At 39.8% G+C, this 130,332-nt stretch overlaps 2 protein-coding genes across 7 annotated transcripts; both read right to left on the minus strand.

Moving 5' to 3' along the window:
* Positions 1–62,945: 62,945 nt before the first annotated feature.
* wu:fc50b12 (Death domain-containing protein) lies at positions 62,946–66,842 on the minus strand. 2 transcript variants are annotated; one of them, XM_014163773.2, is made up of 3 exons: positions 66,358–66,842; positions 64,010–64,173; positions 62,946–63,382 (listed from the first exon to the last, which is right to left on the minus strand). In XM_014163773.2, exons 1-3 carry the CDS (start codon positions 66,376–66,378, stop codon positions 63,148–63,150), a joined length of 420 nt encoding a protein of 139 aa, XP_014019248.1. In that variant the 5' UTR covers positions 66,379–66,842; the 3' UTR covers positions 62,946–63,147. The 2 variants fall into 2 exon arrangements, with proteins under 2 accessions (XP_014019248.1, XP_045560316.1); XM_045704360.1 differs by lacking the exon at positions 66,358–66,842 and adding an exon at positions 66,044–66,291.
* Positions 66,843–67,561: 719 nt separating this feature from the next.
* On the minus strand, positions 67,562–100,181 carry scel (sciellin). Of its 5 annotated transcripts, none has more exons than XM_014163770.2 (24): positions 99,897–100,181; positions 93,496–93,563; positions 91,284–91,392; positions 91,019–91,081; positions 90,690–90,752; positions 85,444–85,479; positions 85,115–85,162; positions 85,001–85,033; positions 84,828–84,875; positions 84,543–84,617; positions 84,385–84,456; positions 76,465–76,533; positions 76,218–76,283; positions 76,060–76,107; positions 75,791–75,859; positions 74,779–74,829; positions 74,608–74,658; positions 74,287–74,346; positions 73,667–73,723; positions 69,683–69,733; positions 69,483–69,554; positions 68,694–68,802; positions 68,300–68,402; positions 67,562–68,115 (listed from the first exon to the last, which is right to left on the minus strand). In XM_014163770.2, exons 2-24 carry the CDS (start codon positions 93,536–93,538, stop codon positions 68,099–68,101), a joined length of 1,413 nt encoding a protein of 470 aa, XP_014019245.1. In that variant the 5' UTR covers positions 93,539–93,563; positions 99,897–100,181; the 3' UTR covers positions 67,562–68,098. The 5 variants fall into 5 exon arrangements, with proteins under 5 accessions (XP_014019245.1, XP_014019244.1, XP_045560315.1 ...); XM_014163769.2 differs by having other exon boundaries at positions 68,694–68,811; XM_045704359.1 differs by lacking the exon at positions 90,690–90,752 and having other exon boundaries at positions 68,694–68,811.
* Positions 100,182–130,332: the final 30,151 nt, after the last annotated feature.

The following is a 130,332-nucleotide window of genomic DNA, read 5'->3' on the forward strand; positions in this document are numbered from 1 at the left end:
GATCGAGTCATCGTTTTTAGGGACAAAATAGAAATCTGCAATTTTTTGGTGAAAATGGTTTTAAAAATGTTTTTTTTAGGCCTGTCCAGAATGTCGCTTAGTTCGGCATGATCGGAGTCATCGTTTTTTGGTGACAAAAAAGAAATCTGCAATTTTTTGTGAAAATGGTTTTAAAATTTTTTTTAGGCCTGTCCAGAATGTCGCTAGTTCGGCATGACCGGGTCACTGTTTTTGTGTCAAAATGAAGAAAAAATCTGAGCTTTTTTTGTGAAAATTGTTATAAAATGTTTTTTTTAGCCCTGTCCAGAATGTCGCTAGTTCGCATGATCGGAGTCATCGTTTTTGGTGACAAAATAGAAATCTGCAATTTTTTGTGAAAATGTTTCTAAATTTTTTTTAGGCCTGTCCAGAATGTCGCTAGTTCGGCATGATCGGGGTCATCGTTTTGGTGACAAAAATAGAAATCTGCAATTTTTTGTGAAAATGGTTTCTAAAATGTTTTTTTAGGCCTGTCCAGAATGTCGCTAGTTCGGCATGATCGGAGTCATCGTTTTTGTGTGACAAAAATAGAAATCTGCAATTTTTTGTGAAAATGGTTTTAAAATGTTTTTTTAGGCCTGTCCAGAATGTCGATAGTTCGGCATGATCGGAGTCACCGTTTTTGGTAAAAAAAAATGAAATCTGCAATTTTTTGTGAAAAATGGTTTTAAAATGTTTTTTTAGGCCTGTCCAGAATGTCGATAGTTCAGCATGACCGGGGTCACTGTTTTTGTGTCAAAAATAGAAAAAAATCTGAGTTTTTGTGAAAATTGTTCTAAAAATTTTTTTTAGGCCTGTCCAGAATGTTGCTAGTTCGGCATGATCGGAGTCATCGTTTTAGGTGACAAAAATAGAAATCTGCAATTTTTTGTGAAAATGGTTTTAAATGTTTTTTAGGCCTGTCCAGAATGTCGCTTATTTCGGCATGACCGGAGTCACCGTTTTGTGTCACGAAAATAAAAAGAAAACTGCAATTTTTTGTGAAAATGGTTTTACATTCTTTTTTAGGCCTGTCCAGAATGTCGCTTTTTCGGCATGACCGGGGTCACTGTTTTTGTGTCAAAAATGAAGAAAAAAAATCTGATTTTTTGTGAAAATTGTTCTAAAATGTTTTTTTTAGGCCTGTCCAAAATGTTGCTAGTTCAGCATGATCGGAGTCATCGTTTTTGGTGACAAAAATAGAAATCTGCAATTTTTTGTGAAAATGGTTTTAAAATTTTTTTTAGGCCTGTCCAGAATGTCGCTTTTTCCGGCATGATCGGAGTCACCGTTTTTGTGACAAAAATAGAAATCTGCAATTTTTGTGAAAATGGTTTTCAAAATTATTTTTTTTAGGCCTGTCCAGAATGTCGCTAGTTCGGCATGACCGGAGTCACCGTTTTTGGTGACAAAAATAGAAAATCTGCAATTTTTGTGAAAATGGTTTTAAAAAATGTTTTTTAGGCCTGTCCAGAATGTCGCTAGTGCATGTTCGGAGTCACTTTTTTTGTGTCACAAAAATGAAAAAAAATCTGCAATTTTTGTGAAAATGGTTCTAAAATGTTTTTTAGGCCTGTCCAGAATGTCGCTAGTTCGGCATGATCGGAGTCATCGTTTTTGGTGACAAAAATTAGAAATCTGCAATTTTTTTGTGAAAATTGTTCTAAATGTTTTTTAGGCCTGTCCAGAATGTCGCTAGTTCGGCATGATCGGAGTCATGACGTTTTTGTGACAAAAATAGAAATCTGCAATTTTTTGTGAAAATGGTTTTCAAAAATGTTTTTTTAGGCCTGTCCAGAATGTCGCTAGTTCGGCATGACCGGAGTCACCGTTTTTGTGTCAAAAATAAAAAAAGAAATCTGCAACTTTTTTGTGAAAATGGTTTTAAAATGTTTTTTTTTAGGCCTGTCCAGAATGTCGCTAGTTCGGCATGATCGGAGTCATCGTTTTTGGTGACAAAAATAGAAATCTGCAATTTTGTAAAATGGTTTTAAAATGTTTTTTAGGCCTGTCCAGAATGTCGCTAGTTCGCATGATCGCGAGTCATCGTTTTTGGTGACAAAAATAGAAAATCTGAGCAATTTTTGTGAAAATGGTTTTAAAATGTTTTTTTAGGCCTGTCCAGAATGCCGCTGTTCGGCATGATCGGGGTCATCGTTTTTGGTGACAAAATAGAAATCTGCAATTTTTGTGAAAATGGTTATAAAATGTTTTTTTTAGGCCTGTCCAGAATGTCGCTTTCGGCATGATCGGGTCATCGTTTTTGGTGACAAAAATAGAAATCTGCAATTATTTTGTGAAAATGGTTATAAAATGCTTTTTTTAGGCCCTGTCCAGAATGTCGCTAGTTCGGCATGACCGGGGTCACTGTTTTTGTGTCAAAAAATGAAAAAAAAAATCTGAGTTTTTTTGTGAAAATTGTTCTAAAATGTTTTTTTAGGCCTGTCCAAAATGTTGCTAGTTCGGCATGATCGGAGTCATCGTTTTAGGTGACAAAAATAGAAATCTGCAATTTTTTGTGAAAATGGTTTTGAAATGTTTTTTAGGCCTGTCCAGAATGTCGCTAGTTCGGCATGACCGGGTCACTGTTTTTGTGTCACGAAATGAAAAAGAAAATCTGAAATTTTTTGTGAAAATGGTTTTACAATCTTTTTAGGCCTGTCCAGAATGTCGCTTTTTCGGCATGACCGGGGTCACTGTTTTTGTGTCAAAAAATGAAGAAAAAAATCTGAGCTTTTTTTGTGAAAATTGTTCTAAAATGTTTTTTTAGGCCTGTCCAAAATGTTGCTAGTTCAGCATGATCGGAGTCATCGTTTTTGGTTGACAAAAATAGAAATCTGCAATTTTTGTGAAAATGGTTTTAAAATGTTTTTTAGGCCTGTCCAGAATGCCGCTTTTTCGGCATGATCGAGTCATCGTTTTTAGGGACAAAATAGAAATCTGCAATTTTTGTGGAAATGGTTTTCATTATTTTTTTGGCCTGTCCAGAATGTCGCTAGTTCGGCATGATCGAGTCATCTCGTTTTGGTGACAAAAAAGAAATCTGCAATTTTTTGTGAAAATGGTTTTAAAAAATGTTTTAGGCCTGTCCAGAATGTCGCTAGTTCGGCTACCGGTCACTTTTTTGTCACAAAAAAAAAAATATCTGCAATTTTTTTGTGAAAATGGTTTTAAAAATGTTTTTTAGGCCTGTCCAGAATGTCGCTAGTTCGGCATGACCGGAGTCACTGTTTTTGTGTCAAAAATGAAAAAAAAATCTGAATTTTTTGTGAAAATTGTTCTAAAATGTTTGTTTTTAGGCCTGTCCAGAATGTCGCTAGTTCGGCATGATCGAGTCATCGTTTTGTGTCAAAAAAATGAAAATCTGCACATTTTTTGTGAAAATGGTCTTAAAATGTTTTTTTAGCCCTGTCCAGAATGTCGCTAGTTCGGCATGACCGAGTCATCGTTTTTGGTGACAAAAATAGAAATCTGCAATTTTTGTGAAAATGGTTTTAAAATGTTTTTTTAGGCCTGTCCAGAATGCCGCTTGTTCGGCATGATCGAGTCATCGTTTTTGGTGACAAAAAAGAAATCTGCAATTTTTTGTGAAAATGGTTATAAAATGTTTTTTTTAGGCCTGTCCAGAATGTCGCTAGTTCGGCATGACCGCGGTCACCGTTTTTGTGTCGCAAAAATGAAAAAAAATCTGACCATTTTTTGTGAAAATTGGTTCTAAAATGTTTTTTTTAGGCCTGTCCAGAATGTCGCTAGTTCGGCATGATCGAAGTCATCGTTTTTGTGTCACAAAAATAGAAATCTGCAATTTTTTGTGAAAATGGTTTTAAAATTTTTTTTAGGCCTGTCCAGAATGTCGCTGTTCGGCATGACCGGGGTCACTGTTTTTGTGTCAAAAAATAAAAAAAAATCTGAGCTTTTTTTGTGAAAATTGTTCTAAAATGTTTTTTTTAGGCCTGTCCAGAATGTTGCTAGTTCGGCATGACCGGAGTCACCGTTTTTGGTGACAAAAATGAGAAAATCTGCAATTTTTTGTGAAAATGGTTCTAAAATGTTTTTTAGGCCTGTCCAGAATGTCGCTAGTTTTCGGCATGATCGGAGTCATCGTTTTTAGGTGACAAAATAGAAATCTGCAATTTTTGTGAAAATGGTTTTAAAATGTTTTTTTAGGCCTGTCCAGAATGTCGCTAGTTCGGCATGATCGGAGTCATCGTTTTTGTGTACAAAAATAGAAATCTGCAATTTTTTGTGAAAATGGTTTTAAATTTTTTTTAGGCCTGTCCAGAATGTCGCTTTTTCGGCATGACCGGGGTCACTGTTTTTGTGTCAAAAATGAAGAAAAAAAATCTGAGCTTTTTTTGTGAAAATTGTTCTAAAATGTTTTTTTTAGGCCTGTCCAGAATGTCGCTAGTTCAGCATGATCGGAGTCATCGTTTTTGGTGACAAAAATAGAAATCTGCAATTTTTTGTGAAAATGGTTCTAAAATGTTTTTTTTAGGCCTGTCCAAAATGTCGCTAGTTCGGCATGATCGGAGTCATCGTTTTTAGGTGACAAAAATAGAAATCTGCAATTTTTTGTGAAATGGTTTTAAAAATTTTTTTTAGGCCTGTCCAGAATGTCGCTAGTTCGGCATGACCGGAGTCATCGTTTTTGTGTGACAAAAATAGAAATCTGCAATTTTTTGTGAAAATGGTTTTAAAAAATGTTTTTTAGGCCTGTCCAGAATGTCGCTAGTTCGGCATGACCGGGGTCACTGTTTTTGTGTCACAAAAAATGAAAAAAAAATCTGCAATTTTTTTGTGAAAATGGTTATAAAATGTTTTTTTTAGCCCTGTCCAGAATGTCGCTAGTTCGGCATGATCGGGGTCATCGTTTTTGTGTGACAAAAATGAAAAAAAATCTGCAATTTTTTGTGAAAATTGTTCTAAAATGCTTTTTTAGGCCTGTCCAGAATGTCGCTAGTTCGGCATGATCGAAGTCATCGTTTTTGGTGACAAAAATAGAAATCTGCAATTATTTGTGAAAATGGTTTTAAAAATGTTTTTTTAGGCCTGTCCAGAATGCCGCTATTTCGGCATGATCGGAGTCATCGTTTTTGGTGACAAAAATAGAAATCTGCAATTTTTTGTGAAAATGGTTTTAAAATGTTTTTTAGGCCTGTCCAGAATGTCGATAGTTTGGCATGATCGGAGTCATCGTTTTTGGTGACAAAAATAGAAATCTGCAATTTTTTGTGAAAATGGTTATAAAATGTTTTTTTAGGCCTGTCCAGAATGTCGATAGTTCAGCATGACCGGGGTCACTGTTTTTGTGTCAAAAAATGAAAAAAAAAAATCTGAGTTTTTTTTGTGAAAATTGTTCTAAAATGTTTTTTTTAGGCCTGTCCAAAATGTTGCTAGTTCAGCATGATCGGAGTCATCGTTTTAGGTGACAAAAATAGAAATCTGCAATTTTTTGTGAAAATGGTTTTGAAATGTTTTTTTTAGGCCTGTCCAGAATGTCGCTATTTCGGCATGACCGGGGTCACTGTTTTTGTGTCACGAAAATGAAAAAGAAAAACTGCAATTTTTTGTGAAAATGGTTTTACATTCTTTTTAGGCCTGTCCAGAATGTCGCTTTTTCGGCATGACCGGGGTCACTGTTTTTGTGTCAAAAATGAAGAAAAAAATCTGAGCTTTTTTGTGAAAATTGTTCTAAAATGTTTTTTTAGGCCTGTCCAAAATGTTGCTAGTTCAGCATGATCGGAGTCATCGTTTTTGGTGACAAAAATAGAAATCTGCAATTTTTGTGAAAATGGTTATAAAATGTTTTTTTAGGCCTGTCCAGAATGCCGCTTTTTCGGCATGATCGAGTCATCGTTTTTAGGGACAAAATAGAAATCTGCAATTTTTGTGGAAATGGTTTTCATTATTTTTTTTTGGCCTGTCCAGAATGTCGCTAGTTCGGCATGATCGGAGTCATCGTTTTGGTGACAAAAATAGAAATCTGCAATTTTTTGTGAAATGGTTTTAAAAAAAATGTTTAGGCCTGTCCAGAATGTCGCTAGTTCGGTCACTTTTTTTGTGTCACAAAAATGAAAAAAAAATATCTGCAATTTTTGTGAAAATGGTTATAAAATGTTTTTTTTAGGCCTGTCCAGAATGTCGATAGTTCGGCATGACCGGGGTCACTGTTTTTGTGTCAAAAAATGGAAAAAAAAAAATCTGAGCTTTTTTGTGAAAATTGTTCTAAAATGCTTTTTTTTAGCCCTGTCCAAAATGTCGCTAGTTCGGCATGATCGGAGTCATCGTTTTTGGTGACAAAAATAGAAATCTGCAATTTTTTGTGAAAATGTTTCCAAAATTTTTTTTAGGCCTGTCCAGAATGTCGCTAGTTCGGCATGATCGGAGTCATCGTTTTTGGTGACAAAAATAGAAATCTGCAATTATTTGTGAAAATGGTTTTAAAAATGTTTTTTAGGCCTGTCCAGAATGCCGCTTTTTCGGCATGATCGAGTCATCGTTTTTGGTGACAAAATAGAAATCTGCAATTTTTTGTGAAAATGGTTATAAAATGTTTTTTTAGGCCTGTCCAGAATGTCGATAGTTCGGCATGACCGCGGGTCACTGTTTTTGTGTCGAAAAATGAAGAAAAAAAATCGGAGCTTTTTTGTGAAAATTGTTCTAAAATGCTTTTTTTTAGCCCTGTCCAAAATGTCGCTAGTTCGGCATGATCGGAGTCATCGTTTTTGGTGACAAAAATAGAAATCTGCAATTTTTGTGAAAATGGTTATAAAATGTTTTTTAGGCCTGTCCAGAATGTCGATAGTTCGGCATGACCGCGGGTCACTGTTTTTGTGTCGAAAAATGAAGAAAAAAATCTGAGCTTTTTTTGTGAAAATTGTTCTAAAATGCTTTTTTTAGGCCTTTCCAAAATGTCGCTAGTTCGGCATGATCGGAGTCATCGTTTTTGGTGACAAAAATAGAAATCTGCAATTATTTGTGAAAATGGTTTTAAAAATGTTTTTACCGGGTCACTTTTTTTGTGTCAAAAATGAAAAAAAAAAATCTGAGCTTTTTTTGTGAAAATTGTTCTAAAATGTTTTTTTAGGCCTGTCCAAAATTTTGCCAGTTCAGCATGATCGGAGTCATCGTTTTAGGTGACAAAAATAGAAATCTGCAATTTTTTGTGAAAATGGTTTTAAAATGTTTTTTTAGGCCTGTCCAGAATGTCGCTAGTTCGGCATGATCGGAGTCATCGTTTTTGGTGACAAAAATAGAAATCTGCAATTTTTTGTGAAAATGGTTTTACATTCTTTTTTAGGCCTGTCCAGAATGTTGCTTTTTCGGCATGACCGGGGTCACTGTTTTTGTGTCAAAAAATGAAGAAAAAAAATCTGAGCTTTTTTTGTGAAAATTGTTCTAAAATGTTTTTTTTAGGCCTGTCCAAAATGTTGCTAGTTCAGCATGATCGGAGTCATCGTTTTTAGGGACAAAATAGAAATCTGCAATTTTTTGTGAAATGGTTGTAAAATGTTTTTTTAGGCCTGTCCAAAATGTCGCTAGTTCGGCATGCTCGGATTCATCGTTTTTGGTGACAAAAATAGAAATCTGCAATTTTTGTGAAATGGTTTTAAAAAAATGTTTAGGCCTGTCCAGAATGTCGCTAGTTCGGCATGACCGGGGTCACTTTTTTGTGTCACAAAAATGAAAAAAAAAATCTGCAATTTTTTGTGAAAATGGTTATAAAATGTTTTTTTTAGGCCTGTCCAGAATGTCGATAGTTCGGCATGACCGGGGTCACTGTTTTTGTGTCAAAAAATGAAAAAAAAAATCGGAGCTTTTTTGTGAAAATTGTTCTAAAATGCTTTTTTTAGCCCTGTCCAAAATGTCGCTAGTTCGGCATGATCGGAGTCATCGTTTTTGGTGACAAAAATAGAAATCTGCAATTTTTTGTGAAAATGTTTCAACATTTTTTTTAGGCCTGTCCAGAATGTCGCTAGTTCGGCATGATCGGAGTCATCGTTTTTGGTGACAAAAATAGAAATCTGCAATTATTTGTGAAAATGGTTTTAAAAATGTTTTTTTAGGCCTGTCCAGAATGCCGCTTTTTCGGCATGATCGAGTCATCGTTTTTGGTGACAAAAATAGAAATCTGCAATTTTTGTGAAAATGGTTATAAAATGTTTTTTTAGGCCTGTCCAGAATGTCGATAGTTTGGCATGATCGGAGTCATCGTTTTTGGTGACAAAAATAGAAATCTGCAATTATTTGTGAAAATGGTTATAAAATGTTTTTTTAGGCCTGTCCAGAATGTCGATAGTTCAGCATGACCGGGGTCACTGTTTTTGTGTCAAAAAAAAAAAAAAATCTGAGTTTTTTTGTGAAAATTGTTCTAAAATGTTTTTTTTAGGCCTGTCCAAAATGTTGCTAGTTCAGCATGATCGGAGTCATCGTTTTAGGTGACAAAAATAGAAATCTGCAATTTTTTGTGAAAATGGTTTTGAAATGTTTTTTTAGGCCTGTCCAGAATGTCGCTATTTCGGCATGACCGGGGTCACTGTTTTTGTGTCACGAAAATGAAAAAGAAAAACTGAAATTTTTTGTGAAAATGGTTTTACATTCTTTTTTAGGCCTGTCCAGAATGTCGCTTTTTCGGCATGACCGGGGTCACTGTTTTTGTGTCAAAAAATGAAGAAAAAAAATCTGAGCTTTTTTTGTGAAAATTGTTCTAAAATGTTTTTTTTAGGCCTGTCCAAAATGTTGCTAGTTCAGCATGATCGGAGTCATCGTTTTTGGTGACAAAAATAGAAATCTGCAATTTTTTGTGAAAATGGTTATAAAATGTTTTTTTTAGGCCTGTCCAGAATGCCGCTTTTTCGGCATGATCGGAGTCATCGTTTTTAGGGACAAAATAGAAATCTGCAATTTTTTGTGGAAATGGTTTTCATTATTTTTTTTTGGCCTGTCCAGAATGTCGCTAGTTCGGCATGATCGGAGTCATCGTTTTGGTGACAAAAATAGAAATCTGCAATTTTTTGTGAAATGGTTTTAAAAAAAATGTTTAGGCCTGTCCAGAATGTCGCTAGTTCGGTCACTTTTTTTGTGTCACAAAAATGAAAAAAAAAATATCTGCAATTTTTTGTGAAAATGGTTATAAAATGTTTTTTTTAGGCCTGTCCAGAATGTCGATAGTTCGGCATGACCGGGGTCACTGTTTTTGTGTCAAAAAATGAAAAAAAAAAATCGGAGCTTTTTTTGTGAAAATTGTTCTAAAATGCTTTTTTTTAGCCCTGTCCAAAATGTCGCTAGTTCGGCATGATCGGAGTCATCGTTTTTGGTGACAAAAATAGAAATCTGCAATTTTTTGTGAAAATGTTTCAAAAATTTTTTTTAGGCCTGTCCAGAATGTCGCTAGTTCGGCATGATCGGAGTCATCGTTTTTGGTGACAAAAATAGAAATCTGCAATTATTTGTGAAAATGGTTTTAAAAATGTTTTTTAGGCCTGTCCAGAATGCCGCTTTTTCGGCATGATCGGAGTCATCGTTTTTGGTGACAAAAATAGAAATCTGCAATTTTTGTGAAAATGGTTATAAAATGTTTTTTTAGGCCTGTCCAGAATGTCGATAGTTCGGCATGACCGCGGTCACTGTTTTTGTGTCGAAAAATGAAGAAAAAAAAATCGGAGCTTTTTTTGTGAAAATTGTTCTAAAATGTTTTTTTTTAGCCCTGTCCAAAATGTCGCTAGTTCGGCATGATCGGAGTCATCGTTTTTGGTGACAAAAATAGAAATCTGCAATTTTTTGTGAAAATGTTTCAAAATGTTTTTTTAGGCCTGTCCAGAATGCCGCTTTTTCGGCATGATCGGAGTCATCGTTTTTGGTGACAAAAATAGAAATCTGCAATTTTTTGTGAAAATGGTTATAAAATGTTTTTTTAGGCCTGTCCAGAATGTCGATAGTTCGGCATGACCGCGGTCACTGTTTTTGTGTCGAAAAATGAAGAAAAAAAAATCTGAGCTTTTTTTGTGAAAATTGTTCTAAAATGCTTTTTTTAGGCCTGTCCAAAATGTCGCTAGTTCGGCATGATCGGAGTCATCGTTTTTGGTGACAAAAATAGAAATCTGCAATTATTTGTGAAAATGGTTTTAAAAATGTTTTTACCGGGGTCACTTTTTTTGTGTCAAAAAATGAAAAAAAAAAATCTGAGCTTTTTTTGTGAAAATTGTTCTAAAATGTTTTTTTAGGCCTGTCCAAAATTTTGCCAGTTCAGCATGATCGGAGTCATCGTTTTAGGTGACAAAAATAGAAATCTGCAATTTTTTGTGAAAATGGTTTTAAAATGTTTTTTTAGGCCTGTCCAGAATGTCGCTAGTTCGGCATGATCGGAGTCATCGTTTTTGGTGACAAAAATAGAAATCTGCAATTTTTTGTGAAAATGGTTTTACATTCTTTTTTTAGGCCTGTCCAGAATGTTGCTTTTTCGGCATGACCGGGGTCACTGTTTTTGTGTCAAAAAATGAAGAAAAAAAATCTGAGCTTTTTTTGTGAAAATTGTTCTAAAATGTTTTTTTTAGGCCTGTCCAAAATGTTGCTAGTTCAGCATGATCGGAGTCATCGTTTTTAGGGACAAAATAGAAATCTGCAATTTTTTGTGAAATGGTTGTAAAATGTTTTTTTTTAGGCCTGTCCAAAATGTCGCTAGTTCGGCATGCTCGGATTCATCGTTTTTGGTGACAAAAATAGAAATCTGCAATTTTTTGTGAAATGGTTTTAAAAAAAATGTTTAGGCCTGTCCAGAATGTCGCTAGTTCGGCATGACCGGGGTCACTTTTTTTGTGTCACAAAAATGAAAAAAAAAAAATCTGCAATTTTTTGTGAAAATGGTTATAAAATGTTTTTTTTTAGGCCTGTCCAGAATGTCGATAGTTCGGCATGACCGGGGTCACTGTTTTTGTGTCAAAAATGAAAAAAAAAATCGGAGCTTTTTTTGTGAAAATTGTTCTAAAATGCTTTTTTTTAGCCCTGTCCAAAATGTCGCTAGTTCGGCATGATCGGAGTCATCGTTTTTGGTGACAAAAATAGAAATCTGCAATTATTTGTGAAAATGGTTTTAAAAATGTTTTTTTTAGGCCTGTCCAGAATGCCGCTTTTTCGGCATGATCGGAGTCATCGTTTTTGGTGACAAAAATAGAAATCTGCAATTTTTTGTGAAAATGGTTATAAAATGTTTTTTTAGGCCTGTCCAGAATGTCGATAGTTTGGCATGATCGGAGTCATCGTTTTTGGTGACAAAAATAGAAATCTGCAATTATTTGTGAAAATGGTTATAAAATGTTTTTTTAGGCCTGTCCAGAATGTCGATAGTTCAGCATGACCGGGGTCACTGTTTTTGTGTCAAAAAATGAAAAAAAAAAATCTGAGCTTTTTTTGTGAAAATTGTTCTAAAATGTTTTTTTTAGGCCTGTCCAAAATGTTGCTAGTTCAGCATGATCGGAGTCATCGTTTTAGGTGACAAAAATAGAAATCTGCAATTTTTTGTGAAAATGGTTTTGAAATGTTTTTTTAGGCCTGTCCAGAATGTCGCTATTTCGGCATGACCGGGGTCACTGTTTTTGTGTCACGAAAATGAAAAAGAAAAACTGAAATTTTTTGTGAAAATGGTTTTACATTCTTTTTTAGGCCTGTCCAGAATGTCGCTTTTTCGGCATGACCGGGGTCACTGTTTTTGTGTCAAAAAATGAAGAAAAAAAATCTGAGCTTTTTTTGTGAAAATTGTTCTAAAATGTTTTTTTTAGGCCTGTCCAAAATGTTGCTAGTTCAGCATGATCGGAGTCATCGTTTTTGGTGACAAAAATAGAAATCTGCAATTTTTTGTGAAAATGGTTATAAAATGTTTTTTTTAGGCCTGTCCAGAATGCCGCTTTTTCGGCATGATCGGAGTCATCGTTTTTAGGGACAAAATAGAAATCTGCAATTTTTTGTGGAAATGGTTTTCATTATTTTTTTTTGGCCTGTCCAGAATGTCGCTAGTTCGGCATGATCGGAGTCATCGTTTTGGTGACAAAAATAGAAATCTGCAATTTTTTGTGAAATGGTTTTAAAAAAAATGTTTAGGCCTGTCCAGAATGTCGATAGTTCGGCATGACCGGGGTCACTGTTTTTGTGTCAAAAAATGAAAAAAAAAAATCGGAGCTTTTTTTGTGAAAATTGTTCTAAAATGCTTTTTTTTAGCCCTGTCCAAAATGTCGCTAGTTCGGCATGATCGGAGTCATCGTTTTTGGTGACAAAAATAGAAATCTGCAATTTTTTGTGAAAATGTTTCAAACATTTTTTTTTAGGCCTGTCCAGAATGTCGCTAGTTCGGCATGATCGGAGTCATCGTTTTTGGTGACAAAAATAGAAATCTGCAATTATTTGTGAAAATGGTTTTAAAAATGTTTTTTAGGCCTGTCCAGAATGCCGCTTTTTCGGCATGATCGGAGTCATCGTTTTTGGTGACAAAAATAGAAATCTGCAATTTTTTGTGAAAATGGTTATAAAATGTTTTTTTAGGCCTGTCCAGAATGTCGATAGTTCGGCATGATCGGAGTCATCGTTTTTGGTGACAAAAATAGAAATCTGCAATTTTTTGTGAAAATGGTTTTAAAAAATGTTTTTAGGCCTGTCCAGAATGTCGCTAGTTCGGTCATCTTTTTTGTGTCACAAAAATGAAAAAAATATCTGCAATTTTTGTGAAAATGGTTATAAAATGTTTTTTTTAGGCCTGTCCAGAATGTCGATAGTTCGGCATGACCGGGGTCACTGTTTTTGTGTCAAAAAAAAAAAAAAATCGGAGCTTTTTTTGTGAAAATTGTTCTAAAATGCTTTTTTTTAGCCCTGTCCAAAATGTTGCTAGTTCGGCATGATCGGAGTCATCGTTTTTGGTGACAAAAATAGAAATCTGCAATTTTTTGTGAAAATGTTTCAAAATTTTTTTTTTAGGCCTGTCCAGAATGTCGCTAGTTCGGCATGATCGGAGTCATCGTTTTTGGTGACAAAAATAGAAATCTGCAATTATTTGTGAAAATGGTTTTAAAAATGTTTTTTTAGGCCTGTCCAGAATGCCGCTTTTTCGGCATGATCGGAGTCATCGTTTTTGGTGACAAAAATAGAAATCTGCAATTTTTTGTGAAAATGGTTATAAAATGTTTTTTTAGGCCTGTCCAGAATGTCGATAGTTCGGCATGATCGGAGTCATCGTTTTTGGTGACAAAAATAGAAATCTGCAATTATTTGTGAAAATGGTTCTAAAATGTTTTTTTAGGCCTGTCCAGAATGTCGATAGTTCAGCATGACCGGGGTCACTGTTTTTGTGTCACAAAAATAAAAAAAATCTGCAAGTTTTTTTTGTGAAAATTGTTCTAAAATGTTTTTTTAGGCCTGTCCAAAATGTCGCTAGTTCAGCATGACCGGGGTCACTGTTTTTGTGTCACGAAAATGAAAAAGAAAAACTGAAATTTTTGTGAAAATGGTTTTACATTCTTTTTAGGCCTGTCCAGAATGTCGCTTTTTCGGCATGACCGGGGTCACTGTTTTTGTGTCAAAAAATGAAGAAAAAAATCTGAGCTTTTTTGTGAAAATTGTTCTAAAATGTTTTTTTAGGCCTGTCCAAAATGTTGCTAGTTCAGCATGATCGGAGTCATCGTTTTTGGTGACAAAAATAGAAATCTGCAATTTTTTGTGAAAATGGTTATAAAATGTTTTTTTTAGGCCTGTCCAGAATGCCGCTTTTTCGGCATGATCGGAGTCATCGTTTTTAGGGACAAAATAGAAATCTGCAATTTTTTGTGGAAATGGTTTTCATTATTTTTTTTTGGCCTGTCCAGAATGTCGCTAGTTCGGCATGATCGGAGTCATCGTTTTGGTGACAAAAATAGAAATCTGCAATTTTTGTGAAATGGTTTTAAAAAAATGTTTAGGCCTGTCCAGAATGTCGCTAGTTCGGTCACTTTTTTTGTGTCACAAAAATGAAAAAAAAAATATCTGCAATTTTTTGTGAAAATGGTTATAAAATGTTTTTTTTTAGGCCTGTCCAGAATGTCGATAGTTCGGCATGACCGGGGTCACTGTTTTTGTGTCAAAAAATGAAAAAAAAAAATCGGAGCTTTTTTTGTGAAAATTGTTCTAAAATGCTTTTTTTTAGCCCTGTCCAAAATGTCGCTAGTTCGGCATGATCGGAGTCATCGTTTTTGGTGACAAAAATAGAAATCTGCAATTTTTTGTGAAAATGTTTCAAACATTTTTTTTTAGGCCTGTCCAGAATGTCGCTAGTTCGGCATGATCGGAGTCATCGTTTTTGGTGACAAAAATAGAAATCTGCAATTATTTGTGAAAATGGTTTTAAAAAATGTTTTTAGGCCTGTCCAGAATGCCGCTTTTTCGGCATGATCGGAGTCATCGTTTTTGGTGACAAAAATAGAAATCTGCAATTTTTTGTGAAAATGGTTATAAAATGTTTTTTTAGGCCTGTCCAGAATGTCGATAGTTCGGCATGACCGCGGTCACTGTTTTTGTGTCGAAAAATGAAGAAAAAAAAATCGGAGCTTTTTTTGTGAAAATTGTTCTAAAATGCTTTTTTTTAGCCCTGTCCAAAATGTCGCTAGTTCGGCATGATCGGAGTCATCGTTTTTGGTGACAAAAATAGAAATCTGCAATTTTTTGTGAAAATGTTTCAAAATGTTTTTTTAGGCCTGTCCAGAATGCCGCTTTTTCGGCATGATCGGAGTCATCGTTTTTGGTGACAAAAATAGAAATCTGCAATTATTTGTGAAAATGGTTTTAAAAATGTTTTTTTAGGCCTGTCCAGAATGCCGCTTTTTCGGCATGATCGGAGTCATCGTTTTTGGTGACAAAAATAGAAATCTGCAATTTTTTGTGAAAATGGTTATAAAATGTTTTTTTAGGCCTGTCCAGAATGTCGATAGTTTGGCATGATCGGAGTCATCGTTTTTGGTGACAAAAATAGAAATCTGCAATTATTTGTGAAAATGGTTATAAAATGTTTTTTTAGGCCTGTCCAGAATGTCGATAGTTCAGCATGACCGGGGTCACTGTTTTTGTGTCAAAAAATGAAAAAAAAAAATCTGAGTTTTTTTTGTGAAAATTGTTCTAAAATGTTTTTTTAGGCCTGTCCAAAATGTTGCTAGTTCAGCATGATCGGAGTCATCGTTTTAGGTGACAAAAATAGAAATCTGCAATTTTTGTGAAAATGGTTTTGAAATGTTTTTTTAGGCCTGTCCAGAATGTCGCTATTTCGGCATGACCGGGGTCACTGTTTTTGTGTCACGAAAATGAAAAAAAAACTGCAATTTTTGTGAAAATGGTTTTACATTCTTTTTTAGGCCTGTCCAGAATGTCGCTTTTTCGGCATGACCGGGGTCACTGTTTTTGTGTCAAAAAATGAAGAAAAAAATCTGAGCTTTTTTGTGAAAATTGTTCTAAAATGTTTTTTTAGGCCTGTCCAAAATGTTGCTAGTTCAGCATGATCGGAGTCATCGTTTTTGGTGACAAAAATAGAAATCTGCAATTTTTGTGAAAATGGTTATAAAATGTTTTTTTTTAGGCCTGTCCAGAATGCCGCTTTTTCGGCATGATCGAGTCATCGTTTTTAGGGACAAAATAGAAATCTGCAATTTTTTGTGGAAATGGTTTTCATTATTTTTTTGGCCTGTCCAGAATGTCGCTAGTTCGGCATGATCGGAGTCATCGTTTTGGTGACAAAAATAGAAATCTGCAATTTTTGTGAAATGGTTTTAAAAAAATGTTTAGGCCTGTCCAGAATGTCGCTAGTTCGGTCACTTTTTTTGTGTCACAAAAAGAAAAAAATATCTGCAATTTTTGTGAAAATGGTTATAAAATGTTTTTTTTAGGCCTGTCCAGAATGTCGATAGTTCGGCATGACCGGGGTCACTGTTTTTGTGTCAAAAAATGAAAAAAAAATCGGAGCTTTTTTTGTGAAAATTGTTCTAAAATGCTTTTTTTAGCCCTGTCCAAAATGTCGCTAGTTCGGCATGATCGGAGTCATCGTTTTTGGTGACAAAAATAGAAATCTGCAATTTTTGTGAAAATGTTTCAAACATTTTTTTTTAGGCCTGTCCAGAATGTCGCTAGTTCGGCATGATCGGAGTCATCGTTTTTGGTGACAAAAATAGAAATCTGCAATTATTTGTGAAAATGGTTTTAAAAATGTTTTTTTAGGCCTGTCCAGAATGCCGCTTTTTCGGCATGATCGGAGTCATCGTTTTTGGTGACAAAAATAGAAATCTGCAATTTTTTGTGAAAATGGTTATAAAATGTTTTTTTAGGCCTGTCCAGAATGTCGATAGTTCGGCATGACCGCGGTCACTGTTTTTGTGTCGAAAAATGAAGAAAAAAAAATCGGAGCTTTTTTTGTGAAAATTGTTCTAAAATGCTTTTTTTTAGCCCTGTCCAAAATGTCGCTAGTTCGGCATGATCGGAGTCATCGTTTTTGGTGACAAAAATAGAAATCTGCAATTTTTTGTGAAAATGGTTTTGAAATGTTTTTTTAGGCCTGTCCAGAATGCCGCTTTTTCGGCATGACCGGAGTCACCGTTTTTGGTGACAAAAATAGAAATCTGCAATTTTTGTGAAAATGGTTTTACATTTTTTTTAGGCCTGTCCAGAATGTCGATATTTCGGCATGACCGGGGTCACTGTTTTTGTGTCAAAAAATGAAGAAAAAAAATCTGAGCTTTTTTTGTGAAAATTGTTCTAAAATGTTTTTTTAGGCCTGTCCAAAATGTTGCTAGTTCAGCATGATCGGAGTCATCGTTTTTGGTGACAAAAATAGAAATCTGCAATTTTTGTGAAAATGGTTATAAAATGTTTTTTTAGGCCTGTCCAGAATGCCGCTTTTTCGGCATGATCGAGTCATCGTTTTTAGGGACAAAATAGAAATCTGCAATTTTTTGTGGAAATGGTTTTCATTATTTTTTTTGGCCTGTCCAGAATGTCGCTAGTTCGGCATGATCGGAGTCATCGTTTTGGTGACAAAAATAGAAATCTGCAATTTTTGTGAAATGGTTTTAAAAAAATGTTTAGGCCTGTCCAGAATGTCGCTAGTTCGGTCACTTTTTTTGTGTCACAAAAAAAAAATATCTGCAATTTTTTGTGAAAATGGTTATAAAATGTTTTTTTTTAGGCCTGTCCAGAATGTCGATAGTTCGGCATGACCGGGGTCACTGTTTTTGTGTCAAAAAAAAAAAATCGGAGCTTTTTTTGTGAAAATTGTTCTAAAATGCTTTTTTTTAGCCCTGTCCAAAATGTCGCTAGTTCGGCATGATCGGAGTCATCGTTTTTGGTGACAAAAATAGAAATCTGCAATTTTTTGTGAAAATGTTTCAAACATTTTTTTTTAGGCCTGTCCAGAATGTCGCTAGTTCGGCATGATCGGAGTCATCGTTTTTGGTGACAAAAATAGAAATCTGCAATTATTTGTGAAAATGGTTTTAAAAATGTTTTTTTAGGCCTGTCCAGAATGCCGCTTTTTCGGCATGATCGGAGTCATCGTTTTTGGTGACAAAAATAGAAATCTGCAATTTTTTGTGAAAATGGTTATAAAATGTTTTTTTAGGCCTGTCCAGAATGTCGATAGTTCGGCATGACCGCGGTCACTGTTTTTGTGTCGAAAAATGAAGAAAAAAAAATCGGAGCTTTTTTTGTGAAAATTGTTCTAAAATGCTTTTTTTTAGCCCTGTCCAAAATGTCGCTAGTTCGGCATGATCGGAGTCATCGTTTTTGGTGACAAAAATAGAAATCTGCAATTTTTTGTGAAAATGTTTCAAAATGTTTTTTTAGGCCTGTCCAGAATGCCGCTTTTTCGGCATGATCGGAGTCATCGTTTTTGGTGACAAAAATAGAAATCTGCAATTTTTTGTGAAAATGGTTATAAAATGTTTTTTTAGGCCTGTCCAGAATGTCGATAGTTCGGCATGACCGCGGTCACTGTTTTTGTGTCGAAAAATGAAGAAAAAAAATCTGAGCTTTTTTTGTGAAAATTGTTCTAAAATGTTTTTTTTAGGCCTGTCCAAAATGTTGCTAGTTCAGCATGATCGGAGTCATCGTTTTAGGTGACAAAAATAGAAATCTGCAATTTTTGGTGAAAATGGTTTTAAAATGTTTTTTTAGGCCTGTCCAGAATGTCGCTAGTTCGGCATGATCGGAGTCATAGTTTTTGGTGACAAAAATAGAAATCTGCAATTTTTTGTGAAAATGGTTTTACATTCTTTTTTTAGGCCTGTCCAGAATGTTGCTTTTTCGGCATGACCGGGGTCACTGTTTTTGTGTCAAAAAATGAAGAAAAAAAATCTGAGCTTTTTTTGTGAAAATTGTTCTAAAATGTTTTTTTTAGGCCTGTCCAAAATGTTGCTAGTTCAGCATGATCGGAGTCATCGTTTTTAGGGACAAAATAGAAATCTGCAATTTTTTGTGAAATGGTTGTAAAATGTTTTTTTTTAGGCCTGTCCAAAATGTCGCTAGTTCGGCATGCTCGGATTCATCGTTTTTGGTGACAAAAATAGAAATCTGCAATTTTTTGTGAAATGGTTTTAAAAAAAATGTTTAGGCCTGTCCAGAATGTCGCTAGTTCGGCATGACCGGGGTCACTTTTTTTGTGTCACAAAAATGAAAAAAAAAAAATCTGCAATTTTTTGTGAAAATGGTTATAAAATGTTTTTTTTTAGGCCTGTCCAGAATGTCGATAGTTCGGCATGACCGGGGTCACTGTTTTTGTGTCAAAAAATGAAAAAAAAAAATCGGAGCTTTTTTTGTGAAAATTGTTCTAAAATGCTTTTTTTTAGCCCTGTCCAAAATGTCGCTAGTTCGGCATGATCGGAGTCATCGTTTTTGGTGACAAAAATAGAAATCTGCAATTTTTTGTGAAAATGTTTCAACATTTTTTTTTTAGGCCTGTCCAGAATGTCGCTAGTTCGGCATGATCGGAGTCATCGTTTTTGGTGACAAAAATAGAAATCTGCAATTATTTGTGAAAATGGTTTTAAAAATGTTTTTTTAGGCCTGTCCAGAATGCCGCTTTTTCGGCATGATCGGAGTCATCGTTTTTGGTGACAAAAATAGAAATCTGCAATTTTTTGTGAAAATGGTTATAAAATGTTTTTTTAGGCCTGTCCAGAATGTCGATAGTTTGGCATGATCGGAGTCATCGTTTTTGGTGACAAAAATAGAAATCTGCAATTATTTGTGAAAATGGTTATAAAATGTTTTTTTAGGCCTGTCCAGAATGTCGATAGTTCAGCATGACCGGGGTCACTGTTTTTGTGTCAAAAAATGAAAAAAAAAAATCTGAGTTTTTTTTGTGAAAATTGTTCTAAAATGTTTTTTTTAGGCCTGTCCAAAATGTTGCTAGTTCAGCATGATCGGAGTCATCGTTTTAGGTGACAAAAATAGAAATCTGCAATTTTTTGTGAAAATGGTTTTGAAATGTTTTTTTAGGCCTGTCCAGAATGTCGCTATTTCGGCATGACCGGGGTCACTGTTTTTGTGTCACGAAAATGAAAAAGAAAAACTGAAATTTTTTGTGAAAATGGTTTTACATTCTTTTTTAGGCCTGTCCAGAATGTCGCTTTTTCGGCATGACCGGGGTCACTGTTTTTGTGTCAAAAAATGAAGAAAAAAAATCTGAGCTTTTTTTGTGAAAATTGTTCTAAAATGTTTTTTTTAGGCCTGTCCAAAATGTTGCTAGTTCAGCATGATCGGAGTCATCGTTTTTGGTGACAAAAATAGAAATCTGCAATTTTTTGTGAAAATGGTTATAAAATGTTTTTTTAGGCCTGTCCAGAATGCCGCTTTTTCGGCATGATCGAGTCATCGTTTTTAGGGACAAAATAGAAATCTGCAATTTTTTGTGGAAATGGTTTTCATTATTTTTTTTTGGCCTGTCCAGAATGTCGCTAGTTCGGCATGATCGGAGTCATCGTTTTGGTGACAAAAATAGAAATCTGCAATTTTTTGTGAAATGGTTTTAAAAAAAATGTTTAGGCCTGTCCAGAATGTCGCTAGTTCGGTCACTTTTTTTGTGTCACAAAAATGAAAAAAAAAATATCTGCAATTTTTTGTGAAAATGGTTATAAAATGTTTTTTTTTAGGCCTGTCCAGAATGTCGATAGTTCGGCATGACCGGGGTCACTGTTTTTGTGTCAAAAAATGAAAAAAAAAAATCGGAGCTTTTTTTGTGAAAATTGTTCTAAAATGCTTTTTTTTAGCCCTGTCCAAAATGTCGCTAGTTCGGCATGATCGGAGTCATCGTTTTTGGTGACAAAAATAGAAATCTGCAATTTTTTGTGAAAATGTTTCAAAAATTTTTTTTTAGGCCTGTCCAGAATGTCGCTAGTTCGGCATGATCGGAGTCATCGTTTTTGGTGACAAAAATAGAAATCTGCAATTATTTGTGAAAATGGTTTTAAAAATGTTTTTTTAGGCCTGTCCAGAATGCCGCTTTTTCGGCATGATCGGAGTCATCGTTTTTGGTGACAAAAATAGAAATCTGCAATTTTTTGTGAAAATGGTTATAAAATGTTTTTTTAGGCCTGTCCAGAATGTCGATAGTTCGGCATGACCGCGGTCACTGTTTTTGTGTCGAAAAATGAAGAAAAAAAAATCGGAGCTTTTTTTGTGAAAATTGTTCTAAAATGCTTTTTTTTAGCCCTGTCCAAAATGTCGCTAGTTCGGCATGATCGGAGTCATCGTTTTTGGTGACAAAAATAGAAATCTGCAATTTTTTGTGAAAATGTTTCAAAATGTTTTTTTAGGCCTGTCCAGAATGCCGCTTTTTCGGCATGATCGGAGTCATCGTTTTTGGTGACAAAAATAGAAATCTGCAATTTTTTGTGAAAATGGTTATAAAATGTTTTTTTAGGCCTGTCCAGAATGTCGATAGTTCGGCATGACCGCGGTCACTGTTTTTGTGTCGAAAAATGAAGAAAAAAAAATCTGAGCTTTTTTTGTGAAAATTGTTCTAAAATGCTTTTTTTAGGCCTTTCCAAAATGTCGCTAGTTCGGCATGATCGGAGTCATCGTTTTTGGTGACAAAAATAGAAATCTGCAATTATTTGTGAAAATGGTTTTAAAAATGTTTTTACCGGGGTCACTTTTTTTGTGTCAAAAAATGAAAAAAAAAATCTGAGCTTTTTTTGTGAAAATTGTTCTAAAATGTTTTTTTAGGCCTGTCCAAAATTTTGCCAGTTCAGCATGATCGGAGTCATCGTTTTAGGTGACAAAAATAGAAATCTGCAATTTTTTGTGAAAATGGTTTTAAAATGTTTTTTTAGGCCTGTCCAGAATGTCGCTAGTTCGGCATGATCGGAGTCATCGTTTTTGGTGACAAAAATAGAAATCTGCAATTTTTTGTGAAAATGGTTTTACATTCTTTTTTTAGGGCTGTCCAGAATGTTGCTTTTTCGGCATGACCGGGGTCACTGTTTTTGTGTCAAAAAATGAAGAAAAAAAATCTGAGCTTTTTTTGTGAAAATTGTTCTAAAATGTTTTTTTTAGGCCTGTCCAAAATGTTGCTAGTTCAGCATGATCGGAGTCATCGTTTTTAGGGACAAAATAGAAATCTGCAATTTTTTGTGAAATGGTTGTAAAATGTTTTTTTTTAGGCCTGTCCAAAATGTCGCTAGTTCGGCATGCTCGGATTCATCGTTTTTGGTGACAAAAATAGAAATCTGCAATTTTTTGTGAAAATGGTTATAAAATGTTTTTTTTAGGCCTGTCCAGAATGCCGCTTATTCGGCATGATCGGAGTCATCGTTTTTAGGGACAAAATAGAAATCTGCAATTTTTTGTGGAAATGGTTTTCATTTTTTTTTTTAGGCCTGTCCAGAATGTCGCTAGTTCGGCATGATCGGAGTCATCGTTTTGGTGACAAAAATAGAAATCTGCAATTTTTTGTGAAATGGTTTTAAAAAAAATGTTTAGGCCTGTCCAGAATGTCGCTAGTTCGGCATGACCGGGGTCACTTTTTTTGTGTCACAAAAATGAAAAAAAAAATATCTGCAATTTTTTGTGAAAATGGTTATAAAATGTTTTTTTTTAGGCCTGTCCAGAATGTCGATAGTTCGGCATGACCGGGGTCACTGTTTTTGTGTCAAAAAATGAAGAAAAAAAATCGGAGCTTTTTTTGTGAAAATTGTTCTAAAATGCTTTTTTTTAGCCCTGTCCAAAATGTCGCTAGTTCGGCATGATCGGAGTCATCGTTTTTGGTGACAAAAATAGAAATCTGCAATTTTTTGTGAAAATGTTTCAAAATGTTTTTTTAGGCCTGTCCAGAATGCCGCTTTTTCGGCATGATCGGAGTCATCGTTTTTGGTGACAAAAATAGAAATCTGCAATTATTTGTGAAAATGGTTTTAAAAATGTTTTTACCGGGGTCACTTTTTTTGTGTCAAAATGAAAAAAAAAATCTGAGCTTTTTTTGTGAAAATTGTTCTAAAATGTTTTTTTAGGCATGTCCAAAATTTTGCCAGTTCAGCATGATCGGAGTCATCGTTTTAGGTGACAAAAATAGAAATCTGCAATTTTTTGTGAAAATGGTTTTAAAATGTTTTTTTAGGCCTGTCCAGAATGTCGCTAGTTCGGCATGATCGGAGTCATCGTTTTTGGTGACAAAAATAGAAATCTGCAATTTTTTGTGAAAATGGTTTTACATTCTTTTTTAGGCCTGTCCAGAATGTTGCTTTTTCGGCATGACCGGGGTCACTGTTTTTGTGTCAAAAATGAAGAAAAAAATCTGAGCTTTTTTTGTGAAAATTGTTCTAAAATGTTTTTTTTAGGCCTGTCCAAAATGTTGCTAGTTCAGCATGATCGGAGTCATCGTTTTTAGGGACAAAATAGAAATCTGCAATTTTTTGTGAAATGGTTGTAAAATGTTTTTTTTTAGGCCTGTCCAAAATGTCGCTAGTTCGGCATGCTCGGATTCATCGTTTTTGGTGACAAAAATAGAAATCTGCAATTTTTTGTGAAATGGTTTTAAAAAAAATGTTTAGGCCTGTCCAGAATGTCGCTAGTTCGGCCGTCACTTTTTTTGTGTCACAAAAATGAAAAAAAAAAAATCTGCAATTTTTTGTGAAAATGGTTATAAAATGTTTTTTTTTAGGCCTGTCCAGAATGTCGATAGTTCGGCATGACCGGGGTCACTGTTTTTGTGTCAAAAAATGAAAAAAAAAAATCGGAGCTTTTTTTGTGAAAATTGTTCTAAAATGCTTTTTTTTAGCCCTGTCCAAAATGTCGCTAGTTCGGCATGATCGGAGTCATCGTTTTTGGTGACAAAAATAGAAATCTGCAATTTTTTGTGAAAATGTTTCAACATTTTTTTTTTAGGCCTGTCCAGAATGTCGCTAGTTCGGCATGATCGGAGTCATCGTTTTTGGTGACAAAAATAGAAATCTGCAATTATTTGTGAAAATGGTTTTAAAAATGTTTTTTAGGCCTGTCCAGAATGCCGCTTTTTCGGCATGATCGGAGTCATCGTTTTTGGTGACAAAAATAGAAATCTGCAATTTTTTGTGAAAATGGTTATAAAATGTTTTTTTAGGCCTGTCCAGAATGTCGATAGTTTGGCATGATCGGAGTCATCGTTTTTGGTGACAAAAATAGAAATCTGCAATTATTTGTGAAAATGGTTATAAAATGTTTTTTTAGGCCTGTCCAGAATGTCGATAGTTCAGCATGACCGGGGTCACTGTTTTTGTGTCAAAAAATGAAAAAAAAAAATCTGAGTTTTTTTTGTGAAAATTGTTCTAAAATGTTTTTTTTAGGCCTGTCCAAAATGTTGCTAGTTCAGCATGATCGGAGTCATCGTTTTAGGTGACAAAAATAGAAATCTGCAATTTTTTGTGAAAATGGTTTTGAAATGTTTTTTTAGGCCTGTCCAGAATGTCGCTATTTCGGCATGACCGGGGTCACTGTTTTTGTGTCACGAAAATGAAAAAGAAAAACTGAAATTTTTTGTGAAAATGGTTTTACATTCTTTTTAGGCCTGTCCAGAATGTCGCTTTTTCGGCATGACCGGGGTCACTGTTTTTGTGTCAAAAATGAAGAAAAAAATCTGAGCTTTTTTGTGAAAATTGTTCTAAAATGTTTTTTTAGGCCTGTCCAAAATGTTGCTAGTTCAGCATGATCGGAGTCATCGTTTTTGGTGACAAAAATAGAAATCTGCAATTTTTTGTGAAAATGGTTATAAAATGTTTTTTTTAGACCTGTCCAGAATGCCGCTTTTTCGGCATGATCGGAGTCATCGTTTTTAGGGACAAAATAGAAATCTGCAATTTTTTGTGGAAATGGTTTTCATTATTTTTTTTTGGCCTGTCCAGAATGTCGCTAGTTCGGCATGATCGGAGTCATCGTTTTGGTGACAAAAATAGAAATCTGCAATTTTTTGTGAAATGGTTTTAAAAAAAATGTTTAGGCCTGTCCAGAATGTCGCTAGTTCGGTCACTTTTTTTGTGTCACAAAAATGAAAAAAAAAATATCTGCAATTTTTTGTGAAAATGGTTATAAAATGTTTTTTTTTAGGCCTGTCCAGAATGTCGATAGTTCGGCATGACCGGGGTCACTGTTTTTGTGTCAAAAAATGAAAAAAAAAATCGGAGCTTTTTTTGTGAAAATTGTTCTAAAATGCTTTTTTTTAGCCCTGTCCAAAATGTCGCTAGTTCGGCATGATCGGAGTCATCGTTTTTGGTGACAAAAATAGAAATCTGCAATTTTTTGTGAAAATGTTTCAAAAAATTTTTTTTAGGCCTGTCCAGAATGTCGCTAGTTCGGCATGATCGGAGTCATCGTTTTTGGTGACAAAAATAGAAATCTGCAATTATTTGTGAAAATGGTTTTAAAAATGTTTTTTTAGGCCTGTCCAGAATGCCGCTTTTTCGGCATGATCGGAGTCATCGTTTTTGGTGACAAAAATAGAAATCTGCAATTTTTTGTGAAAATGGTTATAAAATGTTTTTTTAGGCCTGTCCAGAATGTCGATAGTTCGGCATGACCGCGGTCACTGTTTTTGTGTCGAAAAATGAAGAAAAAAAAATCGGAGCTTTTTTTGTGAAAATTGTTCTAAAATGCTTTTTTTAGGCCTTTCCAAAATGTCGCTAGTTCGGCATGATCGGAGTCATCGTTTTTGGTGACAAAAATAGAAATCTGCAATTATTTGTGAAAATGGTTTTAAAAATGTTTTTACCGGGGTCACTTTTTTTGTGTCAAAAAATGAAAAAAAAAAATCTGAGCTTTTTTTGTGAAAATTGTTCTAAAATGTTTTTTAGGCCTGTCCAAAATTTTGCCAGTTCAGCATGATCGGAGTCATCGTTTTAGGTGACAAAAATAGAAATCTGCAATTTTTTTTGAAAATGGTTTTAAAATGTTTTTTTAGGCCTGTCCAGAATGTCGCTAGTTCGGCATGATCGGAGTCATCGTTTTTGGTGACAAAAATAGAAATCTGCAATTTTTTGTGAAAATGGTTTTACATTATTTTTTTAGGGCTGTCCAGAATGTTGCTTTTTCGGCATGACCGGGGTCACTGTTTTTGTGTCAAAAATGAAGAAAAAAAATCTGAGCTTTTTTTGTGAAAATTGTTCTAAAATGTTTTTTTTAGGCCTGTCCAAAATGTTGCTAGTTCAGCATGATCGGAGTCATCGTTTTTAGGGACAAAATAGAAATCTGCAATTTTTTGTGAAATGGTTGTAAAATGTTTTTTTTTAGGCCTGTCCAAAATGTCGCTAGTTCGGCATGCTCGGATTCATCGTTTTTGGTGACAAAAATAGAAATCTGCAATTTTTGTGAAAATGGTTATAAAATGTTTTTTTAGGCCTGTCCAGAATGCCGCTTATTCGGCATGATCGGAGTCATCGTTTTTAGGGACAAAATAGAAATCTGCAATTTTTGTGGAAATGGTTTTCATTTTTTTTTTAGGCCTGTCCAGAATGTCGCTAGTTCGGCATGATCGGAGTCATCGTTTTGGTGACAAAAATAGAAATCTGCAATTTTTTGTGAAATGGTTTTAAAAAAATTTTTTAGGCCTGTCCAGAATGTCGCTAGTTCGGCATGACCGGGGTCACTTTTTTTTGTGTCACAAAAATGAAAAAAAAATATCTGCAATTTTTGTGAAAATGGTTATAAAATGTTTTTTTTAGGCCTGTCCAGAATGTCGATAGTTCGGCATGACCGGGGTCACTGTTTTTGTGTCAAAAAATGAAGAAAAAAAATCGGAGCTTTTTTGTGAAAATTGTTCTAAAATGCTTTTTTTTAGCCCTGTCCAAAATGTCGCTAGTTCGGCATGATCGGAGTCATCGTTTTTGGTGACAAAAATAGAAATCTGCAATTTTTGTGAAAATGTTTCAAAATGTTTTTACCCGAGTCATCGTTTTTGGTGACAAAAATAGAAATCTGCAATTATTTGTGAAAATGGTTTTAAAAAATGTTTTTCGGGGTCACTTTTTTTGTGTCAAAAAAAAAATCTGAGCTTTTTTTGTGAAAATTGTTCTAAAATGTTTTTTTAGGCCTGTCCAAAATTTTGCCAGTTCAGCATGATCGGAGTCATCGTTTTAGGTGACAAAAATAGAAATCTGCAATTTTTGTGAAAATTTTCCTGTGTAGTTCCTATCGGAGTCATCGTTTTTGGTGACAAAAATAGAAATCTGCAATTTTTTGTGAAATGGTTTTAAAAAAAATGTTTAGGCCTGTCCAGAATGTCGCTAGTTCGGCATGACCGGGGTCACTTTTTTTGTGTCACAAAAATGAAAAAAAAAAAATCTGCAATTTTTTGTGAAAATGGTTATAAAATGTTTTTTTTTAGGCCTGTCCAGAATGTCGATAGTTCGGCATGACCGGGGTCACTGTTTTTGTGTCAAAAAATGAAGAAAAAAAAATCGGAGCTTTTTTTGTGAAAATTGTTCTAAAATGCTTTTTTTTAGGCCTGTCCAAAATGTCGCTAGTTCGGCATGCTCGGATTCATCGTTTTTGGTGACAAAAATAGAAATCTGCAATTTTTTGTGAAATGGTTTTAAAAAAAATGTTTAGGCCTGTCCAGAATGTCGCTAGTTCGGCATGACCGGGGTCACTTTTTTTGTGTCACAAAAATGAAAAAAAAAAATCTGCAATTTTTTGTGAAAATGGTTATAAAATGTTTTTTTTTAGGCCTGTCCAGAATGTCGATAGTTCGGCATGACCGGGGTCACTGTTTTTGTGTCAAAAAATGAAAAAAAAAAATCGGAGCTTTTTTTGTGAAAATTGTTCTAAAATGCTTTTTTTTAGCCCTGTCCAAAATGTCGCTAGTTCGGCATGATCGGAGTCATCGTTTTTGGTGACAAAAATAGAAATCTGCAATTTTTTGTGAAAATGGTTTTAAAATGTTTTTTTAGGCCTGTCCAGAATGTCGCTAGTTCGGCATGATCGGAGTCATCGTTTTTGGTGACAAAAATAGAAATCTGCAATTTTTTGTGAAAATGGTTTTACATTCTTTTTTTAGGCCTGTCCAGAATGTTGCTTTTTCGGCATGACCGGGGTCACTGTTTTTGTGTCAAAAAATGAAGAAAAAAATCTGAGCTTTTTTGTGAAAATTGTTCTAAAATGTTTTTTTAGGCCTGTCCAAAATGTTGCTAGTTCAGCATGATCGGAGTCATCGTTTTTAGGGACAAAATAGAAATCTGCAATTTTTTGTGAAATGGTTGTAAAATGTTTTTTTTAGGCCTGTCCAAAATGTCGCTAGTTCGGCATGCTCGGATTCATCGTTTTTGGTGACAAAAATAGAAATCTGCAATTTTTTGTGAAATGGTTTTAAAAAAAATGTTTAGGCCTGTCCAGAATGTCGCTAGTTCGGCATGACCGGGGTCACTTTTTTTGTGTCACAAAAATGAAAAAAAAAAAATCTGCAATTTTTTGTGAAAATGGTTATAAAATGTTTTTTTTTAGGCCTGTCCAGAATGTCGATAGTTCGGCATGACCGGGGTCACTGTTTTTGTGTCAAAAAATGAAAAAAAAAAATCGGAGCTTTTTTTGTGAAAATTGTTCTAAAATGCTTTTTTTTTGCCCTGTCCAAAATGTCGCTAGTTCGGCATGATCGGAGTCATCGTTTTTGGTGACAAAAATAGAAATCTGCAATTTTTTGTGAAAATGTTTCAACATTTTTTTTTTAGGCCTGTCCAGAATGTCGCTAGTTCGGCATGATCGGAGTCATCGTTTTTGGTGACAAAAATAGAAATCTGCAATTATTTGTGAAAATGGTTTTAAAAATGTTTTTTTAGGCCTGTCCAGAATGCCGCTTTTTCGGCATGATCGGAGTCATCGTTTTTGGTGACAAAAATAGAAATCTGCAATTTTTGTGAAAATGGTTATAAAATGTTTTTTAGGCCTGTCCAGAATGTCGATAGTTCGGCATGACCGGGGTCACTGTTTTTGTGTCGAAAAATGAAGAAAAAAAATCTGAGCTTTTTTTGTGAAAATTGTTCTAAAATGCTTTTTTAGGCCTTTCCAAAATGTCGCTAGTTCGGCATGATCGAGTCATCATTTTTGGTGACAAAAATAGAAATCTGCAATTATTTGTGAAAATGGTTTTAAAAATGTTTTTACCGGGGTCACTTTTTTTGTGTCAAAAAATGAAAAAAAAAAAATCTGAGCTTTTTTTGTGAAAATTGTTCTAAAATGTTTTTTTAGGCCTGTCCAAAATTTTGCCAGTTCAGCATGATCGGAGTCATCGTTTTAGGTGACAAAAATAGAAATCTGCAATTTTTTGTGAAAATGGTTTTAAAATGTTTTTTAGGCCTGTCCAGAATGTCGCTAGTTCGGCATGATCGGAGTCATCGTTTTTGGTGACAAAAATAGAAATCTGCAATTTTTGTGAAAATGGTTTTACATTCTTTTTTAGGCCTGTCCAGAATGTTGCTTTTTCGGCATGACCGGGGTCACTGTTTTTGTGTCAAAAAATGAAGAAAAAAATCTGAGCTTTTTTTGTGAAAATTGTTCTAAAATGTTTTTTTTAGGCCTGTCCAAAATGTTGCTAGTTCAGCATGATCGGAGTCATCGTTTTTAGGGACAAAATAGAAATCTGCAATTTTTTGTGGAAATGGTTTTCATTTTTTTTTTTTGGCCTGTCCAGAATGTCGCTAGTTCGGCATGATCGGAGTCATCGTTTTGGTGACAAAAATAGAAATCTGCAATTTTTTGTGAAATGGTTTTAAAAAAAATGTTTAGGCCTGTCCAGAATGTCGCTAGTTCGGCATGACCGGGGTCACTTTTTTTGTGTCACGAAAATGAAAGAAAAAAAAATCTGAATTTTTTGTGAAAATTGTTCTAAAATGTTTTTTTTAGGCCTGTCCAGAATGTCGCTAGTTCGGCATGACCGGGGTCACCGTTTTTGTGTCAAAAAATGAAAAAAATCTGAGCTTTTTTTGTGAAAATTGTTCTAAAATTCTTTTTTTTAGGCCCTGTCCAAAATGTCGCTAGTTCGGCATGATCGGAGTCATCGTTTTTGGTGACAAAAATAGAAATCTGCAATTTTTTGTGAAAATGGTTTTAAAATGTTTTTTTAGGCCTGTCTAGAATGTCGCTTTTTCGGCATGATCGGAGTCATCGTTTTTGGTGACAAAAATAGAAATCTGCAATTTTTTGTGAAAATGGTTATAAACATTCTTTTTTAGGCCTGTCCAGAATGTCGCTATTTTCGGCATGACCGCGGTCACTGTTTTTGTGTCGAAAAATGAAGAAAAAAAATCTGAGCTTTTTTGTGAAAATTGTTCTAAAATGTTTTTTTAGGCCTTTCCAAAATGTCGCTAGTTCAGCATGATCGGAGTCATCGTTTTTGGTGACAAAAATAGAAATCTGCAATTTTTTGTGAAAATGGTTTGTAAAAATGTTTTTTTAGGCCTGTCCAAAATTTCGCCAGTTCAGCATGATCGGATTCATCGTTTTTGGTGACAAAAATAGAAATCTGCAATTTTTTGTGAAAATGGTTTTAAAAAAATGTTTTTTAGGCCTGTCCAGAATGTCGCTAGTTCGGCATGACCGAGGTCATCTTTTTTTGTGTCACAAAAATGAAAAAAAAATCTGCAATTTTTTGTGAAAATGGTTTTAAAATGTTTTTTTAGGCCTGTCCAGAATGTCGATATTTCGGCATGACCGGGGTCACTGTTTTTGTGTCAAAAATGAAAAAAAAAATCTGAGCTTTTTTTGTGAAAATTGTTCTAAAATGCTTTTTTTTAGGCCCTTCCAAAATGTCGCTAGTTCGGCATGATCGGAGTCATCGTTTTTGGTGACAAAAATAGAAATCTGCAATTTTTTGTGAAAATGGTTTTCAACATTTTTTTTTTAGGCCTGTCCAGAATGTCGCTTTTTCGGCATGATCGGAGTCATCGTTTTTGGGGACAAAAATAGAAATCTGCAATTATTTGTGAAAATGGTTTTAAATGTTTTTTTAGGCCTGTCCAGAATGTCGCTTGTTCGGCATGACCGGGGTCATCGTTTTTGTGTCACAAAAATAGAAATCTGCAATTTTTTGTGAAAATGGTTATAAAATGTTTTTTTTAGGCCTGTCCAGAATGTCGATAGTTCGGCATGACCGCGGTCATCGTTTTTGGTCGACAAAATTAAGAAAAAAATCTGAAGCTTTTTTTGTGAAAATTGTTCTAAAATGCTTTTTTTAGGCCTGTCCAAAATGTCGCTAGTTCGGCATGATCGGAGTCATCATTTTTGGTGACAAAAATAGAAATCTGCAATTATTTGTGAAAATGGTTTTAAAAATGTTTTTACCGGGGTCACTTTTTGTGTCAAAAATAAAAAAAAATCTGAGCTTTTTTTGTGAAAATTGTTCTAAAATGTTTTTTTAGGCCTGTCCAAAATTTTGCCAGTTCAGCATGATCGGAGTCATCGTTTTAGGTGACAAAAATAGAAATCTGCAATTTTTTGTGAAAATGGTTTTAAAATGTTTTTTTAGGCCTGTCCAGAATGTCGCTAGTTCGGCATGATCGGAGTCATCGTTTTTGGTGACAAAAATAGAAATCTGCAATTGTTTGTGAAAATGGTTTTAACATTATTTTTTTTTTAGGCCTGTCCAGAATGTCGCTTTTTCGGCATGACCGGGGTCACTGTTTTTGTGTCACGAAAATGAAGAAAAAAAATCTGAGCTTTTTTTGTGAAAATTGTTCTAAAATGTTTTTTTTAGGCCTTTCCAAAATGTCGCTAGTTCGGCATGATCGGAGTCATCGTTTTTAGGGACAAAATAGAAATCTGCAATTATTTGTGAAAATGGTTTTCAAATGTTTTTTTTTGGCCTGTCCAGAATGTCGCTAGTTCGGCATGATCGGAGTCATCGTTTTGGTGACAAAATTAGAAATCTGCAATTTTTTGTGAAATGGTTTTAAAAAAATGTTTTAGGCCTGTCCAGAATGTCGCTAGTTCGGCATGACCGGGGTCACTTTTTTTGTGTCACAAAAATGAAAAAAAAATATCTGCAATTTTTTGTGAAAATGGTTATAAAATGTTTTTTTTAGGCCTGTCCAGAATGTCGATAGTTCGGCATGACCGGTCGGTCACTGTTTTTGTGTCACAAAAATGAAAAAAAATCTGACTTTTTTGTGAAAATTGTTCTAAAATGCTTTTTTTAGGCCTGTCCAGAATGTCGCTAGTTCGGCATGACCGGAGTCACCGTTTTTGGTGACAAAAATAAGAAATCTGCAATTTTTTTGTGAAAATGTTTCTAAAATTTTTTTTTAGGCCTGTCCAGAATGTTGCTAGTTCGGCATGATCGGAGTCATCGTTTTTGGTGACAAAAATAGAAATCTGCAATTATTTGTGAAAATGGTTTTAAAAATGTTTTTTTTAGGCCTGTCCAGAATGCCGCTTTTTCGGCATGATCGGAGTCATCGTTTTTGGTGACAAAAATAGAAATCTGCAATTTTTGTGAAAATGGTTATAAAATGTTTTTTTAGGCCTGTCCAGAATGTCGATAGTTCGGCATGACCGCGGTCACTGTTTTTGTGTCGAAAAATGAAAAAAAAAATCTGCAGCTTTTTTTGTGAAAATTGTTCTAAAATGTTTTTTTTAGGCCTTTCCAAAATGTCGCTAGTTCGGCATGATCGGAGTCATCGGTTTTTGGTGACAAAAATAGAAATCTGCAATTATTTGTCAAAATGGTTTTAAAAATGTTTTTACCGGGGTCACTGTTTTTGTGTCAAAAAATGAAAAAAAAAAATCTGAGCTTTTTTTGTGAAAATTGTTCTAAAATGTTTTTTTAGGCCTGTCCAAAATTTTGCTACTTCAGCATGATCGGAGTCATCGTTTTAGGTGACAAAAATAGAAATCTGCAATTGTTTGTGAAAATGGTTTTAACATTGTTTTTTTTTTAGGCCTGTCCAGAATGTCGCTATTTCGGCATGACCGGGGTCACTGTTTTTGTGTCACGAAAATGAAAGAAAAAAAAATCTGAGCTTTTTTTGTGAAAATTGTTCTAAAATGCTTTTTTTTAGCCCTGTCCAAAATGTCGCTAGTTCGGCATGATCGGAGTCATCGTTTTTTGGTGACAAAAATAGAAATCTGCAATTATTTGTGAAAATGGTTTTAAAATGTTTTTTTAGGCCTGTCCAAAATGCCGCTATTTCGGCATGATCGGAGTCATCGTTTTTGGTGACAAAATTAGAAATCTGCAATTTTTTGTGAAAATGGTTTTAAATTTTTTTTTAGGCCTGTCCAGAATGTCGATAGTTCAGCACCGTCACTGTTTTTGTGTCAAAAAATGAAAAAAAAAAATCTGAGCTTTTTTTGTGAAAATTGTTCTAAAATGCTTTTTTTAGGCCTGTCCAAAATGTCGCTAGTTCAGCATGATCGGAGTCATCGTTTTTGGTGACAAAAATAGAATTCTGCAATTGTTTGTGAAAATGGTTTTAACATTATTATTTTTTTAGGCCTGTCCAGAATGTCGCTATTTCGGCATGACCGGGGTCACTGTTTTTGTGTCACGAAAATGAAAGAAAAAAAAATCAGAGCTTTTTTTGTGAAAATTGTTCTAAAATGCTTTTTTTAGGCCTTTCCAAAATGTCGCTAGTTCGGCATGATCGGAGTCATCGTTTTTAGGGACAAAATAGAAATCTGCAATTTTTTGTGAAATGGTTTGTAAAATGTTTTTTTTAGGCCTGTCCAAAATGTCGCTAGTTCGGCATGCTCGGAGTCATCGTTTTTGGTGACAAAATTAGAAATCTGCAATTTTTGGTGAAAATGGTTTTACATTTTTTTTTTAGGCCTGTCCAGAATGTCGATAGTTCGCCGGTCACTGTTTTTGTGTCAAAAATGAAGAAAAAAAATCTGAGCTTTTTTTGTGAAAATTGTTCTAAAATGCTTTTTTTAGGCCTTTCCAAAATGTCGCTAGTTCGGCATGATCGGAGTCATCGTTTTAGGTGACAAAAATAGAAATCTGCAATTATTTGTGAAAATGGTTTTAAAAAATTTTTTTAGGCCTGTCCAGAATGTCGCTAGTTCGGCATGACCGGGGTCACTTTTTTTGTGTCACAAAAATGAAAAAAAAATATCTGCAATTTTTTGTGAAAATGGTTATAAAATGTTTTTTTTAGGCCTGTCCAGAATGTCGATAGTTCGGCATGACCGGGGTCACTGTTTTTGTGTCAAAAAATGAAAAAAAAAATCTGAGCTTTTTTTGTGAAAATTGTTCTAAAATGCTTTTTTTTAGGCCCTGTCCAAAATGTCGCTAGTTCGGCATGATCGGAGTCATCGTTTTTGGTGACAAAAATAGAAATCTGCAATTTTTTGTGAAAATGGTTTTCAAAAAAATTTTTTTTTAGGCCTGTCCAGAATGTCGCTAGTTCGGCATGATCGAGTCATAGTTTTTGGTGACAAAAATAGAAATCTGCAATTATTTGTGAAAATGTTTTTAAAAATGTTTTTACCGGGGTCACTGTTTTTGTGTCAAAAAATGAAAAAAAAAAATCTGAGCTTTTTTTGTGAAAATTGTTCTAAAATGTTTTTTTAGGCCTGTCCAAAATTTTGCCAGTTCAGCATGATCGGAGTCATCGTTTTAGGTGACAAAAATAGAAATCTGCAATTTTTTGTGAAAATGGTTTTAAAATGTTTTTTTAGGCCTGTCCAGAATGTCGCTAGTTCGGCATGATCGGAGTCATCGTTTTTGGTGACAAAAATAGAAATCTGCAATTGTTTGTGAAAATGGTTTTAACATTATTTTTTTTTAGGCCTGTCCAGAATGTCGCTATTTCGGCATGACCGGGGTCACTGTTTTTGTGTCACGAAAATGAAAGAAAAAAAATCTGAGCTTTTTTTGTGAAAATTGTTCTAAAATGCTTTTTTTAGGCCTTTCCAAAATGTCGCTAGTTCGGCATGATCGGAGTCATCGTTTTTAGGGACAAAATAGAAATCTGCAATTTTTTGTGAAATGGTTGTAAAATGCTTTTTTTTAGCCCTGTCCAAAATGTCGCTAGTTCGGCATGATCGGAGTCATCGTTTTTGGTGACAAAAATAGAAATCTGCAATTATTTGTGAAAATGGTTTTAAAATGTTTTTTTAGGCCTGTCCAGAATGTCGCTTTTTCGGCATGATCGGAGTCATCGTTTTTGGTGACAAAAATAGAAATCTGCAATTTTTTGTGAAAATGGTTATAAAATGTTTTTTTAGGCCTGTCCAGAATGTCGATAGTTCGGCATGACCGCGGTCACTGTTTTTGTGTCAAAAAATGAAGAAAAAAATATCTGAGCTTTTTTTGTGAAAATTGTTCTAAAATGCTTTTTTTTAGGCCTGTCCAAAATGTCGCTAGTTCAGCATGATCGGAGTCATCGTTTTTGGTGACAAAAATAGAAATCTGCAATTTTTTGTGAAAATGGTTTTAAAAATGTTTTTTTAGGCCTGTCCAGAATGTCGCTTTTTCGGCATGATCGGAGTCATTGTTTTTAGTGACAAAATAAGAAATCTGCAATTTTTTGTGAAAATGGTTTTAAATTTTTTTTTTAGGCCTGTCCAGAATGTCGCTAGTTCGGCATGACCGGGGTCACTTTTTTTGTGTCACGAAAATGAAAAAAAAAATATCTGCAATTCTTTGTGAAAATGGTTATAAAATGTTTTTTTAGGCCTGTCCAGAATGTCGATAGTTCGGCATGATCGGAGTCATCGGTTTTAGGTGACAAAAATAGAAATCTGCAATTTTTTGTGAAAATGGTTTTAAAAATGTTTTTTTAGGCCTGTCCAGAATGCCGCTTTTCGGCATGATCGGAGTCATCGTTTTGGTGACAAAAATAGAAATCTGCAATTTTTTGTGAAATGGTTTTTAAAAAAAAATTTAGGCCTGTCCAGAATGTCGCTAGTTCGGCATGACCGGGGTCACTTTTTGTGTCACAAAAATGAAAAAAAAAATATCTGCAATTTTTGGTGAAAATGGTTATAAAATGTTTTTTTTTTAGGCCTGTCCAGAATGTCGATAGTTCGGCATGACCGGGGTCACTGTTTTTGTGTCAAAAAATGAAAAAAAAAATCGGAGCTTTTTTTGTGAAAATTGTTCTAAAATGCTTTTTTTTAGCCATGTCCAAAATGTCGCTAGTTCGGCATGACCGGAGTCATCGTTTTTGGTGACAAAAATAGAAATCTGCAATTTTTGGTGAAAATGTTTCAAAATTTTTTTTTTAGGCCTGTCCAGAATGTCGCTAGTTCGGCATGATCGGAGTAATCGTTTTTGGTGACAAAAATAGAAATCTGCAATTATTTGTGAAAATGGTTTTTAAAATGTTTTTTTAGGCCTGTCCAGAATGCCGCTTTTTCGGCATGATCGGAGTCATCGTTTTTGGTGACAAAAATAGAAATCTGCAATTTTTTGTGAAAATGGTTATAAAATGTTTTTTTAGGCCTGTCCAGAATGTCGATAGTTCGGCATGACCGGGGTCACTGTTTTTGTGTCAAAAATGAAAAAAAAATCGGAGCTTTTTTTGTGAAAATTGTTCTAAAATGTTTTTTTTAGCCCTGTCCAAAATGTCGCTAGTTCGGCATGATCGGAGTCATCGTTTTTGGTGACAAAAATAGAAATCTGCAATTTTTTGTGAAAATGGTTATAAAATGTTTTTTTAGGCCTGTCCAGAATGTCGATTGTTCGGCATGACCGCGGTCACTGTTTTTGTGTCAAAAAATGAAGAAAAAAAAATCTGCAGCTTTTTTTGTGAAAATTGTTCTAAAATGTTTTTTTAGGCCTTTCCAGAATGTCGCTTGTTCGGCATGATCGGAGTCATCGTTTTTGGTGACAAAAATAGAAATCTGCAATTATTTGTGAAAATGGTTTTAAAATGTTTTTTTTATGCCTGTCCAGAATGCCGCTATTTCGGCATGACCGGGTCATCGTTTTTGTGTCACAAAATAGAAATCTGCAATTTTTTGTGAAAATGGTTTTAAATTTTTTTTTTTGGCCTGTCCAGAATGCCGCTATTTCGGCATGATCGGAGTCATCGTTTTGGTGACAAAAATAGAAATCTGCAATTTTTTGTGAAAATGGTTATAAAATTTTTTTTAGGCCTGTCCAGAATGTCGCTAGTTCGGCATGACCGGGGTCACTTTTTTTGTGTCACAAAAATGAAAAAAAAATCTGCAATTTTTTTGTGAAAATTGTTCTAAAATGCTTTTTTTTAGCCCTGTCCAAAATGTCGCTAGTTCGGCATGATCGGAGTCATCGTTTTTGGTGACAAAAATAGAAATCTGCAATTTTTGTGAAAATGGTTATAAAATGTTTTTTAGGCCTGTCCAGAATGTCGCTAGTTCGGCGACCATCGTGTGACAAAAATAGAAATCTGCAATTATTTGTGAAAATGGTTTTAAAAATGTTTTTACCCGGGTCACTGCCTTTTTCGGTGTCAAAAAATTTTTGGGACAAATAAAAAATCTGAATTTTTTTGTGAAAATTGTTCTAAAATGTTTTTTTAGGCCTGTCCAAAATTTCGCTAGTTCGGCATGATCGGAGTCATCGTTTTAGGTGACAAAAATAGAAATCTGCAATTTTTTGTGAAAATGGTTTTAAAATTTTTTTTAGGCCTGTCCAGAATGTCGCTATTTCGGCATGACCGGGGTCATCGTTTTTTTGTGTGACAAAAATAGAAATCTGCAATTTTTTGTGAAAATGGTTATAACATTATTTTTTTTTAGGCCTGTCCAGAATGTCGCTATTTCGGCATGACCGGGGTCACTGTTTTTGTGTCACAAAAATGAAAAAAAAAATCTGAGCTTTTTTTGTGAAAATTGTTCTAAAATGCTTTTTTTTAGGCCCTGTCCAAAATGTCGCTAGTTCGGCATGATCGGAGTCATCGTTTTTAGTGACAAAATTAGAAATCTGCAATTTTTTGTGAAAATGGTTTTAAAAAAATTTTTTTTGGCCTGTCCAGAATGTCGCTTGTTCGGCATGATCGGAGTCATCGTTTTTGGTGACAAAAATAGAAATCTGCAATTTTTTGTGAAAATGGTTTTCAAATTTTTTTAGGCCTGTCCAGAATGTCGCTAGTTCGGCATGACCGGGGTCACTTTTTTTGTGTCACAAAAATGAAAAAAAAAATATCTGCAATTTTTTGTGAAAATGGTTATAAAATGTTTATTTTTAGGCCTGTCCAGAATGTCAATAGTTCGGCATGATCGGAGTCATCGTTTTTGGTGACAAAATTAGAAATCTGCAATTTTTTGTGAAAATGTTTCAAAAATGTTTTTTTAGGCCTGTCCAGAATGTCGCTAGTTCGGCATGATCGGAGTCATCGTTTTTGGTGACAAAAATAGAAATCTGCAATTATTTGTGAAAATGGTTTTAAAAATGTTTTTACCGGGGTCACTGTTTTTGTGTCAAAAAATGAAAAAAAAAAATCTGAGCTTTTTTTGTGAAAATTGTTCTAAAATGTTTTTTTAGGCCTGTCCAAAATTTTGCCAGTTCAGCATGATCGGAGTCATCGTTTTAGGTGACAAAAATAGAAATCTGCAATTTTTTGTGAAAATGGTTTTAAAATGTTTTTTTAGGCTTGTCCAGAATGTCGCTAGTTCGGCATGATCGGAGTCATCGTTTTTGGTGACAAAATTAGAAATCTGCAATTGTTTGTGAAAATGGTTTTAACATTTTTTTTTTTTTTTAGGCCTGTCCAGAATGTCGATAGTTCGGCATGACCGCGGTCACTGTTTTTGTGTCAAAAAATGAAGAAAAAAAAAATCTGAGCTTTTTTTGTGAAAATTGTTCTAAAATGCTTTTTTTTAGGCCTTTCCAAAATGTCGCTAGTTCGGCATGATCGGAGTCATCGTTTTTGGTGACAAAAATAGAAATCTGCAATTATTTGTGAAAATGGTTTTAACCTCTATGGGCTAGGTGGGACGCTTGCGTCCCACCAACGTAACAGCCACTGCCAGCCTGTGGCGCCATTTTCAAAACCTTAAAAATCCTATTACTTCAATTTCTCAAACATATGACTATTTTACAGCCATTTAAAGACACGACTCTCGTTAATCTAACCACACTGTCCGATTTCAAAAAGGCTTTACAACGAAAGCAAAACATTAGATTATGTCAGCAGAGTACCAAGCCAGAAATAATCAGACACCCATTTTTCAAGCCAGCATATAATGTCACCAAAACCCAGAAGACAGCTAAATGCAGCACTCACCTTTGATGATCTTCATCAGATGACAACCCTAGGACATTATGTTATACAATACATGCATGTTTTGTTCAATCAAGTTCATATTTATATCAAAAACCAGCTTTTTACATTAGCATGTGACGTTCAGAACTAGCATACCCCCCGCAAACTTCCGGGGAATTCGCTAACATTTTACTAAATTACTCACGATAAACGTTCACAAAAAGCATAACAATTATTTTAAGAATTATAGATACAGACCTCCTCTATGCACTCGATATGTCCGATTTTAAAATAGCTTTTTGGTGAAAGCACATTTTGCAATATTCTAAGTACATAGCCCAGGCATCACGGGCTCGCTATTTAGACACCCGGCAAGTTTAGCACTCACCATAATCATATTTACTATTATAAAAGTTTCATTACCTTTTGTTGTCTTCGTCAGAATGCACACCCAGGACTGCTACTTCAATAACAAATGTTGGTTTGGTCCAAAATAATCCATCGTTATATCCGAATATATCCGGCCACCTCAGCTACACATGCACTCTGTCTGCACACATCCACGCATGCACATACACACGGACAAACACACACTAATGTTCTCTCTCTTGTATTTGTCAGCAGTTCATCGTGGCCCTTTCGTTCGCCTCCTTCACCAAAGCTCTGTCAGAGACCTACATGAAGAGTGTGTGGTGGTTAATTTCTGCATTACCAAATGAGAAGAGTTACAAACACACCAGTCCGAGTTAAACTACATCTTTAATACTTAAGATACTTTTGCAAAAGCACTTGACCCCCAATAATGCACTCTCTTGAATGAACCATTGAATGAGGTAATTACACAATGGCTACATCCAGGTAGTGACTCCTAGTTAAAATAAAATGTATCCCCTTGGTGCCTAAGGAACATGACCCAAGACAAACATCATGATTCCATTATTTATAAGGTAATGCCTATAGATCAAAATAGATTAGGATCATTTTCACTCTCCAGATCAGAGTTCACCCATGTCATTCACCCATGGCATGCTTATAATAGTGTCAACATCTTTAGTTCATAACAACAATCAAAACAATCAATCCCTAACACATTAATTTCTTCACTGATTTAGATATTAACATATTCAACACAAATCAATCCTTCAGTTTTAAAATTCATTCAATTTCCAAATAAAATCATAATTAGAACTCAGTTAATTATCCAACCAAAATTTCAAAATGACATTGCTCAGTGATTCAATTTTGTCTTATCACTCAAAGTAACAACTAAATTTGAACAAACATCAATATTAGCAGAATGTACATTCATTTTAACATCCAGTATAATTATCCCATAATTTCTACTATTAACAATTTTATCATGATTATTCTACAGATCAGTATCTCAATGCATTCTTAATCTAAAATACTATAATTTTATGTGGTGTAGACCTCTACAATCAACCTGATACCCCAAAAGTCTAAACAGTTTTGGGCACAGTTGACCAAACCCCTCTCTCCAGGCACTGATTCTTCTGGCGTCCTCTTCGTTCTTCTTCAGATAGCTTTAAAGTTCAAAGTGAATGACCCATTATAATGTCCCAATGTCAATGTTTCACCTTAGATGCCCATTATGTCTTGTCCATTCGTCAACCAATATACCAGCAACATAAGAAAAGTTTAGAACAGCACCTTTCCCCATGCTCACTCCACGTGGACTCCTCTCACACTCCTGAGAGAAACATGAGAGAAAAGCAGTTGATAGCTTAGATCAGATACTGTACACCGGTTGCTGGCTCGGCCATTCCTCTCGGTAGAAATGGTTCGGACAGGGCCATATTCAATGCCTTCGTCACTCCTTCTTCAGCCAATTAGAGGGGGTTTGAGGTACACACACTTTTTGGTCCAATTATCTCTTCCATGCATTAAGATACCATCTGATGTCACTTTTCATGATAAACTCGAAAGAACAGATCAGAACAACAGTTTAGTTCAGTTCATTAACTACATGATAAATTATTACTTTTACCAATTATTCTTAACCTCTATGGGCTAGGTGGGACGCTTGCGTCCCACCTACTCAACAGCCAGTGTAATCCCGTGGCGCGTTATTCAAATTCCTCAAAAATGCAAAAACTTCAATTTTTCAAACATATGACTATTTTACACCATTTTAAAGATAAGACTCTCGTTAACCTCTTACATCTAGATGTTCCGCTAGCGGAACACCTGCTCCAATATCCAATGATAGGCGTGGCGCGAATGACAAATTCCTCAAAAATACAAAAACTTCAATTTTTCAAAAATATGACTATTTCACAGCATTTTAAAGACAAGACTCTCCTTTATCTAACCACACTGTCCGATTTCAAAAAGGCTTTACAGCGAAAGCAAAACATTAGATTATGTCAGCAGAGTACCCAGCCAGAAATAATCAGACACCCATTTTTCAAGCTAGCATATAATGTCACAAAAAACAAAACCACAGCTAAATGCAGCACTAACCTTTGATGATCTTCATCAGATGACAACCCTTGGACATTATGTTATACAATGCATGCATGTTTTGTTCAATCAAGTTCATATTTATATCAAAAAACAGCTTTTTACATTAGCATGTGACGTTCAGAACTAGCATACCCCCCGCAAACATCCGGTGAATTTACTAAATTACTCACAATAAACGTTCACAAAAAACATAACAATTATTTTAAGAATTATAGATACAGAACTCCTCTATGCACTCGATATGTCCGATTTTAAAATAGCTTTTCGGTGAAAGCACATTTTGCAATATTCTCAGTAGATAGCCCAGCCATCACGGCTAGCCATTTAGACACCGACCAAGTTTAGCCCTGATCAAACTCCGATTTACTATTACAAAAGTTTCATTACCTTTGTTGTCTTCATCAGAATGCACTCCCAGGACTGCTACTTCAATAACAAATGTTGGTTTGGTCCAAAATAATCCATCGTTATATCCGAATAGCGGCGTTTTGTTCGTGCGTTCCAGACCCTATCCGAAATGGTAAATCAGGGTCGCGAGCATGGCGCAATTCGTGACAAAAGATTTCTAAATATTCCATTACCGTACTTCGAAGCATGTCAACCGCTGTTTTAAATCCATTTTTATGCCATTTTTCTCGTAAAAAAGCGATAATATTCCGACCGGGAATGTCCATTTAGCTAAACAGAGGAAAGAAAACAGCTTTCGGTCGACGCGGGCACGAGCCTGAGTCTCACAGTACTGTAACCAGCCACTACCCAAACGCGCTACTTTGTTTCAACCAGAGCCTGCAAAGCCACGATTCAGCATTTTGCTGCCTTCTGAGAGTCCATGTGAGCCGTAGAAAGTGTCACGTAAGAGCAGAGATCCCCTGTAATTGATAGAGATAATCAACAAGGCCAAGAAATGTTCAGACAGGGTACTTCCTGTACAGAATCTTCTCAGGTTTTGGCCTGCCAAATGAGTTCTGTTATACTCACAGACACCATTCAAACAGTTTTAGAAACTTTGGAGTGTTTTCTATCCAAAGCTAATAATTATATGCATATTCTAGTTTCTGGGCAGGAGTACTAATCAGATTAAATCGGGTACGTTTTTTATCCGTCCGTGAAAATACTGCCCCCTAGCCATAACAGGTTAAAGCATTATTAAACCTTGAGTGTGGAACTGCAGGGCGTTTGGTGGACTGCTTGTCAGGGACACAAAGTTCCTGCTGGCTGGTCAGCTTCGCTCTGTCCTCTGCTGAATCACCCATCCTATCCAGTCAGATACACAAAAACCACAAGTTTCACATCTGAACACGGGAAGTGTTCCAAAAACATGTTCTCATGTAATCTTATGTGAAGATAATGTGATAACATGTAAAGCAACATGTGATTACATTAAACTTCACATGTGAAAATGTGATCACGTTGTGTTCCAAAACATGTTTTCACATGATTTCACATAAAATGTAAGTTGAAATCATGTGGTTTTTCTGTCAGGGCAGGAATATAAGATGCATTTTCATGTTATGTTTGATGATCTTGTTATGATACATGATCTTGAAAATGCAATGTTCTTTGAGGTTCTTCCATGTACCTTTCCATGTATTTTCCATTTTACTTTCCCTCAGTCCTTTTCACTTTCCTTGGCAAAATCAAATCAAATGTATTTATATAGCCCTTCTTACATCAGCTGATATCTCAAAGTGCTGTACAGAAACCCAGCCTAAAACCTCAAACAGCAAGCAATGCAGGTGTAGAAGCACGGTGGCTAGGAAAAACTCCCTAGAAAGGCCAAAACCTAGGAAGAAACCTAGAGAGGAACCAGGCTATGAGGGGTGGCCAGTCCTCTTCTGGCTGTGCCGTGTGGAGATTATAACAGAACATGGCCAAGATGTTCAAATGTTCATAAATGACCAGCATGGTCAAATAATAATAATCACAGTAGTTGTCAAGGGTGCAACAGGTCAGCACCTCAGGAGTAAATGTCAGTTGGCTTTTCATAGCCGATCATTGAGAGTATCTCTACCGCTCCAGCTGTCTCTAGAGAGTTGAAAACAGCAGGTCTGGGACAGGTAGCACGTCCGGTGAACAGGTCAGGGTTCCATAGCCGCAGGCAGAACAGTTAAAACTGGAGCAGCAGCACGGCCAGGTGGACTGGGGACAGCAAGGAGTCATCATGGAGTCCTGATGCATGGTCCTAGGGCTCAGGTCCCCCAAGAGAGAGAAGGAAAGAAAGAAAGAAAGAAAGAAAGAAAGAAAGAAAGAAAGAAAGAAAGAAAGAAAGAAAGAAAGAAAGAAAGAAAGAAAGAAAGAAAAAATAAGAGAGACCATACTTAAATTCACACAGGACACATTGGAGAAATACTCCAGATATAACAGACTGACCCCAGCCCCCCGACACATAAACTACTGCAGCATAAATACTGGAGGCTGAGACAGGAGGTGTCAGGAGACACTGTGGCCCCATCCGATGATACCCCCGGACAGGGCCAAACAGGCAGGATATAACCCCACCCACTTTGCCAAAGCAAAGCCCCCACACCACTAGAGGGATATCTTCAAACACCAACTTACCATCCTGAGACAAGGCCGAGTGAAGCCCACAAAGATCTCCTCCACAGCACAACCCAAGGGGGAGCGCCAACCCAGACAGGAAGACCACGTCAGTGATTCAACCCACTCAAGTGACGCACCCCTCCTAGGGACGGCATGGAAGAGCACCAGCAAGCCAGTGACTCGGCCCCTGTAATAGGGATAGAGGCAGAGAATCCCAGTGGAGAGAGGGGAACCGGCTAGGCAGAGACAGCAAGGGCAGTTCGTTGCTCCAGTGCCTTCCCGTTCACCTTCACACTCCTAGGCCAGACTACACTCAATCATAGGACCTACTGAAGAGATGAGTCTTCAATAAAGTCTTAAAGGTTGAGACCGAGTCTGCGTCTCTCACATGGGTAGGCAGACCGTACCATAAAAATTGAGCTCTATAGGAGAAAGCCCTGCTTCCAGCTGTTTGCTTAGAAATTCTAGGGACAATTAGCAGGCCTGCGTCTTGTGACCGTAGCGTACGTGTAGGTATGTACGGCAGGACCAAATCGGAAAGATAGGTCGGAGCAAGCCCATGTAATGCTTTGTAGGTTATCAGTAAAATGTTATAATCAGCCCTTGCCTTAACAGGAAGCCAGTGTAGGGAGGCTAGCACTGGAGTAATATGATCACATTTTTTGGTTCTAGTCAGGATTCTAGCAGCCGTATTAGCACTAACTGAAGTATATTTAGTGCTTTATCTGGGTAGCCGGAAAGTAGAGCATTGCAGTAGTCTAACCTAGAAGTAACAAAAGCATGGATACATTTTTCTGCATCAATTTTGGACAGAACATTTCTGATCTTTGCAATGTTACCCAGATGGAAAAAAGCTGTCCTTGAAACAATCTTGATATGTTCGTCAAAAGAGAGATCAGGGTCCAGAGTAACGCCGAGCTCCTTCACAGTTTTATTTGAGACGACTGTACAACCATCAAGATTAATTGTCAGATTCAACAGAAGATCTCTTTGTTTCTTGGGACCTAGAACAAGCATCTATGTTTTGTCCGAGTTTAAAAGTAGAAAGTTTGCAGCCATCCACTTCCTTCTGCCTGAAACACAGGCTTCCAGCGAGGGCAATTTTAGGGCTTCACCATGTTTCATTGAAATGTGCAGCTGTGTGTCATCCACGTAGCAGTGAAAGTTAACATTATGTTTTCGAATGACATCCCCAAGAGGTAAAATATATACTGAAAACAATAGTGGTCCTAAAACGGAACCTTGAGGAACACCGAAATTTACAATTGATTTGTCAGAGGACAAACCATTCACAGAGACAAACTGATATCTTTCCGACAGATAAGATCTAAACCAGGCCAGAACTTGTCCGTGTAGACCAATTTGGGTTTCCAATCTCTCCAAAAGAATGTGGTGATCGATGGTATAAAAAGCAGCACTAAGGTCTAGGAGCACGAGGACAAATGCAGAGCCTCAGTCTGACGCCATTAAAAGGTAATTTACCACCTTCACAAGTGCTATGATGGGGTCTAAAACCAGACTGAAGCATTTCGTATGCATTGTTTGTCTTCAGGAAGGCAGTGAGTTGCTGTGCAACAGGTTTTTCAAAATGTTTTGAGAGGAATGGGAGATTCGATATAGGCCAACAGTTTTTTATATTTTCGGGGTCAAGGTTTGGCTTTTTCAAGAGAGGCTTTATTACTGCCGCTTTTAATGAGTTTGGTACACATCCGGTGGATAGAGAGCTGTTTATTATGTTCAACATAGGACGGCCAAGCACAGGAAGCAGCTCTTTCAGTCATTTAGTTGGAATAGGGTCCAGTATGCAGCTTGAGGGTTTAGAGGCCATGATTATTTTCATCATTGTGTCAAGAGATATAGTACTAAAACACTTGAGTGTCTCCCTTGATCCTAGGTCCTGGCAGAGTTGTGCAGACTCAGGACACCTGAGCTTTGGAGGAATACGCAGATAGGGGGCAGTATTTTCACGTTCGGATGAAAAGCGTGCCCAGAGTAAACTGCCTGCTACTTTTGCCCAGAGTCAAATATTTGTAGATTTGTATTAGTATATTTGGATAGAAAACACTCTGAAGTTCCTAAAACTGTTTGAATGATGTCTGTGAGTATAACAGAACTCATATGGCAGGCAAAAACCTGAGACAAATCCAACCAGGAAGTGGGAAATCTGAGGCTTGTAGTTTTCCTTCTAATCCCTATCGAAACTACAGGGTCTGTGGGGTCACCTTGCACTTCCTAAGGCTTCCATTGGCTGTCAACGGCCTTTAGAAACTTGTTTCATGCTTTTACTGTTACTGGGCAGAGAATAGGAGCTCAGTCAATCAGTGGACTACATGGAACCAGTGAGTAGTTTACTGCGCCAGCATGCTTGCGCGCCGCTCCTTATTTTTCTTCTGTAATGAATACGCTATTGTCCGGTTGGAATATTATCGAAGTTTTATGTTAAAAAAAACCCTAAGGCTTGATTGTAAACATTGTTTGACATGTTTCTACGAACGGTAATGGAACATTTTGACTTTTTGTCTCTGGTTTTACGCTCGCGCATTTTGCCTTTGGATAGTGATCTGAACATGCAAACAAAAGGAGGTATTTGGACATAAATATGGAGTATTTCGAACAAAAATAACATTTCTTGTGGAAGTGGGAGTCCTGGGAGTGCATTCCGATAAAGATCAGCAAAGTTAAGGGAAGATTTATAATACTAATTCTGATTTTAGTTGACTCCAGAACTTGGCGGGTAACTGTACAGCTTACTTTGATGGCTGAGCTCTGTACACAGAATATTGAAAAATGTGCTTTCGCCGTAAAGCTATTTTGAAATCTGACACAGCGGTTGCATTAAGGAGAAGTGTATCTATAATTCTTTCAAGAACTGTTTTAAGGTTTATCAACGTTTATGATGAGTATTTTTGTAAATTGATGTGCTCATTCACCGGAAGTTTGGGGTGGCAATACATTTTCTGAACATCACGCGCCAATGTAAAATGGGGTTTTTGGATATAAATATGAACTTTATCTAACAAAACATACATGTATTGTCTAACATTGAGTCCTGGGAGTGTCATCTGATGAAAATCGTCAAAGGTTAGTGATTAATTTTAGCTGTATTTCTGGTTTTTGTGATGTCTCTCCTTGCTTGGAAAATGGCTGTGTGGTTTTTCTTGTGAAGTTGATGTCCTAATATAATCTAATGTTTTGCTTTCGCCATAAAGCCTTTTTGAAATCGGACACTGTGGTTGGATTAAGGACATTCTTATCTTTAAAATGGTGTATAAAATTTGTATGTTTGAGAAAATTGAATTATGAGATTTTTGCTGTTTTGAATTTCGCACCCTGCTATGACATTGGATGTTGGCGAGGGGTTCCGCTAGCAGAACTCCTGTCCATAACAGGTTTTAAAGAGGAGTCCGTAATTTGCTTTCTGATGATCATGATCTTTTCCTCAAAGAAGTTCATGAATTTATTACTGCTGAAGTGAAAGCCATTCTCTCTTGGGGAATGCTGCTTTTTAGTTAGCTTTGCGACACTATCAAAAAGAAATTTCGGATTGTTCTTATTTTCCTCAATTAGGTTGGAAAAAAAGGACGATCGAGCAGCAGTGAGGGCTCTTCGATACTGCACGGTACTGTCTTTCCAAGCTAGTCGGAAGACTTCCAGTTTGGTGTGGCGCCATTTCCGTTCCATTTTTCTGGAAGCTTGCTTCAGAGCTCGGGTATTTTCTCTATACCAGCGAGCTAGTTTCTTATGACAAATGTTTTTAGTTTTTAGGGGTGCAACTGCATCTAGGGTATTGCGCAAGGTGAAATTGAGATCCTCAGTTAGGTGGTTAACTGACTTTTGTCCTCTGATGCCCTTGGGTAGGCAGAGGGAGTCTGGAAGGGCATCAAGGAATCTTGGGTTTGTCTGAGAATTTATAGCACAACTTTTAATGCTCCCTGGTTGGGGTCTGAGCAGAGTATTTGTTGCAATTGCAAACGTAATAAAATGGTGGTCCGATAGTCCAGGATTATGAGGAAAAACATTAAGATCCACAACATTTATTCCATGGGACAAAACTAGGTCCAGAGTAGGACTGTGGCAGTGAGTAGGTCCGGAGACATGTTGGACAAAACCCACTGAGTCGATGATGGCTCCGAAAGCCTTTTGGAGTGGGTCTGTGGACTTTTCCATGTGAATATTAAAGTCACCAAAAATTAGAATATTATCTGCTATGACTACAAGGTGGGATAGGAATTCAGGGAACTCAGTGAGGAACGCTGTACATGGCCCAGGAGGCCTGTAAACAGTAGCTATAAAAAGTGATTGAGTAGGCTGTATTGATTTCATGACTAGAAGCTGAAAAGACGAAAACATCGAGGGTTTTTTGTAAATTGAAATTTGCTGTCGCAAATGTTAGCAACACCTCCGTCTTTGCGGAATGCGTGGGGGATATGGTCACTAGTGTAACCAGGAGGTGAGGCCTCATTTAGCACAGTAAATTCATCAAGCTCAAGCCATGTTTCAGTCAGGCCAATCACATCAAGATTATGATCAGTGATTAGTTTATTGACAAAAAAAGTATTGTGAATACTTATGTAAATTTGATATTTCTGTATTTCATTTTCAATACATTTGAGAAAAAAATGTAAAACATGTTTTCACCTTGTCATTATGGGGTATTGTCTGTACCTGGGTGAGATGATAAAAAAACTATAATTTAATCAATTTGGAATTCAGGCTGTAAGAAAACAAAATGAGGAATAAGTTAAGGGGTAGGAACACTTTCTGAAGGCACTGTATATCTGCAAGAAAGTGATAAATGAGCGACTCTTTGAAAGGGGGTCATATAAACATAGCCATCATGCAATAATCGGCATAGTATCTCAGACCAAATCTTCATTCTGGCTTAAACAAAGCAATCTGATCATACTCCAGTAAAGGACACGCTACAGGGAATGCAAAAAAATGGCTTCTGCAAAGCACATATACATTGTCCAATCAACATCCACACATTGATTTCATTCTTTATTCAAACACAAACACACTTGGAATAAAATGCTCTTTCAGTGTCTTGTTGCAGGTTGTGCAATGTTCAAAAGTGTGTGAGAGATTAGCATTAATGTGTGTGTATGTGTGTGGGGGGGTCAAGTTTGGACGGTCGTACATATGCAAATAGCCGAGATTGTATATTTCAGGACCATGGACAGCAGCGATATCGGCATAGCGATATCTGTCATCCAGCACCACATGACAGTAGACAGCAGCCATCTCATGTGACGTTGGCACTGGGGAAATCCCATGTAATGAGAAACGAGGCCTAGGAGGCAAAAAGACTGACGGAGAAGACTCCCACAGGAACTCTATGCTAAACTGTTCTGCCACATTCATTTCAAATGTTAAATCTTTCGATTTGTAAATAATAGGGAATACATCTGCAAATAATTGAAACTGACTATTCAAACTACACTGTACAGCTTTAGTGTGTCTGTGCATCATAGGTACAACTGTAAGCAATTCCGTTCTTAAATGTCTGTTTAATGTGAGAAACAAAATGAAAAACAACTGTTAGACCATTACAATCATGCATTTCATGTCATGCATTTTTACTATTACCAACAAGACAACGAAGTGATACGTGCCATGGAGACTTATAACGGATACTTTCCCAACACCAAAAGTTCCAACGCTGAGCGATATTGTTTACTGAACTATTATGCATACAATCCAAGTCATACGTTTATTGTCATTCGTACTCTTATTTGTAACCGAATATCTTTGCAAAATGTTCATTGTGTCAATTCAGAGCTCGGAAATATTGGAATAATGTGCTTAAGGGGACTGACACTCAAGGCGCACAACAGGATAACACAACAACCACATTTTCAATTGACAATCATTGCTTTAAATGGATGTGGTCGATAGATTTGTATAGGCGTATATAAACAATGTATTTACCTTGTAAACCAAGGTTGGTTTGTAAACATTCTATTTTGCGCCAAACATCGCCTACAACTCAATTCTAAGTGCAGCATATTGGACGACAACACAGTCATTGATTGTTCGCGACTTTAAGTCATTCCTGTTATCTCTAGAGCATCCCGTATATCTATAGCGCTGCATTTCTTCCCCATCTTACCATGGATAGGGTTTGGTGCATTCCGGAGTTCACTTATGGTCCCACAAAGGTAATCTTAGGATAAATAAATTTTAGCATACTGTAAATGCCTGTGCATAATGTGCATAACAAAGCATCATCATTTTCATTATCTTCAAAGGAATTCTGTAGAAGCAGCCTTTATTTTCAGACTCTGCAGGCCTTCTGGGAGGAAACATATTACAATAAACAGATAAGATTCATCCCACAAAAACATAAACAACAGAAAGAGAGTTGTATTTCAAGACAGTTTAGAGAAGTTGGTCATAAGAGTTCTCAATATCACTTGCAAATTGTCAGGCATGAGTAGTTGTGAAATGTTGCGAGAGGCCCTTCTGAAAGCACATGACATGGTATTTCATGGCATGGTCTCACACCTTACCTCATCTTGCAGAAGAAGCTCATGGTCCACTATCTGCTGCCCCAGAGTCAAGGCCAGGTCCCACCCCATGTCACCACGGAGCACATGAGCAACTGGCTGGTGTCTCAGGGCAAAAATCCCTTAGGGAGAGGTGAGCACCACGTCAGCACTCACCTTCACTGCCATTCCCTGCCACCAGCAGCACTCCAGGAAGTGTGGGTAAAATAAACAACAGAAAAATCACAAGCCAGGAAAGTTGAATTGCTCTGTGTTTTATTTGAAGGGTGTGGCAGGAAAGCATGGAGGAGGGAAACGACCTCGCTCGGCTGGTAAGAGAATGAGAGTTAGAGACATACTACAAGTTAGTGAGCTCTTTTACTAGCCTTTCAACAACGAGTTAGCACAGCAGGATAGATCTGTTGTGAAATTAACCTGTTTAGGATAGGGGGCAGTATTTTCACGGCCGGATAAAAAAAAAAAACCGATTTAATCTGGTTATTACTCCTGCCCAGTAACTAGAATATGCATATAATTATTTGATTTGGATAGAAACACCCTAAAGTTTCTAAAACTGTTTAAATGGTGGCTTTGAGTATAACAGAACTCATTTGGCAGGCCAAAACCTGAGAAGATTCCATACAGGAAGTGCCCTGTCTGACCATTCCTTGTCCTTCTATAGCCTCTTTATCGAAAATAGAGGATCTCTGCTGTAACGTGACATTTTCTAAGGCTCCCATAGGCTCTCAGAAGGCGCCAGAATGGGGAATGATGACTCTGCAGTCCCTGGGCGAAAAACAGTAGGGCTTTTGGAAAGTGGTCGTTCTGAGAACAATGACACGGGCGCACGCGTGCATGTGAAGACTCCATTTTCTATTTTCAGTGTTTGAACAAAAACAAGGTCTCCCGGTCGGAATATTATCGCTATTTTACGAGAAAAATCGCATAAAAATTGATTTTAAACAGCGTTTGACATGCTTCGAAGTACGGTAATGGAATATTTTGAATTTTTTTGTCACGATATGCGCTGGCGCATCACCCTTCGGATAGTGTCTTGAACGCAAGAACAAAACGCAGCTATTTGGATATAACTATGGATTATTTGGAACAAAAACAACATTGGGTGTTGAAGTAGAAGTCCTGGGAGTGCATTCTGATGAAGAACACCAAAGGTAATCCAATTTTTCTTATAGTAAATCTGAGTTTGGTGAGTGCCAAACTTGGTGGGTGTCAAAATAGCTAGCCTGTGATGGCCGGGCTATCTACTCAGAATATTGCAAAATGTGCTTTCACCGAAAAGCTATTTTAAAATCGGACATAGCGATTGCATAAAGGAGTTCTGTATCTATAATTCTTAAAATAATTGTTATGTTTTTTGTGAACGTTTATCGTGAGTAATTTAGTAAATTCACCGGAAGTTTCGGTGGGTTCCGCTAGCGACACATCTAGATGTAAGAGGTTAAACACTTGCCTAAAAATTATGGACAAAGAGCACAAGGCTTTCTGCAAGCTCCGCCGCTCCATGCACTCCATCTCGCCAGCTGACATGTGAGTTCCTTGTACTGCCCTGCATATGACTTGATCCATTTATCTCACATCTGGAACTACGCAGAAACAGACTAAGACAGTGTTCTCTGTGAGCACATTGCACATCGTTTAGCTTTGTCTTCTCCTTTTTGTTGATTTCAGCGATCCTAAAGTCCACAGCATCGTGGAGAGAGCTGTGAGGAGCATTCTGGGCAAGCAGTCCAATGAGCCCCGTAGCAACCTGCTCAGCCCTTCTCAGGTGGTGGTGGAGGTGGTGCCCAGGCTCCTCCTGGCCCTGTGGCTTCAGCCAGAGGAAGGCCATTCAGAGCACCCAATCCTAATAAGCGGGATGGCCGTGGGCATGGTGGCAGCCGTAGTGGAGAAGCTCTCCTGCATGTTAACCTGTTGGGTCTAGGGGGCAGCATTTGCACGTCTGGATAAAAAAAAATGTACCCGATTTAATCTGGTTACTAATCCTACCCAGTAACTAGAATATGCATATACTTATTATATATGGATAGAAAACACTCTAAAGTTTCCAAAACTGTTTGAATGGTGTCTGTGAGTATAACAGAACTCATTTGGCAGGCAAAACCCTGAGACATTTTCTGACAGGAAGTGGATACCTGATGTGTTGTATTGACTTTAAACCTATCCCATTGAAAAACACAGGGGTTTAGGAATATTTTGGCACTTCCTATTGGTCCACTAGATGTCACCAGCCTTTACAAAGTGTTTTGAGTCTTCTGGAGGGAGATCTGACCGAACAAGAGCCATGGAACGGTGATGTCCCATTAGACACCTGGCGCGCTAGTTCATGTTGGGTACCCTCGTTCCAATACGTTATAAAAGAGTATGCATTCGTCCACCTTGAATATTATTCATGTTCTGGTTAAAAAAGGCCCTAATGATTTATGCTATACAACGTTTGACATGTTTGAACGAACGGAAATATATTTTTTCCCCTCGTTCATGATGAGAAGTCCGGCTGGCTTACATCATGTGCTAACGAGACGGAGATTTTTGGACATAAATGATGAGCTTTTTTGAACAAAACTACATTCGTTATGGACCTGTGATACCTGGAAGTGACATCTGATGAAGAGAATCAAAGGTAATGGATTATTTACATAGTATTTTCGATTTTAGATCTCCCCAACATGACGTCTAGTCTGTATCGCAACGCGTATTTTTCTGGGCGCAGTGCTCAGATTATTGCAAAGTGTGATTTCCCAGTAAGGTTATTTTTAAATCTGGCAAGTTGATTGCGTTCAAGAGATGTAAATCTATAATTCTTTAAATGACAATATAATATTTTACCAATGTTTTCTAATTTTAATTATTTAATTTGTGACGCTGACTTGACTGCCGGTTATTGGAGGGAAAACGATTTCCTCAACATCAATGCCATAGTAAAACGCTGTTTTTGGATATAAATATGAACTTGATAGAACTAAAAATGCATGCATTGTCTAACATAATGTCCTAGGAGTGTCATCTGATGGAGATTGTAAAAGGTTAGTGCATCATTTTAGCTGGTTTTATGGTTTTGGTGACCCTGTCTTTGACTTGACAAAACATTACACACAACTCTTGTAAATGTACTGTCCTAACATACTCTAAATTTATGCTTTCGCCGTAAAACCTTTTTGAAATCGTAAAACGTGGTTAGATTAAGGAGATGTTTATCTTTCAAATGGTGTAACATAGTTGTATTTTTGAAAAATTTGAATTTTGACATTTATTTGGATTCAAATTTGCCGCTCTTGAAATGCACCTGCTGTTGATGGAGTGCACCACGGGTGGCACGCTAGCGTCCCACCTAGCCCCAAGAGGTTAAAGGATCCTTCCCCTCACATCTCTTTCTCCCGGGCTGCTGCTTTTGACTCTGTGTGGTCGATCCTCGGGAGAATCAGTCAGTCCTTCTCCATGGATGACCTCCAGAGCCCTTTTTATATAAGGTCTGTCTGTGCCTATGTGGCGAACGAGGTTCAGAGCTGCTTCCAGCCCCCTGCAGCCACCCTACCAGTCCCCCCTGTCCTCACGGTGGCCATCTCCACTACACGACCAGCTGACATCCAAGCAGGTGAGTAGCAATGATAGAGAGCACTCTAACAGATGCCTGTTCTGATGACATCTTGGTGCCTTGTAGTAGTAGAGCTCATCAGGATTGTTGTTGTCACCCATAACACAGACCCGGCATCTTCCCACCTGGAGGTTGTGAAAGTCACCCCTAACACAGAGGCAGACCCGGGTTCTTCCCAACTAGATATTGTGGACATCACCCCTAACACAGAGGCAGACCCGGGTTCTTCCCACCTGGAGGTTGTGGACATAACCCCTAAGACAGAGGCATACCCAGGTTCTTCCCAACTAGATATTGTGGACATCACCCCAAAAACAGAGGCAGACCCGGCATCTTCCCACCTGGAGGTTCAAGACATCACCCCAAAAACAGAGGCAGATCCGGCTTCTTCCCACCTGGAGGTTGTGGACATCACCCCTAATACAGCGGCAGAGCCCATCTCTTCCCTCTTGGAGGTTGTGGACGTCACACCTGAAGAAAGGACTCTCACGATGGCCGTCTTCACCACTCTGCCAGGTGACATCCAAGCAGGTGAGTAACACTTAGAGAGCACTCTGACAGGGGCCATTTGTCATGACGTCTTAGTAGAACCTTTCAACTGGCCAGTGTTTAGAACCTACGGTTTGCATTTGTTTACATTCTGTTCCTCTTTTTTCCCTTTCCAGAGGATGTTGCTGTGGTCATCCCGGATGTCACCCCACACGTCACCAAGGACGTGACACTGGATGTTCCATGCAGAGCTAGGAAAGGGGCAGTCCGGCGATTATTTTGCAGGCTTTGGAGGGCAGTGTGCTGCTGCGCCTGCTACAAGGAAGAGGAGGAACAATATTAATTATTCATCAGACCTTCAGAAATGGGATTGAACCATTGACCATTAAATTATTTGCATTATAATTGGACTCAATTCTGCTTTTCTTCTGTTTACTACTTAATTTCAGAACTTTTCTATAAACTTTCACTTTGCAAGTGTGGAGTAGGTTGTGTAAATACGTGGGAAACATCTCAATTTTAATGCTTTTAATAATTTACTTAGAACATTTAAAAAATATTATTTGACAACAAAAGAACGAAGGGAAAGGAAAATGGCAGACGGAAGGGAGGGTGGTGTGGCAGATGCCGCTTCTCATACGAATGCTGTTATTTTATCTAAAACATCAGGTGTACGCCGACACTAGCTAAGTAACTCATGCAAAGATTTAAAGCGCAATGATGTGTTTTATCTCCAGTACATTGCCATGATTGTCAGTTATGTAGCTGCTCTACTGATAATCTCAGTGCGTCCTTGCTGGGATGACACAATCAATCTACTGCCGGAGAATATCGACACCAAACACATTGGTTCACCGTTCTATGGGAGCAGACAGTACACAGCATACCATAATGTTCTGAATAATGGCCAAGTCTACCTCGCTCCCTATTCCACTGACCTGCTTAGGCGTAACAAACACAAGTCCAACAGTTATCGGAAACTGTTCAACTACCTGTTCACTACCCTCCTGCTCTCCGGGGATGTGTAACTCAATCCTGGGCCAAACATCACCGAGCCAGCGATACTCACCGGAGTGGAAAGCAGTGGATGTCCTCGTCTGCAGATCGTCGCCGCTGTGGAAGTGGGGGAGTGCTATGGTTTCTCTCGACTCACCCGGCTCCAGGATAGATTTTGACTCTTCAAACATACACAAGTCGCTATATACGATCCCTGACTTTGTTTCTGGTACGCAAGCTGTTTTAATTAGTTCCCCGCATCCAGTGCAAGCGGGAGGGATTGTTAATTGCGCTACCGAACTGCCCCTAATCAAAACAAAACAAAACAGCCTGAACCCAGCCATCAGAAAATACAGAAAATCTAACTTTTTTCAATGTGTCAATCACACTCTGAGCAGCTAACCGATCGCTGCAGCTGTACATAGTCCATCTGTAAATAGCCCATCCAATCTACCTACCTCATCCCCATATAGTTTTTATTTACTTTGCTGCTCTTTTGTACACCAGCATCACTACTTACATACCATCATCTGCTCATCATCATCTGCTCATCTATCACTCCAGTGTTAATCTGCTAAATTGTAATTACTTTGCTACTATGGCCTATTTATTGCCATACCTCCTCATGCCATTTGCACACACTGTATGTAGACTTTCTTTTTTTCTATTGTGTTATTAACTGTACGCTTGTTTATTACATATAACTCTGTGTTGTCGTTTCTGTCGCACTACTTTGCTTTATCTTGGGCAGGTCGCAGTTGTAAATGAGAACTTGTTCTCAACTAGCTTACCTGGTTAAATAAAGGTGAAGAAAAAAAAACTCTCGAGTCATCTGGGACCCAAGGGACTACTAGGGGGGCACTTGAACATTCGTAGTGTCATTCCAAAAAGTGATCAAAGTGAACATCTTCTCACAGACTCCAACTTTGACTTCCTCTGCCTTTCAGATACATGGCTCCATAAAAACGCTCCATATGCTGCTTTGATTGTGCCTGGTTACAATGTTTTCAGGAGAGACGGGATTGAAGGAAGAGGAGGGGGTCTGATGATTTACATTAAAGAACATATCCGATGTAAACAAATTGAGTGGTCATGTGATAATGAACTAGAATGTATTGGCAATGTATTGGCCTGAACGTTACACTGTCTCCCCAAATGTCTTTTACCCTTATTGAAATGTATAGACCACCTTCCACCAAAAGTGTGTTTTTTGATCAGTTTAATAATGTCACGTCCTGACCATAGAAAGCTGTTATTTTCTATGGTAGAGTAGGTCAGGGCGTGACAGGTTTTTTTTCTAGTTTAGTTTTTCCATGTTGTCATGTTCTAGTTTTGTATTTCTATGTTGGGTTTTGTTTGGGATGATCTCCAATTAGAGGCAGTTGGTCATCGTTGTCTCTAATTGGAGATCATACTTAAGTAGGTATTTTTCCCACCTGGGTTTGTGGGAGATTGTCTTTGAGTTAGTGTATGTTTCACCTCTGCGTCATGGTTTGTTGTTTTTGTTATTTCGTTTATTTTGTATGTATTGCATAGTTTCACAGTTCAAAAAAGAAAATGTGGAACGATACACACGCTGCGCTTTGGTCCGCTCCTTCATCGTACGACAACCGTGACAAATAACATGCTTAGGGAATGTGATTTTGGGAAAGAGGTCATCTTAATCAGAGATTTTAATATTAATTATGAAGACAAGTCTTGTAGGAAAACCCTCAAATGGATCACTAATACCTTTGACCTTACACAGCTAGTTAACCTGTTATGGCTAGGGGGCAGTATTTTCACGGCCGGAAAAAAAACGTACCCGATTTAATCTGATTATTACTTCTGCCCAGAAACTAGAATATGCATATAATTATTAGCTTTGGATAGAAAACACTTTCTAAAACAAACGTTTCTAAAACTGTTTGAATGGTGTCTGTGAGTATAACAGAACTCACTTGGCAGGCCAAAACCTGAGAAGATTCCATGCAGGAAGTGCCCTGTCTGACAATTTCTTGGCCTTCTTGATTATCTCTATCCATTACAGAGGATCTCTGCTGTTACGTGACACTTCCTACGGCTCCCATGGGCTCTCAGAAGGCGGCAAAAAGCTGAATCGTGGCTTTGCAGGCTCTGGCTGAAAAAAAGTAGCGCGTTTGGATAGTGGCTGGTCACAGTACTGTGAGACTCAGGCGCGTGCCCGAGTCGACCCCATGCTTTGTTTTCTTTCGTCTGTTTACCTAAACGCAGATTCCCGGTCGGAATATTATCGCTTTTTTACGAGAAAAATGGCATAAAAATTGATTTTAAACAGCGGTTGACATGCTTCGAAGTACGGTAATGGAATATTTAGAAATCTTTTGTCACGAAATGCGCCATGCTCGTGACCCTTATTTACACTTCGGATAGTGTCTTGAACGCACAAACAAAACGCCGCTATTTGGATATAACAATGGATTATTTTGAACCAAACCAACATTTGTTATTGAAGTAGCAGTGCTGGGAGTGCATTCTGACGAAGAACACCAAAGGTAATCAAACTTTTCTAATAGTAAATCTGACTTTGGTCAGGGCTAAACTTGGTGGGTGTCTAAATAGCTAGCCGTGATGGCTGGGCTATCTACTCAGAATATTGCAAAATGTGCTTTCACCAGAAAGCTATTTTAAAATCGGACACCTCGATTGCACAAAGGAGTTCTGTATCTATAATTCTTAAAATAATTGTTATGTTTTTTGTGAACGTTTATCGTGAGTAATTCAGTAAATTCACTGGAGGTTTGCGGGGGTACGCTAGTTCTGAACGTCACATGCTAATGTAAAAAGCTGTTTTTTGATATAAATATGAACTTGATTGTTAATCTAATGTTTTGCTTTCGCTGTAAAGCCTTTTTGAAATCAGACAGTGTGGTTAGATAAAGGAGAGTCTTGTCTTTATAATGCTGTGAAATAGTCAGATGTTTGAAAAATTGAAGTTTTTGTATTTTTGAGGAATTTGTAATTCGCGCCAAGCCTATCATTGGATATTGGAGCAGGTGTTCCGCTAGCGGAACGTCTAGATGTAAGAGGTTAAAAATTACTTATGTCAAGCACAAAGTAGATGTCCTAACCGACTTGCCAAAACTATACTTTGTTAACCTCTCTAGGGTTGGCGGGACGAAATCGTTATTCAAATACCTCAAAAATGCTATTACTTCAATTTCTCAAACATATGACTATTTTACACCATTTTAAAGACAAGACTCTCGTTAACCTCTATGGGCTAGGTGGCACGCTTGCGTCCCACCTACTCAACAGCCAGTTGAATCCTGTGGCGCGTTATTCAAATCCTTAAATATGCTATTACTTCAATTTTTCAAAAATATGACTATTTTACACCATTTTAAAGATAAGACTCTCGTTAATCTAACCACACTGTCCGATTTCAAAAAGGCTTTACAACGAAAGCAAAACATTAGATTATGTCAGCAGAGTACCCAGCCAGAAATAATCAGACACCCATTTTTCAAGCTAGCATATAATGTCACATAAACCCAAACCACAGCTAAATGTTGCACTAACCTTTGATGATCTTCATCAGATGACAACCCTAGGACATTATGTTATACAATACATGCATGTTTTGTTCAATCAAGTTCATATTTATATCAAAAACCAGCTTTTTACATTAGCATGTGACTAGCATGTGACTAGCATTCCCACCGAACACTGCCGGTGAATTTACTAAATTACTCACGATAAACGTTCACAAAAAGCATAATAATTATTTTAAGAATTATAGATACAGAACTCCTCTATGCACTCGATATGTCCGATTTTAAAATAGCTTTTCGGTGAAAGCACATTTTGCAATATTCTCAGTAGATAGCCCGGCATCACAGGGCTAGCTATTTAGACACCCAGCAGGTTTAGCACTCATCAAAGTCAGATTTACTATAAAAAAAAATGTTCTTACCTTTGTTGTCTTCGTCAGAATGCACTCCCAGGACTTCTACTTCAATAACAAATGTTGGTTTGGTCCAAAATAATCCATCGTTATATCCAAACAGCAGCGTTTTGTTCGTGCGTTCTAGACACTATCCGAAAGGCTAAATAAGGGTGACGAGCATGGCGCAATTCGTGACAAAAGAATTCTAAATATTCCATTACCGTACTTCGAAGCATGTCAACCGCTGTTTAAAATAAATTTTTATGCCATTTTTCTCATAAAAAAAGCGATAATATTCCGACCGGGAATCTGCGTTTAGATAAACAGACAAATGAAAAGAAACCATTCGGTCGAAGCGGGCACGCGCCTAAGCCCATAGTACTCTGAGTGGCCACTTGCCAAAAGCGATAAAGTGTTTCAGCCAGAGCCTGCCTCGATATCGTTCAACGTTTTCCCGGGCTCTGAGACCCTATGGAAGACGTAGGAAGTGTCACGTTATTGCACAGATCCTGAGTCTTCAATAAAAAGAGCCAAGATGAAACACTACTTCTCAGACAGGCCACTTCCTGCTTGAAATCTTCTCAGGTTTTGGCCTGCCATAGGAGTTCTGTTATACTCACAGACACCATTCAAACAGTTTTAGAAACTTTAGGGTGTTTTCTATCCAAAGCCAATAATTATATGCATATTCTAGTTACTGGGCAGGAGTAGTAACCAGATTAAATCGGGTACGTTTTTTATCCGGCCGTGCAAATACTGCCCCCTAGCCCCAACAGGTTAACTCTACCTACATGTACATATTACTTCAACTAACCGGTGCCCCTGCACATTGACTCTGTACCGGTACCCCCTATATATAGCCTCGCTTGTTATTTTATTGCTGCTGTTTAATTATTTGTTGCTTTTATTTTAAATTTTTTACTTAACACTTATTTTTTTAAAGCATTGTTGGTTAAGGGCTTGTAACTAAGCATTTCACTGTAAGATCTACACCTGTTGTATTCGGCGCATGTCACAAATAACGTTTGATTTGATTTGTCACTCCAAGCTCCAACTCTGTGCACTCGTTGGAAAGCCACCTTGTTTACAGTCTCCCCTCTGGATAATTGGAAGCTTCGGGTTTGTATATCTAGTTTCGACTCCCTCATCATCCTGTTTTACCTGAGTAGACAATCCATGTTGGAATCGAGGGTTTTTACCTTGGCTGTGAGTGCCTTGTTCTCTCCTTGAAGCATGAGAATTTCACTCTGACTAAACTCCAAACTCCCCCTCTGCCCTGCTACCTCCTCACACAACTTTTCAAGTGTTGCATGGATTCCAACTAGAGCACTAGCCTCTACCTCAATGGTAAGTAAATCATCCGTGTGTGTAGATGAATCTGTCTTTCTTTTTTTGACGGGTTAGAGTTATTTTGTGAGGTAGCCGGATCTTTCCACGATGGAGTACGTTTTTCCTCCATAGCATAAAGCTGTTAATACTCGTCGATATCCCTCAGGATCTCCTTAGTATCTAGGTTGGCTCAGAACTGCAAGCAGTAGTTACAAATGTTTTCCCACGACGACCGAAGATGTAACAAGGAGCTTGTTCGTGGTTTCCTCTTGGAACTGTGTCACCTGATTCCAGATCCCAGTTGAATCAGTGTTGCAAGCTCGCTAGCGAGCTGGACCCAGTTGATACAAGTTCGCAAGCGATAGCTCAAGACAGACAAATAGGCAAACAGGTGTAGTATGAGTTGAATGCGATTGAAAGAACCTGAACCAACCCTACTTGAAAAATGTATACTGAACAAAAACATAAAAGATCCCAGAAAAGATCAAAAAGCTTATTTCTCTCAAATGTTGTGCACAAATTTGTTTACATCCCTGTTAGAGAGCATTTCTCCTTTGCCAAAATAATCCATCAATTAAACAGCATGATCATTACACAGGTGCACCTTGTGCTGGGGACAAGAAAAAGTTCTCTAAAATGTGCAACAAAACACAATGCTACAGATATTTCACGTTTTGAGAGAGCATGTAATTGCCATGCTGACCGCAGAAATGTCCACCAGAGCTGTTGCTAGAGAAAATGTATGTTCATTTCTCTATCATAAGCCACCTTCAAATCGTTTTAGAGAATTTGGCAGTACGTCCAACCGGCCTCACAACCGCAGGCCACATGTAACCATGCCAGCCTGGACCTCCACATCTGGCTTCTTCACCTGCAGGATCGTCTGTGATCAGCCACTCGGACAGCTGTTGAAAGTCTGTGTTTGCACAACTGAAGAACTTCTGCACAAACTGTCAGAAACCGTCTCATCTGCTTGCTCGTCGTCCTCACCAGGGTCTTGACCTGACTGTAGTTTGGAATCGTAACTCACCTTTGATGGACAATGGCACGCTGGAGAAGTGTGCTCTTCACAGATGAATCCCATTTTCAACTGCAGATGGCAGACATGTGGGCGTCATGTGGGCGAGAAGTTTGCTGATGTTACTGATTACAGTTAGCCTACTTGATGAATAAAGTAGGCTAATCAGTAACCTAATCCTGTGGAATAACTTAATCTGATTACTTTTTGATTACTTTCACTTCTAACACACAGACATATTGTCAAAAGTTTTTAAAACGTGCTCTAAGATAGATTTTTTAAATTTAGTAACATTACTATTTGTCATGGCCTGATCTGTTTCACCTGTCCCTGTGATTGTCTCCACCCCCTCCAGGTGTCGCTTATTTTCCCCAGTGTATTTATCCCTGTGTTTCCTGTCTCCCTGTGCCAGTTCGTCTTGTATGTTTTCCAAGTTACCAGCGGTTTTCCCGTTCGCCTGCTTTTTGCTATTCTCCTTTTTCTAGTCCTGCCGGTTTTGACCCCTGCCTGTTTCTGGACTTTGTACCTGCCTTCCTTGACCATTCTGCCTGCCTTGACCACGAGCCTGTCTGCCACTGTACCTCCTGGACTCTGATCTGGATTTGACCTTTTGCCTGTCCACGACCATTCTCTTGACTAATCCTTTTGGATTATTAAACATTTTAAGACTCCAACCATCTGCCTCCTGTGTCTGCATCTGGGTCTCGCCTTGTGTCATGATAACTATTTCCAAATTGCGAATTGTGTGAGAGCATAAAGGTCCTAAATATAATATAGATTATGTGAATTATAGCCTATGTCTGAAAGCATAGTCAAAGGGCTCCATACTATCATTTAATTTGGGGCATGAGCCAATGATTTGGTTGCACCAACATTTTGTTGCGGTCAGACAATGGAAGAATATGAGTGGCCTAATCATCTTATAAAGTAATTCAAAGTGCTCCATTAACTGTAGTGGATGGTATGATTCTAGAAATAAATTGTCCAAGCAGGAATGCATGATTCCAGATATTTTGATGTGCAACCTAAACCAGTTACTGTCATGAATTTTGGGTTAGACAGTCAGGCAATTGTTCCTTTTATTTACTGTCAAAATAGGGTTCCTGAACTTTAATATTTGTCTACATCTTTTTGGGCAGTAATATCAAATGGGCTTAATTCATTTGGTGCTCATTCAACACCTGAGGAAGTCGTTGGCTAGATCGCTAACTCAAAAGAATTCAGTTGAGCAATTTCACATCCTCAGGAGGAATGGATACTTTGAAGTTTACTACTTGAACCAAGAGAAGCTACCTCTGACCTCGATATGGAGGGCTGGCTATTTATTACAGTAATACTGCAGGTTGCTGGTTTTCTGAATTTTATTTCACCTTTTTATGGTATGTAGTGACAGTGCAGTGTTTTCAAAAAAGACTGAAATCCATTATCTTAAAATCTGTTTATTTGTCTATATTTTTCAAAGACTGTTTTGAATGTGAATTCAATCTGTTATTTGAAGTGGCTGTACAGGCATCCATCTCATCAGTGATAGATCAATAGATGTCTGCCTGTGTGTGTTTGCATGTGCTTAGAGAATATGTGTCCATGTGTTTTCAGGTGTATCAAGGCATATTTTTTCTCATGCCTCAGGTGAATCTGCGGCTGAGGTCATTGATCCGGCGGAGGCCGTCACGGTTCTCGATGGTCCTGTGGACAGTGATGAGGAAGGGGAAGGCGGATGGCAGCTCCACCCTGCGGCTCAATTTCTGGTGGCCCCAGTGGAGGCAGCGCAGCCTCTCAGCCAGGTCGCGGCGCCCGGCACGCTCCAGACCATCCTGCAGCAACTTGGTCTTGTTGGACTTGTCCCAAGATCTCTCATACCTGGGATGGGAGGGAGATACAGGGATAGATTGATAGAGAAATTAGGAATAGAGCGAGGGGAAGAGGGTTTAACATTATGTCTCTGCATTGGAAATTCATATTTTCTATAATCAATTAATGTAATGACTATGTACATTTCAAGTGTTGTTCTTGTGATGTTAGTATCTATGCTGTTGATCATAAATACAACTGTTTTACAGAATAAATCCAGTCATGCCTAATAGCACAAGAATGATCAGTAATCATCTGTCTCTCTTACACACACACTGCTGCCCTCTATTGAGACATAGGCTGAGTTCAACAGGGTACATTACGATATAAACTAATTATGGTATTACCTGTGTGTAGAACAAAGACAATGCCCCTCTGACGTAGAATAAAGATTCATGTCAGATCTTTACAAGACATTTCTTCCATATTACATTAGGTATTCATTCCATGACAGAGGCCCTGTTCGAACCCTCCAAAAATGCATCCCCTTGACCTTTCCTTTCCTAGTCACGGATCTGTATGTGATATGGATAGGTCAAAGGAACCAATCCAGTCATCTTATATCTGTGATTATATCAAGGACAGGAGGAAAGAAGGATGCATTGGAAAGCTATTCAAACGGGGCCCTTCACACACCAGCACTCAAGCATGCTTCTGGCCTGGACCGTCTTCTCTGTGGATGTGGTATGGAACTGATGGACCTCAGTCCTGGAGAAGCCCAGCTCGTAGGCCAGAACAGTCCACTCAAACCCCAGCTCCCTGGAGATCTCCTGGACAGACTTCAGGTTGATCACAGCATCCTAAAAAACACACCAGAGTTGTGTTGTTCAATAGACTCAAAAAGGCGGACTGAAATTGAGTGACCGAAATCTAAAATTGTCCAAACGGTTGTTTTTCATTGCAAAAAGTTTTGCTACGGTGTGCCAGAAGACAAAAACTAAGTGAAGGCTACATTTGTGATTATTTACCTTTGTTTGAACAGGGAGTCCCATTGAGGGATCCCTGTCACAAGGGAGCCCTGCATGCAAACAATTTACAAAATAATATAAATACACAAAATTCAAAACTATCAAATTCCTCAGCAGAGGTCCCCATTCATCATTTTAACCTGCCGGAAATGCACCAATACATCCAGTTGTAGGAAACTGTAGATTGTTCCATACATGGGGTGCAAAGAAACTGATTTACCTAACTCTGAAGAGACTGAAGGGATTTCCAGAGTTGGCCATCCCTGCGACCGGGTATGGTAACTCGTACGTCTAAAGGTTAATAATGATGTTTGGTGAGCGGCAGTTTTTGTAAAAGAGCTTTATAAATACACTAAAACAAAAATATAAACGCAACTTGTAAAGTGTTGGTCCCATGTTTCATGAGCTGAAAAATGCACAAAAAGCTTATCTCAAATTGTGTACACGTCCCAGTTAGTGAGCATTTCTCCTTTGCCAAGATAATCCATCCACCTGTGGCATACCAAGAAGCTAATTAAACAGCATGACCATTACACAGGTGCACCTTGTGCTGGGGGCAATAAACGGCCACTTTAAAATATGCAGTTTTGTCACACAACACAATGCCAAAGATACCTCAAGTTTTGAGGGAGCATGCAATTAGCAGGCTGACTACAGGAATGTCCACCAGAGCTCCTGCCAGAGAATCTAATGTTAATTTCTGTACCATAAGCCGTCTCCAACATATTTTAAAGAATTTGGCAGTACGTCCAAACGGCCTCACAACCGCAGACAATGCGAATTGTGTCATGTGATAAATAAACAGATTGGGGCGGCAGCGTAGCCTAGTGGTTAGAGCGTTGGACTGGTAACCGAAAGGTTGCAAGTTTGAATCCCCGAGCTGAGAAGGTACAAATCTGTCATTCTGCCCCTGAACAAGGCAGTTCACCCACTGTTCCTAGGCCATCATTGAAAAATTTGTTCTTAACTGACTTGCCTAGCAAAAAAAAAAAATGTGGGTGAGCAGTTTGCTGATGTCAACATTGAGAAAAGAGTGCCCCATGGTGGCGGTAGCATAAGCTATGAACAATAAACACAATTGCATTTTATTGATGGCAATTTCAATGCACAGAGATACAGTGATTAGATCCTGAGGCCCGTTGTCATGCCGTCACCATGCCGTCGCCATCACCTCATGTTTCAGCATGATAATGCACGGCCCCATGTTGCAAGGATCTGTACACAATTCCTGGAAGCTAAAAATGTCCCAGTTCTTCCATTGCCTGCATACTCTCCAGACATATCACCCATTGAGCATGTTTGGGATGCTCTGGATCAACTTGTTCCAATTCCCATCAATATCCAGCATCTTCGCACAGCCATTGAAGAGGAGTGGGACAACATTCCACAGGCCACAATCAACAGCCTGATCAACTCTGCGAAGGAGACGTGTTGCAGTCACACCAGATACTGACTGTTTTTTTGATCCACGCCCCTACCTATTTTTTTAAGGTATCTGTGACCAACAGATGCAAGTATATATTCGCAGTCATGTGAAATCCATAGATTAGGGCCTAGTGAATGTATTTCTGATTTCCTAATATGAACTGTAACTGAGTAAAATCTTTGAAATTGTTGCATGTTGCGTTTATATTTTTGTTCAGTATAAAAAGAGAGCAATAAATTGATCTACAGTAAGTTACTTCAAAGAGGGTCGGCCTACTTTCTGGTAAAGAATGCAATGATGAACCTGAACCTGTCGCCCGTAGTAAAACGAAGTGTGCTGGTAAACCGCATCAAACAACTTTAATGAAGATGACCTGGAGAAAAAAAAATGCATTTCCAAGTAGAATATAACTTAATAAATATTTGTATTACATGTTGTGCATTATGAGAGTATAAAGTACTTGTAATAGCTCATGGCTTTTTACAAAAGCCTTATACATGCATAATTTCTAAACCACATTACACAGGTACAGTGCATTTCCTGCTATTTTGCTTTTCTCGACAAACCTTCCAACTTGCTCATTGACTTACCTCTTGTGCTTTACTTGGCATTGTCACGTCTCGGCTCCACACAAGGCACAGCAGCCACACTTTTGTTGATTTGCCAATACAAATTCAAAAAGAATGTTCTTAAATTATTGGGCTATTTTCCCAAAGGAAAGGTACAACATTAATATCTACTCAGTCTTCACCAGCTTATCTGTTTTGCTGTTTTTTCGTACTTTCAACCAAGTCATCAATAGCTACTTGCCTATTTTTGAGACATTTCTGGAAAATAACAATCTAAAATAAAACTGAAAAGGCTCTCTCTTTGCTCATAGCTGTTCAATGGGAATGTTGCCTTAGAGATTCATCAACAACATACAATCCTGTTAAAAATTAAACTTTTTAGCCTCAGTGACTCTGTTCCACCTTATTAATTTCAGAGAATTGGGCCTCCTACCATGTAAACTGTAAGCAGAGGTTCACTCAGATTAGATCAGTACCAACAGTACCAACAGCCAAGATATAGAGCAAAACTATCACAATATGAATTAGAGTTGCGTAATATTGAATTTAAAATGAAACATACGTGTTTCATGTCAGCCCACTGTTGTTTCAAATATATTACCGTTCTTCTCTATCTTTTATTTCATATAAAACAATGCCCCCTGCTGTTGATTTCCAGCATAGAACAAAAAAAGTATTTTGTTTCAGGAATAGGGGTTTCCACAAATGATGGAAAGAGAGACATGACGGAACACATTCAATTCCTTTAAATGTGTAGGACAATGGGCATTATTTTGTAAAGCTTTCATTTACATTGTAAAATGCAGTCATTCCTTTTCAACACAGTGTGTTATAGAAAAAGACTCAACTCCCCTATATGTGCAAATGTTACTTCACTATGCACACCTGTCACCATCACGCGCAGCAGGGAATCATTGGACTCACCTGAACCCCATCATTATTTGATTGCCTCCCCTTTATCTGTCTGCTGCCTCTGTGTTTTCCCCGTGTCTGTATTCATGTCATTGTGTGTTCCTGTCCTGATGCTGTCCTGTCCTGTTCCATGTCTGTTGGTTAAGTTAAATGTCTACTACTCCCTGTACCTGCTTCCTGTCTCCAGAGTCGAGCCTTACATTGGGGTGCGTTCAGTTCGTTTGAGCGTTTGCTAGATTGCGTAACGCTTTGTACTGAGCGGTATGTTTACTCAAAATGCATACAAATACTGTACTTGAAAGAAAACAAACAGTTTTGTGTAACTTCTGTCAATTTTAATAAAGAATGCTTAATTGTTTTGTATTGCACACACAACCAACCCCCGGCCCTAATTATTGCACCATATGGATATCTTACCGTAAGCCTATTTTGGTAGCCTGAATGCCTGTGAAATATGTTGATTATGGAGACAAACAGCTGGCTGAGACAAGTTAAAAAAAAAATGTTTGGCTTACATGCATTTTACTGTGGATGTTTAACCTATCATGATTCAGAGACTGAGTCAATTAATTATAGGTGCCTAAAAGTAAAAAGAACAGAGATAAAAAAAAAAACATGCTTACATATCCCATATAGTATATTCATGCATGAAAACATTAACTGTCAGTGTAGTTTTTATGTAAAAGATTAATATCCTCTCCATTTTATAAACAAGAATTCATACCTAATTCTGAAAAATATGCTATTTTTCAACCTCTATACATGTCACCAAAATGTAATTCAAAACTTAAATCTATTTAAACGGCCATAGAATAAAGACCCCATCTTCATCCGCATGAACTTTGGAGGTTCAACGATGCCATTTTTCTGTAAAATAAAATATGTGTTATCTCACAGTGACCCAACATAGGTTTGGAGATGTTATGCCCCCACAATTTAGCAAATCAATTGAGAGCCAGTAAATTCTGACCCATCATTTATGAAACATGAATACAGTGTATACAGTAAATCAGTATGAGCTCTAGTTGTGTGTTTTTCTAAATGTGCTTACCTCTGGTGACTTCGAAGCAGCGCTCACAGTGGACGGTGCGTCTGTAGACCCACATACTGTCCCCGGCCTTGAGATGGCCCAGGTCACTGCTACACACCTCACACTGAGGACACAGAGACACACAATGTCAGATACTCTCATTAGGCGAAGAAGAAGATCATGATGCATGTGTATTGCCTGTTACATCTCAAGGCAGACACAGAGTCCGATAATCTCAATGAGAAGATGGTTGGCTGTAATCCAATCAATCAATTATTGGATGTAGTGGTGCAAATGTAACATATTTATATCACAATATTGCAGATCTGATAAGAAGACAGAGGCCTCTGTACACACACTCAGGCATGGATACTCAAATATTAGATTATAGTGTTCATATTTCAATAGTGTTTACCTTAAAGCAGGTAGTGTGGCAGTTGATCTTCATATCCTCCAGCACCATCTTGGGGTCAGAACTCATGGGCTTACGGCAGTAAGAGCACAGGTCTCTCTCCAAAACAGTCCTAGAGGGACTGATCATCATCACATGGCTGTATGAGAGCTCATGCATTGACCTCATGTAAGGCCAGACAGCATCAGCGAGGGGAGTTATTTTATCAACACCATCCGCGTCTTTTTATTTGTGGCTAGATAACTATGTCATATGTTCTAACTATGTCTTAGATCTGTTACAACTGTTATATGGAATAATAACCATAAAATAAATGTTTTTGTTTGTACATGTGATGTCTTAATCATGTGCACAGTCATAGAGGAAAACATGGATATAAATAGCACAGTTTGAAAGCATGATGATCATGACATAGGAGATGACGGGATTCTTGAAAATTGGGACAATCCTTGTGCTAACGAAATTAGCCCTGGAGCATTATATTGTGCTATAAAAAAATATATAGTATATATGTTTGAAAATGTGTATTACATATTTAAATAATCTAATGTTAGAATTAAATAATCAAGGCCTTTAAACACTTGTTGGACAGTAAATATAAAAATGTAATGCCTCTTATGGTGTCTGACAGAGTTAACGTAAATCATTTTCTGAAGAAAAAAAATAAGAATTAGGAGGTTGTTCCTTTATATGGTGTAATCGCTAATACTTTGGTTTATTAAAAAAAAAAGTAGAGCTTGTCCCGTCTTTCAGGAATCCCATATGAGATGATATGCATTCCTGCAATCTCACCTTTCAGGAGTAGAATACACCGTCTTGGTGGGTTTTAACATGAGAGAATCGAACAGATCGTCCTCAGCCCGGCTGAAGATGAGAATGGAATCGTTCAAATACAGTTTGTTACATGTATTCTTCAAAATGGATGTCGATGGTGGCCTAGTTCATTTACATGTAAATCACTGCCAGGTAGGAGCCGATTAATACTACCATACCTGCTGTCCTTGTAGGTAGTAGACGTGGTATAGACACTGGTGCTGGTGACACTGGTGTAGTAACATAATATATATTGTCATATAGGTGCACATAAGAAAAATCACAACCATTTACATTTCAGTCATTCAGCAGACGCTCTTATCCAGAGCGACATACAGCTAGTGTATTCATCTTAAGATAGCTAAGTGGGACACCACATATCACAGTCATAGTAAATGTTTTCTCAATAAAGCGGCTATCAGCAAAGTCAGAGATAGTAAGGCAGGGAAAAAGTCAAGTGCAAGAGTTCACAAAAGCCTTTTTTTGGGTGAGGGGGGTTGGGGTGAGATGGGGTGAATTGGGATTATTTAAAATACTCTTTGAAGATGCTTTCGAAAGATGGGCAGGGACTCTGCTGTCCTAGCTTCAGGGGGAAGCTGGTTCCACCATTGGGCTGCCAGGACAGAGAAGAGCTTGGACTGGGCTAAGTGGGAGCTGCCCTCCCATCGGGGTGGGAGGGCCAAGAGACCAGAGACCAGATGGAGTGCTCGGGTTGAGGTGAAGGGTTTGAGCATAGCCTGAAGGTAGGGAGGGGCAGTTCCTCTTGCTGCTCCGTAGACAAGTACTACGATCTTGAGGTGGATGCGAGCTTCGACTGGAAGCCAGTGGAGTGTGAAGAGGAGCAAAGTGACATGGGAGAACTTGGGAAGGTTGAAACACCAGGCGGGCTGCAGTGTTCTGTATAAATTTCATGGGTTTGATGTGGAGTCCAGCGGAGTCCAGCCAACATCGAGTTGTAGTAGTCCAGACGAGAGATGATAAGTGCCTGGACAATTGCCTGGATTAGGACCGGCGCCGTTTCCTGTGTGACGTCGGGTCACACTCAATGGATGTTGTAGCACATGAACCTGCAGGAGCAGGTCACTGCTTTGATTTTTTGAAGAGAAAGACAGGGTGTTGTCCAGGGTCACGCCAAGGTTCTTTGCACTTTGGGAGGGGGACACCGTGGAGTTGTTCACTGTAATGGAGAGGTCTTGAGCGGGAAGGTTGATGTTGAGCTTGAGGTGGTGGGTCAACATCCAAGCTGAGATATATACAGTGGGGGGGGGGGGGAGTATTTGATCCCCTGTTGATTTTGTACGTTTTCCCACTTACAAAGAAATGATCAGTCTATAATTTTGATGGTAGGTTTATATGAACAGTGAGAGACAGAATAACAACAACAAAAAATCCAGAAAAACACATGTCTAAAATGTTATAAATTGATTTGCATTTTAATGAGGGAAATAAGTATTTGACCCCTCTGGAAAACATTACTTAGTACTTGGTGGCAAAACCCTTGTTGACAATCACAGAGGTGAGACGTTTCTTGTAGTTGGCCACCAAGTTTGCACACATCTCAGGAGGGATTTTGTCCCACTCCTCTTTGCAGATCTTCTCCAAGTCATTAAGGTTTCGAGGCAGACGTTTGGCAACTCGAACGTTCAGCTCCCTCTACAGATTTTCTATGGGATTACGGTCTGGAGACTGGCTAGGCCACTCCAGGACCTTAATGTGCTTCTTCTTGAGCCACTCCTTTGTTGCCTTGGCCGTGTGTTTTGGGTCATTGTCATGCTGGAATACCCATCCACGACCCATTTTCAATGCCCTGGCTGAGGGAAGGAGGTTCTCACCCAAGATTTGACAGTACATGGCCCCGCAAATGACGCGGTGAAGTTGTCCTGTCCCCTTAGCAGAAAAACACCCCCAAAGCATAATGTTTCCACCTCCATGTTTGACGGTGGAGATGGTGTTCTTGGGGTCATAGGCAGCATTCCTCCTCCTCCAAACACGGAAAGTTGAGTTGATGCCAAAGAGCTCCATTTTGGTCTCATCTGACCACAACACTTTCACCCAGTTGTCCTCTGAATCATTCAGATGTTCATTGGCAAACTTCAGACGGGCATGTATATGTATTCTTGAGCAAGGGGACCTTGCGGGCGCTGCAGGATTTCAGTCCTTCATGGCGTAGTGTGTTACCAATTGTTTTCTTGGTGACTATGGTCCCAGCTGCCTTGAGATCATTGACAAGATCCTCCCGTGTCGTTCTGGGCTGATTCCTCACCGTTCTCATGATCATTGCAACTCCACGAGGTGAGATCTTGCATGGAGCCCCAGGCCGAGGGATATTGACAGTTCTTTTGTGTTTCTTCCATTTGCGAATAATCGCACCAAATGTTGTCACCTTCTCACCAAGCTGCTTGGTGATGGTCTTGTAGCCCATTCCAACCTTGTGTAGGTCTACAATCCTGTCCCTGACATCCTTGGAGAGCTTTTTGGTCTTGGCCGTGGTGGAGAGTTTGGAATCTGATTGATTGATTGCTTCTGTGGACAGGTGTCTTTTATACAGGTAACAAGCTGTGGTTAGGAGCACTCCCTTTAAGAGTGTGCTCCTAATCTCAGCCTGTTACCTGTATAAAAGACACCTGGGAGCCAGAAATCTTTCTGATTGAGAGGGGGTCAAATCCTTATTTCCCTCATTAAAATGCAAATCAATTTATAACATTTTTGACATGCGTTTTTCTCAATATTTTTGTTGTTATCCTGTCTCTCACTGTTCAAATAAACGTACCATTAAAATTATAGACTGATCATTTCTTTGCCAGTGGGCAAACGTACAAAATCAGCAGGGGATCAAATACTTTTTTCCCCCACTGTATGCTAGGCAGATAGGATGCAATCCAAGAGTGTGCAGAGCCTGAAACACCCAGCCCGGTGTCGAAAGCAGGGGATAGATCTAGGAGGATGAAAACAGAGAGTCAGCTTTGGCAGTGCGGAGAGCCTCCGTGAAGTAAAGAGCAGTCTCGGTTGAGTGACCCGTCTTGAAGCCTGACTGGTTAGGGTTAAAAGACTGTTCTGAGAGAGATAGTGAGAGAGTTGGTCAGAGACAACACTCTCAAGTGTTTTGGAAATAAAAGAAAGGGATGAGTCAAGGGTTGGTTTCTTGAGGAGCGGAGTGACTCGGGCCATTTTGAAGAGGGGTATAAGGATGACTTGAAAGGTACAGCGAGGGACTTCTCCAGACCATCTCTCCAGACATGGTCTGGAGAAGGGAGGAGGGGATGGGGTCGAGCAGGCATGATGTCGGGGGACAGGGCCTCACTAGTTGCAGGATTTCATCTGGAGAGAGACGGGTCAAGGGGTCAAGAGGTCAAGGCATAGGGTAGTTCTGTGTGAGTGGGACCAGTGGACTCAATAGGCTGCATGAATGTGGAGCGGATTTTGTCAACCTTCATTTCAAAGTGGTTGAAAAGTCATCAGCAGAGAGGGAGGAGGGAGGGGGAGGGGTGGAAGGTTAAGGAGGGAGGAGAAGCTGGAAAATAGTTTAATCGGGTTAGAGGCAGAAGCTTGAAATTTAGAATGATAGAAAGTGGCTTTATCAGTGGATAAAGAGGAAGAGCTAGGTAGAGAGGAGGGAGTGAAAGGATGATAGGTCCTCCGGAAAGTTTAGTTTTCCCAAATTTTCGCTCAGCTGCCCACTGCCCTTTTCTGTAAGCTCGCAATGAGTCACTCAGCCACGGAGCAGGAGGGGAGTGCCGAGCCGGCCGGGAGGAGGACAGAGTGAGTCATAGGATGTGGAATAGGAGGAACGTAGGGTCGAAGAGGCAGAATCAGGAGACAGGAGGGAGAAGGATTTAGCAGAAGGGAGAGATGATAGAATAGAAAAGGAGATAGTAGTGGTAGAGGGAGAGCGAAGATTGCAACAGCGCATGAGCATCTGGGTAGGGGCTAAGTGGTTAGGGTTGGAGGAAAAGGAGACAGAAAAGGAAACAAAATAGTGATCAGAGAACTGGAGGGTCGTGAGAGTAGTGGTCGAACAGACTCTAGTAAAATGAGGTCAAGCGTATTTCCTGCCTTGTGAGTGACATTGACTTTGAAACTATGTTTATTGATAAAGATAGATACAATCCCAGGCGTGATGCCATTAATAATTTCATCAGATCAATTTAAAGGGCATTACATACCTGTTGTCTGGCTTGCTGGAGTAGCTTTTACGGGTGTTGGTTGAGGTGTAGTCCTCACTGTGTGAGAGGAAATAGGGTGGGATTGTATGTCATTTTCAAAGTCTTGTGAGGATTTATGGGCTGTGAAACCCGTTTCTGATAGGTTGTGTTCGAGATGATTGCATTGCAGTCTGCGACAGCAGACTTACTGATTTCCAGTACATAATTACCTTTCATCCTAAAAAAAACTCATTATTATTTGTACATCAGTCAGTCTGACACCACCTACTGGACGTAGACGTCAGTTCAACTTCTAATTTTGATTGAAATTTGGTTGAGTTGTCAACTATTGTGCATTCAACAAAACATTTCACCATGTCATTGGATTTAGGTTAAAAGTGGAGAAAAACGAAATGCCCTTATGCCGATGAGTTTTTGCAAATCCATTGAGTGTTCCTCGTGGATTCAATGTCATATAGATTTTTGGGGGTTGAAATGCGATGGAAATAGTGTTGATTGAACCAGTTTTACCCAGTGGTCATTTACCCACATCACAAATTTGATGCTCTCGAGCGTGCCCATATATTAGTCAGGGGCCATTGTACAGAGCATTTTGTAGTACACCATTCTACAACCATTACCTTGGCTTGGAGCTGATGGTGTAGGAAGAGGACCTGGTAGTGGAGACATCGTCACTCCTACTGTAGGAGCAGTTTGGAACGGGAGACAGAACGCAATATTAAGGAAGATGGCATGTGTTATTGTGAAATCTGGCTGAAATGACAACAGAAATCTTATAATTTGATGTCAACTATCGGTCCAATATGCAATCCCTGGAAAGCTATAGTTATGTTGCATGAAGGACAGTAACTGTTGATCATATAAGTTGTAAATACGATATTGTTGAAGACGAATATATCATCATTAACTACTGGTTCTTGTGTAGAGGTTATCATGTTTACCTGGTGATGGTCCTAGTAGTAGAGGTCGGAGATTTCACAGTTTTGACATCCCTAAATGGAAACAAAGATTGGATACATTTTGGCTACTCACCTCACACACAGATAATGAACTGTTACTAATATTGAGAAGTATTTTGCTGAAATCGATTTTATTAAATCAGTAAAACTTACCCTTTGGGGCTGTCCACAGTGACAACTTCTTTATTGGTGATGGTTGTAGTGCTGTAAGTATAAACAATGGAAATAATATGCTCAGTTTGAGTTGATCTACAAATATCACATGATGAAACCAATTTTTATGATCAGAAATGTTATATACTGTGGACCACTTGAGTGTTCGGATGATAATAATGTTTAGCTTTAATAATGTTTACATACAATTTTACCAACTTTATATGTATTATACTGCGGCTTGTCATCCTCCAGACCCTCCTAAAAGTCTTAAATTAAGGCGCCTGTCTCGGTTAGCTGTGTCTTGCACACTTCTGTGGAGATCCTCATACAGTTTGCCGTTCTGCTCTGCTTTCTTAATCAGTCATCCTCCAGCGTTGATATCCAACCCTCTGCCTCATCTAGCCTCTGTAATACGCCCAATACATTTTCTTGCATATCCATCTGAGATTGCATGACCTGAGAAACATTCGATTCAAGAATAGTGCTGACTCTACCCATTTCTTCCATGGCCTTCTGTAGGGATGATTGCAAGGCCGACAATGAGCTGGGTTCTATGTTCTGCGTGTTCAAGGTCATGCTTGCTGAAGTGCTAGCAACAGAGCTAGCCCTGTTAGACGCTGCGCTAGCGATTGTGCTACATGCTACATACGTGCTGAAGCTGAATTCAACACAGACATTGTTGAAATACTTTGATAAAACAAATAAAAATAACTTTCCCCTCAAAAACAATGATAGTAAATTGACAATTTTATCGAACTTTGAGGAAATTGGGAGGGTTTTATCTGGAGGCTCCTTTCAGACAGCCACCTTGCTTCGCAGCATCACGTCTCAATATTGAATAATATAGATTATTCTAGCTTGTACTGAATTAAATGTATTATATTACACAGGTACTGTAGGAGTTTATTGGATTCAACAGACTTTTTAGTGAACCTTTCAAGTTCAATACAGAGGGCAGTATCCTGCAGTATCTGGAATAACATGAACACCTCCCCAAGGGAGACCTTACCTGTCAGGGGAGGAGTAGCGAGCGATTATGGTTGTCGGCAGGAGAGTATCAAAGAGGTCATCCTCGGTCCTGTGAAGATTATACTTATACTGTAATTATATGCATTACAATAGTAAATTATGTTCAATGTCAACACCGTTATAACAATTTGAAACCGAAGTCATTATCGTTAGCTAAATGGATTTTTGCACCAAACGTATTTGACAGAAGGGACAATATGAAAATAATGGACCAATCCAAGGCCTTCAATTGAAGGTCAGTATGCTTACTTTGAGGAAGTCCCCCTTGGGGTAGTGGGGGGTTTCTTGCTGCCATCTCTGAATGAAAAGGAATGTGTTTTTAGGGAAATATAGTATTTCATTACGGTTTTGCAAAAGTCGTTCACATTGTGTGTTTATGTTTAGTGCATATCGCTGCTCAAACTCACCCATAAGTGCTTTCCTTTTTAGTGGTTTTCAGTGTCACAGTATCTGTTTTGGAGACACTTGTCGTGCTTGAAGAACATGGAAGAAATGGATCAATATGTTGACCAATATTCATCAATATTCCTACACTAGTTCATTGGTGTATGTGGACACGACCAAATCAAGTAGGTATGTGAAAGTTTTTTAATCGCCTTCTAAAATCTTTTAAATAATGTGAATGTTTTATCTATTGTTAAACAAAGATCTTACCTGTCTGGGATCAAGTATTCAGTTTTGACGGATGTTGGTATCAGACTACTGACTAACTGATCCTCAGTCCTGCCAAGATAACAGTAACTAATTTATTATTAACCAGATACTGCATGGATTGAATTTATTATATTGTTTGGAGATTATACAGACATACAGTATAGCACATGTTACACATCCTATGTTATTGTGTCACTATGAGCCTTGTCAAGCCTGATTTTACACTTTGGGGGTGGTCACTTTGACTTCTCACTCACTTATGGCTTTGAAGGTGGTGTTCTATGTAAAGAATATGTAACTGTTACCGCTACCATTACCCGTTACCATTGCAGTTACATTACTGTTACTGTTACTGTTGCATTGTTACTGTTACTGTTGAGTTCTTTCTGTTACTGTTAAATCTCTGCAAGATTTACTACAGCTGGGGAGGGGGGGTTCTAAGCTGACAAGATTTTTTTTGGGGGGGGCACACGGGTAGCTTGGCCAGGCCAGGGAAGATCCGTAAGCCAGCTACCCGTGACTACAGGGAGGTGCAATTGAGGTGGAGGGCGCCATGTTACGCTGTGGTACGCACCATCTCGCCGATACGGACGCACAGCCCAGTTCGCCCAGTACCAGCGCCCCGCAGGTGCCAGGGCAAGGGGTGCATCGAGCCGGAAGGGGTGATGCCAACCCTACAATCAAGACCGCCAGCGCGCCATTTCGGTCCGGTGTTTCCCGCCAGACGCACTAGCATGGAGGTGCATGTCTCCAGGCTGGCACGTCCTATACCAGCCCCACGCATCAGGAGTCTAGTGTGTCAACCCAGCCTCGCCAGTCAACAGTCACCAGAGCTGCCCGCCATTCAACAGTCGCCAGAGCTGCCCGCCAGTCAACAGTCGCCAGAGCTGCCCGCCAGTCAACAGTCGCCAGAGCTGCCCGCCAGTCAACAGTCGTCAGAGCTGCCCGCCAGTCAACAGTCGTCAGAGCTGCCCGCCAGTCAACAGTCGTCAGAGCTGCCCGCCAGTCAACAGTCGTCAGAGCTGCCCGCCAGTCAACAGTCGTCAGAGCTGCCCGCCAGTCAACAGTCGCCAGAGAGGTCAGACTGCGCTGAACTGCCGGAGTGGCCAGACTGCGCTGAACTGCCGGAGTGGCCAGACTGCGCTGAACTGCCGGAGTGGCCAGACTGCGCTGAACTGCCGGAGTGGCCAGACTGCGCTGAACTGCCGGAGTGGCCAGACTGCGCTGAACTGCCAGAGTGGCCAGACTGCGCTGAACTGCCAGAGTGGCCAGACTGCGCTGAACTGCCAGAGTGGCCAGACTGCGCTGAACTGCCAGAGTGGCCAGACTGCGCTGAACTGCCAGAGTGGCCAGACTGCCCTGAACTGCCAGAGCGGCCTGCCCGGATCTGCCAGGGTGCCCTGCCTGCCCTCCAGCCCAGCCCGAGGGGCCCTCCTGCTCTCCGGCCCAGCCCGAGGGGCCCTCCTGCCCTCCGGCCCAGCCCGAGGGGCCCTCCTGCCCTCCGGCCCAGCCCGAGGGGCCCTCCTGCCCTCCGGCCCAGCCCGAGGGGCCCTCCTGCCCTCCGGCCCAGCCCGAGGGGCCCTCCTGCCCTCCGGCCCAGCCCGAGTGGCTCTCCAGTCCTCCGGTCCAGCCCGAGTGGCTCTCCAGTCCTCCGGTCCAGCCCGAGTGGCTCTCCAGTCCTCCGGTCCAGCCCGAGTGGTCTGTCTGCCAGGGTCAGCCCGAGTGGCCCGTCTGCCCGGCGCAGCTATCGGCGCCACCAAAGTGGGTGACGCCGAAGGTGGAGCGAGGTCCACGTCCTGCACCTGAGCCACCTCCAGGATAGGTGGGTTGGGGAGGGAGGGTGTAGCACAGTGCCGTCGGTGACGGCAGCCACCCTCCCTTCCCTCCCTTATTGTTTAGGGGTTCTTTTTTGTTGGGGTATTGGGGATTTTCTTGTGTGTTCTTTTTTTAGGTGCATCCCGGGGTCTGCACCTTGAGGGGGGGGGTACTGTCACGTCCTGACCAGTAGAGGGTGTAGTTGGGTCAGGACGTGGCAGAAGGGAGTGTGTGTTTTTTATTGTTTCATTGATTTTGGCCGTGTGACTTCCAATCAAGCACAGCTGTAGAGGGTTGTGGTTGATTGGGAGTCACACATAAGGAGCATGTTTTTCCTTTGGGTTTTGTGGGTAATTGTTTCTTGTTTAGTGTGTTTGCACCTGACAGGACTGTTGGCTGTCAGTTTCCTTGTTTTGTTTGTTATAGTGTTCTTTCTAATTAAATTGAAAGATGAATACTAACTCCGCTGCATTTTGGTCCATTCCTGAAGACAGCCCTTACAGATGGTCATACAATGGATCATTCAGCTATTTGATTTAGAATTCTAGGACCCCTTTAGGTATAAAAAAAGTAAACAAATTATTTCATAAAATATTGAATTTGGCCTTCACTACCATAGTGCATAGAAATGCATCGAATAACAAATTCAAAAATGGCAAAAGAATCTTAAACCTGTTAGGGCTAGGGGGCAGTATTGACACGGCTGGATAAAAAACATACCCGATTTAATCTGGTTACCACTCCTACCCAGTAACTAGAATATGCATATACTTATTACATATGGATAGAAAACACCCTAAATTTTCTAAAACTGTTTGAATGGTGTCTGTGAGTATAACAGAACTCAAATGGCAGGTCAAAACCTGAGAGATTCCTTTACAGGAAGTGGCCTGTCTGAGCATTTCTTGAACTTCTGTTCCATCTCTATCATTTACTAAGGATCTCTGCTCTAACGTGACACTTCCCACGTCGTCCATAGGCGCTCAGAGCCCGGGAAAAAACAGAATGTCGTCATTCCAGCCCCAGGCTGAAACACATTATCGTCTTTCTCAAGTGGCCGATCAAGGGACACGGGTTTATGCGCGTGACCCCGACCGCCCCCGCTTTTGGGATTTTTTCCTCTGTTTGCCGAAAAGGAGATTCCCTGTCGGAATATTATCGCTTTTCTACGAGAAAAGTGTCGTAAAAATTGATTTTAAACAGCGGTTGACATGCTTCGAAGTACGGTAATGGAATATTTAGAATTTTATTGTCACGAATTGCGCCATGCGCGTGACACTTCTTTACTATTTCGGATAGTGTCTGGAACGCACGAACAAAACGCCGCTATTCGGATATAACGATGGATTATTTTGGACCAAACCAACATTTGTTATTGAAGTAGCAGTCCTGGGTGTGTATTCTGACGAAGACAACAAAAGGTAATCAAACTTTTATAATAGTAAATATGATTATGGTGAGTGCTAAACTTGCCGGGTGTCTAAATAGCGAGCCCGTGAAGCCTGGGCTATGTACTTAGAATATTGCAAAATGTGCTTTCACCAAAAAGCTATTTTAAAATCGGACATATCGAGTGCATAGAGGAGGTCTGTATCTATAATTCTTAAAATAATTGTTATGCTTTTTGTGAACGTTTATCGTGAGTAATTTAGTAAAATGTTAGCGAATTCCCCGGAAGTTTGCGGGGGTATGCTAGTTCTGAACGTCACATGCTAATGTAAAAAGCTGGTTTTTGATATAAATATGAACTTGATTGAACAAAACATGCATGTATTGTATAACATAATGTCCTAGGGTTGTCATCTGATGAAGATCATCAAAGGTGAGTGCTGCATTTAGCTGTCTTCTGGGTTTTGGTGACATTATATGCTGGCTTGAAAAATGGGTGTCTGATTATTTCTGGCTTGGTACTCTGCTGACATAATCTAATGTTTTGCTTTCGTTGTAAAGCCTTTTTGAAATCGGACAGTGTGGTTAGATTAACGAGAGTCTTGTCTTTAAATAGCTGTAAAATAGTCATATGTTTGAGAAATTGAAGTAATAGGATTTTTAACGTTTTGAAAATCGCGCCACAGGCTGCCAGTGGCTGTTACGTAGGTGGGACGAATTCGTCCCGCCTAGCCCAGAGAGGTTATAAAGGGCTACGGTTTTTGGAGTGTCTGTCCTATATCTAGGAGATATAAGAAAGCTCAGGAAATATATATATATATATATATACAGTGGGGGGAAAAAGTATTTGATCCCCTGATGATTTTGTACGTTTGCCCACTTACAAAGAAATGATCAGTCTATAATTTTAATGGTAGATTTATATGAACAGTGAGAGACAGAAAAACAAAAAAAAATCCAGAAAAACGCATGTCAAAAATGTTATAAAATGATTTGCATTTTAATGAGGGAAATAAGTATTTGACCCCTCTGCAAAACATGACTTAGTACTTGGTTGCAAAACCCTTGTTGGCAATCACAGAAGTCAGACATTTCTTGTAGTTTACAATTTAGTCATTTAGCAGACGCTCTAATCCAGAGCGACTTAGAGTAGTGAATGCATACATTTCATTTCATGCATTTTTTGGGGGGGTATTGGCCCCCCGTGGGAATCAAACCCACAACCCTGGAGCTCTACCAACTGAGCCACAGCGAAGACTAGTTGGCCACCAGGTTTGCACACATCTCAGGAGGGATTTTGTCCCACTCCTCTTTGCAGATCTTCTCCAAGTCATTAAGGTTTCGAGGCTGACGTTTGGCAACTCGAACCTTCAGCTCCCTCCACAGATTTTCTATGGGATTAAGGTCTGGAGACTGGCTAGGCCACTCCAGGACCTTAATGTGCTTCTTCTTGAGCCACTCCTTTGTTGCCTTGGCCGTGTGTTTTGGGTCATTGTCATGCTGGAATACCCATCCGTGACCCATTTTCAATACCCTGGCTGAGGGAAGGAGGTTCTCACCCAAGATTTGACGGTACATGGCCCCGTCCATCGTCCCTTTGATGCGGTGAAGTTGTCCTGTCCCCTTAGCAGAAAAACACCTCCAAATCATAATGTTTCCACCTCCATGTTTGACGATGGAGATGGTGTTCTTGGGGTCATAGGCAGCATTCCTCCTCCTCCAAACACGGCAAGTTGAGTTGATGTCAAAGAGCTCCATTTTGGTCTCATCTGACCACAACACTTTCACCAGTTGTCCTCTGAGTCATTCAGATGTTCATTGGCAAACTTCAGATGGGCATGTATATGTATTCTTGAGCAGTGGAACCTTGTGGGTGCTGCAGGATTTCAGTCCTTCACGGCATAGTGTTACCAATTGTTTTCTTGGTGACTATGGTCCCAGCTGCCTTGAGATCATTGACAAGATCCTCCCGTGTTGTTCTGGGCTGATTTCTCACCGTTCTCATGATCATTGCAACTCCACGAGGTGAGATCTTGTATGGAGCCCCAGACCGAGGGATATTGACAGTTCTTTTGTGTTTCTTCCATTTGCAAATAATCGCACTAAATGTTGTCACCTTCTCACCAAGCTGCTTGGCGATGGTCTTGTAGCCCATTCCAGCCTTGTGTAGGTCTACAATCTTGTCCCTGACATCCTTGGAGAGCTCTTTGGTCTTGGCCATGGTGGAGAGTTTGGAATCTGATTGATTGATTGCTTCTGTGGACAGGTGTCTTTTTTACAGGTAACAAGCTGTGGTTAGGAGCACTCCCTTTAAGAGTGTGCTCCTAATCTCAGCTCATTACCTGTATAAAAGACACCTGGGAGCCAGAAATCTTAAAAACATGCGTTTTTAATGGATATTTTTGTTGTTATTCTGTCTCTCACTGTTCAAATAAACGTACCATTAAAATTATAGACTGATTCTTTCTTTGTCAGTGGGCAAACGTACAAAATCAGCAGAGGATCAAATACTTTTTTCCCCCACTGTGTATATATATATATATAGTATTTGATCCCCTGCTGATATATATATATCCGGCCGTGATTGGGAGTCCCATTAGGCGGTGTACAATTGGTCCAGCGTCGTCCGGGTTTGGCCAGGGTAGGCCGTCATTGTAAATAAGAATTTGTTCTTAACTGACTTGCCTAGTTAAATAAAGGTTAATAGACTAACGAGTTTCAGAAGAAAGGTCTTTGTTTCTGGCCATCTTGAGCCTGTAATTGAACCCACAAATGCTGATGCTCGACACACTCAACTGGTCTAAATAAGGCCAGTTTTATTGCTTTGTTAATCAGACCAATATTTTTCAGCTGTGCTAACATAATTGCAAAAGGGTTTTCTAATGATCAATTAGCCTTTTAAAATGATAAACGTGGATTAGCTAACACAACATGCCATTGGAACACAGGAGTGATGGTTGCTGATAATGGGCCTCTGTACGCCTATGTAGATATTCCATAAAAAATCTGCCATTTCCAGCTACAATAGTCATTTACAACATTAACAATGTCTACACTGTATTTCTGATCAATTTGATGTGAAAAAATTTGTTTTTCTTTCAAAAACAAGGACATTTCTAAGTGACCCCAAACTGTTGAACAGTAGTGTATATGATTTTGTTTCACACATATTTTACTTATTTTTTGGGTTAGGCATAAAACTACCTCCATAATTCCATTACATTTTTATACCGGTACTGATTACCTTCAGATGTTTCCCATGACACATCGTGTTCGTGAGAATTTCCCCTTTCCACAGTGTGGTCCCAGTAGTTTGTAACCCAAACGGTTCGGACGCTACAAACAGAAGTTGGCACATCGACGCTACAGACGTTTCATGAGAAGACCAATTTTCATGGTCTAACGAACACTGCTGTAGCTTAGCCACCTTCCACCGCACATGCGGAAGGCCACAATAGATGGATTTGGTAGATTGAGACACAGTCCATGCAAAAAACAGATAAAGTATCTCCAGATTAAATTGACGGATTTTGATGGGGAATTTCTTATTATGTTACTTAGATTGACGCACCGGTGCGTCAAAAGACTCTAAGGGGGATAATTATTATGTCATTATGAGCCTTGTCAAGCCTGATCTTACACTTTGGGGGTGGTCACTTTGACAAAATACAATTACAAAATAATATAAAGATCAAGTGTACCAAAATAAACTACAAAATATATTTAATTAAAATACAAGTATATTGTATTTAAAAAATATGTGTATTTTAATTAACAGCAACAGCATTCTCAGTATGGCCTTGAAGGTGGTGAGTAGGGTGTCTTATGTAATTCATTTGGACAAATCATGATTTCACAGGTGCTCACATCTTTTGAATTTCAGAAGGGGACATTTGGCCCATCGACTCACCAAAAACGGGCTGAGAGTTTTTGTTTAGAGCGTTAGAGAGGACACTACTTCGCTTGTTAGACACGTCACCCCCCAGAACTAAATCCTGCATCTAACGCAATTACGCAAACACTACAGAACGGTACTTCAAAGCTTCACTCTACAGTAGATGTTGCATGTCTGTCTACAGCCCTGCTGCCAGCTCTGTCACCAGTCTGCCTACCACTGACATGATAAGACATCATCTTAGATGCAGCAGGGAAAAGAAAATACCACTGGGGGTAAAAAGAAAAAGTGTGTGTGCTCGTATATCTGTCTCTGTATGGGAAGCTGCAGCAGGAACATGATTGCATGATCAATGGGCCTGTCTGGGTCCTCTGCCAACACAAGTAAACATATTCTCACTGCAATCCCTCACAGACCTATCACAGGCTTCTTATATATAGCATAATGGTTATTTATAGTACAGGCCATAGATGTTTTAATACTGTGTTGTATTAAGATTACTTAATTCGTCAATTGTACACAAGGTCTAACCGAATTTTGACTTGTCCCAACCCCTCCGAAAGATACCCACACATATACAGGTTGAAGAGGTTGGAGCAGAGGGCTGCCACACTGGGTACCCGTGGAGCAGTAGTTGTGGGGGGTTAAGCTTGCTCAAGGGCATAAAATAGCATTTAGGATTTTGATACAGCAAGCCTTTGCCAGCACTTCCCGAAAGATTTTTCCAACCTGGATTCAAACTGGCAACCCTCCCGTTCCTGGCTCACCTCTCTAACCACTAGACTATCTGCCACCCCTATTTTCAAAGGGTGCGGTTTTACCCTTTTCTGGAGCTGAAGACCCGATCGGTGAAGCGCTCAGTGTTGGTGGTGGGCGATTTCACAACTGGGGATCTGTAAACAGAACCAAGAATGTTTATGTCCATCCTTTGATGGGGAATAGTAAAGATAAACCAGGTGTGCGTATGTAAATGTCATACCTGCTCACACTCTGGCTTGTGGAGATGGTAGTCTCCGTAGTTGTTCCACCTTTGGTGGTGGTAGTTGTTGTGGTGCTGAAGGAATGAATTCAACAGAATATCAAAACATTAAAATGTTACTGTGTCACCTTTGATTGCAATACGTTTATAAAGGTGGTGAATAAACTTGGCCACGGCTCCCTTGCATAAGAGATGACTAGCTTGCCCCCCCCCATTCCAAAAAAAGGAATAATAGAAACAGAATAAAAGCACTCATATTTTTTAAGTGTAAAACTGTTGATCTACCTTGTTTTCTTAGGTTTCTCTGTGACTGTTGTTTTAGAGACAGTCGTTCTGTAATGACATTACATTAGTAGAGGCTGAATATGAGACATTTCATGGATAATACATTTTATTACACAAACTATTCAGTATTGCACAAGCACAACTGGGATTCATTATCATATAGGGTCACCTACGTCTTGAGACCATCTGACTTTGGTGGTGAGGTACTGTAACAAACAAAAGACAGAATCTTTCACAACAGCTAAATATCCACTTGCAGAACAATTCTGTTCATATTCAAACATTACCTTCTTGTGTAGGATGTGCTAGAACGTCCATAAGTTGAAGGCAGGGTGCTACATCAAAAGGGGAAATTCCATTTTATTAACACTAATATAACTGCTAACTGAGTGGACAAAATTTGGGCATGGGTGTCATAATTGTGTAATTTTCTGGTTGGAATCAGTTTTTCTGGTTAAAGTGATGTCAGCTAACCAGATTATAACCAGGTAAAGACATATTTTTCAAGTTTACAACCTGACCATTGCGTCTTTTCAAGCAATTTTGCCTACTGGGAACATATTACTGCAACAAGTAAAGGTGTGAGTTCTGTAAAGGAGGAGAAAAGCCTACTGACCTGCCCTTGCTCAATTCATCCTGACTCCCACCAAATCTGCAACCAGTCAGATGAGTTTTAGAGTGCATATCATCAGTCAGTGCAGGTATTCACCCCCCCCCACATTACAAAGTGGGATTGAAATGGATTTATTTGTGATTTATTTCTATAAATAATTATATAAATGTTTACAAATTAATAAAAAATGTATAACTAAAATGTCTTGGTTCTGTAAGTATTCACCCCCTTTGTTATGGCAAGCCTAAATAAGTTCAGGAGTCAAAATGTGCTTAACAAATCATATAATAAGTTGCATGGACTCACTCTGTGTTCAATAATAGTGTTTAGCATGATTTTTGAATGACTACCCCATCTTTGTACCCCACACATACAATTATCTGTAAGGTCCCTCGGTCGACCTATGTATTTAGAGCACAGATTCAACCTCAAAGACCAGGGAGATTTTCCAATGCCTCACAAAGAAGGGCACCGATAAAAATAAAAAAAATAAATAAAAAAAAGCAGAGACTGAATATCCCTTTGAGCATGGTAAAGTTATTAGTTAGGCTTTAGATGGTGTACCAATACAGTCAGTCAATACAGAGATACAGGCGTCCCTCCTAACTGAGTTGACACAGAGGAAGGAAACCGCTCAGGAATTCCACCATGAGGCCAATGGTGATTTTAAAACAGGTTCAGAGTTTAATGGCTGTGATGGGAGAAAACTGAGTGTGGATCAACAACATCGTAGTTACTCCACAATACTAACCTAGGACTAAGGACTAAGTGAATAGAAGGAAGCCAATATAGAATAAAAAATATTCCAAAACATGCATCGTGTTTGCAACAACGCACTAAAGTAATACTCCAAGACATCACTGAGTACCACTCCCCATATTTTCAAGCATGGTTATGGCTGCATCATTTAATTTCTTTTTTTTTTACTTTTTGGATTATGTATGTATTGTTAGGTATTACTGCACTGTTAGAGCTAGAAACACAACCATTTCGCTATCCCTGTGATAGCATCTACAAATCTACAGTTGAAGTCGGAAGTTTACATACACTTATGTTGATGTCATTAAAACTTGTTTTTCAACCGCTCCAAAAATGTCTTGTTAACAAACTATAGTTTTGGCAAGTCGGTTAGGACATCTACTTTGTGCATGACACAAGTAATTGTTCCAACAATTGTTTACAGACAGATTATTTCACTTATAATTCACTGTATCACAATTCCAGTGGGTCAAAAGTTTACATACACTAAGTTGACTGTGCCTTTAAACAGTGTGGAAAATTCCAGAAAATTATGTCATGGCTTTAGAAGCTTCTGATAGGCTAATTTACATAATTTGAGTCAATTGGAGGTGTACCTGTGGATGTATTTCAAGGCCTACCTTCAAACTCAGTGCCTCTTTGCATGACATCATGGGAAAATCAAAAGAAATCAGCCAAAAACAATTGTAGACCTCCACAAGTCTGGTTCATCCTTGGGAGCAATTTCCAAATGCCTGAAGGTACCACGTTCATCTGTACAAGCAATAGTATGGAAGTATAAACACCATGGGACCACGCAGCCGTCATACCGCTGTCACGTCCTGACCAGTAATAGGGGTTATTTGTTATTGTAGTTTGGTCAGGACTTGACAGAGGGTATTTGTTTTATGTGGTTTGGGGTGGTCGTTTGTTTAGTAGGTTATTTGATTTATGTATTCCGGGGTTTTTGGGCACTGTTCCTTGTTAGTGTATTTCTATGTTCTGTCTAGTCTTTTGTATTTCTATGTTTTGTTAATTGGGGTTGGACTCTCAATTGGAGGCAGGTGTTTTCTAGTTGCCTCTGATTGAGAGTCCTATATATAGGTATGTGTTTGTTGAGTACTTTGTGGGAGATTGTTCTGTGTATAGCCTTGAGCCGTACCAGCCTGTGATTAGTCGTTGTGTTTTCTTTGTGTACGTGTTTGTTTTGGTTCTCCTTCTTATCCGTTTATAATAAAGAAGATGAGTGCACATTTCCCCGCTGCATTTTGGTCTATATCCGACGACAACCGCTACAACCGCTCAGGAAGGAGAAGCGTTCTGTCTCCTAGAGATGAACGTACTTCGGTGAGAAAAGTGCAAATCAATCCCAGAACAACAGCAAAGGACCTTGTGAAGATGCTGGAGGAAACGGGTATAAAAATATCTATATTCACAGTAAAACAAGTCCTATATCGACAAAATCTGAAAGGCCGCTCAGCAAGGAAGAAGCCACTGCTCCAAAACCGCCATAAAAAGCCAGACTACGGTTTGCAACTGCACATGGGGACAAAGATCGTACTTTTTGGAGAAATGTCCTCTGGTCTGAATAGAATTGCTTGGCCATAATGACTATCGTAATATTTGGAGGAAAAAGGGGGACGCTTGCAAGCCGAAGGATACCATCCCCACCGTGAAGCACGGGGGTGGCAGTATCATGTTGTGCTTTGCTGCAGGAGGGACTGGTGCACTTCACAAAATAGATGGCATCATGAGGTAGGAAAATGATGTGGATATATTGAAGCAACATCTCTAGACATCAGTCAGGAACTTAAAGATTGGTTGCAAATGGGTCTTCCAAATGGACAATGACTCCAAGCATACTTCCAAAGTTGTGACAAAATGGCTTAAGGAGAACAAAGTCAAGGTATTGGAGTTGCAATCACAAAGCACTGACCTCAACCCTATAAAAAATGTGTGGGCAGAACTGAAAAAGAGTGTGCAAGCAAGGAGGCCTACAAACCTGACTCAGTTACACCAGCTCTGTTAGGAGGAATGGGCCAAAATTCACCCAACTTATTGTGGGAAGCTTGTGGAAGGCAACCTGAAGTGTTTGACCCAAGTTAAACTACTTAAAGGCAATGCTACCAAATAGTAATTGAGTGTATGTAAACTTCTGACCCACTGGGAATGTGACGAAATAAATAAAAGCTGAATTAAATCATTCTCTCTACTATTATTCTGACATTTCACATTCTTAAAATAAAGTGGTGATCCTAACTGACCTAAGACAGGGAACTTTTACTAGAATGAAATGTTAGGAATTGTGAAAAACTGAGTTTAAATGTATTTATCTAAGGTGTATGTAAACTTCTGACTTCAACTGCATGTACAAGACCATGTTATGGGAATGCTTTTCTTGGCAAGAACTGGGGAGTTTTTCCAAGATAAAAAATAAACAGAATGGAGCTAAATCCTGGCAAACTCCTAGAGGAAACCTAGTTCAGTCTGCTTTCCACACTGGGAGACAAATTCACCTTTTAGCAGGACAATAATCTAAAACACAAGGCCAAATCTAAACTCAGCAAAAAAAGAAACACCCCTTTTTCAGGACCCTGTCTTTGAAAGATAATTTGTAAAAATCAAAATAACTTCACAGATCTTCATTGTAAAGGGTTTAAACACTGTTTCCCTTGCTTGTTCAATGAACCATAAACAATTAATGAACATGCACCTGTGGAACGGTCGTTAAGACACTAACAGCATACAGACGGTAGACAATTAAGGTCACAGTTATGAAAACGTAGGACACTAAAGAGGCCTTTCTACTGACTCTGAAAAACACCAATAGAAAGATTCCCAGGGTCCCTGCTCATCTGTGTGAACGTGCCTTAGGCATGCTGCAAGGAGGCATGAGGACTGCAGATGTGGCCAGGGCAATAAATTGCAATGTCCGTAGTGTGAGATGCCTAAGACAGCGCTACAGGGAGACAGGACAGACAGCTGATCGTCCTCGCAATGGCAGACCACATGTAACAACACCTGCACAGGATCGGTACATCCAAACATCACACCTGTGGGACAGGTACAGGATGGCAAAAACAACTGCCCGAGTTACACCAGGAACGCACAATCCCTCCATCAGTGCTCAGACTGTCCGCAATAGGCTGAGAGAGTCTGGACTGAGGGCTTGTAGGCCTGTTGTAAGGCAGGTCCTCACCAGACATCACCGGCAACAACGTCGCCTATGGGCACAAACCCAGACAGGACTGGCAAAAAGTGCTCTTCACTGACGAGTTGCGGTTTTGTCTCACCAGGGGTGATGGTTGGATTCGCGTTTATCGTCGAAGGAATGAGCATTACACCGAGGCCTGTACTCTGGAGCGGGATCGATTTGGAGGTGGAGGGTCCGTCATGGTCTGGGGCGGTGTGTCACAGCATCATCGGACTGAGCTTGTTGTCATTGCAGGCAATCTCAATGCTGTGCGTTACAGGGAAGACATCCTCCTCCCTCATGTGGTACCCTTCCTGCAGGCTCATCCTGGCATGGCCCTCCAGCATGACAATGCCACCAGCCATACTGCTCTTTCTGTGTGTGATTTCCTGCAAGACAGGAATGTCAGTGTTTTGCCATGACCAGCGAAGAGCCCGGATCTCAATCACCTGAGCACGTCTGGGACCTGTTGGATCGGAGGGTGAGGGCTAGAGCCATTCCCTCCAGAAATGTCCGGGAACTTGCAGGGGCCTTGGTGGAAGAGTGGGGTAACATCTCACAGCAAGAACTGGCAAATTTGGTGCAGTCCATGAGGAGGAGACGCACTGCAGGACTTAATGCAGCTGGTGTCCACACCAGATACTGACTGTTACTTTTGATTTTGACCCCCCCCACATGTCTGTGGAACTTGTTCAGTTTATGTCTCAGTTGTTGAATCTTGTTTTGTTCATTCAAATATTTACACATGTTAAGTTTGCTGAAAATAAACGCAGTTGACAGTGAGAGGACGTTTCTTTTTTTGCTGAGTTTATTTTGCAGATCCTTACCAAGAAGACAGTGAATGTTCCAGAGTGGCCTCACGAATTTGACTTAAATCTGTGTAAAAATCTATGGCAAGACTTGAAAATGGCTGTTTAACAATGATCAACAACCAACTTGACAGAGCATAAATAAGTTTAAAAAGAATAATGGCCAAATATTGCACAATGCAAGCTTACCCAAAAAGACTCACAGCCGTAATCGCTGCTGGGGTTAACATGTATTGACTCGGGGGTGAATACTTACTAATCAATATATATAAGTGTTTTATTTTTCATTATACATTTTTTTAGCAATTTTGTTCCACTTTGACATTACAGAGTATTTTGTGTAGATCGTTGACAAAAACATACAATTAAATCCATTTTAATCTCACTTGTAACAAAATAAAATATGAAGAAATCCAAGGGGAGTGAATATTTATGATATGCACTAGGTATAGGACACATATTGGTTCCTGAGGAGGATGACAGTGTGTGTTGTACGGTGATATTGATACCTCTTTTTTAGGGCCTCTACGGAGGTTGTCGTTTGAGGGGATTTTAAGTCTGCAGTCTCAGCACTGTGGATGAATACGTTTGTTAAAACCATAGGTCTAAGAGATGATTATATTGAACCTTGGATAATAACACTGATAATGTAGTAAGTAGACCACAATCTTTTAGTAATGATCAGAGGCCGCTGTTTTTTCAGTGAAAGATCCATGAAAATGTGTATTATTAGTATTTCAGGTTTTTTGGGATCTATATACAAGTTGAAGCCAAGATGGGGTGATATATGAGGGAAGGGACTACAGGAGATACAGTATCAGGAAATTAGAGTCTTTACCTGTCAAGAGCCTCATTGGACCGGTATTTGTTCAGAACCACTCTGCCAAAGTTTGGATCCTGGCTAAATGAGAGAAAAGAAGAGGACATGTTGAGAGGCAGTTTCTTGTTATTTGAGCAACCACTACTAATATTTTTTTATTGAACAGTAATGACACAGCAGCCATGTTTAGTCACATCCTAAACGTCTACCACACCCTACAGTAATGATGGGTGGAGGTGTGTGTGTGGTTTGTATGTTTGTTCGTGTGATGCCAGTGTCTCACTCGACTGCTTCGTCCTGATCTGCGTTGCTCCTAATCCAACTTCTGTCCTTTAGCAGAGAAGTCTTCTTCTTGGGGTCCTCAATCGCCTGGCTGGGACTGCTGCCCTTAGCTACAACCACCATAACACCACACCCAGACACAAAACATTGACAAACTGACCTATACATTGATCTTATAGAAAATATTGCAATAGACTGAACAAAAGCAGTACTGCATAATAATGACATAATTATCACAATTGAAAGTGCATAACTATTACTGTTGTCCTATTAATACATCTAACTCAGGGACTGTCTTTGTCTTTCACCTGATTAAGTCATTCTGGTTACTCAACACCGGTTACAATGCTGACCCCTTTGTGAGGTTATGACACTGTGAAACCGCACCCACTGTCAAAATCCACCGAGGAGTTAGGTACCCTGAGCAGCCCCTAATATTTAACTAGTGTCACTGCTGTTCAGTCCTCACACAACGGGCCTTCTGCTATAGCTCCATTAACAAAGCTTAGGGGTGGATTGGGACACAAAACAAGGCTGAATGAATGGACAATTGGAGGAGTGAACACTGGGTGTATAAGTAAAAATCATATGTCTACCACATTGCTGCTAAGAATGTGTGTTAGGAATGTGAAATTCCAGCTGTGTGGCACGGATAATGCTCATATGCTGTGTTATTCTGTATACAGTGCCTAGCAAAAGTCTACAGCCCCTTGCACAGTTTTCACATTTTGCTTCTTTAAATTTCAATCTAGAAAGTTACTACTTTGGGATTTTTTTCCACAGCCTACTCCACAGTTGTAGAAATGTTCTGCAGTTAATACAAAAATAAAAACAAAGAAGTCTTGATTGCAAAAGTCTCCAAACCCCTTGTGGCACACCTAAATATGTTCATGAAAAATCCCACAATTTGTTGAATGAGGTCCATCTGTTTGCAAAATAAATGGTTCTCATTATTTAAGACTGACTTCCCCTGTCTCAGTCCCTCAGTTGGATAGTGAATTTTAAACAATGATTTAACCTCAGAGCCACCAATGATCTTTAGAAGCATGTCTGGGATGCATTTTTTAGACAGGCATAGATCAGGGGAGGTTACGAAATAATTCCAATTCACCGAATATCCCTTTGAGTATTGTCAAGTATGGTAATTCATCTGTGGATGGTGTATCATATACCCAGACACTGCAAAGATCTGGCCATCCTCCCTAACTGAGCTGTGGGGAGAATGGAAACTGCTCAGGGATATCACTATGATGCTTATAGGTCCAATGCAGATGTTTTTATCTCAATTTCAAATCATTTCTGGGTAACAATTAAGTACCTTATTGTGATTGTTTTAAAAAATTGCTTCTTGGCAATGAGTAATAAGCAATTTCACAACCAAGAATTTTGCTAGGACTGTCTCGGGAATGTTCAGAGTGGGTAGGGGAAAACGGAAAACTAGCAGTAGTCAAAACTTTGGACACACCTACTCATTCAAGGGTTTTTCTTTATTTTTGAAAACCTCTGGAATGTGATCAAGAGGAAGATGGATGGTCACAAGCCATCAAAGCTGAGCTGCTTGAATTTCTGCGCCAGGAGTGGCATAAAGTCACCCAACATCAATGTGAGAGACTGGTGGAGAGCATGCCAAGACTCATAAAATCTTTGATTGAAAATCAGGGTTATTCCACAAAATATTGATTTCTGAACTCTTCCTCAGTTAAAACATTAATATTGTGTTGTTTAAAAATGAATATGAACTTATTTTCTTTGCATTATTCGAGGTCTGACAACACTGCGTCTTTTTTGTTATTTTGACCAGTTGTCATTTTCTGCTAATAAATGCTCTAAATGACAATATTTTTATTTGGAATTTTGGAGAAATGTTGTCAGTAGTTTATAGAATAAAACAAACATTTTAATTTGACCCAAACACATACCTATAAATAGTAAAACCAGAGAAACGGATCATTTTACAGTGGTCTCTTGATTTTTTCCATTGCTGAAAATGTGAAGACCTACATAATCAATACATACATTGTTTTTATTTTTTTTATTTAGAACATTAAAAAAAACGTTAACTTAAAAAAAAAAAATTGTAGTTGGTCGTGTACATCAGTAGTGGGATTTTTTATTTATTTAATCCTTTTCATATTAAAATTGAAGGCAGCAAAATGTGAAAACTGTGCAAGGGGTGTGTAGACTTTCACTAGGCACTTTACATAGTTACTTACCGGCACTGGTAGAATAAGACCTCTTAGAGTAGGAATAAGACATGTTGATATTGTCACGTTTGTTGAATCTGGAAAAAAGGGAAATATTCTAAATTCAGTAACCATTATTCATCCACAGTGTGGTGCTATTGGTCACAATATTGTTACTGTATGGCAATAAGGAGCTGTGTTCAAGAACAAGGTAAGCCACTCTACTGGGGTAATATATACATTCAGAGAAACTATAACAATGAGATGACCAGGACATGTCACTGTCACCTGTCATCTTAAGTAACAAATGTGTTGTTATAGAGAAATATATCCAACTCCTACACAAAACCAACCAAGTCTTTAGGGTTATATTTTTTAAATGTATTTCCCATTCTAAATCAACTATTATGACAGCTGACTTGCTTTAAATAATGTTTACCATCTTGATAACATTGTCCCACAAGCAGTAGTAGTAACACCAATGACGGTAACACCAATGACAAATTTGAGCTTTTTTTTGGTAACCAATTATGTACTTTTTTTGGTCTCTTTTTGTGGGGGGGCGTGGTGTTACAGGTACAGAAACGATCAAAGATTAACCAAAACCCCCAGCCCTCATTCCCCATCCATCCGCCCGCATCCTCCCTTCCCACCCGGAAACCATGTTTCCCATGTTGATAGATTGAGAGATTCAAGGGGCTATCATCGTTAAGTAACATAATAGATGCAAAGCATTGAATATTTAAATTCATGCACTTCAAAATAAATGTTATAACTATGCCCCAGAAGCATTCAACTGCAGGGCTCTCCCACATCATATGACGGAACGTGCCTACCTGATTGAGGGGACACTGAACAGTTGGGAGTTGGGGCCAATTTCATTGTAAAACATTTTCTTGGTGTTAAATAGTCTGTGAACAAACTTAAAATATATAAATTGGTGATTCGGATTACGGGATGCCAAGGTCATATTTTTCCATATTCTGTTCCAGTTAAAGGATTGTTTAGATTCAATTAGATCTGTGGACCATACCTTTTTAAATGGCTAACATTCCAAAAGTTCTTTATATATTATAGAGATCAGTTCTTTCAGGAGCCATCATTGGATGGTTCAGTAGTTTATTTATTTATTAACTTTTATTTATTCAGGGGAAACCAATTCAGACCAGGGTCTCATTTTCAATGGTACCCTGAGGACATAAAATAAAAAATAAACTGCAAGATACAAGATAGAATAACAAGATACAATAACAAGTACATTACATTAGAACATCACAAACATCACAGGCATCATAAACAAACTATTAAAGTCATCAATCAAAACAATTGCACACCTCGGTGAACTCATTTATCATCAGGGTTTTAAAACTGCCCTAATGGCAACAGGGAATTCAAATGTAATTCATTTTGTAAGTGATTCCAAAAACGTGGAATGTTAAAACTAAAAGCGGATTTACCTAGTGCGGTGGAGATGTGAGGACCAGACAACCTTTGGATACAGGATACAGTGACGCGTATTAAAACTATCACCTGTGATATAGCCAAGGATGTTATAGTACATGGCATCCAAAGGTTTAAGAGTAGTGGCTGTTTCATTCCAATAAATGGTGTCCCCGTAGTCAAGAACTGGCGGGAAAGTTGCCTGTACAATCTGCCCCCTGCTGTTCAGGGAGAGGCATTATCTATTTCTATAAAATAAGCCTACTTTAAATCTCAGCTTCTTAAATAGCTCATCCGTATGTTTTATAAATGTCAAATTACTTTAAATCCCAAATCCCAGATATTTATAGGTGGGAAGCTGCTCGATGAAAGAGCCATCCAATGCATAAATGTGTAAGCCATCTGAAATATTTCTACGAGAATTAAAAAGCAGCATACATTTAGTTTTTCTCACATTAAGTACCAATTTTAAATCAACATAGCCTGGTCAGCCTTAGGGGCAATAGTGTACAAAACAGCGTCATCTGCATATAGATTAATGTAACACATTTTTGCAGATTGTCACGTCCTGACCAGTAATAGGGGTTATTTGTTATTATAGTTTGGTCTGGACGTGTCAGGGGGTGTTTGTTTCATGTGGATTGGGCTATGTATTTAGGTAGAGGGGTATTTGTTTTATATGGTTCGGGGTGTGTGTGTATGTAGAGGGGTGTTGGATTTATGTGTTCCGGGGTTTTTGGTTTATGTTCTTGTTTTGTATTCTAGGGTTTCTATGTTGTGTATTTCTTTGTTGGCCTGGTGTGGCTCTCAATCAGGAACAGCTGTACATCGTTGTTTCTGATTGAGAGTCATACTTAGGGAGCCTGTTTTCCCACCTGTCCCTTTGTGGGAGATTGTTTTTTGCATTGCTGTTTTGGATAGCCTGCGAAACTGTCGTACTGTCGTTTCTTGTTTTTTTTCGTGTTCACATATAAATAAAATAATGATGAGCACGCAACCCACTGCGCCTTGGTCTAATCCCTTCGACTACCGTGACACAGATAGACCAATATTATTTATATAAATAGTAAAGAGGACAGGTCCCAAAATCGACCCCCATGGGACACCTTTAGTAATATCAAGGTAATTTGACTTGACACCATCAGAAAGCACACACTGTGTCCTATCTGACAAATAGTTCCCAAACCACTTGCAAGACACCTGGTCAAGGCCCATTTCAGACAATCTTTGAATGACTAGGTGATGGTCAACAGTATCAAAGGCCTTGGATAGGTGTAAAAATATGGCAGCACAGTGATACCTATGATCTAAGGAATTTTATATAAAATTTAAGACAAGCATAGCTGCTGAAATGGTTCTATGTCCAGGTCTAAAACCAAACTGGTACGCATTAAGAATACCATTTGATGTTTAAAAAGTTTGCCAGTGATTCTAATATTTTTGCAAGACAAGATAGTTTAGAAATTGGGCAGTAGTTATCTAGGTCAGAAGGAGCCCCGCCTTTGTAAAGGGAGAGGACATGCGCCACCTTCCAGATCTTAGGGACCTGGAAGCAATGTTTAAATAAAAAATGTGGGTCCAAGGTTCTCCAATGAGGGGGGAAGAAAGCTGCAGTAGAAAGGGATCAAGCAAATCAGCTACCAAGATCAGGGTCATTTTTTCACATTTCAGATCATTGAGGATTTTCATAAATGGGTTGCAAATGGGATGCAAATGCCACTCCAGTTGAAGAATGACCCAGAGACAATGAACATTTTTCATTTTGCTGTAACATCAGGCAGCCCAACTACACAACACACACACGACAGGCCAAACTATCTGTCTGCACTGTAGTATGTCGACATAGGCAGAATTTGTTCTTCAGATAGAAACCCTTGTCCACACTATGTTGTTGTACCAACAGTGCCAACTGCCAGTGCTCTCTAATCCCTGACTCACCAGTTAAACCCGCAAACCTGTTTGTCTTGCTCTGCCCCTAAAGAGTGAGACACAGACACACCCTGAACGACACACCTTTCCTATACACACCTTTGAAAGTAGAACACAGAGCTGCACATAAGCAACATTCCTCGGGCCGTTCATGATTAGGATTATACTCTCTCCCACTAACACCCACATTATTCGGTGCGAGCACAACCTTGACAAAACATTAGCAAGCATTTCATTAGCAAGCCTGTATCAGAGCTGGGAAGTATAGTATCTGCCCAGAGCCATATACTTCTATATATACGGCTCTGTATCTGCCTATAGAGCAGAAATATGAATAAATAAAAACTACTGTTAATCTTTTTTAACCACTAATTATTGAATAGTGATTGATGGATTGGTTATTGTATCTCATACAGCTAATGTCAATCTAGAGGTGGCACTGAGATCCAGAGTAGATTAAGTTGTGGTACTCATTTCTAATGCATAACCAGTTTGATTCCAAGCAAAGGACTCCAGCTGTGCTTCATAACTTTCGAAAGAAAAAGTATCCTGCCTGTGCTGTGTTGCCAACTCATACGATCATTGTCATGCCTGGCAAGACAGCATCACAGACAGATCAGGGACCAGGTCAGTAAATTTAGCATTCCCAGTTTTAAACAACAAGGATAGGAAAACCAGCATCTAAGCTTGACGACTGATAATACACTCAGATCAGATCTCCAGGTGGGTGAGAATGCTTTCACGCTTCTGAAAACACAAACATTCTAACCATAACGATGCCCTGATGATGTGATTATAACTGAATGCCAAAATGGCCTTCATGTCTGTCCCAATAACCAGATGGAATTCAGTTATTTCTAACAATATGCTGTTCAGAGAATAAAAAAACTGATAGTAATTCTCCTGTTTCAGATTCAATAGTTGCTTTATCAACTAATTGATCATTACTGTGTAGCTTGTTGGCCAGGAAACGACTAGGACGATTATCATGAAATTAACGGATGAGTCTAACTTGATGGATGGCAAATTGTGCTCTCTGTCTAATCAATAAAGTAAGTTCTGTCTTGACTTTGGAAAGAGAAATAGCAATCTTTCAAATAGTAGTAGCCAACCCTTTCTGTTGTCGAGTGTTGAGAGCTGCCATGTTCCCACAGGTGAATTGTGAATGGACAGATTATGCTAGCTGCTGGAGCGAAATAGGCCTGCTAGTTGTTCCTTGTAATAACTTAATATAGTGTTATATGTTGATAATTATTTTAAAATAAGTCTGTTAATTCATAGTTATTTTGCAACAGAAAGCCATGAGCAAGCCACATGTTCCAATGCATGCCACCCGAAACGGAAACCAAGATCAGGGTCATTTCTTCACATTTTTGCTAACTGAGGAGTTTCATAAATCTGTTGCAAATGGATGCAAATGCTACCAATTCCAGAATGACCCAGAGACAATGGACATTTTTTATTTTGCTGTAACATGACGTAGCCCAACTACACAACACACACACGACAGGCCAAACTATCTGTCTGTACTGTAGTATGTCGACATAGGCAGAATTTGCTCTTCAGATAACAACCCTTGTCCACACTATGTTGTTGTACCAACAGTGCCAACTGCCAGTGCTCTCTAATCCCTGACTCACCAGTTAAACCCGCAAACCTGTCCGTCTTGCTCTGCCCCTAAAGAGTGAGACACAGACACACCCTGAACGACACACCTTTCCTATACACACCTTTGAAAGTAGAACACAGAGCTGCACATAAGCAACATTCCTCGGGCCGTTCATGATTAGGATTATACTCTCTCCCACTAACACCCACATTATTCGGTGCGAGCACAACCTTGACAAAACATTAGCAAGCATTTCATTAGCAAGCCTGTATCTGGCCTGGGAAGTACAGTATCTGCCCAGAGCCATATAATTCTATATATACGGCTCTGTATCTGCCTATAGAGCAGAAATATAAATAAATAAAAACTACTGTTAATTTTTTTATCCAGTAATTATTGAATAGTGATTGATGGATTGGTTATTGTATCTCATACAGCTAATGTCAATCTAGAGGTGGCACTGAGATCCAGAGTAGATTATGTTGTGGTACTCATTTCTAATGCATAACCAGTTTGATTCCTAGCAAAGGACTCCAGCTGTGCTTCATAACTTTAGAAAGAAAAAGTATCCTGCCTGTGCTGTGTTGCCAACTCATACGGTCATTGTCATGCCTGGCAAGACAGCATCACAGACAGATCAGGGACCAGGTCAGTAAATGTACCATTCCCAGTTTTAAACAACAAGGATAGGAAAACCAGCATCTAAGCTTGACGACTGATAATACACTCAGATCAGATCTCCAGGTGGGTGAGAATGCTTTCACGCTTCTGAAAACACAAACATTATAACCATAAGGATGCCCTGATGATGTGATTATGACTGGGATTGGCATAGATTGGCACAGACAGGTCGGTAGTGTTTCATGTTCACGAACATTCTACTGGCTTATTGACATGGGCAAGTGTCAATAGCAAAGCATGCTCTAACTCTGTCATATCCCTGTTGCCTCCAATTCTACATTTCACATGAGGTAAGAACAGACTGCTGCTACGATTTGAGATTGATTAACAGCTCACATTATGAATATAGAGATTTTAAAAAAGCTTTGCAATAGGCATTATCTATAGATCATTTTAAGAAATTAGACTATATTTTCAAATTTCATGTCAATGTAAAAATATGTACATATTATTATTTATAGTCCGTGTATAAGACTCTCATAACCCATTTAAATGCTCTGACAAATACATTCACACATGCAGATCATTGTGTGAACATATTCATTCAATACTTTCAATTCTTACTCTTTCAATACAACATACTTTTCTCATAGCACATTATCTCAACACAATAGCCTATGTTACAACGAACAACATGCATTCAAATCCTCTCGGATATACGAATAACGTATAACAAAACGTACATTTGTCTTTACATACCTCCAGGCTTATGTTACTGAATCAAAAGCACTGACTATGCGTATATGATTGGGCAGAGAGACAGGCTACATACCCCTGGAAGCTGAAAGCTGGTCCGCTCACGCGACAGATATTCAAAAGTTTGACTAGCGCCTAGGTACTCTTACAAGTCTATCAGTCACTAGTTTAGTCACTTGTTATTACGCCTTTCTTTATTCTCTATCCCTGTTTTTGACCTCCAGGGAGGGGACACCAAACTGGCCAATGGCACACGAGGGTGTGGCCTCAGAGACATCTCTTTCGTTCTTTCTTTATTTCTTTCATCATCATCGCACTCCACTGATTGCTGTATGTGTTGTTTGGGGTTTCACAGAGAATGGAATCAGCTAGGTGGAGTAGAGTAGGAGGGACACCTCTAAGTTCACCAGCTTTTGCTTCAACAGGAATGTATGAGAAGCATAGCCTACAGTGGACCATTTTTCATGTTTTATATCATACAAGATATTTGAACACCTGCCATCAACTAAATTAACTATCTTGTGAGGCAAGAAATACAGATACCAGATATGTTCTGCGGTAGTAGTGGCACTAGCATCAATTCTTTGTAGGATAATAATTTCTTACTATATCTATGTAATAGACCCTGTGATAGACTAGTGTTCTGTCCAGGTGGTGAATTTATACATCAAGCTGCCTCACAGAACAGAAAAAGGAGGTAGCCAAGGCTTGTGCAAGGCTACTTACTACTTATATCTACTGTATGTAATACAGTACATAGGGCTAGTACCTTGCTTCAGGTTTTCATTACACTGTTCTGGCGACTGCAGTGATGCACTGCAACTGGTCCGTCAGACGCTGACGCAACTTCGGCAGCAGCAACTGGCCCTTCCGACAACGACGCACCTTCGGCAGCAGGAACTGGCCCTTCCAACAAAGATGCAACTTCGGCAGCTGCATCAGGTCCTGATCAACACGCACTGCATTCCTGTGATCATCCTCGGAGCCGGTGTATTTATTAGAGGTACCCCTCGCTCTTTTGTTTGGGTCTCAACCCTGTGTTTTGTATACGTGTCTCTTTGGTTTTTGTCCCCATGCCTTTACATGGCACGCTGTAATTGGGTAAAAAAAAAAAAAAAATATTACACATTCCTGCGCCTGTCTCCCGATCCATTTACATTACATTTAAGTCATTTAGCAGACGCTCTTATCCAGAGCGACTTACAAAATGGTGCATTCACCTTATGATATCCAGTGGAACAACCACTTTACAATAGTGCATCTAAATCTTTTAAGGGGGGGGGTTAGAAGGATTACTTTATCCTATCCTAGGTATTCCTTAAAGAGGTGGGGTTTCAGGTGTCTCCGGAAGGTGGTGATTGACTCCGCTGTCCTGGCGTCGTGAGGGAGCTTGTTCCACCATTGGGGTGCCAGAGCAGCGAACAGTTTTGACTGGGCTGAGCGGGAACTGTGCTTCCTCAGAGGTAGGGGGGCCAGCAGGCCAGTGGTGGATGAACGCAGTGCCCTTGTTTGGGTGTAGGGCCTGATCAGAGCCTGATCAGATCGATCCCTTCGTACCAACGTGACATAATGAGAATGTGTGATGCAAACAAGCCAGGACAGCCAAAGGTATTTATGAAAGTACAATCCCCGCTTGAGAAAACAAAATCACCAATACACAAGCGCTCCTCAAACATTTCACACCCTTGCAGTCAATTTTTTGGCATAGGGGAGAGGGGCTGTTAGTGTACTCTTCTAGCCTATTATTTCTATTGTTGGCAGTGCTTGTCTACTTAACATCAGAACTGTAGGTGCTCATACACAACAAAACACATACCAGTCTATGCTACCCTTTTTCATTTACAGATTAACATGGCTTCTTGTATGTTTACACATCCTTATGGTCTGTCTTCATGTCTTTCCAGGAGACTTGCAGTACAAACAAATCTTCCACAAGAGGTCAAGGCAGTGGGTGGTGAAGAAAGTGTACGAGCCCAAAACCCACCACTTCAGGCAGAAAGGACAAGATGGTGGTCTATTAGCACCCAACATCACCACAGCGCCAAAGACTGCTAAACCAGCTGCCATTACCCAACACAAGATGAGGTTAACCAGCTGAAGAACATTCAGGACCCTGACTGGAACATTCAGCCATCACAACATCCATATTCAGTTAGACTGATGTTGTAGTATAATATAGAATAATACTCCAACTGCATTGTGGTATAGCTATTGCTAACTCTTGTACATATGCATATAATGGAGTTTTCTATAATATTTTTTAGTGTACTGACTAAATGAGTCATGTGACGGAATGAGTCCAGCTGCATCAGAAACCAATAAAATGTTTACTTCAACTCCTGGATCAACAACAGCTACCAACTAGCTACCAACAGCTAGCTTCCAACAGCAAAACCACTTACTTGTATGTCATTTGCCCTCTTGGTCCAGTGGGTCTAAGCTGCCGCCGCCAGGTGATCGTTGAGGTTCTGAAGAACGTCTACAGCATCCCTCTATCCATATGTGCTTTGAAACTTCGATTGTCTGTCACACACACAATCCATGGGGTCTGCAGTGACCCTCTCCAGTAACAACTGTCCACGATCTAATTAATTGCAGCACAGACATTCTTCTTTCTGTCAGCATGGCTAGAAAGCACCCGCATTTGCAGCACCAGTCGGAGTCTGACCGTGGCTCCCCAGGATCTGGATCAGCGCCGGCGACAGCTCCTCATTTGAGCCTCTTCAGTGTATTCCGGCTCAAATGAATAGGGCTGTAGTTAAGATTTGTGCTAATTTTAATTCTAATTTTTTTCCTCAGATGGTTCCCAAATGTAAAGAAATGGTGGTCATACTTGTCTTGGTCAGTCAGTTGACTGTTTGTCAATATTATAATTGCAAACCAACATGAAGTTAAGGCCACCAAAAGTAGAGAAGACATGATGAGGAATAAAATTCCACATAGAAGTGGGTCTTCTTAGGAATTGCTTTATCCAATTGATCTTAAAAGTATTATTTAAGGTAGTAAAGTCCAGAAAATTCAGACCACATTACAACAGTTTTTCTAATGTAATGGGTACGGTTTCTCCACAGAAAGTTGAAAAGCATCTGGTTTATCTCCTTGCTTATTTTACTGTCAAAATATAAAGATAGAGCACCATATGTTAGTCTAGAGATACCTTCAGCCTTGGTTATTAGGACTCTTCCTTTTAAAGATAAGTCCCTCTGTAGGGACTGTTTTTTTAATGAGGGTTAAAATTTAGTAAGCCTCTAGACTTCTGATGCTTTGTAATGGTTATGCCTAAATATTTAAGTTCTTCTTTTACTGGAATACCATAATATGAAGGTGTCACACAATCTTTGACAGCCATGAGTTCACATTTATTAATGTTAAGATATAGACCAGACGCTTTGGAAAAGGATTGTATCACATTGATCGATATGGGAATTTGGTTAGCATCTTTCAGATAAAGTGTTGTATCGTCAGCCAGCTGGCTTATAATAATTTCTTTACCAGCTATGGAAATACCTTGTACAGGACTATTATTTAAAGAATTTTTAAGAAGTTGGGTGATTAATAAAAACAGGTACGGAGAGATAGGACAACCATGCCTAATTCCTCTCTTTAACTCAAATCTAGGTGAGGTGCCATATTTCAATTTGATAGAGCTGTTACCATTTGTATAGAGAGTCTTAATAGCCTTACAGAAAAACTCCCCAAGCCAAGTCTCTCAATGGAGTTGTCACGGGTATCGTAGGGATTAGACCAAAATGCAGCGGGAACATGTAAACTCATCTTCTTATTTTATTCAAGAAGGAAAACAAAAGAAACACGTATACAAAAAACAACAAACGACACTAAACAGTCCCGTCAGGTGCACGAACACAAAACAGGAAACAACTACCCACAAATCCCATAGAAAAAACACCCCTACTAAATAGGACCTTCAATTAGAGGAAACGATGAACAGCTGCCTCCAATTGAAGGTCAAAACGATAAACTAGACATAGAAATAGAAAAAATTGAAAATGAACATAGAAATACAAAACATAGAACACAACCCAAAAACCCCGACAACACAAAACAAACACACCCCTGCCACGTAATGACCAAACTACAATAACAAATAACCTCTTTAACTGGTCAGGACGTGACAGGAGTGGAAGAGGAACTGATGCTCTACTGTGTCAAATGCTTTATAAAAATCTAAAAATAATATGAAGCTATCCTCGGTTATTAGGTCTGAATAGTCAAGTATGTCTAATACTAGTCTGACATTGTTAGAAATATGTCTGTTCCTCATAAAGTGTGTGTTTCATCAATGATTGCATCCAGGACTTCTTTAATTCTTTTTAGAGTGAAATTTCTCAAGTCTAAAGAAATAAGATGAATTCTGTTCTCCCTTCTCAAAAAATTTTATCCTAGTTCTAATAAAAGGTTCCTTCTGCTTTTAATCTATATATATTATCCAGTTTATTTTGTAACTCAATCAGTTTCATCTTCTCCTCCCCCGATGGGCCGGCTGGGGACCTCTGAGAAAGGGAAGTTATCTTAATGATCACCTTTTCCTCCTCAGCTCTTCTGGTTTAGCAAGATTACTACTATATTTTCTAAGGTATTTGGACACCTCAAATTTAAAGAGCTCCCAGTTCTTGCAATAATATTTTTCTTCACAAGCCCTTTCCCAAAAGTGTGAAAGCAGCTCTTTAAACTCAAACTTAACTATATCATTATTTAATAATGAGCTATTTAGCTTCCAGTAGGATGCTCTACCAAGGTTAGTATCAGAGGTAAATATTTTGATATCAATGTAAATGGCCCTATGGTCTGTGAGGGGAGTAGTACAAATATTTGTAGTAACACACTCACTATCAATACATTTGGATATAAGCCAAAAATCTATTCTCGATTGTCTGGAACCTGTTTTGTTACTCCAAGTGAATGATCTATCGGCCGGAAACCTCTCTCTCCATATATCAGTAAGATCAAACTTTTCCATAAAAAGTATTAAACCCAAATTCTGATTGGTTGGCCTACCTGGGGGCCATCTATCAGTTGAATTATCTATAGTAATGTTAAAGTCCCCTCCTATCAATAATAACGAATTCGGAAATTTAGATAACCAATGAAGTATATGTTTTTCTATAGATTCAAGCAACTCATCATTCTCATGTTTGGTGTTTTGTACCCGCAGAAGTTTACAGTAATGAGCGTAATGTCATTGTAACTGATCACAGGACAAATAAAGTGACCAAAGGGATCACATTCCGAGTGTAGAATATTACCACCAAAGGTATTTTTCATTGTAGTGACACCAGCGGAGTGTTCAGATCCACGGGAAAGCCAAATATCGTTGCCCCACTGTGACCTCCAGAAGTTGGCATCAGCCGAAATTGACTGAGACTCTTGAAAAAAGCAAAAATCTGTTTGAAATTCTTTAGCAAATAAAAATAAGGCCTTGCGCTTCACATTGTTTCGTAACCCCCTAGCATTAAGAGAAACTATAGACAAAGACAAAACAACAAAGATTATATAAAAGTATAAACTGTAGTAGGATGAGTCAAAGACGTAGGGACAGTGAACGTAAGCAATAAGGAACCGAGATCTGCACCATTTAAGTCAATTTAAAGTGAAAATAGCTTATTCCATAAACTTTGAGCTAGATGTTATCTGGCTTTTGAAATTCAACTCAACTGAAAATTATGTTCAAGACCAAACCAAGGGTTCTTGTAGTAAGAGAGACTAAAAACCCTCTTTAGTGTAATCAGGAACTATTCTGACAAATAAAATACAAAATAATTATTGAAATAAAAGGATACCTACTATTTTAAGTGCATATGAAAACTGATCATAAAAAAAAATTGAATAGAAAATGTTTTACATATACACGTTAACTAAATAGAACAATAACCGTGTAAAGTCAGAGCAGACCTGTATGCCCTTTAAAATAGTATCTTAGTTACTGTATACATAAAAAATAAATACAGCTTTCAGTCTTCTTCGTATGTTTGTAAACAAAATAGGCCTTCTGGTCATACAAGAACAAACAAATAAATTGAAGTACCTGAGTATTCTGAAAAATAGTCACCTGATGCTTGTTTGGTAAAGTTAAACAATACAAGGAAAATGAGAATACCATGGCCGAAACCATCAATCTGTTCCTTCTGGTGAGATTTTAGGGAGGAATATGGATTTCTGAACTGTTGATGAAACCTCGTCCTCCGATGAAATAAGCAGCCTTTCCCTCATTTCGTACTTTCTTGATCATTGGCCACAACTTGTTCCTTCTTTCTATGTCCTCCGGGCTGAGTTGCTCGGCGAAACGCAGACCATGGCTCTGAAGGAAGACGTTCTTCCTAGCAGCTTTCCAGACAGCATCCCTGTAGAATCTGGCAGTGGAGAGGATGATGATAACCCTTGGTCTTGAATCGTTTTGCTGTTGCTTCTTGCCGAGGCGATGCACAACGTCGATGATATCACCAACTTTGTTCTTCTCTGCAGGCATAACTTCTTGGCAGATGCGGATAGCCTCTCCTCGCATATCTTCATTCTCCACCTTTGGCACGCCGTATAGTCTCAGGTTCCATCTTCTTGTGTATTGTTCCAGACGTCTATGGTAGACATTCTTATTTTTCCACCTTTTCCACACTTTTTTTCAACTTTTGCCACTCTCATTTTCACATCCTTGATTTCACCACATGCAAACTCCAGTCTTTATCAAGCCTTCGATAACCATGGTGTTCGCGCTTACCATTTTCTCAATGGCGTCAGACCTGGAGTTGATGAGTAAGGAGAGGGTAGCCACGATGTCAGAGTTCATGTTAGGTTTTTTTGGAGGGTGGAGGTTTGCACGGAGTAACTGGTAAAGAGGGGAACTCGTCATCTTCAACAGCATTCACGTACTGTAGTTATGGCAGTTGTCTAGTTATGGCGGTTGTCTATTTCTCTCTTGTTGATTAGCAATAGAACGGCTAGCTTCTTCCTTTCTTTTTTGTCATGACTTCGCATGGACATGCCAAAATAAATGATCCAATTCTTATTCCAGTCACAGGAAAGTTCTTATATCTTGAACAAATAAAAACAGTAAACTTGTTTTTTTCACAATCTTTCTGAAGTTTGGTGCGGAGCTTGGTAAAAAAAAGTGTCTGTTCAAGCCGCCATCTTGGCACCTCGCCAAAAATAAAATTAAACCATCTAGTGTGCAGCGAAATGACAACACAATGTGAAATACAGGTAGCCTAGTCAAATAATTAACATCCAAACACATTAACCGTTACTCTCTCACAGGAATTCCACTAATGGTCCGTATGTAGCCAAACGTAGCTGCTGCTCATGTTGGTATCTGTACCTATGGCGCAAAAGCCATGACAGGGAGACATAGTGGAGTGGTAACGTGCGTGAAAGCAGTTGTTCCCGACGCCACTTGGGTACACTGCAGCATCCACCGTGAGGCTCTTGCTGCCAAAGGAATGCCTGACAGCTTGAAATACGTTTTGGACACTACAGTGAAAATGGTTAACTTTGTTATACAAGGCCCCTGATTTCTCGTGTATTTTCTGCACTATGCAATGTAACGTTTTTACAACATACAGAAGTGCGCTGGTTAACAAGGGGCAAAGTATTGACACGTTTTTTTTTAAATTGAGAGACAAGCTTAAAGTTTTTTGTACTGACCATAATTTTCACTTGTCTGAATGCTTGCATGATGACGAGTTTCTCACACAACTGGCCTATCTGGGTGATATTTTTTCTCACCTGAATGATCTGAATCTAGGATTACAGGGACTCTCCGCAACTATATTCAATGTGCGGGACAAAATTGAGGCTATGATTAAGAAGTTGGAGCTCTTCTCTGTCTGCATTAACAAGGACAACACACAGGTCTTTCCATCATTGTATGATTTTTGTGTGCAAATGAACTTAAGTTTATGGACAATGTGAAATGTGATATAGCGAAGCACCTGAGTGAGTTGGGTGCGCAATTCCGCAGGTACTTTCCTGAAACGGATGACACAAACAACTGGATCCGTTATCCCTTTCATGCCCTGCCTCCAATTCACTTACTGATATCTGAACAAGAGAGCCTCATCGAAATTGCAACAAGCGGTTCTGGGAAAATTTTATTTAGCCTCTCTGGCGCAGGTGTGCCGCTAGCGACCCACTTCGACAACATCCGGTGAAATTGCAGAACGCCAAATTCAAATTACAGAAATAGTAATAATAAGCATTCATGAAAATACAAGTGTTATACATCGGTTAAAAGATAAACTTCTTGTTAATCCAGCCACTTTGTCAGATTTAAAAAAGGCTTTACAGCAAAAGCATACCATGCGATTATCTGAGGACAGCGCCCCGCTTACAAAAGCATACAAACATTTTCCAACAAAAGTCAGAAATAGCGATAAAATGAATCACTTACCTTTGAAGATCTTCCTGTGGTTGCAATCAGAAGGGTCCCAGTTACATAATAAATGGTTGTTTTGTTTGATAAAGTCCCTCTTTATATCCCAAAAACTCAGTTTTGTTGGCGCGTTTTGTTCAGTAATCCACTGGCTCAAAGGCGGTCAAAACACGCAGACGAATACATCCTAATAGTACCATTAAAGTTCGTCGAAACATGTCAAACAATGTTTATAATTAATTCTCAAGTTGTCAATTGTCTAAATAATCAATAATATTTCAACCGGACAATAGCGTATTAAATAGAAAGGAAAAACAATGAAGGGCACGCACACGGTCATGCGCGCAAACCAGCACTGCATGCTTCCTCAGTCCACTGACAGAAAGGTCTCATTCTTCTTCATTTTTCAGAAAACAAGCCTGAAACAATGTCTAAAGACTGTTGACATCTAGTGGAAGCCATAGGAACTGCAATCTGGGCCCTAACCCATTACATAGTCAATAAGCATTCAATGGAAAACAACTCACATCAAAAAAATCCCGCTTCCTGGATGGATTTTCCTGCCAAATCAGTTCTGTTATACTCACAGACATTATTTTAACAGTTTTAGAAACTTCAGAGCGTCTTCTATCCAATGCTACATATCCTAGCTTCTGAGCCTGAGTAACAGGCAGTTTACTTTGGGCACATCATTCTTCCGAATTTCCAAATACTGCCCATGTCACTAAAAAGTTAATCAGAAGCCACTGCCAGATCTCTGGATTGGGCTGCGCTCAGAATATCCTGCCTTGGCAAACCGCGCTGTTAAGACACTGATGCCCTTTGCCACCACGTACCTATTTGAGAGTGGATTCTCGGCCCTCATTAGCATGAAAACTAAATACAGGTACAGACTGTGTGTGGAAAAGGATTTAAGACTGAGTCTGTCTCTGTCAAGCCTGCTCCCGCTCTTCCCCCCTGGTGCTCAAGGGCGCCAGACTTCCCTGCATTACGTATTCCTGCCACCATCATTTACACACACCTGCCTTCTCTCGTCACGCGCATCAGCGATATTGGACTCACCTGGACTCCCTCAATCACCTGTTTATTACCTCCCCTATATTTGTCAGTTCCCCAGCTCTGTTTCCCGCTGCTGCATTAATTATTTGTCTGTGCTACCCGCGTGCTGACGTTGTTCCTGTCTCATTCTATGTCGGTTCCATATTAAATGTTTGACTCCCCGTACCTGCTTCGCCTCTCCAGCGTCATCCCTGTGACACTCTCCAATACAACCCAACATTACAGAGTTATGTGCATCCTTTCAAGCATACCCTTCTCATTAACCTGTGGTGAGTTATTCACCATTTTCGATGAACAAATAAGGTTTTATATGTAAGATGGCTAAATAAAAAGCAAAATATTGATTATTATTATATTATTATTTGTGCCCTGGTCCTATAAGAGCTCTTTGTCACTTCCCACGAGCCGTGTTGTGACAAAAACTCACACTCATTCTTGTGTTTAGTAAATGTACCGTAGTGTGTGTGGCAGGCTTACAATGATGGCAAAAACAACATTTGAGAGTACGCTGACCCTGGTACTAGAGGGGGTACGCAGCTGGAGGTTGAATGTTTGAAGGGGTACGGGACTATAAAAGTTTGGGAACCACTGCCTTAGATGATAGAAAGAATTGTGCTGCCATGTTTGTAGACTTCTCAAATACTTCAGTAGGTCATGTTATTCTATTGAATAAGCTGTCCTGGGAACTGATGTTTGCAGATTGTTTTCATTATTATCTCAATGACAGAACTTAGGCCATCAAGGTAGATCTGGTCACATATACACATATACACATATACACATGATAAGACACCCACTCTACACACAAGTGCACATGGATGTTGTAAATATGTGGTGGTGGAGTGGTGGCCTGACGGAACACACTGAATGTATTGGGTAAGGTCTTATGAAATGTAATGTAATGTAGTATTTGAAACTATATGTAACTGTCTTATGTTGCTGAACCCCAGGAAGAGTAGCTTCCGCCTTTGCAGCAGCTAATGAGGATCCATAATAAATACAAAAAAATACAAAATACAAATGGGTGCCCCAAGGTTCGATACAAGCCCACTACTGTTTACAACGTATATTGAGCTCTGAGCTCTGACCCCTGTTCATGGTGACTGATGGGGTTAAGTCTGAATTTCTTGAAGTACAGTGCCTTCGGAAAGTAGTCAGACCAGTTGACGTTTTCCACATTTTGTTACATTACAGCCTTATTCGAAAATGATTAAATAAATTTTAAAAAATCCTTAGTAATCTACACACAACAATGACAAAGCAAAAACATATTTTTAGAATTTTCTCAAATTTCTTAAAAATAAAAACAAAAATACCTTATTAACATAAATATTCAGACCCTTTGCTATGAGACTCGAAATTGAGCTCAGGTGCATCCTGTGTCCATTGATTATCCTTTAGATGTTTCTACATCTTGATTGGAGTCCACCTGTGGTAAATTCAATTGATTGGACATGATTGTAAAGGAACACAAATATATTGTAGTCAGATTACAGATACTTTTGAAAATGTAGATGGTTACTTTTAAATTCAGAAATGATGTTATGGAATGGTCTGCCTATCCATGAGACACGCAGACTCGGTCTCGAAATTTTAAGTCTTTATTGAAGACTCATCTCTTCAGTAGGTCCTATGATTGAGTGTAGTCTGGCCCAGGGGTGTGAAGGTGAACGAAAAGGCACTGGAGCAACGAACCGCCCTTGCTGTCTCTGCCTGGCCGGTTCCCCTCTCTACACTGGGATTCTCTGCCTCTAACCCTATTAGGCGGGCTGAGTCACTGGCGTACTGGTGCCCTTCCATGCCATCCCTAGGAGGGGTGCGTCATTTGAGTGGGATCACTGACATGGTCTTCTTGTCCGGGTTGGCGCCCCCCTTGGGTTTGTGCTGTGGGGAGATCTTCGTGGGCTATTCTCAGCCATGTCTCAGGGTAGTACGTTGGTGGTTTGAAGATATCCCTCTAGTGGTGTGGGGGCTGTGCTTTGGCAAAGTGGGTGGGGTTATATTCTGCTTGGTTGGCCCTGTCTGGGGGCATCGTCGGACGGGCCACAGTGTCTCCCGACCCCTCCTGTCTCAGCCTCCAGTATTTATGCTGCAATGGTTTATGTGTCTGGGGGCTAGGGTCAGTCTGTTATATCTGGAGTATTTCTCCTGTCTTATCCAGTGTCCTGTGTGAATTTAAGTATGCTCCCTCTAATTCTCTCCCTCTCCCTCCCCTCCCGGAGGACCTGAGCCCTGGGACCATGCCTCAGGACTACCTGGCCTGATGACTCCTTGCTGTCCCCAGTCCACATGGTCGTGCTGCTGCTCCAGTTTCAACTGTTCTGCCTGCGGCTATGGAACCCCGACTCTCTATCTACCGCACCTGCTGTCTCTAACTCTGAATGCTCAGCTATGAAAAGCCAACTGACATTTAGTCCTGAGGTGCTGACCTTTTGCACCCTCTACAACCACTGTGATTATTATTATTTGACCCTGCTGGGCATCTATGAACGTTTGAACATCTTGGCCATGTTCTGTTATAATCTCCACCCGGCACAGCCAGAAGAGGACTGGCCACCCCTCAGAGCCTGGTTCTTTTCTAGGTTTCTTACTAGGTTCTGGCCTTTCTAGGGAGTTTTTCCTAGCCACCGCGCTTCTACACCTGCATTGCTTGCTGTTTGGGGTTTTAGGCTGGGTTTCTCTATAGCACTTTGTGACATCGGCTGATGTAAAAAGGGCTTTATAAATACATTTGATTTGATTTGATTGATTGATTGATTGATTGATGTCTGTTCACAAATCTAAATGTGTATTTGAACCAAATAATGGTTAAATTCAAGAAGTTTAAGCTGTCTATCAATCATTGTTTTTGAAACCAGTGGACAGCCAGTGAAAAATGTGCTCTTGCAACAGCTGCATAGTGTGGATCCCAGCGTATGCAATAAAAGTGGGACTTTTATTGCTTAATCTAATTACATTTACATTTACATTTAAGTCATTTAGCAGACGCTCTTAACCAGAGCGACTTACAAATTGGTGCATTCACCTTATGATATCCAGTGGAACAACCACTTTACAATAGTGCATCTAAATCTTTTAAGGGGGGGGGGGTTAGAAGGATTACTTTATCCTATCCTAGGTATTCCTTAAAGAGGTGGGGTTTCAGGTGTCTCCGGAAGGTGGTGATTGACTCCGCTGTCCTGGCGTCGTGAGGGAGCATGTTCCACCATTGGGGTGCCAGAGCAGCGAACAGTTTTGACTGGGCTGAGCGGGAACTGTGCTTCCTCAGAGGTAGGGGGGCCAGCAGGCCAGAGGTGGATGAACGCAATGCCCTTGTTTGGGTGTAGGGCCTGATCAGAGCCTGAAGGTATGGAGGTGCCGTTCCCTTCACAGCTCCGTAGGCAATCACCATGGTCTTGTAGCGGATGCGAGCTTCAACTGGAAGCCAGTGGAGAGAGCGGAGGAGCGGGGTGACGTGAGAGAACTTAGGAAGGTTGAACACCAGACGGGCTGCGGCGTTCTGGATGAGTTGTAGGGGTTTAATGGCACAGGCAGGGAGCCCAGCCAACAGCGAGTTGCATTAATCCAGACGGGAGATGACAAGTGCCTGGATTAGGACCTGCGCCGCTTCCTGTGTGAGGCAGGGTCGTACTCTGCGAATGTTGTAGAGCATGAACCTACAGGATCGGGTAACCGCCTTGATGTTAGTGGAGAACGACAGGGTGTTGTCCAGGATCACGCCAAGGTTCTTAGCACTCTGGGAGGAGGGGACAAGGGAGTTGTCAACCGTGATGGCGAGATCATGGAACGGGCAGTGCTTCCCCGGGAGGAAGAGCAGCTCCGTCTTGCCGAGGTTCAGCTTGAGCTGGTGATCCGTCATCCACACTGATAATTAATCATTAATAATAATAATTATAATTATAATTCATAATTCATGCTGATAAAAAAACTCCATGAGAACCCAAAATATAAGCTTGTTTTTCTCCAATGTTTGTAAACATTGTAAATGTAAACAAACGCCGTATACCCTCATAACATGGTTAAAACAATAATTTTGATATCATGAATGGTCAGTCCTTGCATCCATAGCTCTGTCTATTAAACTGAGAGTGGTTACATTTCTCCAGGACCATCCCTCAGCTTTTTACCAAAATAGAGGCGGGGTAACCGTTTTGTTATTGTTTCATCTGCGGATTTAGCCTTTAAACAGCTGTACATTATCAAGATATCAATGTGTCACCAACAAAAAGGTAAACAATAGGCCTATAGCAAATGCAGCGCATTCATTTTTCACATGTAATCAGCACTTTTCAGTAGTGCTCAAAGCATGCCATTCCATGAGCGCAGCATTTGTTTTTCAACTCGAATCAATGAGCCAATCAGTCCTCCATGACAACACAATCATAAACAACAGAGCACGACTTGGTAATAAGTCCTGAGTTCCGGGTTAATGCTTAGGTAAAACAATTTGCCTAATTCACACTTCCATATTTCCAAGTCCTGCTCTTGAAGATCAAGGGGTAAAACATTTATTGGAATGACTGGAATTCTGATAGACGTTGGTTTTTAAGTTAAAGATATAACTTAATCGTATTACTATATGTAGTAGAAAGTGATGGGTTAGAAGAAGCCTACATAACCAACCCATAAAGTAAAATTTAACATCCATATATGGCCAGCTATGTAAACTTTAACATTGATTTATCCTGCAATAGATGTTGTTCAATTGGTAACATCCATATTTGTCTTCTTCTAATGCCTCTTAAGGGGAAAGTAATCTAAAAGTAACTGAATGTAATCAGATTGTTACTGATTTTGGGTTATCCAAAAGTTACGTTACTGATTATAATTTTGGACAGGTAACGAGTAACTGTAACGGATTACATTTAGAAAGTAACCTACCCAAGCATGCTTATTACGGGAAAACTAAATACATGTTGTTTTCAAGTTCTCGTAAGATTATCTCAGATGGAATACATCGGATGGTTCTATAATCAAACGAGTCCCTACATACAAATATCTTGGTATTTGGATTGACAATGATTTATTGTTTAAAAAATAAGATTTAAAGTGAGCTTTTTTTTACAGAAACAGATCTTATCTCTCTCTAGTCAGCAGGAAGCAGATTGTGCAGTCAACCTTTATACCTGTTCTTGATTATTATTCTTTTTAACTCGGCAAGTCAGTTAAGAACAAATTCTTATTTTCAATGACGGCCTAGGAACAATGGGTTAACTGCCTTGTTCAGGCACAGAATGACAGATTCTGTAACCTGTCGGTTACTAGTCCAACACTCTAACCACTAGGCTACCTGCCTAGTGAGACTATTTATCAAAGTGCAGCTGCCTCTACTCTTAAACCCTTGGATACCATTTTTTCATTACACTTTACATTTTAGACATTTAGCAGACACTCTTATCCAGTGCATGCATACATTTCATACATTACTTTATTTATTCCCGTACTGGTCCCCCGTGGGAATCGAACCCACAACCCTGGCGTTGCAAACACCATGCTCTACCAACTGAGCCACGCGCCCTTTGTTTTATCACAGGAGACAGTTTTATTACTCATCAGTCTTTACCCAAAGGTTGTCTGCACCTCTTTGAAGTCACATAGATCACATCATTATGCTCTTTTTGTTTACAAAGCCCTGCTCCACAAACTTCCTACCTACCTAACATCACTGTTAAGATTTAAAACGACAAGTTATCAAACCCATTCACAATGTTGGAGACTCCTTTGGTAAATCAGACTTCCTTGCACCTTACATGTGGAAGGAGCTACAGTACACCGTAATACTGGACGTGTATTTTATTTTGTATATAAATGTGTAGTTAATGTGTAAGGGTGGAGGGTAGGCCCCTTATTTGCCCTGGAAGAATGGAGCAGTCTGGCTGGTGTTGGTCACCAAGGAGAGGCAGGAAGCAGAAGATCCAGTGCATGGTTTTTATTTTAAGGCTCTTGGAGCAGGTGCAGGTATTTACAAAATATACAAATCATCCAACAAGATGATGGACCAGGCTCAAAGTAAATAATAAACTGATTTAAAAAAACTAGTCAAATGAATATAAAGACTGAAGATCAGTCAAACTAACCCCTGCAGAAACAGGCAGCCATCTTCAACTCCCATAAAGCTATACACCTGAGCATATACGTAAATAGTCCAGGTGGCCATTTGACTAATTGTTCAGCAGTCTTATAGCTTGGGGGGTAGAATCTGTTAAGGTGCCTTTTGGACCAAGACTTGGCACTCCGGTACCGCTTGCCATGCGGCAGCAGAGAGAACAGTCTATGACTTGGGTGACTGGAGTCTTTGACAATTTTTTGGGCCTTCCTCTGACACTGACTAATATATAGGTCCTGGATGGCAGGAAGCTTGGGCCCAGTGAAGTATTGGGTCGTACGCACTACCCTCTGTAGCACCTTACAGTCGGATGCAGAGCAGTTGCCATACCAGGCGGTGATGCAACCGGTCAGGATGCTCTCTTTGGTGCAGCTGTATAACTTTTTGAAGATCTGGGGACCCATGCCAAATCTTTTCAGTCTCCAGAGGGGGAAAGGTGTTGTCGTGCCCTCTTCACGACTGTCTTGTTGTGTTTGGATAGTTTGTTGGTGATGTGGACACCAAGGAACTTGAAACTCTCGAAACGCTCTGTTCTGGCCTCCTTTTCCTGTAGTCCACGATCATCTCCTTTGTCTTGCTCACACTGAGGGAGAGGTTGTTGTCCTGGCACCACACTACCAGGTCTCTGACCTACTCCCTATAGGCTGTCTCATCGTTGTCGGTTATCAGGCCTACCACTGTTGTCGTCAGCAAAGTTAATGATGGTGTTGGAGTCGTGCTTGGCCACACAGTCATGGGTGAACAGAGAGTACAGGAGGGGATTAAGCACGCACCCCTGAGGGCCCCAGTATTGAGGATCAGCGTGGCAGATGTGTTGCTGCCTACCCTTACCACCTGGGGGCGGCCCGTCAGGAAGTCCAGGATCCAATTGCAGAGGGAGAGGTTTAGTCCCAGGGTCCTTAGCTTAGTGATGAACTTTGTGGCCACCATGCTGTTGAACACGGAGCTGTAGTCAATGAACAACGATTGAGATTGCATAATCTGTGGATCTGTTGGGGCTGTAGGTAAATTGGAGTAGGTCTTGGGTTTCAGGGATAAAGATGTTGATGAGAGCCATGACCAGCCTTTCAAAGCACTTCATAGCTACTGACGTGAGTGCCACCAGGCGGCAGTCATTTAGGCAGATTACCTTGGTGTTCTTGGGCACGGGACTACGGTGGTCTGCTTGAAACATGTGGGTATTACAGACTCTGTCAGGGAGAGGTTGAGCATGTCAGTGAAGACACTTGCCAATTGGTCTGCACATGCTTTGAGTACACACCCTGGTAATCCGTCTGGCCTCGCGACCTTGTGAATGTTGACCTGTTTAAAGGTCTTGCTCACATCGGCTACGGAGAGCGTGATCACACAGTCGTCCGGAACAGCTGGTGCTCTCATGCATGCTTCAGTGTTGCTTGCCACAAAGCGAGCATAAAAGGCATTTAGCAAGTCTAGTAGGCTCGAGTCACTGGGCAGCTCGCGGCTGGGTTTCCCTTTGTAGTCCGTAATAGTTTGCAAGCCCTTTCACATCCAAGGAGCGTCAGAGCCGTAGTAGGATTCAATCTTAGTCCTGTATTGACGCTTTACCTATTTGATGGTTCGTTTGATTGCATAGCGGGATTTCTTATAAGTGTCCGGATTAGTGTCCCGGTCCTTGAAAGCAGCAGCTCTAGCCTTTAGCTCGGTGCGGATGTTGCCTGTAATTTATGCACTAAATGATGAAGCCAGGCTGTGTCATATCCGGCCGTGATTGGGAGTCCCATATTGCGGCGCACAATTGGCCCAGTATCGTCCAGGTTTGGCCGGGGTAGGCCATCATTGTAAATAAGAATTTGTTCTTAACTGACTTGCCTAGTTAAATAAAGGTTAAATAAAAAAAAGGTTAAAGCCGGTACCTGAGGTGGTTTACTCCTCAATGCCATTAGTTGAATCATGGAACGTATTCCAGTCTGTGCTAGCAAAACAGGCCTGTAGCGTAGCATCCACATCATCTGACCACTTCCGTATTGAGCAAATCACTGGTACTGGTCACCGCTTTAGTTTTTGCTTGTAAGCAGGAATCGGGAGGATAGAATTATGGTCAGATTTGGAGGGCGAGGGAGAGCTTTGTATGCATCTCTGTGTGTGGAGTAAAGGTGGTCTACAGTTCTTTTTCCTCTGGTTGCAAATGTGACATGCTGGTAGAAATTAGGTAAAATGGATGAGCATTTTCTTGTTTGCTTATGGCCTTATACAGCTGGTTGAGCGTGGTCTTAGTGCCAGCATCGGTTTGAGGTCGTAAATAGACGGCTACGAATAATATAGATGAGAACTCTCTTGGCAGATAGTGTGGTCTACAGCTTATCATGAGGTACTCTACCTCAGGCGAGCAATACCTCGAGACTTCTTTAATATTAGACATTGCGCACCAGCTGTTATTGACAAATAGACATACACCCCCGCCCCTTGTCTTACCAGATGTAGCTGCTCTGTCCTGCCGATGCACGGAAAACCCAACCAGGTATTATCCATGTCGTTGTTCAGCCACGACTCTGAGAAATATAAGATATTACAGTTCTTAATGTCCTGTTCGTAGGATAGTCTCGACCGTAGATCATCGAGTTTGTTTTCCAGTGATTGCACGTTGGTCACTAGAACCAACGGTAATAGTGATTTACTCACTCGCCTACGAATCCTAACAAGGCACCCTGACCTTCTCGCTCTGTATGTCTGACCTTTTCTTCAAATGACTGGGATTTGGGCCTGGTCTCCGGAGAGCAGTATATATTTCACGTCGGACTCATGAAAGAAAAAATCTTTGTCCAGTTCGAAGTGGGTCATTGCTGTTCTGATGTCCAGAGTTCTTTTCGGTCATAAGAGACGGTAGCAGCAACTTTATGTACAAACAATGCGAAAAAACGAACAAAATAGCACAGCTGGTTAGGAGCCCGTAAAACGGCAGCCATCACCTCCGGCGCCATTATCAAAACAGATAACCTATATTTTCTGTTCTTAGAGCTTTAATAAAACCTCCCAGGAAAACTTTTAAGGAACCAGAGCAAAACGTTCTCAGAATGTCCGTGCAACCTAAAAATCTAAATAATATAAAAAATATAAATATAAAATTCCCAAAAGATACGTTCCCACAACTTCCAAGAATCCGAAAGTGCTAGCTGGGTACTTATTTTACTCCTGCTGTATAATTTGGATATACATTTTTAAAAACTGCTCCCATGTCACACCATAAATACCAATGCCTCATATCAAATTAATTCCACAACACATAAGATGTGTTAGGACAGTAGATATACAAGATATAAGATATACAATCAGACAGGAATGAAGGTTGTTAGGTTAGGTGTGGTTTTATATACACTCATAGGAAAGACAGGTGAAAAGCAGAGTCAGACTTGAACATTGAACTGTGAACTGAATGTTAGCTTGGTTGTTGGGAGTGCCTCAAGTGCCCTTTGTAGCAGACGGAAGGTATGAAGAAGTGCATAGCACGGGAGGGTGTGACAGAGGATGAGATGTGATTTGTAGTGCACCCTCCCATAGCGTAACCATGGACGATGCCAGAGGAATGCACTAACTGTGTCATTGTAGAGGCACAGGGCGAACTTTGACTGAGTATTAGCAGTTGCTCCTAGACACTGATCTAAGGTCAGTTTGTCTCCTCCCTAAATTTGAGGTCAGGATTTTGTGTAGGGTAAGTTAGATCTTTGTCCTTATGCAACTTCTACTCAGAGTAACTCAAAGTAACTATGACAGGGAGCTTTCTCACTTCAAACGCTCCCAATTGATAATCTACGAAAGATAAGTAATGAAAAAAAGTTATGAAAAATTCTCAAGGTTTCTCAGAATATGTTTCACAATAGTGCATAAATGACACTAGATGGTGCCATCATAAAAATGAAAACATTAATCATGGGTATCTTACGGTAGCGTATCACATAATTCCTCAGCACTAGATGATCTCAGGTGATCTCGTTTATTGACCAGATTTTACAATAAAGAGTGTGAAGTGTGAAATCTCCTTTGGAAACAGCACACCTTGTATCAGCTAACAGCTACACGTGTAAACACCTTTGACAGTATATTCCATTACCACATCTTAATGCAGTATGACATGTTCATTTCACACCTTTTTACCAACATCATCATCGATACACCATACCATATCACACCACCATTTGAGTGTAATGCATCCATGTTATGAATAAAGATAGTAGATATCAATATGAACACTTTGATATTATGGTACTGAATTAGTACTGGAATTAGTACCTAAGTGTACACAACCCTTTGAGTTTAATCCATCCATGTTATGAATAGAAATAGTGTCTATCATTACTAACACTTTGATTAGGGTTGCAAAACTCCAAGTAATTTATCAAAGTTATCAAAGACATTTTCAGACATTTGGGAAATCTATGGAAATAATGGTAATTAATTAATGGTTAGCTCCCACTGACCGTGGATAACGTGGTGGTGGCTTGCTATATACAGTGCATTCGGAAAGTATTAAGACCCCTTGACTTTTTCGACATTTTGTTACATTACAGCCTTACTCTAAAATTGATTAAATACATGTTTTACTCATCAAGCTACACACAATACCCCATAATGACAAAGCGAGAACAGGGCTAGCTAAGTATTCAGACCCTTTGCTATGAGACTCGAAATTGAGCTCTGGTGCATCCTGTTTCCATTGATCATCCTTGAGTTGCTTCTACAAGTTCATTGGAGTCCACCTGTGGTCAATTTAATTGATTTCACATGATTTGGAAAGGCACACAACTGTCTATATAAGGTCCCACAGTTGACAGTGCATATCAAAGCAAAAACCAAGCCATGAGGTCAAAGGAATTGTCCGTAGAGCTCAGATACAGGATTGTGTCGAGGCACAGATCTGGGGAAGGGCACCAAAACATTTCTGCAGCATTGAAGGAACACAAGAACACAGTGGCCTACATCATTCTTAAATGGTAGAAGTTTGGAACCACGAAGACTCTTCCTAGAGCTGGCCGCCTGGCTAAACTGAGCAATCAGGGGAGAAGGGCCTTGGTCAGGGAGGTGACCAAGAACCCGATGGTCCCTCTGACAGAGCTCTAGAGTTCCTCTAGGGAGATGGGAGAACCTTCCAGGACAACCATCTCTGCAGCACTCCACCAATCAGTCCTTTATAGTAGAGTGGCCAGATGGAAGCCACTCCTCAGTACAAGGCACATGACAGCCCGCTTAGAGTTTTCCAAAAGGCATCTATAGGACTCAAACCATGAGAAACAAGATTCTCTGGTCTGATGAAACCAAGATTGAACTCTTTGGCCTGAATGCCAAGCGTCACGTCTGGAGGAAACCTGGCACCATCCCTACGGTGAAGCATAGTGGTGGCAGCATCATGCTGTGGGGATGTTTTTCAGCGGCAGGGACTGGGAGACTAGTCCGGATCGAGGGAAGGATGAACGGATAAAAGTAGAGAGATCCTTGATGAAAAACCTTCTCCACAGCTCTCAGGACCTCAGACTTGGGCGAAGGTTTACCTTCAAACAGGACAACGACCCAAGCACACAGCCAAGACAACACAGGAGTGGCTTCGGGACAAGTCTCTGAATGTCCTTGAGTGGCCCAGCCAGAACCAGAACCTGATCGAACATTTCTGGAGAGACCTGAAAATTGCTGTGCAGCGATGCTCCCCATCCAACCTGACAGAGCTTGAGAGGATCTGCAGAGAGGAATGGGAGAAACTCCCCAATTACAGGTGTTCCAAGCTTGTAGCATCATACCCAAGAAGACTCGAGGCTGTAATCGCTGTCAAAGGTGCTTCAACAATGTACTGAGTAAAGGGTCTGAATACTTATGTAAATGTGATATTTTTTAGTTTAATATATTTAGCAAAAATTTCTAAAAACCTGTTTTTGCTTTGTCATTATGGGATATTGTGTGTAGATATGAGGGAATTATTTAATACATTTTAGACTAAGGCTGTAATGCAACCAAATGTGGAAAAAGTCAAGGGGTCTGAATACTTTCCGAATGCACTGTAAATCAGACAGACAGGCATCGAGGCATTCACTTATAAAATCAAATCGTTATTTGTCACATACACATGGTTAGCAGATGTTAATGCGAGTGTAATAAAATGCTTGTGCTTCTAGTTCCAACAGTGCAGTAATATCTAACAAGTAATCTAACAATTCCCCAACAACTACCTAATACACACAAATCTAAAGGGGTGAATGAGAATATGTACATGTAAGTATATGGATGAGCGATGGACGAGCGGCATAGGCAAGGTGCAATAGATGGTATAAAATGTAGTATATACATACATGTGATATGAGTAATATAAGATATGTAAACATTATTAAAGTGGCATTATTTAGAGTGGCATTGTATAAAGTGACTAGTGATACATTTATTAAAGTGGTCAGAGACTGGGTCTCAATGTAGGCAGCAGCCTCTCTGAGTTAGTGATTGCTGTTTAGCAGTCTGATGGCCTTGAGATAGATCCTGTGTTTCAGTCTCTCGGTCCCAGTTTTGATGCACCTGTACTGACCTCGCCTTCTGGATGATAGCAGGGTGAACAGGCAGTGGCTCGGGTAATTGTTGTTGTCACGTCCTGACCAGTATAAGGGGTTATTTGTTATTGTAGTTTGGTCAGGGCGTGGCAGGGTTGTGTTTGTTTTGTGTTGTCGGGGTTTTTGGGTATTGTTCTATGTTTTGTATTTCTATGTTCTTTCTATGTTGTGTATTTCTTTGTGTTGGCCTGGTATGGCTCTCAATCAAGGACAGCTGTACATCGTTGTTGCTGATTGGGAGCCATACTTAGGTTGCCCTTTTTCCACCTGTCTTTTGTGGGAAGTTGTTTTTGCACTGCTGTGGTTTGCCTGCAAACTGTCTAGCTGTCGTTTGTTTTTTCTTGTTTTGTGTAGTGTTCAAATAAAGTTAAGATGAGCATTCACATACCCGCTGCATTTTGGTCCAATCACTACGACGGCCGTGACAGTTGTCCTTGATGATCTTTTTGGGCTTCCTGTGACATTCCTGTAGGTGTCATGGAGGGCAGGTGGTTTTCCCCCGGTGATGCGTTGTACAGACCGCACCACCCTCTGTGCATCTTTAAAAGTTTGTCAGGGTTTTGGGTGACAAGCCAAATTTCTTCAGCCTCCTGAGGTTGAAGAGAAGCTGTTGCGCACCTTCTTCACCACACTGTCTGTGTGGGTGGACTATTTCAGTTTGTCAGTTTGATGTGTACGCCGAAGAACTTAGGGCTAGGCCCCTTTTTTCTCAATTTCCGCCTGAATGATGTGCCCAAAGTAAACTGCCTGTTGCTCAGGCCCTGAAGCCAGGATATGTATATAATTGGTACCATTGGAAAGAAGCACTTTGAAGTTTGTAGAAATTTTAAAATAATGTAGGAGAAAAACCAACCAGAATATTTTTTTTGTTGAGAGACCATCCTCTTAGAATGGCAAGTATAAGGTCATACCTGAAAATTAGCTCCCTGGATGCAATTCCTATGGCTTCCACAGGGTGTCAGCGGTCTATGTTTAAGGTTTCAGGCATGTAGACTTTTTGGGATATAAAGAAGGATTTTATCTAACAAAACGACACTACGTGTTACAGGTGGGACCATTTGGATGACAAATTAGAGGAAGATATTCAAAAAGTAAGTGAATATAAAAACCTGTGCCGTTGGAAAAATATTTTGATGTGGGGCGCCGTCCTGAAACAATCGCATGGCATGTTTTCACTGTATTAGCTACTGTAAATCGGACAGTGCAGTTAGATTAACAAGAATGTATGCTTTCAACCGATATAAGACACATATGTACCTAAATGTATAATAGCCATCATTTTTATGATTATTTATTTGAGCACCCTCCAGTTTCACCGGAAGTTGTCCCGCTAGCGGGACGCCTAGCCCTAAAGGGTTTTAAAACGTTCCACTTTCTTCACTGCTGTCTCTTTCGATGTGGATAGGGGGGTGCTCCCTCTGCTGTTTCCTAAAGTCCACGATGATCTCCTTTGTTGACGTTTAGTGAGAGGTTGTTTTCCTGACACCACACTCCGAGTGACCTCACCTCCTCCCTGTAGGCTGTCTCATCGTTGTTGGTAATCAAGCCCACTACTGTTGTGTCGTCTGCAAACCTGATGATTGATTGATGATGGAGGCGTGGAAGGCCACGCAGTCGAGGGTGAACAGGGAGTACAGGAGGGGGCACGCACCCTTGTGGGGCCCCAGTGTTGAGGGTCAGCGAAGTGGAGATGTTGTTTCCTACCTTCACCACCTGGGGGCGGCCCGTCAGAAAGTCCAGGACCCAATTGCACAGGGCAGGATTGGACCCAGGACCTCCAGCTTGATGATGAGCTTGGAGGGTACTATGGTGTTGAATGCTGTTACCGTTCGATTGAACGTTAGAATGGGCAAAACGAGTGACCTAAGCAACTATGAGCATGGTCACTGGCGTAACGCTGTTTCTCTGGACCCCCCGCAAGGTCAGAGTATTTTTTTTAAATATACAACTGTTCTGTATATGCTACCTGAACCTGCATGACATGAGCCGTCCTCACGCTCTCTCCCAGCTTGGATGGAAAGTTGTACGCAAACCAGTCTGTTTGGGATAGGGGGCAGTATTTTCACGGCCGGATAAAAAACATACCCGATTGAATCTGGTTACTACTCCTGCCCAGAAACTAGAATATGCATATAATTAGTAGATTTGGATAGAAAACACTCTAAAGTTTCTAAAACTGTTTGAATGGTGTCTGTGAGTATAACAGAACTCATATGGCAGGCCAAGACCTGAGAAGATTCTATACAGGAAGTGCCCTGTCTGACAATTTGGTTCTCCTTCTAGGGCATCTCTATCAAAAATACAGCATCTCTGCTGTAGCGTGACATTTTCTAAGGCTTTCATTGGCTCTCAGAAGGCGCCAGAAAGTGGAATGAGAGCTCTCCAGTCTCTGGGCGAAAAACAGCAGGGGTTTTTGTGAGTGATCCTGCTGAGAACAATGACACTGGAGCGCACGTGAACGAGACTACTCCATTTTTTTCTTTCAGTGTTTGAACGAATACAACGTTAGAATATTATCGCTATTTTACGAGAAAAATAACATAAACATTTATTTTAAACAGCGTTTGACATCCTTCGAATTACGGTAATGGAATATTTTGAATTTTTTTGTCACGAAATGCGTCGGCGCGTCACCCTTCGGATAGTGACTTGAACGCATGAACAAAACAGAGCTATTTGGATATAACTATGGATTATTTCGAACCAAAACAACACTTGTTGTTGAAGTAGAAGTCCTGGGAGTGCATTCTGACGAAGAACAGCAAAGGTAATCCAATTTTTCTTATAGTAAATCTGAGTTTGGTGAGGGCCAAACTTGGTGGGTGTCAAATTAGCTAGCCATGATGGCCGGGCTATGTACTCAGAATATTGCAAAATGTGCTTTCACCGAAAAGTTATTTTAAAATCTGACACCGCAATTGCATAAAGGAGTTCTGTATCTATAATTCTTAAAATAATTGTTATGTTTTTTTGTCAACGTTTATCGTGAGTAATTTAGTAAATTCACCGGAAGTTTGCGGTGGGTATGCTAGTTCTGAAAATCACATGCTATTGAAATCGGACAATGTGGTTAGATAAAGGAGAGTCTTGTCTTTAAAATGGTGTAAAATAGTCATATGTTTGAGAAATTGAAGTTTTTGCATTTTTTAGGTATTTGTAATTTGCGCCACGCTATACCATTGGATATTGGTGAGGCGTTCCGCTAGAGGAACGTCTGTCCCTAACAGGTTTAATACCAAATAATACTGTCAGCCCACCCTCAAAAAACTAGCTTGTAAAAGATTGTTTCATTATGCAGTGTACTATATATATAACTATATACCATATTTATCTGCTATATATAAACTTTTTTTAAACATGACACATCAAATAGCCTAACAATGTGGAAAAAATTAGTCGGCTTGAAGATAAATTCAACCACTATTTATTGTTGAACTCAGCAGGCCTACACAAATGGACTGCAATATTCAAGGTAAATGTTATTAAATCCAACCTGAGAGACTCCCATGGTGTCCTGAAGTCCTTTTTTGTGTGCAAATGTTTTCACCACTGTCTGTACATCCAGGTTGCGGGCCCAACTGTTTTCTATACGGAGTATTGCCAACCCAAACAGTCTTTCCTGAGACATTGTGCATAATATGTCCATTGCGCTGCACTCAATTTAAACTTAGTCTTGAATGATGTATGCCGTGATACACCAGAGATAGGGAATGTAAACGCCTGTTCACCAGCACAAACAAAATCGCAAACAGATTTTTTTGTTCAAGCTCACAAGAAACGTTTTTTCTGAAGATGATAATCTGTTTGCATCTGCCAATATATTGACTGTCCATGCGCATTAGTCGGTGACAGGCGCACGGGCCCCCAGAACTCATGGGCCCCCCCACCTTGCGGGGGTGTCCGGTACACCAGTGAGTACATATGCTCGTCAATGCCAGGCGTGCCGGTTCCAATATCTCAGAAACAGCCGGCATCCTGGGCTTTTCACACACGACAGTGTCTAGGGTTTACAGAGAATTGTGCGACAAACAAAAAACATCCAGTCCTGTGGGCGAAAATAGCTCATACATGAGAGGTTGAAGGAGAATGGCAAGAATCATGCAAGCCAACAGGCTAGCCACAAACAGGCAAACAGCCCGACCAGGCTCTCCTCCAGGTATGACAACAGCGGCGGAAAAACATCTGGGCAGAAGGTATGCCGACCTCTTCTTCCTGCTCGGGGAAGAGCGGGGGCTGATACCCCAGGGAACACTCAAATGGCAATAGGCCCGTGGCAGAGCAGGGAAGGGTTTTGCGGGCATATTCCACCCACACAAGATGCTGGCTCCAGGTGGTGGGGTTGACGGAGACCAGGCAGCGCAGAGTAGTTTCGAGGTTCTGTTTGGCTCGCTCCGACTGGACGTTGGACTCGGGGTGGAACCCAGAGGACAGGCTGGCTGATGACCCAATGAGGGTGCAGAATGCCTTCCAGAACCGGGATGAGAACTGAGGACCCTGGTCGGAGACCATGCTGCACCTTGAGCTGGGTCGTCTCCTTGGCCGAGGGTAGTTTGAGGAGAAGAATGAAGTGGGCGGCTTTGGAAAACCGGTCGACCACAGTCAGGATGGCAGTGTTGCCCTCAGACGGTGGGAGACCCGTGACAAAATCCAGGGATATGTGGGACCAGGGACGGAGAAGGACAGGCAGTGGTTGAAGAAGACCAGCCAGAGCTTGCAGAGGAGTATTGTTCTGAGCACAGATCTTGCATTCGGCGACAAATGTGGCAACATCCGGAACCATAGCAGGCCACCAAAAGCGTTGTCGCACGAAGGCCAGGGTCCGATGGGAGTCTGGGTGGCAGGCAAGCCTGGAGAAATGGGCCCACTCCAGGACCGCAGAGCGGACAGCGTCAGGCACAAACATCCAGTTATCTGGGCACCCCCCAGGGTTTAGCTGGGACCGCTACGCCTACCGGACCTGTTTCCCTATACCACAGCTGAGTGCAGTCACCAGGCACGAGGTGGGAAGGATGGTCTCGGGCACCGCTGTGGTAACCGTGGGGCTATAGCACCGAGACAGGGCATCCGGCTTGATGTTCTTGGACCCCGGCCGGTAAGAGAGGGAAAAGTTGAACCGGGTAAACAGCAGGGCCCATCTCGCTTGCCTGGAGTTCAGGCGCTTGGCGGTGCGGAGATACTCCAGGTTTTTGTGGTCAGTCCAGACAATGAACGGATGTTCCACCCCTTCCAGCCAGTGCCTCCATTCCTCCAACATCATCTTCACTGCAAGAAGCTCAGGATTCCCCACATTGTAGTTCCTCTCCGTGGCGTTGAGGCGGTAGGAAAAGAAGGTGCAGGGATGCAGCTTAAGGTCCAGGTTAGAACGTTGGGACAGGACAGCCCCCTCTCGAGTGGAAGGCGGTCTTCCACTCGTCCCCCTCTCGTATCCGCACCAGGAGGTAGGCATTCTGTAGATCCAGCTTGGAAAACAGTGACCCCTGGAGCGGCTCGAAAACCGAGGAAATGAGTGGTAGCGGGTAACAGTTCTTAACAGTAATGTCATTGAGTCGCTGGTAGTCAATGCACGGGCGCAGGGTCTTGTCCTTTTTCTCCACGAAGGATAACACTGCGCCAGCGGGAGAGGAAGAGGGACGGATAAATCCTGCAGCTAGGGAGTCTCCACTGTAGGTCTCCATAGCCTTGGTCTCCGGTCCCGACAGAGTACAGGCATCCCCGGGATGGCGTGGTGCTAGGGAGAAGGTCAATCCCGCAGTCATAGGGTCAGTGCAGTGGAAACGCAGCTGGCCTGGGTCTGCGGGTCAGTCATGGCCAGTTCGTGCTATCACGTTTCAAGGTAAGACCCAGATGCAGACAACATCAAAGTAACAACAGTTTAATAATCCAACAGGGGCCGACAAAAGACTGGTCAAGGGCTGGCACGGGTCAGTAATCCAGATAGGTGGGGCAAAGGTACAGGATGGCAGGCAGGCTCAGGGCAGGCAAAAAATGGTCAACAACAGAAAAACTAGACAACAGGAACACTCATGACACAGGAACAGAGGGGAACCCGCTGGTAGGCTTGACAAAACAAAACGAACTGGCAACAGACAAACAGAGAACACAGGTATAAATACACAAGGGATAACGGGGAAGATTGGCAACACCTGGAGGGGGGTGGAGACAATCACAAAGACAGGTGAAACAGATCAGGGTGTGACATAATCAGTGGTTGATTACCAATGGTAGGTTATGCTGATTTTCAAACAAACCATTTCTCAGTCACCCAAAATTATACAATTGCATTCAGCTGTGGTGTGGCAGCCTCACAGGTTTCAAAGGAATTGGGTGTGTTTTGAGGATCCAGCATGTAACTTAAAGTTCTGAGGTCAGGGGACACTTGTTTTGGATTTTATTGTGGAGAGCTGTGACTTGCTCTCTATGGACTGGCCCACTATGGTGCAAGCTAAGCTGCTAACGTTAGTCATCAAGCTAACGAAGTTAGTCCCAGATGAGTTTTCCAATGGAGCCCTCTTTGTCTGGAGAAGTAAATTAACGGTTCCAGCGCTGTAGGAGCTGTATCTACTATGCTTTGTTTCGGGAAAACTTGATCACTCAGAGTTCCAATGAGGCAATTGTTTGCTTGCCGAGGATTATAGGCTTGAGGCGGCTTCCTTGGTCACGCAGGTCGCCATCCTATATAAGAAACGGGGAAAACGCAGAGTGGAATGTTTACCTTTTCTACGCCGGTGGCTGGACTTCGTTCGCGCATGTTGGATGCAACGCCGTCTTGTCATTTGTTGTTATCAGACTGGCCAGTGTTGCCCGGAGTTTGTTCGCCAGAGGAGCCATCTCCTGCCTCTCCTCCCCCTTTTGATAGTGGAGTCAAAAGAGCACAGCAAGAGGAGCATGGCAATCAACGATGGTCGCATGTCATGAGCCATGGAAGCCGAAGACAGATGTAGGATACTTTTTGGGTTGTAGAGAAAAAACCTTTTTACCTGTCTCAGCTAAAGTGAGGTGGAAAATATTCAGTTGGGTCTCTACAAACCAAATATGGTTAATTTTGGAGGGCTGTGTCTAGTGGCGACCCGTCAATCAGGGCTTTCTGTAGGTGTTTCAGCCTAGCTCAGTGCTTTTTGTGGTTGTGGGGCAGCCAGCGGAAAATACAGAGCGTAGGGGTTCTCTAGTTGTGCTATGATTGGCTCAGTGTTCTGTTTTGAGCCCAACATTTTTAGCAACAAAATACATGTCACATATCAGTTTGCAAACAATATAATTAAAACATAATAATAATTGAGTTAATAAAGACTCCATACAAACATGGTCTCTTTTTTTGCGTTCTAGAGTAAGGCAGCTCCAAAATGTAGGGGTTTCAGCCTAGCTCAGTGCTTTCTGTGGTGGTGGGGCAGCCAGCAGAAAATATAGCACGTAGGGGTTGGTAATGTTCTCTAGTTGCGCCGTGATTGGCTCAGTGTTCTGTCACTCATGGGGACACTACGTTACTGCCAATTCTAAGGGTAGAGCTCGAAAATTCAAGCCCCTTGTGTGCTGTCATAGAGTTACATTAGAAGTGCCCATCCAAGAAGGATCAAGGTCATTGGCCACAGATAAAATGAAATCAAATCATGTTATATATACAGTAGCTTTAATTGGACTGATCATGTCAACATCATAATTACAAAATCTTAGCAAGCAGTCATCATCATGAATCAAGTTGACAATCTACTGGCAAATCCTTTTTAAGCCTTGTCATATAAAGAGCAAAAAATGAAGAGAAATAATAGATTAAACGTATCGGTGGTCATCGGCCATTGGACATAAACATTACACAAGTTGGAAATCGCAAATTCAACAATGAGTGGTTTGGAAGGAATCAGTGTCTAACTGCAAGCATAGCGAAGCAATCACTAGCCTGCTATTCAGTGGAGTGTGTGTGGTCCCAATTATCAGTTTAAGGTTCTCTTTCCAAGTTTAAAATGATAAACATTTAACATTGGCCAAGCTGTCAATCCAGCATGATTTCTGCCGCACTCAAAACAACTGTTAACTCAGAACTGGGAAATCTGACTTCCTTGTGTTTTGAACGGTCATCCAACTCTGAATTGTAAGTCGGGACCTCGGGCCTCTTTCTAGAGTTATGACCTGAAGATCCCTGACATCATCATGATTCTACCAGTTTTTTTTCCAGAGTTCCCAGTTGTCTTGAAAGCACCATAAATCCAGAGAATGCCAGACTTTGATGACAAAGTTTGATGACAAAATTTGCCCACGAAGGACCACCGCGCCACCTTCCTGTTCAAGTGAGCACAGCACAACAAGGTGAGTCCAAAAATGTATTGTATGCTGCTGCATAAATTATGTAAATTTGTGTCAGAATTTTGGGAAAACCTTGCAAAATACTTATTTACCATTATGAACACTGCCTATGTTTTGGACATAAAATATATAG

Source organism: Salmo salar, chromosome ssa21, assembly GCF_905237065.1.
Source record: "Salmo salar chromosome ssa21, Ssal_v3.1, whole genome shotgun sequence".
Classification (NCBI taxonomy): domain Eukaryota; kingdom Metazoa; phylum Chordata; class Actinopteri; order Salmoniformes; family Salmonidae; genus Salmo; species Salmo salar.

What these genes read in the sequence shown, in the direction of transcription:
- wu:fc50b12 (XM_045704360.1), bottom strand. Translation starts at nt 66,160, where the DNA reads ATGCATTTTTTTTTCTCCAGGTCATCTTCATTAAAGTTGTTTGATGCG. An exon ending in ATTGCATTCTTTACCAGAAA is followed by an intron (nt 64,174 to 66,043) that starts GTAGGCCGACCC and finishes TGTGTTTTTTAG; the next exon opens with GATGCTGTGATCAACCTGAA. An exon ending in AGAAGCATGCTTGAGTGCTG is followed by an intron (nt 63,383 to 64,009) that starts GTGTGTGAAGGG and finishes CTCCCATCCCAG; the next exon opens with GTATGAGAGATCTTGGGACA.
- scel (XM_014163769.2), bottom strand. Translation starts at nt 93,538, where the DNA reads ATGTCTTATTCCTACTCTAAGAGGTCTTATTCTACCAGTGCCG. An exon ending in ACCATCAGCTCCAAGCCAAG is followed by an intron (nt 73,724 to 74,286) that starts GTAATGGTTGTA and finishes CCTCTCACACAG; the next exon opens with TGAGGACTACACCTCAACCA. An exon ending in GTGTATTCTACTCCTGAAAG is followed by an intron (nt 68,812 to 69,482) that starts GTGAGATTGCAG and finishes GATGATGATCAG; the next exon opens with TCCCTCTAGGACTGTTTTGG.